The sequence below is a fragment of the Neodiprion pinetum genome, chromosome 2 (assembly GCF_021155775.2).
Source record: "Neodiprion pinetum isolate iyNeoPine1 chromosome 2, iyNeoPine1.2, whole genome shotgun sequence".
Classification (NCBI taxonomy): Eukaryota; Metazoa; Arthropoda; class Insecta; order Hymenoptera; family Diprionidae; genus Neodiprion; species Neodiprion pinetum.
The window spans coordinates 572,344-694,239 of record NC_060233.1 but is presented as its reverse complement, the minus strand read 5'-3'; the positions used below and the strand labels follow the sequence as shown (position 1 = coordinate 694,239).

General features: G+C 42.4%; 6 protein-coding genes and 1 long non-coding RNA gene across 14 annotated transcripts; 5 read left to right on the top strand and 2 right to left on the bottom strand.

Annotated features, from left to right (window-relative positions):
• Positions 1 to 252: 252 nt before the first annotated feature.
• On the top strand, positions 253 to 28,210 carry LOC124211113 (titin). Of its 2 annotated transcripts, XM_046609854.2 has the most exons (40): positions 253 to 460; positions 554 to 747; positions 7,125 to 7,167; positions 7,277 to 7,551; positions 7,631 to 7,836; positions 7,915 to 8,136; positions 8,264 to 8,607; positions 8,684 to 9,032; positions 9,110 to 9,348; positions 9,475 to 9,704; positions 9,791 to 9,934; positions 10,019 to 10,276; positions 10,366 to 10,509; positions 10,587 to 10,859; positions 10,934 to 11,166; positions 11,259 to 11,571; positions 11,661 to 12,719; positions 12,861 to 13,403; positions 13,480 to 13,734; positions 13,842 to 13,985; positions 14,103 to 14,504; positions 14,595 to 14,996; positions 15,267 to 15,489; positions 15,563 to 15,735; positions 15,981 to 16,120; positions 16,257 to 16,773; positions 16,859 to 17,002; positions 17,088 to 17,342; positions 17,833 to 20,534; positions 20,628 to 21,630; positions 21,723 to 22,121; positions 22,219 to 22,738; positions 22,829 to 23,000; positions 23,096 to 23,282; positions 24,568 to 24,907; positions 24,991 to 25,705; positions 25,793 to 26,131; positions 26,245 to 26,401; positions 26,482 to 26,648; positions 26,885 to 28,210. In XM_046609854.2, exons 3-40 carry the CDS (start codon positions 7,142 to 7,144, stop codon positions 27,023 to 27,025), a joined length of 14,355 nt encoding a protein of 4,784 aa, XP_046465810.1. In that variant the 5' UTR covers positions 253 to 460; positions 554 to 747; positions 7,125 to 7,141; the 3' UTR covers positions 27,026 to 28,210. The 2 variants fall into 2 exon arrangements, with proteins under 2 accessions (XP_046465810.1, XP_046465809.1); XM_046609853.2 differs by lacking the exons at positions 253 to 460; positions 554 to 747 and adding an exon at positions 3,881 to 4,481.
• Positions 27,913 to 32,419, bottom strand: LOC124211115 (uncharacterized). The gene is made up of 2 exons (XR_006881395.2): positions 31,603 to 32,419; positions 27,913 to 31,379 (listed from the first exon to the last, which is right to left on the bottom strand). It is a non-coding gene; the product is annotated as an uncharacterized lncRNA (long non-coding RNA).
• A 1,048-nt stretch (positions 32,420 to 33,467) lies between these two features.
• On the top strand, positions 33,468 to 100,122 carry LOC124211111 (titin-like). 3 transcript variants are annotated; one of them, XM_069133885.1, is made up of 39 exons: positions 33,560 to 42,411; positions 42,792 to 43,564; positions 43,648 to 44,107; positions 44,181 to 44,281; positions 44,372 to 44,469; positions 44,564 to 44,784; positions 45,127 to 45,201; positions 47,032 to 47,136; positions 47,256 to 47,441; positions 47,549 to 47,750; positions 47,838 to 47,907; positions 47,998 to 48,729; positions 48,860 to 48,923; positions 49,291 to 49,344; positions 51,145 to 59,202; positions 77,900 to 77,925; positions 80,275 to 90,667; positions 90,986 to 91,033; positions 91,131 to 91,244; positions 91,322 to 91,474; positions 91,660 to 92,023; positions 92,150 to 92,465; positions 92,569 to 92,857; positions 93,235 to 93,367; positions 93,445 to 93,881; positions 94,012 to 94,281; positions 94,397 to 94,778; positions 94,870 to 95,024; positions 95,108 to 95,398; positions 95,520 to 95,661; positions 95,755 to 96,024; positions 96,126 to 96,571; positions 96,659 to 96,961; positions 97,046 to 97,200; positions 97,309 to 97,459; positions 97,877 to 97,981; positions 98,091 to 98,288; positions 98,390 to 98,695; positions 98,788 to 100,122. In XM_069133885.1, exons 1-39 carry the CDS (start codon positions 34,455 to 34,457, stop codon positions 98,988 to 98,990), a joined length of 34,806 nt encoding a protein of 11,601 aa, XP_068989986.1. In that variant the 5' UTR covers positions 33,560 to 34,454; the 3' UTR covers positions 98,991 to 100,122. The 3 variants fall into 3 exon arrangements, with proteins under 3 accessions (XP_068989985.1, XP_068989987.1, XP_068989986.1); XM_069133884.1 differs by lacking the exon at positions 49,291 to 49,344 and having other exon boundaries at positions 33,468 to 42,411; XM_069133886.1 differs by lacking the exon at positions 51,145 to 59,202 and having other exon boundaries at positions 33,468 to 42,411.
• A 3,803-nt stretch (positions 100,123 to 103,925) lies between these two features.
• ArfGAP1 (ADP-ribosylation factor GTPase-activating protein 1) lies at positions 103,926 to 107,661 on the top strand. Of its 4 annotated transcripts, none has more exons than XM_046610530.2 (8): positions 103,926 to 104,276; positions 104,372 to 104,653; positions 104,876 to 105,093; positions 105,247 to 105,361; positions 105,455 to 105,544; positions 105,715 to 105,774; positions 106,025 to 106,200; positions 106,299 to 107,661. In XM_046610530.2, exons 1-8 carry the CDS (start codon positions 104,217 to 104,219, stop codon positions 106,528 to 106,530), a joined length of 1,233 nt encoding a protein of 410 aa, XP_046466486.1. In that variant the 5' UTR covers positions 103,926 to 104,216; the 3' UTR covers positions 106,531 to 107,661. The 4 variants fall into 4 exon arrangements, with proteins under 4 accessions (XP_046466486.1, XP_046466485.1, XP_046466487.1 ...); XM_046610529.2 differs by having other exon boundaries at positions 106,296 to 107,661; XM_046610528.2 differs by having other exon boundaries at positions 103,929 to 104,276; positions 106,293 to 107,661.
• LOC124211460 (uncharacterized) lies at positions 107,124 to 109,393 on the bottom strand. Its single transcript, XM_046610532.2, has 3 exons — positions 108,359 to 109,393; positions 108,098 to 108,293; positions 107,124 to 107,993 (listed from the first exon to the last, which is right to left on the bottom strand). The coding sequence occupies exons 1-3, from the start codon at positions 108,718 to 108,720 to the stop codon at positions 107,907 to 107,909; spliced, it is 645 nt and encodes a 214-aa protein (XP_046466488.1). The 5' UTR covers positions 108,721 to 109,393; the 3' UTR covers positions 107,124 to 107,906.
• Positions 109,389 to 112,122, top strand: LOC124211458 (protein abrupt). Of its 2 annotated transcripts, none has more exons than XM_046610526.2 (7): positions 109,389 to 109,767; positions 109,938 to 110,114; positions 110,177 to 110,582; positions 110,670 to 110,869; positions 111,013 to 111,342; positions 111,468 to 111,596; positions 111,739 to 112,122. In XM_046610526.2, the coding sequence occupies exons 1-7, from the start codon at positions 109,564 to 109,566 to the stop codon at positions 111,811 to 111,813; spliced, it is 1,521 nt and encodes a 506-aa protein (XP_046466482.1). In that variant the 5' UTR covers positions 109,389 to 109,563; the 3' UTR covers positions 111,814 to 112,122. The 2 variants fall into 2 exon arrangements, with proteins under 2 accessions (XP_046466482.1, XP_046466483.1); XM_046610527.2 differs by having other exon boundaries at positions 109,391 to 109,767; positions 111,468 to 111,587; positions 111,739 to 112,121.
• A 160-nt stretch (positions 112,123 to 112,282) lies between these two features.
• Positions 112,283 to 113,583, top strand: Urm1 (Ubiquitin-related modifier 1). Its single transcript, XM_046610533.2, has 5 exons — positions 112,283 to 112,492; positions 112,574 to 112,638; positions 112,732 to 112,813; positions 112,965 to 113,013; positions 113,374 to 113,583. The coding sequence occupies exons 1-5, from the start codon at positions 112,449 to 112,451 to the stop codon at positions 113,440 to 113,442; spliced, it is 309 nt and encodes a 102-aa protein (XP_046466489.1). The 5' UTR covers positions 112,283 to 112,448; the 3' UTR covers positions 113,443 to 113,583.
• Positions 113,584 to 121,896: the final 8,313 nt, after the last annotated feature.

Below are 121,896 nucleotides of genomic sequence, written 5' to 3'. Positions count from 1 at the left end.
GCGTTTAAGAGGATTCGAAAATAGAATTGCCACCGCGAGCGATGACTGTTTATTAGGGAATTTAAAGGTCTTTTCCGAATTGTCGCTTGTAACCCGATTTATTAATAGTTAACGCGGTCAAAGTCGAGCCAAGATTTGTCACCGACTTCGTACGATGATTAAATCCTCAGGAAAATCGGGCCGTATTCAATCCCATAAAATTTGTTCCCAATCCTCGTATGATGATAAAATATATCTAAACAATTTCAGGAGTCCCGTCGCCCTTTTACGGCACTTACAGAGATCAGGAAATCGGGGGACACTCAAAGGAGAACACTCTGAAATACGTTGCTCTGAAGGACCTCTTCCTGCCTGCGGAAGAACCGGAAATTACCTCGGACCAGGACTCTCGATCAGGCGATACTGAACACCAAGAAGATGAGCCAGATTTCTGTGCCGAATTTCGAAGCTTCTTGGACAGGTAAATAAATGCGGAATAATACAGGAAAGCAAATTGTAAGCATACGCTTTTACTCATTTTTATTGATCTGTATAAATTTTCTTTTCTCAAAAGCTATCCCACCAATTACGAGAACCCCGGAAATCCGGGCCTCAAATCTCAGGAGCGTTCGAGTCACTTGCACAGGGTTCATAGGCACCGAACGGTCGCAGATTTTTCACCGGATGTGAACGAAGGCAGTTCCACGAAGAGGAAGTATACTGTGATCCGGAGGCTCGATTACCCGGACATCGAAGTGGAGACAAACGGTGGGTGATTCAAGGATAGGCGTGAATTTGTAAAATGAAAACGAGTTCCCTTGGATTATTATGCGAGCGTTTTTTGCCAGCGTAAGATGGCGGTTTCAAAAATAGAATATCCTCGCGTTTCTCGAAGCGCGCTAGTTTTGTTTGCGGCTGCAGCGCATCTAACGATACCTACCCACTCTTACAAAATTTCAAGTTATAAAGTGAAGTTGAATCATACCGCAGGAAATACCGACCGGTAGGTGGACTTGCGTCCGTATAGCCATCCTCCTCTTTCCCTCTCTGAGAAGATCCCTTGAACCAGGAATAGATCAGTCGCTATGCTATCCTATGCCGGGAGTCCGTGAGTCACCTTCCGACTCACCTTTCATAGGAGCTCCTAGTGCCTTCGTTATTTATTTATTTTTTATTTATACATTTTTACGCAAATTTTGCATCATGTGTTGCAACACTTAGGCCAACCGAATCGAACTCGGACAAAAGTAAGCAGAAAAGGCAGGCTTAACCCTTCAATAACCACGCTCGGACACTCAGCGTCCCACCTTGTTTTTGCAACTTTTTGTATATTAAACTACTTTTTTGGTAACGACTGCTGAGTTTTTTGGTTCCACATGGTCCCTGAAATACTTCTAAATCTAAAAAAAATGTCGAATTTGTTTATTTATTTATTGAAAAAATAGCACATGTAAACAAATGGTCGAAATTCGTACTTTTCTTAGTCTACATAAAAATATTCAAATGCCAATTTTTACACAAGCCTAATACGCACCAAAAATTTTGTATTCTTGTTGTTTTTTTCTGTTCGACATGACGGATGCGCCATTTGGAACTTTCGAATTTCGAGTTCAAATTCGTAATCAGTGACCCCAAGGATCTGTGTATGCAAAATTTCATGTGAATCGCATGTAAGGAAAAATGTATGCGTGAAAGGGTTAATTTTCTTCGCTTACAAGAACGTGATTAAAATATAAACTAATTGTATCGACCGCAGCTTGTGCGGTTCGTAAAATTGTCAACAACCTTCGTTGGTCGCATTCTAAACTACACAATCCGCAGTATATGCCTTTTATTCTCCAGAGAAGCGAAGGCTGCGTAAACCTGTACGTACATCGTACACACGCATCAACTGTAAATGTCTGAATTACGCAACGTCGAGCTCATTCTAGTTGCGAAATGGAGTCTAGGGTTCGTGTCTATGCGTCTCTGTAACGTAAAACCCCGATTATATTCTATGTTACGATGTATTATGCGCTTGGGTCTGGTCCGAATTAGCGCAGGCGTAATTCTAGGCACCCGCAACCTCCTTGAGCGCTCTAGCGTCAAGGTATAGGGTCTGTGCCTATATTTCGCTGGTGTCTGACGGTCAATGAAGAAAACGAAATCCAGGCTAGGCCTTATCAATCAGAGGACGAGATATACACAATAGATCTTGATTGCTCCCGTTATCGTGACCGATAAAATGGCTACGAAAGACTTACGACAAGCCGATTACACAGTCTCGGCGTCAAAGTTATAGTCGCCAATGACAGCTGAGCGCGTGCTTGATCATTGCACTGGAAGAAAAATTTCTGAACATTTCAAAATCGGCGTAACTCAATCTTGAGCAACTTCTTCAAGTCCCGGGAAGATGTTCAAGTCAACTTACAATATTCAGTTGAAACGACGGGCTGCTCGCTGGAAGCCTGGTAAATAAAATCAGTAACTTTCTAGTAGTCGGATAGTGTTTATTGAAAGACGCGGTTGTAAATCGTTAAAATAAATCACGATTCAGAGTGATAGTGGTAGACAAAGATAGTGCGAATAACAAAATAGTTAAAAACAACGATAGCCGGGTATATTTTACCCAAGTTTTACCGCGTTGTCGGAAGATTGAGGCCGATGGAGCAACACGTTGCGGAGGATAAGGGTCAGGAAGTTCCGTCACCGAGAGAGTGCGATGTGGTTATAAAGCTGTGTTAAATATAGCCGAAGGCACAGCCACAACCTCGACAATGGTGAGGGACGAATCAAAGGGTCAGGAATATGCAGGCCTACCGGTGACACTGAGCTGTGCAGCTGTTCAAGAGCTGGAAATCACATTGCAGTCGGAGACATAAATATGAGAGGGCCGAGCTAACGGAAGTGAAACGGTATTATAAAAAGAGAAGAAGAAGGGTGAAGAGGATGAGCCGGTTCACAAAAGCTGACATCAATCCTGAAGGTGGATTATTTTGTCAGCTCCCGGAATCAAAGCGTTGCCGCAACGCTGCTCTCGAACCTCTTTATTCCTTTATCGGCACCTCTCCATTGAATTCAATCCGTATATCGAGTCCACGAGACATCAGGGAATTTTGACACTATAGATATTGATGTTCATTTCAATCGCATTTGAATGAGATGAAAATTTAAACAGATCCCGAACCCATTTGTGAAGTTGTATGAAATTCTGCAAGGTAGTAATGATTTGCCGGAGTAAAGATGATTTTTGGCTTTCAACGAGAATAAAGAAACGGTTTTTTTAATAACAAACTGTATTGATAATCTCGTGGGCAATTAACAAATCAGTCTCAAGAGATAACCTGAAAAGAAACACGTTTAAGTTGCATGTTTGAGGCAGCATGAGTGCATTTTGCTTCATTCGGATTTCAATTTGTCCCACGAAAATAAGAAAACTCCGGTTTGCTAGAAACTTTTATATTCAGTTACAAATTAATATCAAATATACCGAATCAAATGAATAGCAATCAAAATCAGTTAGACCACGCAGGTTGATCATTGTTTCTGGACGCTTAAGGTATCATGCTAGTGTAGCGGGTCGACAAATAACTGATTTTCGCGATTTTCTGTTCTTCACGGGTGCTTTGAGTGGACATAAAAAAAAATCAGACTGATTAGCATATTTTAACCATCGTGATGAAAAAGCGAAAATTAGTCATTTTTGATGAACCCTTAATTGCAACGGTAATCGGATGAAATGATCTCGCGAAACGATCTCGCGATATATCTCGGGAGATCATGGGGTGAAGGGAATGGCGTATTTCTGTCCCGCCACTCAGAATCGGCAACGACGCCCCTCCGGACGGAGAGCGTCGGAGTGCGGCGACGCCGTTCACCCCCACCCCGAGATCTCGCGAGATCTTCACTCGAAAACGTCGGAGGTTCACTCACAATTCGCATTCGACCGACGTCTTGGTTAAAGAGTTTCGGGGATATTTTGATAATGACTTGACTTCTGCCGACTGAAGCCGTGGCAGGCAAATAGCGAATTGAAACAAACGAAACGTATTATCTATTAAGTACCAGTTGTAGTAAACAGAAGGAAGATAAAAAGAAAATAAAAATTGTTAGTCACATATTAGAGTTAAGCGAACCGGATTTATTATACCGTGTCTATAAACGAAGAGTGAGAGAAAAGTAATTCAGCCGGCTACAGATCGAATATATTTTGTCGCATTGTACTGATCGATAACTATTCTGGTGTTTGTGTTGGTGTGTGAATTTCGTTCTTTTTTCCAACTTGAATCCAAAAATACCTGTGAGGATCGTCAGTTTTTCATTTTACCACCGATTTCACAACGACTTGGATCGTGCCTAATCCAAGATGAATCGACAACAGTCTAATCAACAGACTCAGCCTGGTAGGCAGACACAGCAACAGCAACAAACTACGACCACTCAACAACAGCAGCATCAATCGTATACCCAGCACAGGACCGAGCAGCAGATTACAAGGCAGCAGGTCACCAGTCAACAGAGAGGTCAGTCTCTCTTTGGGAGGAAAAAACAAACAGGCCAAAATAATTAACCGGAAATAACGAAAATCGCAAGATTTATTTTACTCGTGAAAATAGTTCGAAAAGTGCGAACAGGCGGATATTTTTTTTTTTTTTGCGTTTAATGCCAAAACGACGATCGCGTGTCCGAGTGAAGAGTAAGGAAAATAAATTAAAAAAGTGTCGAGGGATTAAGAACTTTACTTCCGGTGTCCTTGGATGAAAAATCGTCTATAAAATTCCGTCGTAATCGGTTAATACCTTTTGCCACCTCTCCGCATATTCTCTTTACTCCCACCAGCGAGTTTGTCTCTCAATCCAGAATTCCTGAGCGCAGAGATCTATTTTCGATCGAGCTCTCGCAAGACGCGGTACCCTCTAAAGATAGAATTTAAACTTTCGAGATTTCTCGAGGCTTGCTGAAAGTCCTCGGAGGTTCGCTTCACGAAGTTCGGAGGTGGGTGGCACGGTCTGAAAGTCCCAGTCGCCTCTGCCTCTGTATATTGCTTATGCTCGTGTAAACTTAGACTCTCGTCAAGTCTAACCCTTGAGATGTCTTCCAGCTGCCGAAATGAATCTGACGTTTATTCCGAGGTGAAATGACCCCAAAGAAAAAATAATGTAACCAGACAAGAAGCTCCTTCGATCCCTATAGCAATGAAGATACTCAAAAAATATCAAAAAACTAACATGTTCAAAGCTTACTTTCTCGATATTAATTGACACGGGAGATGAGCAATTGAAAAAAAATACTCGCTTTTCAAATATATTGAAAATAGTCGATATCGTGCGTACAAATCAATTAACAAAACAGCAGTCAAAACGTGCTGGCGAAGTGTATTGAAAAAATAAAGGGGGGGATGAAATATTATGTCAGGCGGAAAGCTAGGGTAACCTGTTGCGTTGAGAGTTGCCTTTCAGACTACTTTCCCGTGTGTTGACTGAACTCTGAATGCGCTGCGGGTTTTGTCGTCCAACACCTGAGTGTGGGCAGACAGTGCGTATTACTTTCTTGGTAGTTGGCGAACGGGTACCAAGCCTTATTGCGGTACCCGCCATGTAAAAACTCCGCAATGCTTGCCTCATTGCCTCGCGTGATGAAGAAACGGGTTCAGAGACTTGTCTCTTTAAATAGACCTCTGTTAGGTGTATGGGACTTGGATTATGCCGAAAAAAAATGGAACGTCAAGTTTCGCCCCTAATCTTGGCATCGGTTTTGGTCAACAACTCGGTGAAAAAAAGGTTGGGAACTCGAGAGGATTTCGGGACGAATGTTTCCCTGTACGCTCTTTTTTTTACCTCTTTATCACCGTCGGTTAAAGCCATTAAACGTTATTGGTCAAAACGCTGGAGTGATTCTTTGGTCGACAGCTGTCAAAATGCAGCGTTTTTTCCGTTGTAATAATTCGACACTTTTTCAGCAAGGCATGGCACGGAACCAAAAAAGTAAACTTGAAATTCAGGAAGAAAGCAGCAGCGTTATTTTTATCTAGTCGATTCCTTATCATCTTGGTAAACAATAATGGAAGTCAGGCAATTTTGATTTGTGTAAGGAGCGGAAGACGACGCGATTCACATTCCGCTGATCTGCTATACGGTTCCTTCTGAATAACAGCGGCTATAGTCTCGTTCGGAAGCCGTTATTTTGGTCAGTGACTGGTTTTGCGTAACTTTACGAAAGAGGCGATTGGTCGAGTGGTATACCGAGCGCTCCGACGTCGCGACGCGCCGCGTCGCTCCGCCGAGCGTCCCGCGCACTGTGTAAAGATAGTTGCTCCTAAAATGGGTTCGGGTAACGCGATCCCATGCCGTACAAAAATAGGTTGGATCCATCCCCGCACGCCTCGCCCCGAGACCCTACTGCCCGAAAGAAAGAGAGAGCTATAGCGTAAGAGAGAGAGAGAGAGAGAGAGAGAGAGAGAGAAAGAGACAGATTTATCACAAAAATATGTTGTATTTATGTTGAGATTTTTTACCGATTTTATCATTGTTTGATAAATCGACCTCCGATCGGCCTCCTTCTGGAGACGCTTTGTGAATGAAATGAATAGCCGCCTCCGGAACTCGTAGTTTTTTTGCCGAATTTCCAAAATTCACCATTTCCAATTTGAATGAACCCCGAATTATTCAATCTCTGCTTCATTCAACCGCAGCATTGCTGATGGTATGCGAAATTGACAATACGCCAACCTAATGCGGCGATAGTCGGATTTTAGGCTTGGTTATCAACGGCGTGCATGTGGCCTCTTTCTTGTTGTAATTCTGGCTCAGGTTTAACGAGTTAATTGGTCGCATGAGTTACGCGAACGCGCAAACAGCGCCAGTAAAAGTAACGCCAATAAACAAACCAACAGTATATTGTCACACGTTGTATCAAACGTGGCTATCTTTAATTCTGAATATTCTGCCAAACGATGTATGAAAATTTAGTAAAGACGTAAAAAACCCTCCACTCAACTGTAGAAAAGTCATTTCGAAATTATTTCGCGTCTTAAGCTAATGCTATTTTGAAAGTATGGCGTCAATTTATGAAGCAGAAAAAAAATACAGTCACGAATATTTTATTCGCGTTTCTTCATAACTGTTGATTTACCTATGGAGATACAGATTTGCTGTTTCAATTTACAGTACAAGGAGAAATTGTAATGCAGTCGACGCCCACCATACCAGCGTGAGTATACCATGAAAGCTTTTTTCATAGTTTTCAAAAGTCTTGACTACATGTCCGAAAAGATTTCGGAGCGTCTGTTCATTGGATACTAGATACATTGGGATTGCAGGTTCACGGGAAGGCCAGGTGATCCATCACCGCCAGTGTTCGAGCAGATCTTTAAGAACGCACGATTCGCACAAGGTGGCAATGCCACCTTCGAGGGTCGTGTCCGTGGCAACCCAAAGCCCTCGGTATCTTGGACCCACAAGGGTGTACCCCTTTTCGAGTCACAGAAAATCCACATGTCCTACGACGACAGGACTGGTATCGTGATTCTCCAGATAAATCAAATCGGACCTGGTAACGAGGGCGAATACACCTGCAGTGCGAAGAACCAATATGGTAATTGTTTTTTGAAGTTTCGTTAGAATATTTCAAATCGACCCAGCTTTGTATTCTTACATTCATAATTTGATCTTAGGCGAAGCCATCTGCTCCGTGTACATCCAGCCGGAAGGATTTGGACCTCCGCCACAGCAGCAGGTGGGCGGTTACCAAAAGGAGTTCGCTCAGACCTTCAAGACGAGTGAACAAAGAACTGGAGGTCAAAACATTCAGCAACATAGCTATCAACAGTCGATCGAAAAACAGAGCTACACCAATGGAACAATTATTGAAGATTTCAAAGTATGTCAGGTTTGACATAGCTTGATCTATTCGATGGATTGTTGCGGCAGAGTAATATATAATTCTGTTCTCCGTCAGGTTGACACCTTCGAGTATAGACTGCTACGAGAAACGGAGTATCGCGAATCCATAACTCGTCGATACGTCGGTGAGTCTGACGCCCAGATTTCGACCACCATCGATAGATCTTTGGGACCGGTTGCACCACCCCAAATCAATCAAAAGCCCAGAAACTCGAAGCTCGTCGAGGGCTCTGACGCCGTCTTTACCACTAAAATCTCCGCGAATCCAAAACCAAGAGTAAGTCGATGGCATTGTAGAAGGAATTCTGAAACTGTAACTCAATTTTACCCCAGAAACCAGGAAACGTCATGTTCGCATGAAAGTTTGATTTCGTTTTTAACCATGAAATATTGTTTCCCTGCAGTTGACCTGGTTCAAAAACGGGCAAAGGATTCGCGAGTCACAGCACGTGGAAATTACCCATTCGAATCAACAGGCTTCTCTGAAGATTCGAGGAGCGCGCTCAGATGATGGTGGTCACTATACTGTGCTGGCTGAAAATCCCCAGGGATGTACAGTGAGCTCGGCGTATCTCGCTATTGAGTCAAACGATCAAGTCGACCAAGCCTACACTCAGAACCAGCAGAAAGACACGCTGAAAAGTACTCATGTCGAAAGCTCCGAGACTACAGAGGCTGGAAAAGTCCTGCCACCAAATTTTGTTCGCACATGTGCCGATCGCGACGTTACCGAGGGAAAAATGACACGGTAAGTTTTTAGCTAGCCCCTGATGTTCAAGGTAACTCCTTTATTACTCCAGTTTAACTCATCACTTGTTACCCAGGTTTGATTGTCGCGTAACCGGCCGCCCATACCCAGAAGTAAGCTGGTACATAAACGGCTTCCAAGTAGCAAACGACGCGACTCACAAGATTCTCGTAAACGAATCCGGTAACAACTCGCTGATGATAACGAACGTGAGTCGAGCAGACACGGGCATCGTGACATGCGTAGCAAGAAACAAGGCCGGCGAAACTTCGTTCCAATGCAACTTGAACGTGATCGAAAAAGAACAAGTCATAGCCCCAAAATTCGTGGAGCGCTTCACAACAATGAACGTCAAGGAAGGAGAGCCCGTCGTTTTCAGCGCTAGAGCAGTTGGCACTCCGATACCACGAATTACTTGGCAGAAGGTAAGACACTCGGTAAAATGCTTCGGAAACGAAAACTCGGCTTCATCTTCCTTTCATTGATCTGACCATCTGCACAGGATGGTGTGCCGATTGCGCCCGGCCCCGAAGTGCGCATATCAACGGACGGCAGTGGAGCCTCGACGTTGGATATTCCTTTCGCGAGAGCATCGGATGCTGCGTGGTACCAGTGTACCGCGCAAAACGTGGCCGGTTCCACTGCCACCCGAGCCCGTCTTTTCGTCGAAACACCAAAAGGAGCCGTCCCCGAACCAAGACGCCTGAACTTACCACGACCGACGAAAGTCATCGAACCAGAGTAAGTTTTACTTAATTTCCGGTCGGCGATCATCTCTGCAAAAAATTCAAGGACAGAGCTATACGACCCATTCAACAACACTTGACTATCTTTCATCTAACATGCTTATCTTTGTTATTACTGCAGACCTGCACCTGGCCCTGAAGTAATCTATTTGAGGCACGTGGAGCGTGCGAAGCCACATTTGCCGAGCCAAGAGGAGGACAGAATTTATCCACCTCCACAGTTTATCATCCCGCTCCGTGACGCCCACCAGATCGAGGGTGGGCGGCAGCACTTCGAGGCCAGGATCGAACCGGTGGGCGACCCCACAATGAGGGTCGAATGGTACGTCAACGGAAGAGCTTTGGACGCCAGTAAGTACTTACTACCAGGTATAATTAGTATTCAGCAGTCATTAGTTGTCAAGGAATCAGTACACTCATTTTATTTCCTCTTACAGGCTCTCGAGCAAACTCAATCTTTAGATTTGGCTTCATCGCCCTGGATCTTATCAGCATTGTGTTGAACGATGCCGGCGAATACTTATGCCGTGTAATCAGTTCGACAGGCGTTGCCGAGTCCCGCGCGACCCTCAATGTCACCGGTTAGTATTATCGGTATTGAAAGTGCCGCCGAAAAACTAGTCACTTTTTCTCTTTGGTTGATTATTTCAATGAAATATTTCTAGCTCGTGCAACGATTGAACAGACCAGTCAACATCCGGATAGCCTACAATACATTCAACAGCTAGAAGACTACAGCAGATATCAAAGACAGGAGAGCTTTGAGGAAACCTCTTCACAGCGGCCGGTATTCATCCGCCCACTCCACGAACTTGGCGAACTTCAGGAGGGCCGCAATGCCCACTTTGAAGCTCAGCTGACACCCGTTAGCGATCCAACCATGAAAGTGGAGTGGTACAAGGATGGAAAACCGATCACAGCCAGTATGTATCCTCCTTTGGGGTACTGTTCATCTTATTTTGCGCTGTATGATTGAATCTTTGATGAATTATCAAATTCACCGATCTTCCAGGCTCAAGAATCACAACCATCTTCAACTTCGGTTACGTCTCACTTAATATTATGCACCTACGAGTTGAAGATGCCGGTTCTTACACAGTCAGAGCTGTGAACCGCTTGGGAGAGGCTATCAGCACAGCATCTCTTCATGTCTTTGGTAAGTTAAGTGTCTTTCACTTAATTGACTATATTGAATCACAGGATGTTTGATTGATGAATTCGTTTCCGATTCAGCACGCACTAGCGTTACTTCTGACCTCGGCATTCCCGAGCAGCAGAAGTATATCGAGGCTGCCGAAGAACTGGAGGCATACCAGCAAGCGATGCACCAGAAATACACTCAGGAGCAACCTGAACGCATTACCCCACCGGAATTTAAGACGCCCATTAAGGACCAGAACAGTGTCCGGGAGGGCGGGTTCGCTCATTTCGAGGCCCGCCTCGAGCCAGTCGGCGACTCCACGCTACGCGTCGAATGGCTCAAGGACGGACGTCCAGTAGAAGCTAGTAAGTCAACGAATCGATGAGCACTCCGTTACGAATCGAGAAACATTATCACTCACTGGTGTCCTTTTTCCCAGGTTCACGAATCACAACCTTCTTCAACTTCGGTTACGTAGCACTGACCATCAAGTATGTAACAATCCACGATGTTGGCGTCTACACCTGCCGGGCATACAACGCAGCAGGTGAAGCACGAACTACAGCGCAGCTGAGCGTTATCAGCAAGAACGACGTGATATACGACAGTCAGCACCCCGGCGGACTGCAAAAAATTCAATCGCTCGAAGATTCGAGTCGCTATTCTCGTCAGGTGAGGCCCCAGAACGACGATGAAAAACAGCGTGTCCTTAAAGTTGACCAAAAAATAACCTGCAATTTTTAATTGTTATACCATTGTCACAGGTACAAGAAGAGACCCAGGTTAAACAAGCTCCTCGCTTCCTGGGACCGCTGAAGGGAACTAACAAAATTGTCGAAGGCCAACGTGCCCACTTCGAAGCACGCGTTGAACCTCAGAGTGACCTCACAATGAAGATCGAGTGGTACCACAATGGCAAGGCCATCACCGCTGCCAACAGGATTCAAACCTATCACGATTTCGGATATGTTGCCATTGATATTCTTCAAGTACGTGCCGAAGATGCTGGCACTTATACCGTTGTAGCAAGGAACGCTCTTGGAGAGGCACAGTTATCAGCAACTATGATAGTAGAAAGTGAGTGTCACCGTCAATTCATTCTTATCAACTGTCTGTCATAATTACTAAGGCTGATTTGATAACAATCATTTATTATTATTTTCCAGCTCGTTCAAGCATCGACACGACCAGCATGCATCACGGCACGTACGAAAAGACTCAGCGTCTCGAGGGATCAAAGTTCGTAGAGCCTCAGTACCACATTGAAGAAATCTCAAAGTCGAAGCCTATTTTTGTCCAGCCACTGTCTGACCCGAAACCCGTCAGCGAGGGTAAAAATATTCATTTAGAATGCCGTCTGGAACCTATGGGAGATCCTACAATGCGTGTTGAATGGTTCCAAAATGGACGTCCAGTAACCGTCGGCTCCAGATTCCGCACTTACTATGACTTTGGCTTTGTTGCTCTCGATATCGTGCACACGACGGCCTTAGACTCTGGTGAATACACGGTCAGAGCTACAAACCATCTGGGCACAGCTCATACCTCAGCGTGTGTTCGGGTAATCGGAAGATCGGATATTGTAACCGATTCCCAAAACGAGCAATCATTGGAGCAGATTCAGATGCTTGAAGATGCGTCAAGGTACCGCAGAACTCAGCAAGAGGATGTTACAGTCCTACAGGCACCGCAATTCAGCAGACCTCTACATAACATCGAAACTGTTGAACTAACAAATGTACACCTGGAGTGCCGCCTTCAACCGGTTGGCGACTCGACCATGCGAGTTGAATGGTTCGTCAATGGACGTCCAGTGACCACTGGTCATCGCTTCAGGCCTTCATACGAGTTCGATTACGTTGCTCTCGATATTTTGGGCGTTTATCCCGAAGACTCTGGTGTTTACACCTGCCAAGCCCGAAATCAACTTGGAGAAGCTGTTACTTCCTGTTCCGTTCGTGTTCACGCGAAAAAGGACTTGATGCTTGAGACTCAGCATCCGGAAGGGTTGGAAAAGATCCAATACCTTGAAGACGCGTCTAGATACAAGAGGAACGAGCTTGTTGACGAAGTTGTTAACGTCAAACCCAGGTTTATCACGAAACCGAAAAACCAGGAGAATATGCGAGAGGGACAGCACGCTCACTTTGAATGCAAACTTGAACCGGTTACGGATTCCAATTTGAAAGTGGAGTGGTTTAAGAATGGTCGTCCAGTAACTATAGGTAAGATATTTGGTACTCTAAGTGCCATCCATGTATAACCAACAATAATTATTTTATTTAGACTGTTTAGCCAAAATATTATGTTTCAAAATTCAAAGCCTATCCCGTCTTTCTATTACTATGATGGTGTTGTTATTTCAGGACACCGATTCCGTCCCATTCACGACTTTGGCTACGTTGCCCTGGACGTAATTGACTTGATAGCCGAAGATTCTGGTACATACACCTGCCGTGCCGTGAATCTAGTTGGAAGTGACGAGGCAGTCTGCACTCTGGGCTGCCGGTCAACCGCACAAATCCTAACAGACACGCAGAACGAAGTAGGCCTCGAACAGATTAATTACCTCGAGGATAAGTCAAAGTACCAAAGGCAAGAAGTGGTCGAAGAAACCACAACTCAGGCACCAATCTTCACTACGTCTCTGAAGAACGTTGAGATTAAAGAAGGTCAAAGGGCTCACTTCGAATGTCGCCTCATTCCAGTTTCTGACCCAACAATGAAAGTCGAGTGGTTCCACAACCACAAACCAGTCAAGGCTGGCTCCAGATTCATCGAAACTAATAACTTCGGATTTGTCGCACTAGACATCATGTACGCCTACCCGGAGGATTCCGGAAGTTACACTTGTCGGGCTCGCAACGCCATCGGTGAAGCCATCACCTCAGCGACCGCAATTGTGCACTGTGAGCAAAAGAGAATATTGATTGTAAGATTACCTTCACGTACTCTGTGAATTAACCCGCAATTTTGCTCTTACAGCCAAGAAATCGATATACATGGAATCCCAGCACGAAGAAGCTCTTCAACGGCTTCAGCATCTTGAGGACTCTTCGCGTTACCAGCGCAAGAGTGTACAGGAGGAGACCGTTTCCCAGGCACCCGTTTTCACCATGCCTATCAAGGACCTTCGTGTTGCCGAAAATCAGGCAGCGCACTTTGAAGCACGGGTCATTCCGGTTGGTGACCCCAGACTTAAGGTCGAGTGGTTGCGAAATGGCGTACCGATTTCTGCCTGTGAGTAAATTAATATTATGGAATTCTTTTCTTTCTTCTCTATTCGCTGACAACTAGACGGTTCGAGTGGTACAGGTTATGAGTGTGAACATTTTTATAATTTTCAGCCAATCGAGTAACTACCATGCATGACTTTGGATACGTTGCGCTGAACCTGAAATACGTGAACCCTGAAGACTCTGGATCATATACTTGCCGTGCAGTAAATGATCTCGGCGAAGCAGTAACATCAGCTACAATGTTTGTTCAATGTAAGTACCGATAATATGTACCCTTGTATAAATCAGTAATCAGATTTCCGTTGCTTTCGAAGGCAAAAGATTTTCCTGATTATAAAATATCCATGTAATTCTATTTTGCTTGAGCAGCTAAGGCAGCCCTTCAGTTCGAATCACAACACGAAAGCGCTTTGACCAAAATTCAAGCTCTGGAGGATACCAGCAAGTACCAGCGTCGTGAAGAAGAAGAAATTCTTGTCAAGGATAAACCTTCCTTCACTGTGCAGCTCAATGGGCCCACAAACCTGGTTGAAGGCCAAAGTGCACACTACGAATGTCGCATTGAACCTTACCCCGACCCGAACATGAAGGTCGAGTGGTTCCACAACGGTAAGCCTTTGTCCACCGGGCATAGATACAGAACAGCTTGCGACTTTGGCTTCGCTGCTATGGATGTACTGAGCGTTTATGCCGAAGACTCTGGCACCTATACCTGCAGGGCCACTAACAAACTTGGCTCAGCCGAGAGCTCCATCAATCTTGACGTGAAATGTAAGTATTTTTTTGAGGGTGGTTCGATTGACTGTCATGTCTTTGCGGAAGAGGAACTTGAGCTAATTTTCATATTTGCCCCTTTTTCAGCTCGCGCTTCCATCATCAGCGATACTCAACATGAAGGAGCATTGCAAAAGATTCAGTACCTTGAAGATGATTCACGGTACAAGCGTGTCGCTCCCGAAGATACGGTAATTGCTGAAAGGCCGAAGTTCGGACGGCCCTTGAAGAACATCGAGCATCTTCCCGAGGGAAAAAACGCTCATTTGGAAGCTACATTGACACCAGTAAACGACCCTACGATGGTAGTCGAATGGTACAGGGATGGTCGACCGATTCCACAGGGCCACAAATTCAAGACTACCTACGACTTTGGATATGTCGCCTTGGACATCTTGTACGCTTACCCAGAAGACTCAGGCACCTACATGTGCAAGGCTAGGAATGCTGTTGGAGAAGCAGTGACGACCTGTGTGATATCCGTCGACTGTAAGTGAAATAATCATGTCTCCTGAACAGTTCCGTAAAATCAAGTCTCTGTCACTAAGTAAGAAAGCAAATACCACTCAACAGTTTCACAAGATAGCAAAAATTGCCGGAGTAAGCTCGACGTGTATATTTAAATTGACACCATGAACTTGATGCTTATCATTTTTCCAAGTTAATGAAAACATTACTTCAAAATTCACGAATTTATTGTAATCCGTGTGAGTGAAACTTATGAAAAAATTAAAAAAAAAAAAATAATCTTACCAACAGCCAAGCAAGGCCTTTTCCTTGATACTCTCGATGCTCAACGCTTGCAAAAGATTCGAGAATTGGAGACCGTTGAGGTAAAGCAAGTCGCGGAGAAGGAAATTGTACACCAGAAGCCCGTGTTCATAACGCCACTGAACAACCTGGATCACCTCAAGGAAGGTGAACATGCCCATCTTGAATGTCGCGTCGAGCCCATCAATGACCCAAATTTAAAGATAGAATGGTAAGCACAGAAAATCTTTTTCTGAGGGTCAAAATTGTTACTTGGCCAGAAGCTTGAAAGGATTTTTTTACAGGTTCGTAAATGGCGTGGCAATCAAAACGGGCCACAGATTCCGTACAACTCACGACTTCGGCTATGTGGCTCTTGACATTTTATACACTTATTCTGAAGATTCTGGTACTTACATGTGCAAGGCCACCAATCTAGCGGGCGAGGCGGTCAATACTTGTACCATCAAGGTTGCCTGTGAGTATCATCATTGCTTATTAAATTTAAAAATCCCATTTATAACTACCGCTTGCATTGGCAGCCCAAAGTTGAGTACCTAAAATGTTATTTTGATGGCCAAATCGTAAACCTTGAAAATGTTAAACTTGATTCAAAGCTCAATGCTGAAGATCGACAGGTCGTCAGGCCACCACAGTTTACAGTAATGATCACTGATCTTCATTTCTTCGGGGAATTTACGAATATTTTGATATTGTTTTCAGCTCGCCGCAGCATTTTATTTGATAGCCAGCATCCCGATGGGCTCGAAAAAATTCGAGAACTTGAATCTCAAGGCCACCCTGCTCGTTTGGAGGTTGAAGAACCCGCAGTCAGTCCACCAAGGTTCATCTCTGAGCTTAGAGTAAGTACTTTTCTAATTCAGAGTTTCATGAATTTTTAGCACTGTGCAATATTGATAGAACTTTACTGTTTACTACTGTATAAAATGAGACGAATTCGTTTTTTGACTTCATTTATATTGTCACTTTGATCTACAGGGAACCGCTGAAGTATACGAAGGCCAAACAGCACACTTTGAGTGCCAGGTTGAACCTCTGCATGATCCCAATCTCCGTATCGAGTTCTTCCACAACGGAAAGCCTTTGCCATCTGCTGCACGGTTCCACATCACATTTGATTTCGGTTATGTGGCTCTGGATATCGGCCACTCAGTACCAGAAGATGCCGGCGAATACTCTGTTCGCGCAATTAACAATCTTGGACAATGCGTGTCGTCCATCAGCCTCAAGGTTATCCCTCGAGAAAACATTATCTTGGACTCCCAGCGCCCAGAAGGCATGGATAAAATCCGTGAATTAGAATCCCAGCAGCCCTGGAAGAGACCGGATGTTCCTGAACCCCAAACCAGGCAACGGCCCGTTTTTACTCAACCTCTGCAAAACATTGATGCTATACCCGAAGGACAAACAGCTCACTTCGAGTGCAGACTAATTCCAGTAGGAGATCCAACTCTGAAAGTAGAGTGGTTCAGAAACGAGAAGCCGCTCGAAACTAGTGAGTTTTAACATCAACAGCGTCCCACAAAGATAAGAAAACTTTTTAATGTCCAATCATTTTATTTCGACTCATTTTTTTACAGGCTCCCGCATCACGAAAGTACACGACTTTGGATACGTGTCACTAGACATCTCGCATATTCGTGATGAAGATGAGGGTGTCTACATGTGTAGAGCATCCAACCCACTGGGTGAAGCTGTAACCACCGCTTCAATGAGAATCAAAAGTACGTATTCAAATTTTAAAAAGTGTTATCTCTGATTGTGGATCAGTATCATAAATATCTGTTCATTTACCTCCATTTTCCACAGCTAAGGCAAACATTCAGCTTGAGACACAACATCCAGAGGCTCAGCAAAGAATTGCGCAGCTTGAAGCTGACAAGGGTCCAAGTCGCCCCGAAGAACCGGATAGAATATTCGACAAGCCCATTTTCACACAGCTTCTGACTGGTCCTTCCGAACTTTGGGAAGGTCAAGTGGCTCACTACGAGTGCAGGGTTGTCCCAGTTGGAGATCCAAGCTTGAGATTCGAGTGGTTCGTGAACGGCGTTGAATTAAAAATGGGTACGAGAAATTTCAAATATTATCCTATGCTTAAAGTGATTCTACGCAATTGATGTTTGTTTTTAGTGTGAGCCTAACTGTCTATTTTATATTGCTTCGTTTCAGATGAATTCGGATATTTTGTTAATACACAACCACCAGGTACATAATCGTATAACGTACGTCGCAATGGTGGTGGGAATAGTATTGCATTTAACTTTTGACTCGCATTTGCACTTATACTGAGGGGTTCGGCAGGAATTGTTAAGCCATCCAAAGAGCTAGCACAGAAACCTAAGAACCTCTCGGTATTGCACACCCTATGTTTTACAGGGAATTGCTGTTCAATGTGTGGGACAAACAGTATTTCGTAGTTCTGTAGATGACAAATATGGTTCTTTTTATATTTGCTATTTGCCTTGGTTATTGTATGGTGGTTATAAGGTTTTCCAGTTATACGGATCGAATTTATCATCGTGAATTTATTCTCAATTCTCTTGTATTTTTTCAGGATCTCGCTTCCACGTTACTCATGACTTTGGTTTCGTGACGTTGGATATTCTGAAGGTAATATCCGAGGACTCAGGACTTTACACCTGCAAGGCGATCAACAAATCCGGTGAGGCAGTGTCCTCTATATCTCTGAAGGTCAAATCCCGTTCAAACATTGTGGGTGACTCACTGCAGCCCGAAGCTTGGCAAAAGATTCAATTGAAGGAAGCTGAGATGAACAAGGTTCCAGAAATGTTCATTGACACTACACCACAACAAGCGCCAGTTTTTACCACGCATTTAAAGAGCTACGACAAACTTACTGAGGGTCAGCATGTCTATTTGGAAGCTCAGGTCGAACCCAGAGCTGATCCAAACCTTCGCGTTGAATGGTTTAAAAATGGCGTACCTCTTCAGACCGGAACTCGTCTGCGTAGCACCTTTGATTTCGGTCTTGTCAGTCTCTCGATCAATGGAGTTCGCGACGATGACTCTGCGATATATACGTGCAAAGCAACGAATTTACTTGGTGAGGCTGTGTCCACCTGCACCTTAAAGGTCCATGACCGCCACTGGCTGCTTGGAGACACTCTTCATCCAGATGCACTGCCCAAGATCGATGCTCTTGAGCAACCGATAGTCTCTTCCACCGAGCAGCCAGAAGCTACGTATGAAGAACCCGTGTTCATCACGCACTTGAACAACGTGGAGTGCAAAGAAGGTGACAATGTTCATTTCGAGTGTAATGTGGAGCCTTCTAAAGATCCGACGATGAAAATCGAGTGGTTCGTCAATGGTAAGCCTCTTCCAACTGGTGCCAGATTCAAGTCAACGTATGATTTTGGCTACGTAGCACTTGACGTCAATCACGCCTATGAGGAAGACTCTGGCCTTTATACCGTCAAGGCTACAAACTCCAAAGGAACTGCACAAACCACTGGAACCCTTAAATGCACCAGCAAGCAAAATATCTTCTTGCAAACTCAACATCCTCAGGGTGAAGCTGGACTTGAGAAGGTTAAGGAGGCTGAAGATGCCTACCTCTCCAAATACCAAAGGCAAGATTCCGGGCCTGAACACGAATTCCCGAAACCGATTTGGATTGTTCCTCTTCAGCCCGAATTTAAGCTTGGAGAATCTGAACCACTACATCTTGAAGGGCAGGTAGAACCCAAAGAGGATCCTAATCTGAAGATCGAATGGTACTTCAACGGTAAAGTACTTGAACACGGTGCCCGCTTCAAGATGACAAGTGATTTTGGCTTTGTGACACTTGACCTCACTGACGTTTACGATCGAGATTCTGGAATTTACACCTGCAAGGCATACAATAAGGCTGGAGAAGCTTTCACTTCCACCACCATATATTGCTCGACAAAAGAAAACGTCATTGAGAGATCACAGCATCCTAAGGGTAAGGAGGGACTTGAAGCTATTCAGGACCTCGAGGAGTCGCTAAAGAAACCTGATGGCACTCCTATTGAAAGTGACGAAGGTCACCCGCCAGTTTTCACTTCGCAATTCGAAAATCTGACCAATTTGTCAGAAGGGGAAATAGCTCATTTCGAGGCATCATTGACACCGGTAGGTGATCAAACCATGGTAGTTGAATGGTTCTACAACGGAAAACAATTGGAAGCTAGTCACAGGACAAGAACCGTCTACGCCTTTGGCATGGTCGTTCTTGAAGTACTAGGAACGAAGATCGAAGACTCTGGCACGTACACCTGCAGAGCTACGAACAAGTGGGGCAAGGCTGAAATCAGTGTCAATCTTGAATGTGTTGATAAATCGAAGGGCCAAAAACCCAAGTTCACCACCCAGATCCAATCTCTTGAAGGACTCAAAGATGGGCAATCCGTGCACTTTGAATGCACCCTGATCCCAGTTGGTGACCCAAACATGAAGGTAGAATGGTTCCACAATGGACAACCGCTCAGACACTCCTCTCGATTCAAGATGGTGTCCGACTTTGGTTTCGTAGTCATGGACATTGCTGGCGTTATGTCCCACGACACTGGTGAGTACGTTTGCAAGGCCAGTAACAAATTTGGTGAAGATTACACGAAAGCCACGATAAAATGTTTCGGAAAGAGTGGCGTATACCTCGATTCGCTACAACCGGACTCTCTGGCTCGCATTCGTGAACTTGAGAGTTTGGGCGGTGAGCAGCCGGCTACTCCGACAACCCCGGTTACAGAGCCACCAAAATTCATCACACAAATTTCAAACATCACGAAACTTGTCGAAGGACAGTCCGCTCACTTCGAAGCTAGACTTACACCGGTAACTGATCCCGATCTCGTCGTCGAATGGTACTATAACGGCAAAAAACTTCCACATGGTCATCGCTACAGAACTTTCCATGATTTTGGTATCGTTATCCTGGATATTCTGTACTGTTACGAAGAAAACTCTGGCGAATACGAGTGCAGAGCCGTTAACAAATACGGGCAAGATTCTACCAAGGCCACCTTGAGATGTCTGTCCAAGGCTAACCTCATCCTTGACTCACAATTACCTAAGGGAATGGAAGGTGGACTGGAGAAAATCCAAACACTTGAAGATTCCTTGATACGCACCAAGGATGACAAGACTGTGGAAGAGCGTGGCAAGGCTCCGGTGTTTACCGTTCCACTGAGCAACGTTGACGGTCTTCGAGAAGGGGAAAGTGCACACTTTGAGGCACGAATCACACCTACTGACGATCCAAAACTAAAGGTAATTATTTTCAGTACTTCTGTATCCCGGATATTCATTTTCACTTACTTTCTACTGATTCTTGACTAAGTGAACCGCTTTCATCGTTTTCAGGTCGAATGGTTCTGGAACGGAAAACCCCTGCGTACGGGATCACGATTCCGCACGTTCTGCGATTTTGGTTTCGTAATTCTAGAGATATCACCTATCTACCCCGAAGATACCGGAGAGTACAGTTGCCGTGCAACTAACGACTATGGTGAAGCAGTGACAACTTGCACTTTGAAATGCACAGGCAAACGCAACATTATATTGGAGTCGCAGTTACCCAAGGGCATGGAAGGAACAATCGATAAAATCGCAGAACTCGAAGGCCTCGGAAACGAGCCGGGAATGCCGAGCCCTGACGATGACACTGGTAAACCACCAGAGTTTATCACAACGCCATCAGATTTGACATTGGGAGAGAACTCTCTGGCTCATTTCGAGTGCAGACTCCAGCCGGTGAACGATTCGAGCATGCGCGTCGAATGGTATCACAATGGAAAGGCACTTTTAGCGGGATCCAGAGTCAAGACCATTCACGACTTTGGATTTGTTATCCTTGAAGTTGCTAACTGCTACCAGCGTGACTCTGGCTTATACACCTGCAAAGCAACAAATCGTCATGGTGAAGCAACCGTATCGTGCAAACTCCAAGTTCGAGGACGTCAAGGAATTATTCTGGAGCCTCAGCTGCCAACAAACTTCAAGAGCGGTACTGAAAGCATTCAAAAGCTAGAGGAATCTCTGCACAAAGAAGAAGAAATTTTATCAGAAGACGAAAAACCAAATCCACCGAGATTTACTGTCGAGTTGAAGGACATTCAAGTCGAAGAAGCTGCACCAAGCCACTTCGACTGCCGCGTAGAACCGGTTGGAGACTCTACCATGCGCATTGATTGGTTCCACAATGGCAGACCATTCGCCACAGGATCCCGCGTTCATATGATCAACGATTTTGGCTTCATATCTCTAGACTTATCCTACACTTATGCTAGAGATTCAGGTGAATACGTTTGCCGGGCTACTAATAAGTGGGGATCAGCAACGACCAAGGCATCCATAATCTGCAAGTGTAAGTGTTTCAACATTATATTACTTATCCTTTAATTGTATCACCTTCGCTTCGTGATAAACATATTGACACGTCTCGTTTTCTTAAAATAGCCAAGAAAACGATCGATTACGATTCGCAATTGCCATCCGGTATGAGCGCAGAGAAACTGAAAGAGTTGGAACGCGGACCTGTCAGCGTTGCTCCTGCAGCAGATGCGCCTCGTCAACCGCCAAAGTTCATTACGCAGATCCAGTCTGCAACGGTTGATGAATCGGAACCAGTCAGGTTTGAGTGTCGCGTTGAGCCGAGAGATGATCCAAATCTACGAATCGAGTGGTACAGGAATGGAAAGCTCATTCCGGCTGGACACAGATATAGAACCACTTATGATATGGGTTTCGTATCCATGGATGTCTTGTACGTTTATCCTGAAGATTCCGGTGAATACGTCTGCAAGGCGATCAATGACTTGGGAGAAGACACAACCCGTGCCTCAGTTTCTTGCAAGAGTAAGTCTTACAATTTTTCCTTATCGGTTAGGGTTATACCTCTGTTAAATTTTTCTCTTTTTATAAATAACTACTTTGTTTGTTTTTTTCATCGTAGAACTGCCAAGCATTATTCTTCAAAATCAAGTACCAAAGGGCATGAAGAAGTCTGAAGCCTTGATGCAAATGGAAGCGACAATCAAAAAGTACACCTCGGAGGTCCATTTGACCGAAGATGACCTTTATGACGCTGATAAGAAACAGCCACCACGCTTCGTTACTCAAATCCAGAATCAAACTGAGTTGATCGAAATGAATAGCACTAAATTTGAATGCCAGTTGGCACCGGTTGGCGACCCTAACATGAAGGTCGAATGGTTCTTCAACGGAAAAGCACTACCCCATAAAAACAGGTTTACTCCGATATACGATTTCGGTTACGTTGCCATGAACTTCGGGTGGGTTTACCCGGAAGACAGTGGCGAATACTTATGCAGAGCAACCAATTTATACGGTATGGATGAAACAAGAGCTGTCATCAAAACCGCTGGAAAACCTGGCATCATATACGAGTCGCAACTCCCGAAGGGAATGAAGAGTATCGAGAAAATCAGAGAGATGGAAGCTGCTTGGCAAGTGTGAGTATCATTCAGAGGTCACACAAATTGACCTTGTACCACTTTATTTAAATTTACGCCACGTCAACTTATATCCATTTTTTGATATAGTGTTCCAGAGGAAGAAGGTGAAGATGAAAAGCCTCGAGCCCCACCAGCATTCGTAAGTAAGCCGGAACCCGCCACAGTTGAGGAAAGTGACTGGGCCCGATTCTGTTGTCGCGTAACTGGTCATCCAAGACCTCGGGTAATGTGGTTGGTTAACGGAAACACTATCTTCAACGTGAGTGTTATTTCTTAAGCCTTGGAAATTGTTTTTGCACGAAGCAGAAGGTAATTACCAACCGTGTAATGCGCAAATTTAAAATGCACCAACAGGGAACTCGTTACAAGCTGACATACGATGGAATGTATCATTTGGACATACCCAAGACAAGGCAATACGATCACGGTAAGGTTGAGGTGATCGCGCGCAACTCCGTTGGAGAAACACGAACCGAGACAACTCTGACTGTCAAACCACGTACCGACGATTACCGTGGAGTGCTGAAAAATTCACCACGACGTAAGTATTATGAGCTTTTGATAAAGCTGAGAATTTTTACGTTCCAGCAACTTGCGCGTGATTCGGATGGGGAAGAAATATTTGCTAGATGAATAACCGCGACAAAGAAAGTTGTACAGAAATTATTTGCCGAGCCAAATGCTCTGTTGTCTGGAGAAACGATTTATGTATGTACCTTCCGAATCGCGTCAGTGTAGCTTACTACAGTTAGTAACAAAAGAAAATCAGTTTATACGCACACAAATGCAGCCACATACAACAAAGCACGTCCAAGACAAATATTCATGTATTTAGAGTCATCAACGCGATTAATCACGTATTCACGCAGGGTGAATAGCTTGAGTAACGAAACATGATATGTTTTTATCGCGACCAGGAAGATATTTCATTCAACATCACACATAAAGAAATGCCAGCACCCTGCATATATCAGTACGACACATTAATTCAATTTGAGCAAAAAAGATACTCAAACAGTTACACCTACTCTGATCATTTCCGATAATTCCGATTCCTCGTAACGAACAAGAAGCTCCCTTCCCGAATTCCCAACCACTTCTACTGCTTCTGCAAGTGGACGACCATCCGATAGAGTGCTTTGGAAAGCGACGAAAGAAACTTGCGAAAAGAAATTTTGGCTTACGGTGATTATATCTTCCACCAAAAATCTCTGTGGGATCGTAAGGTATGGCTATAAAATTGCTCGGTAATTTATTGTAGTTTTTTTGTTAATTACTGTTATTTCTGTCAAGTTTATATAAGTTTACTGTTTGTAGTTTTTGTCTTGCCATTATTTTTCTGTTCTGCTACGCTCCCCATATTTCGATACTATCCAACATATCCATCACCTTGTCCAAAGCCTCGCCTCACCTTTCATTCGTTGCTGGATATATCGATAGTCGCATAATTCGACGACTTTCGCCACCTCGATTGCCAATTGTGTGAGTGTCCAAGAGCTTCAAAACTGTTTGAGCTCATTATAAATTGAGATAAGATGAAAAATTCAATTATAGGTATGTGGTAATCTGCAATCAAAAACATTCCCGACATTTTTAATATTTTGGAACCTTTCAAAAAAAGCTTCCTCAATCGGGGTAAATGTTTGTATAATTATTATTCCGAATGAAATACCGTGTCGTACCACCCGTATATAATTTTTGTCGTTTATATTGCATCGCGGAATGTTGCTGGGCATGCATTGATGAATTACTGAAGTCAAGTCTGCAGGATGTTTGACAAAGCCTATATCATTAGGCAGAGTGTGGCTAACATGTGTTTTTCCCAGCGTGGTACGATTTCGGGTTGAGCCAGTACCAGACTGACCGTCAAAATACAGAACTGGAACGCGTCTTTGACGAGCGACACCAGACCGTGTCGCAGGGCGTAGACATCGCCACTGACCATTTGACTCAGAAGATTTACAAAGAGCCAGAAACCGAATGGCAAAAATCCGTCAAGACAAAGAAGAACGAAGATTACTACAACAAGTTGATGAACCTCGAGGAAGAGCAAGTCCTAAAGGAAACGAGACTAAGGGAAAGCAGCCATCAATTCGCCATTCCCGGAGAAAAATTGGTCGAGAACTCCGTGGCCAAGGGAATGGCCCAAAAGTACCAGGAAAACTTGTAAGTATTGACATTCATCGTGATCTGCATATTACACTAAAGCACGCATTTCTAGCACATAACACTTGCCTTTTGACCTTCAGGCAAGCCCAACCACAAGAACCGATGCAGCCACCACCCAAGCAGCTCAAAGGTCAGTTCGTCACCCAGGTTGATATAGACTCTCAGAGAGTCGACGGCAGACATCCACCTGAACCATCAGAGTCAACGGTTCACGGTCGCGAAGTTCACGTCGCAAAGCAGCGACAGACACAGAAGGAAGTCAAGGGTGATCTGGAGATAACAAGGAAGATAACTGCCACCGAAACAACGGAGGTGGAGCACAAGGCCAAGACGCAAGAGCGGATAGTGCAGGGCCAAGTCAAACCCGCCACGCCACCAGTTTTCACGAAAAAGATTCAACCGTGCAGGGCATTCGAGCAGGAACAGGCAAGGTTCGAAGTCGAATTCGACGGCGATCCACTCCCCACGATAAAATGGTACCGCGAAGATTTCCCCATCCAAAACTCATCCGACCTTCAGATATACACGTTCAGCACAAAGTCCGTTCTGATCGTACGACAAGTCTTCATGGAAGACTCTGGAGTCTTTTCAGTGATAGCTGAGAACCGTGGCGGTAAAGCCAAGTGTAGCGCAAACCTCGTCGTTGAGGAGCGCAGGAGGCAACCTGGAAGAGGAGGAGTTATACCTCCCAGCTTTCTAACCACTATTCAGAATACGACGGTTCCCAGTGGTCAGCTGGCAAGATTCGATGCCAAGATATCAGGCACCAAACCGCTCGATGTTTACTGGCTGAAGGTGAGTCCGAATCTAGTGCCGAATAAGCTTTATGATATTTTCGTGGTTGAGAAACTGACGAAAGCGTGAAAACATTACCTGTTTCAGAATGGAAAGAAAGTCACCGCAGACATTCGTTACAAGACTTTGGAGGAAGATAACGTGTATACTCTACTGATCCTGGAGACTGTTCCTGAAGATACTGCCAAGTACGAATGCGTCGCCATCAACAGGGCTGGCGAAGCTCGCTGCGATGCGGAGTGTACTATCCAGTCACCATCCTCGCCAACGAAAGTTTCAAAGCCCAGCACACCCGGGGCTGAAAAAGCACCTTTCGTTGCTGAACCGCTGAAGGACCAGACAATCAAGGAAGGAACGGCTGTTGCCTTCAAGTGCAGAATCTCCGGAAAACCCACGCCGACTGTCCAATGGAAGAAGGGAGATAAGGTGAATAAGAAATAGTCAAAACTATGTGATTGTTTCGTTTCTCTATTCATATGTTATTTTGCAGAATTGTTCGCTAATTCTGAAAAAAAATCTTCTTGAAACACTTCCTACAGGTAATCAAACCCTCCAAGTACTTCCAAATGCAGAAAGACGGCGATGTTTGCACCCTGAGAATCTCGGAGGCATTCCCCGAAGATGAGGGAGTCTACAAGTGCATAGCGAAAAACCCAGCTGGCGATGTTACCACATCAGCCAATCTAAGAGTTCTCGGTAAGAATGGGATACAAGACAATATTCATTCAAGGACAGGTTCATCAGGAATAGTCGATTTATTGTTAACTTTCTTCCAGCTCCTGACAATATGGATGTACTTCCCAAGCTATCGCCGCTGAAGGATCAGATAGTCATGGAAGGTCAACCGGCCCAGTTCAAGACTCAAGTCTCACCACCTAAATTGAAGCCAACAATTCAGTGGTACCGCGAAGGCGCTTTGATCCCGCAATCCCCCGACTTTCAAGTGAGTTTAATTCACCTACGAGTACTAATTGACATATCGTTTAGCATATCGATTACTAGCGGGATTGAACGCCAAGGGTCATTGTGTGATCAGTGAAAGGTGGATCAATCGAAGCAATAACATCAATTCAAATTCATGTATCTGTTTTGTTCGTCAATTTAGCTGTCAGATGCCACGCGGAAGAATCGATGCAAAGACTGAGATGATATTATATATTTTTTGTTCCATTGTTGTAGATGATACACGAAGGTAACAACGCTGTTCTTTTGATCGCTACGACCTATGAAGAAGACAGTGGAACTTTCTCATGCCGAGCAACCACGTCTGCTGGAACAGTAGAAACGTCGGCGAAACTCATCGTGAAAAGTAAGAACTGATCAAACTTAATTCTTAATCCAACCCAAAACGAGACGACCCCAAGACGTATCAGACACGCTAATATTGATGCGAATACCTTTAAAATGGTATTAAGCGGTGATCGGGTGACCATTTGGCCATCAAGGTCGCCGGCTAGTTGGCTTTAGAAATAACAAAAAGCTGTGGATACGTACTTTTGCTGAGTCCATCAAGCTGCATCGTTCGTTTTTTTTAATCAATACATATATATACACTTGTTTCGCTTTTTAACGTAAATTTTTCATCCTAATCATCACTCGCAACTCGGGCAGTTTTTTTTACTAACTCGTTGTCTTCTTAAGTATTATGAGAAATGTGGGTAAACAGGTTTAGATCGTGAATTATTTGTTACGTGGGGATGTAAAACATTCACAAAATATATGGGTGTATGTATACGGGTGTATGTATATATATACCATATATACACAGCAAAAAGGTACCTGATGAAACTGTGAAGGTGGTGCTAAAAGTGATTTTCACGATCGGTGAAAGTAAAACGAATCGTTGACAAAAACGATATTATTAGTTAATAGTAACTGACGTTCTTTAATCGAATCAGGAAATGTCAACGAGCAAAGTATATGTATAATATGTAGGTTGTAAATTTATTACGGTATACAATTACAAGGTGCATAAATAAGATTTTGGAAAAAGTGAGACGTATCCGTAACTCATATGTATGTATATACTTTGCTGTGAGATATTTCGAGGTAGGGGTTGAAAACCTTGAAATACGTTGAAATAAATCGGAATTGAAAGAAGGAACATGAACGAAAATATCCTGTACGAATGAGCATATGCCAATTGAGCATAGCAATCAACGTAAACCTCGATTACGAATATACTAGTACGGCTTTTTTTTTTAAAAAAAAACAAAGCCCAATCTTAGTTCGAAACAAGGCAAGAACTTAAACTCATCATGAGTCTAAATTATATTGATATATAGCACGAAACGTCAAGTTGTCATAGAAAAAAAAATATTTATTTAATCATTTATTCATTCACAAGGAAACTTACTTAATGTCTAGTTTGTCATAAAATGTTCTTAGATAAAATTACGAAAACATAGAGCACATCATACATATGCATTATCTACTCCTAACATTCTACTAATTATTTATTATTGTACAATGGAAAGTCTAATAAAAAAATTCTATAAATATGAACATCATCGTTTGTTGCTGATTCGATTATGTATAATGTAATAGTGTAACTTGGAATTTATTCGTTTTTACTATAAATAAGTTTTCATTGCACGCGAAGCAAGAATATCAAGTAGATTCACTGCTTGTAAGAGATTTAAATTTCTTATCTTGATTAATTGGCAAAACTTGTTACACACTATAAAGCACCAGCTCACGAGTAAATTTTATCCAACAATTCACACATATTTCTCGCTTCTCAGCTATGAATTCATATACACAGCGACTAATTTATTATAGAGTAATAAATTATCTCCATCGCCTTGTTATAAACTGTCAGCTTTAGGGTTTCGCAATTTACCACGAACAAAAATTGTACTCAATCTATTTAATGTATGCTGGAAAATCGCTTTTCGAAACTAACTTCCAGAATTCACTGTAATTTATTGCCGTGGTCTGGAAACAACTCCGTCTTAAATTTACTCACGATATTGCGTAGCGGTCGTGAATCCGCAACAGTTAAAATCTTCTCAATAATAGCTGGCGGCCATAGCGGTTTTAGATTTAATTTCATAAATCGAGACTTACGTAACTGACCCTAAGGAGAAAAAGAGATGAAGGAAGACGATGGTGCAAATCGGGTTTGGTAGTATTGGTAGCAAAACTGACTAAGGGGTTTCGACGTCGGGTGTATTTTGAATAATGAAATCATGTTCAATTCTATCGATTTTTTGGTTTGCTTAATTCCAAGAGTATGAGAATATCTTACGGATCGATCGATACTTTCACAGTTCAGTAAACGAAATTAAAATTTAATCGAAAATTCTAGAAGCGTCGGTCTATTTTTCGGACTTACTACCCTGCAGGTGATTCTCGGTGTTCTTCCTCCGGCACGCGATTCACGACCTAAAAATACCTTCCTAAAACGATGATTTCCTCCAATGTTTGTACGACTAATAAGCAGGAACCCACGCGAACGTGAAAAACGAAATAATACATCTTTTCCCCGAGCCTCGACTCACGTTCGGAACGTAATCGGAACGAGCCAACGTTTGGGCCGTGTGCACTCGATGTATCTGGGTTATTTTTGACCTCTTCGTTTCTCGGCTCGCCTGCTTCTTCTTGCATATACAAGTTTTCCCTTGCGTTCGCTCCCTACTTTCCTGTTTCGTTGGTTCGTTCGTCTCTCCGTTTCGCGTGTATTACATTACGAGGCTATACTTGGCCCGGACACGAGACCAAAACCCGGCCATTAAATAACCGCAATTCAAACCCCAAAGTCAAGTCCTAAGCTGTTACAGTCCTAAACGATTCCCTTCGCCTCGGCTAAAATCCAATCATACGCATGAGCGAATTACTCTGCAATAGTCGCAGCGAGAATTGTCCGACGGCTTCTTTCAGCTGTACGAACTTCTCTTGATCTCTGTTTATCCAATTCTCATTTCTATTTACCTTACGTTCTATTATTGCGACCGTAGTTTACCTCGCACAATTGTCATTGTCAAAGTTCGAAAATTCGAGTAGCCGTCGTGTGGGTAAATATCTTGAAGCCAGTATGGCCGGCGGCAATTAGTAAAAAAGTCTAGAACCACGTAAAGCGAATTGCCTCATTGAACTGGACTTAACCTTGAATAAAAAAATGCGGCCAAGATCCCCTCGGTAATAATTTCGAGTGATTTACTCGGGGGCGTATAAAGATACGACAAATTGACCTAAAAATAAGACAACTTCCGAACCGTTTCGTCCTCCTCTTCTCAGCTCTGACGTCATTAGCATCTATATCACAGCTGTATACGAGTGTACGTGTGTATTTTTTATTACCCAAATGATTTGCTGCCGACCTTGAGTAGCTCTGGCCATGATCAAGCCTCAAGAATTTAGCTGATTCAAGTTCGTCCATCAACCGGTATAGCGATCCGCAAGAAAATATTTATAACTCCGAACTCCTTTCTGAAACACAATGATTCATCAAGAAGCCACGAAGACGCGCGAGACGTGAGATTTTTTGGGGCCACATGCGATTGCGATTCCGGGTTAATGATGGAAGTTAGAACAATCCGTCTCTGTCAACGTCGTCCTCGCCTTCGTCTTCTTACTCCTCGTCGCCTTCGCCCTCATCGTCGTCGTCGTCGTTGGTGGCGATGGCGAAAAGCTATTTCAGCCTGCCTAGCCACGAGTGATTCAACGAGCTAAAAATACCGCCGTGTGTCAGCGCTCTCTGGAAGACCGAACATATTTCTGGTCTGTGGATAACGGGAGATGAAAACGGCGGATTGACTCGACTTCGTAACGAGCGACTCCGAGCTTGACTCATATTTTGAAACCTATAAACCAGAGGACGAGGACATGTAGGTACGAGAAGCCAAACAACACGCTTGTCTGCCGGACTGTCCGACTTCGATCCGAAGCTCAACTCGCGGATGCTGGATGAGGAAACGGATTTAAGATGACTCAGTGCTTCTGTACCAGACCAAACGGCAGACGGAATTGACGTCAACTTTTATCATACATCGGGATCATAGTAATTGTACATCGATTTGAACAAATCACTCGATATACTACATATTCATTTACGCTTATACTTTTATATACACCCCTAATTTTAAAAATTAGATTCACCCGACTTCTACACAATTACATTTACCAGCTATTTAAAGACATATAATTATGTGAGTTAGAAAATCCTAGAACTACTCTTTGCTCCACTTACACAACCGATAACCGCCGCTACGAGTTTAATTGTATCAGACCCGTCGCAAATGTTTACACCTCTACCTTAATTGTATGATTAAAATAAAATTATGTACCAAATAAATAATACACCAAAAACAGTCGTCTCAATTAGATAGGACTTAAATCGGTATAAATGGTCATTAAGAGATTATGTAAGATAACGGACATTCGATTATCAGACCAGGGATAAGGATTTTAATTGCACTGCATTGGTGAACTGATGGATATTGATGTATTTTCATCGATAAAAATTGCCATACATGAGGTTATCCAAAAAACAAATGTTCGAAATTTTTTTTAACACTGCAGAGGATGAGAGGAAGTTAAATCATCGATGAAAATGATTTTAAACTCTCGTAATTACAAAGGCCACACTGACTGAAAATTTTCCGAGCACACGCAATTGGTAGAAAAAAACATACCACTTGCAGTGAGTACTTTGATAAAAGAGGAAACGATTCTGAAAAGAAACGAAAATATGTACAAGTATTCACGCCACCTTCACAACTTTTAGTACCAATATAAGATCACATTTATCCAGTTCAAATGTGGCCGCACTTCGAACAAGCCAAATTCAAAAAATTAGAAACCAATCGCACAGGATCTAAGAATTTGAATTCATTGTGCAGCCCGATCGAAGGCGGCCATCAAAGCGTTTCGGAAGTTTGAACTGTCAAACTCACACTTGTCACTAACTGTTTTGAGCGCGAAACGTAGCTATACAAATCCATAGAATACTAAACACTTTTCATCCAATGTACTAACATTACATTTTTTAATCACGATTTGTTCCAGTTTTATGTTACATGCTCATTTTGTCGCGACACACACTTGGTCCCAAAACCGTTTTCCCGTCTCTTCAGTTCCTCCTCAGGTTATCTCGAACGTCTCTAATAACACCGGTGGAAATGCACCTGAATTTGCCTCTTGTTCCCTCGACTTCCAGCGGGTCACTATTAAGCTTGAAGCTAGACTAAAATAAGTGGAGGCGTGCGTTGTGACGTCACACCTGTGGGGATCTCCCCCCCCCACACGCCACTCACCCCCCACAACGTTTCTCCGCCCGAGACGTTACCTTTCAACTAGCAGTCTTCGCATTTCTTGGGATTTATTTACACTCGTTTTACTCCATACTTGAGTCTATTTCAAAGACTTCAAGCCCCGGGATATTATCTGCATGCCAACCGCCTGAAGCTAGTCAAGTCTCGTGCCAATGACTAATTTTCTACGCCTGGCAAAATACACATATGCGAATAGTTTATTATAATTTGTTTACTTGGATACAGAACTGTTCATTTTCCCACGCCGCGCATTCTTCGTCAAGCTTTCTTTTAATTAATTCTCGAGCAGTCGCTCAAAAATTTTTACTATCGGTATGGTAATTAACTTTTGGCCAAGAGTTGAGTCAACTGCTATTCAATATTTGGCGAGCTGTCGCAAAGTATTTTATGAGTCGAGGGCCGAGCCGTTGCCAACAGCAATAGCCTTCGCCCATTTGGACTAAGTCGTGCCAGATCACTTACCGAGTGAACAATCGTTCTTTGTTTTGCCAAACCACTCGACTAGATGGCTCCATCCTTCTTCAACATTTTTAAAATTTTTTTTACTCCAAGATAATTGCGCAATACTGTGCGTCGATTTGTGGAAACCGTATGCGATTCTGTTCTACGCAAATAAATGGCCTGTGCGCAGTCCAGAGCACTTCAATTTCAGTATAAATAATCAGAATAACTGACAGACCAACGTCAGAGGGGGCGTCATTGTGTATGTTTGAATTGTTAAAAAAATAATCATCCTTCTCCGCTCGCTGGTGCTGACAACATACAGCATATGACTAGCGCTCCTGACTTATGTTAGTCACAGCTGTTTGGAAAATCATCTCTGTAAACTATTGAACGTGGACTCGACCGTGTTGATTAATAGTATCAAGTCATTGTGTCACAGATTTCTAGTATTCATAACAAAGGCAACCAACTTGTTTACCATTTCATTAAACGATGATCTCACGCGTTCAGCTCTCGTTTTATGCGTGCAAGGCAAGTCTTATTTGGGCCTATTGTCGGTGTCCTTCCTTTCACTTCGACAAACAATGAAAGTTCATTTATGGAACAGTTTCACGTTATACATACGAATGCGCACGAGTTTGTGCTCAAAATGATAGTTCGTTCTTACGAAAGTTTTCTGTCGCAGTCCAATGTTCATCCAACAGTCATCAGCTCCCAATGTCGTTGAAATAAATCCCGACAATTGAAGATGGCACAGAGGAAATCGTATTTTTAGGTGTTTGCCGGAGATAATCCAATTTGATAATCGCGCATGGAGCGTTGCCCAATACTTGAACCTAGATTCTTTGACATTCTTAAAGCCTTGTACCTACCGTGAACAGTATAGTCAGTGAAATCCTCCGCCTTCTTATGCGTCTACTCCATGAAATTCCACTTCCTATTTTTGAGTTTGGAAATACACAAGTCGAAAGACTTGTACATTCCTTTAGATAGACATTATATACATTTTTCGAAGCGCTAAAATCCGATGCTTTCCGTAGTTTGCAGCACGTTCCTGTTTGACTTATGCCTTTGTTACCGAGTGTCTAACCGGAGTGACCTGGAATGTGATAAGTCTCTCTTATAATCAGGAATTTCGTATTGCAGAACGAAAGGGGGTTTATTACGAAGCCCCTGTTCCCACTGAGAGTGGTCCCGGTGCTAAAACCGGGACGAAACCAACTAAAGGTTCCTCTGTCGGAGGCACCGGACTTTCGCCCAACGACAATGATGTTGAGCTGATTGAGCTCGATGAAGAGGGTCGCCCCACAGGGGAGCCTCTTCAACCGGGAGATGAGACGTTGCCCTGGCGGAAAGGGCGCGTTCATCACAGGCCTGGCGTAAAGAACATAACACCGTGGAGAAAGGCAAAGCCAAAGTCAAGAGACACTTCTCTAGATAAATTGCAGCAGGCTAGGCTACAGCAGGAAGTAAAACCCTGGACTGAGGAAGAGGTGAAGCTCAAGAAAGCCCCTCAAACGATCAAAGAGATTCCAAAAGAGAAGTTGGAAGAGGTGGAATTAAAACCAGCTAAGACAGAGAAAAGGGAAATCAGGAAACCAAGCATTGAGTACGTGGATTTGAAGCCTGTTGATAAGGACACTACGTCAGTCGATGACCAGACGCCATCCAGGCTACAGACGCATCCCAGAGAAACGGCGGAAGATGACGAAATACATGAAACTACTACGCTTAAAGTTCCGTCCAAACTTGATAAGACTGTTCCTTGGACTAAGGAAAAGATTCAACTGAAAAAAAGTAAACCGGAAAGAAAGGACATTCCAAAAGAAAAGGTTGTAGGTGTTCAACTAAAGCCTGTGAAGTCTGAGGTGAAAGATGTCGAAGAGAGCACCTTGGAACGAGTAGATTTGAAGAGGTTGACACAGACAGGAGTGAAGCAGTTTGACGAAACAGTCGAGTCGACATCCGAATACGTGGAATCAGATGAATCCCAACTTTTGAATATAAGAAGAGTCAGTAAAACAGATATCATGTCGAAGATTCCCGAGAGACCCAAGCCGTGGACCGAGGAGACAATTTCACTGAAGAAGGCTAAAACTGAAAAGAAGGAGGTTCCTAAAGAAACCATCGAGGACGTTGAATTGAAACCAATAAAACTTGAAAAACGAGACGTTGATAAAAGAGGTTTGGACGAAGTCGAACTAAAGCCCGTGAAACCAAAGACATCTGAGGATGTAAGGGATCATTCGGAATCAACCTCCGAGTACGTGGAAACGGATGAAACAAGCACTTTGCAAGTTGGAAGAATTGTGGAATCCGATGTAAAGCAAAAACAGCCTGTAGAAAAGCCCAAACCGTGGACTGAAGAAAAGATTACTTTGAAGAAAGTGAAGGCCGAAAAGAAAGAGATTCCGAAGGAAACAATAGAAGACGTTGAATTAAAACCAACAAAGCCCGTGAAAAGGGATGTCGAAATACCGGACTTGGATAAGGTTGAGCTTAAACCTCTGAAACAACAGCCCATTGAACAGGACGCAGAATTATCTCAGCCAACTTCTGAGTACGTGGAGTCGGATGAGACAAATATTTTGCAAGTTAAAAGAGTTGTTGAGTCCGATATCACACGGAAGCAGCATGAACAGCCCAAGCCATGGACAGAGGAGAAAATTTCGTTGAAGAAACCCAAACTCAATAAGACAGAAATTCCAAAAGAGACGGTCGAACAAGTTCAATTGAAACCAAGTGCACCTCAGAAGAAGCTCACCAATAAGCTGACAGTGGGAGAGATTGAGTTGAAATCAACAAAGAAAGACGTGAATAAAATTATTGCCAAAGACGCTACTGCAACGACTGAATCAGAAAAACTGTTAGTAGAAACAGAAGATACGTCTACATTAACGGTCACAAAGAAAATAGATGAAAAACAGAACAAAGATGATGTGGTGAAGGTGCCAGAACAAGTTAAACCGTGGACTGAGGAAGCCATCACTTTGAAGAAAACGCCAAAACAGGTTAAACAAGTCGAGAAGCCTGAGCAAGTAGATGTGCAACTCCGACCGACCACCAGCGATACAAAGCCGGCAACCACGCAGCAGGTGGAAACAGTAGAGTTGAAATCTGTGAAGGACGAGTACCATGTCCAAGAAGATGAAAATATCTTAGCAGTGGATAAAAAGGAAGAGGTGATCGAAGAAGAAGAACAAGAAAGAACTGCTACTGCTGCTTGGCGAAGGGGCAAAAAGAAACCGAAACCAAAGATGCCATATTCTGTAGAAGAGGATGCGCAAATTCTCAAAACTGATACCGAGGTTACCGAAGAACAACGTATTACTGAAGAGGTTGCGGTATCCTGGCGCAGAGGTAAAAAGCCAGAGAAGCCTCTGGAAGACCAGACTCAGGAGATTAAACCTAAAGAAGAAAAGCCCGTTGAGAAGGTTGAGTTACCTCGGAAACGTGGAAAGAAGCCTGGCAAGGCTGTTCACACTGAAAGTGAAATTCAGCCAGAAGAAGAAGCTTCTGGAGACGCTAAACCAGAAGAAAAAATACCCACTGAAACAACACAATTACCTTGGAGACGTCAACAGAAGCTCGTTCAAGTTATTGAAGGTTCCAAAGATATACAACCGGAAGATGTTCAACCTGAACAGGTGACTGAGCTATCTGACGAGGAGAGACTAGATGACCGAATATCTAAACTACCTTGGCAAAGAACCAAGAAAGTGCAGCGTAAAGTTGTTCATGAAAAAGAAGAAAAAGTCGAAGACATAAGGTCTGTGTCATTGAAACCTGTAAAACGGTCTCAAAAGCCAGAAGAACGTGAAGACACGGAGGAAGTTCAATTGAAGCCGGTCAAACGTGTTCCTGAAGAAGAAAAGGTGACAGAAGAAATAAAATTGAAGCCTGTGGACAAGCCAACCACAGATGAGACACTGCCGAAAGAAGAAATTATTCCTGAAAAGGTCACTGATCAAACTGAAGATGAAAAACCAGATGATCAAAAATCTAAATTACCTTGGCAACGAGGCAAGAAAGTGCAACGTAAGATCATTCAGAAAGAAGAGGAAACGGTTGAGGACATAAGATCCGTGTCACTAAAACCTGTAAAACGCCCTCAAAAGCCGGAAGAACCTGAAGACACAGAGGAAGTTCAATTGAAGCCAGTCAAACGTCTTCCTAAAGAAGAGAAAGTGACCGAAGAAATAAAATTGAAGCCTGTGGATCAGCCAACCACAGATGAAACACTGTCAAAAGAGGAAATTATTCCTGAAAAGATTGCTGATCAACCTGAAGATGAAAAACCAGATGATCAAGCATCCACATTACCTTGGCAGCGAGGCAAGAAAGTGCAACGTAAGGTCGTTCAAAAAGAAGAGAAGACTGTCGAAGATATAAGATCTGTATCACTAAAACCTGTCAAACGCCCTCAAAAGCCGGAAGAACCTAAAGACACAGAGGAAGTTCAATTGAAGCCGGTCAAACGTCTTCCTAAAGAAGAAAAGGTGACAGAAGAAGTAAAATTGAAGCCTGTGGACAAGTCAATCACAGATGAAACACTGCCGAAAGAAGAAATTATTCCTGAAAAGGTCACTGATCAACCTGAAGGTGAAAAACCAGATGATCAAACATCCAAATTACCTTGGCAGCAAGGCAAAAAAGTGCAGCGTAAGGTCGTTCAGAAAGAAGAGGAGACGGTCGAAGATATAAGATCTGTATCACTAAAACCTGTAAAACGCCCTCAAAAGCCAGAAGAACGTGAAGACACAGAAGAAGTTCAATTGAAGCCGGTCAAACGTCTTCCTGAAGAAGAAAAAGTGACCGAAGAAATGAAATTGAAGCCTGTAGATCAGCCAACCACAGATGGAACACTGCCAAAAGAGGAAATTATTCCTGAAAAGATTGCTGATCAACCTGAAGATGAAAAACCAGATGATCAAGCATCCACATTACCTTGGCAGCGAGGAAAGAAAGTGCAACGTAAGATCGTTCAGAAAGAAGAGAAAACGGTTGAGGACATAAGATCCGTGTCACTAAAACCTGTCAAACGCCCTGAAAAGCCGGAAGAACCTGAAGACACAGAGGAAGTTCAATTGAAGCCGGTCAAACGTGTTCCTAAAGAAGAAAAGGTGACAGAAGAAATAAAATTGAAGCCTGTGGATAAGCCAACCACAGATGAAACACTGCCGAAAGAAGAAATTATTCCTGACAAGGTCACTGATCAACCTGAAGATGAAAAACCAGATGATCAAAAATCGAAATTACCTTGGCAACGAGGCAAGAAAGTTCAACGTAAGATCGTTCAGAAAGAAGAGGAAACGGTTGAGGACATAAGATCCGTGTCACTAAAACCTGTCAAACGCCCTCAAAAGCCGGAAGAACCTGAAGACACAGAGGAAGTTCAATTGAAGCCAGTCAAACGTCTTCCTAAAGAAGAGAAAGTGACCGAAGAAATAAAATTGAAGCCTGTGGATAAGCCAACCACAGATGAAACACTGCCGAAAGAAGAAATTATTCCTGAAAAGGTCACTGATCAACCCGAAGGTGAAAAACCAGATGATCAAACATCCAAAGTACCTTGGCAACGAGGCAAGAAAGTGCAACGTAAGATCGTTCAGAAAGAAGAGGAAACGGTTGAGGACATAAGATCCGTGTCACTAAAACCTGTAAAACGCCCTCAAAAGCCAGAAGAACCTGAAGACACAGAAGAAGTTCAATTGAAGCCGGTTAAACGCCTTCCTAAAGAAAAAAAGGCGACAGACGAAATAAAATTAAAGCCTGTGGACAAGCCAACCACAGATGAAACACTGCCAAAAGAGGAAATTATTCCTGAAAAGATTGCTGATCAACCTGAAGGTGAAAAACCAAATGATCAAACATCGAAATTACCTTGGCAACGAGGCAAGAAAGTGCAACGTAAGGTCGTTCAGAAAGAAGAGGAAACGGTTGAGGACATAAGATCCGTGTCACTAAAACCTGTCAAACGCCCTCAAAAGCCGGAAGAACCTGAAGACACAGAGGAAGTTCAATTGAAGCCAGTCAAACGTCTTCCTAAAGAAGAAAAAGTGACCGAAGAAATAAAATTGAAGCCTGTAGATCAGCCAACCACAGATGAAACACTGCCAAAAGAGGAAATTATTCCTGAAAAGATTGCTGATCAACCTGAAGATGAAAAACCAGATGATCAAACATCCAAATTACCTTGGCAACGAGGAAAGAAAGTGCAACGTGAGATCGTTCAGAAAGAAGAGGAAACGGTTGAGGACATACGATCTGTGTCATTAAAACCTGTAAAACGCCCTCAAAAGCCGGAAGAACCTGAAGACACAGAGGAAGTTCAATTGAAGCCGGTCAAACGCCTTCCTAAAGACGAACTAACGGAAGACGTGATCACCTTAAATCCTGTGAAAACAATACAAGAAGAAAAAGCGAAGCCCCTTGAACTAATGGAAGATCTCAAACCTGATCAAGAAGAGATTCCAAAGGTCTATATTCCTGAAACAACTGAAACTACAGTATCTTGGCGAAAAGGAAAGAAGCCATCCAAAACAAGGCCCTCTACTACAGAGCAGCCTAATGAATCAATGGAGACGGCGGAAAAAATTTCGGCAGAAAAAGATGCATTGCCATGGAGACGTGGAAAGGATCGTGTTACAAGAACTAAACAATCTGTAGAAGAAGTTGTTGATAAACAACAAGTCGTAGAAGAAAGTACAATTTCTGAGCAGCAAGTGACAGAAGAAATGGTCTCATCCGAAATTACAGAAGTCCGAAAAGATGAACAAATCGAAGATATCCGCAGCGTCACCTTGAAGAAAGTGAAACGTGATAGAAAACCCGATGAGAAGAAGGATATAGAACAAGTTTCACTGAAACCACTGCAGAAAATACCTAAAGATGAAGATACCATTGAATACATGCAACAAAAACATGTTCAAAAACCTGATGTTGAAGAGGAGAAGCTTGAAGAAGACAAACCGAAACCAATCAAATCCAAACAACCTACTGAAAAGATCGAAGAGGTCGTTGGTTTGAAACCCGTCAAGAGGAGAAAAAAACCAGAAGAAATAGAAAAGGAAGAAATTCAGTTGGAACCAATTGATAAGACTAAGATCCCAGAGAAAGTCGTATATCAAGAAGAGCCCGTAACAGAAGAGCCTGATGAAGAGACTAATGTTTCGTGGCGTCGTGGAAAGAAACCTAAAAAGGTTGTAGAAACCCCAGTGGAAGAACAGCCAGAGAAAAAAATCCAGGAAGAAGTTAATTTGGAAGAGATTTTTGAGGATACTACGTCGATTGAGGTTACACTGAAACCTGAGAAGAAGAAACCTAAAAAATCTAAAAAAATTGTTGAATTTAAGAAAGACGTGACAATTGTTCCACTGGACCAGGAAGACGAAATTACGGAAGTTATCCAAACAGAGGAAGAAATTATCAGTCAGGTCGAGGAATCTAAGCGCGAAAAACTACAGCCAGTTACGCATAGCCGACTTCCCGAGGAAAAACCAGACGAAGTCGAAAAAGTTCATCTCAAACCAATTCCCAAAAAGTCCATCGAAGGAAAAACATCAGAGGAGAAACTAGACGTTCCACTGAAAAAAGATAAGCCAAAGGACGACGAGAGTACGGAAGGAATAGACCTGGAAGTCACGTCGAAGGAGGTAGAAGAAAAAATTAAGGATGAACCGCAAGAACAGACAGAATTACCTTGGCGACGTGGCAAAAAGAAGCCTACTCCTGTTGTTAATGAGAAGCTGGTAGAACCTCAGGCTTCTGAGAAGAGTCCTAAAGAAAAACCTGAGGAAACAGTTGAAGTCTCTTGGCGTACTGGTAAGCGAAAACCACGGGAACCTGAACAGCCACAAGAGGAAGTTCACTTGAAACCTATTCCGAAAAAACAATTAGAAGAGGAGGTTCCGGACAAGGTGAAGTTGAAACCCGTTCAAAAAGACAAAATTGAAGATGAAACAGAAGAGGTGAAACTGAAGCCTATCAAAAAAGAAAAGAAACCAAAGTCTGAAGACGCAGAACAAGTCTCTCTAAAACCTATCCCGCAGAAACCAGATGCTGAAGATCAGCCGGAAGATATTCAATTAAAACCGGTTCCAAAAACAGAAGTCGAAGAGGATGTACCTCAGCATTTGAAAAGTAAACCAATTGAGAAAAAACCGGAAGATGAGCCAGAAGAAATTAGGCTTAAGCCCGTCAAGAAGGGGAAGAAACCAACATCAGAAGAAAAAGAAGTGGTGTCTTTGAAACCGATCCCACAAAAACCAATTACCGAACAGACAGGGGATGTCGAATTTGAGCGCTTGAGAAAACCATCTATTGATCAACAGAAAGTTGAGCAGCCCGAACTGCAGCCTGAAAAACTCGAAGAAGTGCCCGAAAAAGATCAGCCATCTGAAACGGCACAGCTACCATGGAAACGCGGTAAGAAACCCAAGAAGTCTGAGCAGGTACTCGAAAAACCTGAAGAGGTCAAATTAAAGCCTGTCAAGAAAGAAAAGAAACCAGAGACCGAAGATATAGAACAAGTCTCTCTGAAGCCTATACCTCAGAAATCGGTTGTCGAAGATACTGGAGTAGTGGAACTCGAGCGCCTCACAAAGCCATCTATTGATGATCACGAAGTTGATCAGCCAGAAGCGCAGTTCGAAGTGCAGCCTGAAAAACTCGAAGAAGTCCCTGAAAAAGACCAGCCATTAGACATGGCACAGCTACCATGGCGACGGGCTAAGAAACCGAAGAAGCCTGAACAGATTCAAGAAAAAGTAGAAGAAGTCCTACTAAAGCCTGTCAAGAAAGAGCCGAAACCAGAGACCGGAGATGTAGAACAAATCTCTCTGAAGCCTATACCTCAAAAACCTGTTGATGAAGAGCAGCAGGAAGAAGTGCAATTGAAATTGATTCCAAAAACAGAAGTCGATGAGCAGGCGCTTGAGCATTTGAAACGTAAGCCTGTTCAAAAAGACAAATCTGAAGACAAACCAGAAGATATCAAACTGAAACCTGTGAAAAGGGGAAAGAAGCCAGTGCCAGATGAAAAAGAAGTAATATCTCTGAAACCAATCCCATCGAAAACAGCTACCGAAGACACAACAGAGGTTGAATCTGAGCGCACTAGAAAACCATCTATTGACAATGAAAAACTTGAGCAACCAGAACTACAGCTTGAACAACTCGAGGAAGCGCGTAAAGAAGATCAGCCATCTGAAATAGCACAGTTACCGTGGCGAAGGGGTAAGAAACCCAAGAAGCCTGATCAAGTGGAGGAAAAACCGGAAGAGGTTAAATTGAAGCCTGTAAAACGGAAAGATACTGAGGAAGTTGACCAGCCTGAAGAAGTTGTACTGAAACCGGTAAAGAAACAAGACGTTCCAGAAAGCGTCAAGCCTGAAGAATCCAGACTAGAACCTATACCAATTGCTGAAACAGAGAAAGAAGATACTATCGAGGAAACAGTGACGTCAGTAGAAGAAATTAAGATCGGAAAGAAACAGAAGACGGTTAAGATCAATACCAAAGCCATCGAGATCATCGACGACAAACCAGTTGATGAAATTACAGAAATTACGGAACTGGATATTACGACTAAAAAGCGTATGGATACAAAAGAACTCGTTCAAAAAGACGTTCAACCCGAGGAACAAAAGCGCAAACGCAGACAGAGAACCCAAGTTGATATATCGATTGCTGACAAAACTAAAAAAGTTGCGCCAAGATTCATACAAAAGCTCCAACCCGTTATTGCCGAGCCAGACAAACCAGCCAAATTTACTTGCACAGTGATCGGTAATCCGTTCCCGGAAGTAGCGTGGTACAGAAACGAACAGGAATTACATGCTAGTGAGAAGTACGTCATGACGGTTGTCGAAACCACGGCAACACTGGAGATAACGAATGTTAAAGAGGAAGACGTGGCGATGTATTCTTGCAGAGCCTCTAATCCTGCTGGTGTTGCTACCTCTACAGTGAATCTAGTCATATTCGGTACGGCTGAGTCGGAATGCATATTTTCTGTGAATTTTGCGTGGTTTTCAACGCTCTGTTTGTCCATTATCGAATGGAGCAACGTCATGCTTAGTACGCTAAAATTCCTGTAAAACGCTTTAGTAATACATTTCAAAGTGTGTGAAGAATTTCAACTAAAAATGTAATGCTAATATTTTGCGATTCGTCTCGCCTTACCTACTAGAATAATCAATAACGATTATTTTTACAGATTGAGGATTTTGTCTAATGGTTCAAATTATCTCATGCAATTCATCCCGTATTATTTGCTCGTCTATTGTCCATGTTTGTTGTTGAGTTTTTGTATTATGTGCTGAATATTGTCAAGATTGCTGTTCTGACCTGGATTACTTCCACAGAAAAAGAAGAGGAAGGTATCGCACCACACTTCACAACACCGATCAAGCCATTGATGGCTGAAGAGCACAAGCCAGCTACTCTGGAGTGCATTGTTACAGGAACTCCAACGCCTGAAGTAAAATGGTATCGTGGAGAGAAGGAAGTGAAGCCGAAGAAGGGAACAGAGATAACATTCAAACCAGAAACTGGAGAGGCTAAGCTGACTATTCTGGAACCAACACCCGAAGACGAAAAGGTTTACAGAGTTCGCGCAGTGAATAAATTCGGTCGAGCTGAATGCAGGGCTAACTTGCTTATCACTAATTCTGTACTAGTCACAAAACCTGAGGTGATGTACGCTCCAAAGATTACCAAACCTTTGCCAGCACTTATAGTAGAAAAGGGTAAGCCGTTAATATTAACCGCCGATTTCGAAAGCCAGCCAAAGGGAGAAGTCAAGTGGTTCAAAAATGGTACTGAAATCAAACCTTCACCTAAACAAAAATTAGAAGTCTTCGAAAATACAACCGAATTAACAATCGCCGATGTCTCAAAGAAAGACAGTGGGAAGTATGAGGTCAGAGTACAGAACCCAGCCGGCGAAGCCCGCAGTTCGGGATCTGTCACCATCACGAAACAACAAGAATCACCTGACACAGTGCAGGCACCAAGGTTCATTGAACCTCTTCAACCACAGATCGTCGCTCCGGGTGAAGTCGTTATTATGGAAGCAAGAGTCGAATCATACCCAACTGCGTCATTCCAATGGTTCCACAACGATCACGCCCTCATGGTAAGTGTACATTGACATGAGATTCTCTTTCTCGCGAAGCTTTTCAATATCAAACTTAGTCATTACGTCTTTCATATTTTCAGTCATCCCCTGAGCTAAGAATCGTGACGCTAGAAAATCGATCCGTTCTTCTGGTCAAAGAGATTGTCCCAGAATTTGCTGGCTCGTATACGTGTCGCGCCGAGAACGTTGCTGGATCTGTAACCTGCACAGCGAGTGTCAACATTACCGATGAAACCTGGGAAGAAACGGCTGAACTGCTTTCACCCACATTTGTCAGAAAATTATCACCCGTCAGGGTCATGGACGGTGAAAGCGTTAACCTAACCTGCATCGTTCAGGGTAAACCAATCCCTAAAGTCGAATGGTTCCACGATAACAAGCCGATCAAGGAAGGAAAAGAAATTACCATTCTTCAAGATACCGAGGGTGTTTGCAGTCTCGCAATCACGGAAGTTTTCCCTGAAGATGCTGGCGAATACACCTGCCAAGCGATTAATCCTGTTGGCGAAACAGTCTGCACCACGTCTCTCGTGGTTGAAGGTAAATGTCGTGTTTATTCAAGTCTAACTCGTTTTTCACTGCTTGTTTTTCATTCGAACAACTTATTTTCAAGCATACGAATACGTACCGGATTCAGAGATAGCGTCATCGATTGTTGCAACTTCCCTAATCACTGGGCAGAGTGGCTCAGAAGAGGATCTGCTGTCTCCTAAGGTGAGACATAACCGAGCACAACTTGATTAACTCATTGTACAATTCTTGTTGAAAACAATTTAACCAATGAATATGTTTTTTTTTATTCAGGAGACTCCACTCTCAGATACTGACACAGAGGATTCTGCACCAGAAATAACGAAGAAACTTCCTCAGTTAATTCCTACAAAAGATGGCGAATTAACTCGGTGAGTTGGCAAATTTGTTGATGAACCTGTATGGATCATACTATACAGCGTGAAAAGTGCAAAAATAAAGCATCTGGTACACTCGACTTTACAGATTGGAAGTTAAAGTCAAGGGAAAGCCCAAGCCACAAGGAAAGTGGTACAAACAGGGCACGGAGATAGTTCCATCAGAAGAGTTCCAAATTGAAGAATTTGACGACGGAACATCGGTGTTAACAATAACTGAAGCATATCCGGATGATACCGGTGAAATTGTGTTCGAGGCGCACAATCCTTTGGGCGTCTCGACAACGACTACATATCTATCTGTAGGAGGTATAGACTTTGATATAATCACATTCAATCTAAACTGTTTAATTTATATTTTGTCTAGTTGTTTTCAGTTCACGCCAAACGGAATGTTCGATTGGTATTTTATCCACCGCACCCTTTCCCGATTTTTCATTCACATAAAACACAACAATCTTATACATATTACCACATTTCACCTAACAGCGTTACAATATTTTGTGTATGATAACACTCTCAAGGAGCGTTGATCAATATCTATGTACATGTATTTTTCTTTTTATCAAAAATATTAATTATCATCTTTTACAAATCAGCAGCGCAGTCAAATTGTCGACACAAAACTTACAAACCGATATTGTATCTCAGGTATTCTCGGAACGAAGGATTACAGAAAACCAGAATGGGTTACCCATATGGAGGAAATGCAAGAAGCTCTTCGAGGTAAGAGTGATGTTGGAAATTCTCAATGTAGCATGCTCAGTGTGCAGGCATCCAATTTTTCCACGGACAGTTTAGACATTCTCTCAATCAGACGGGAAGGATTCTCAGCTCAAGAGGGTATTATGACAGGTAGAAGGTTTTTCACAAGTGACACACTGGACCAGGCGAAAGATGAAAAAGACATGTTATGTGGTATTACAACAGAAAATTCGGAAGAAAAGTTTTATCTAGCTAGGGATACAAACGACGATTGTACAGAGGAAAAAATCATTCCTGAACAAAGAAATCGTACAAGCACTGTGAAAGCTATAAGTAAGAAATCGGAAATTAAACGAACGGTGAAAAGTAAAAGTGAGAAAGGAACAACTAAAATTACCAACCAAACGACAGCAAAAACATCAGCCGTAGGAAATGTGTTAAAAATAGATGCATCTGTGAATTTGTGGAATAAGACGGCTGGAAAAGTGAAGAGCAAAAATATGCAACAGGAATCTTCAGAAGATACGCAAATTTTTAAGAAGAAAATTGTTGAACAAAAAAAATTGAGCCAGATTTCGCCACAAAACAGGGTAAAAGAAGATTCAGCCCAAGAGAGAACTTTAACCAAACCCGTGTCATCGAAGCAATCGATTGGATCTCCGTGTTTCCCTATGAAGATTAGCAAGCAGAAATTACCATCCCCGACCAAAGCGAAAACAATATCGCCAACTAACAATCCTAACAAGATGTCGACAAGTTCTGAGAAAATGATTGGGGTAAAGAAAAAAAATCCGCCGAATACCGTAAAAAAAATTGATCGGAAAATCAAGCAGCCATTAAAACGAAAAATAGTTCTTGACTTTAATGAAATACTTCCGAAAACGAAGCAAACAACTGCCGATTCTGAGCCGCGTGACCATCTTTCGATATCAGAAATAAATCCCGAAAGCTATCACGGATACTCTGAAAGTCCTATGACTAATTATTACTTGTCACCTATAGAGGAGAACAGCGAGGCCTCGACGAGCAGCAGCAGTCAAGGAAAGTCGGATTCGAAATATTGCCTACGTAAAAATAGATTGAAGAATCTGAAACACGAGTATTCCGACATCGAAGAAGGATCGTACGACAGTAGTCGGAAGTATCACACTTACCCAAGGTCCAGAATACCAGTTGTGAAAAAATCGAGCGATCATTACAAGAGGTTGATGGACCCGAGGATGTATCCACTTGAACCAAGAGAAATTGATTTCGAAGGATTCCAGCAGCTACACACAGTCGACAGTCAAGAAGAGCTGCAGGAATTTTTACTGCTCGAAAGCGAGTGCAGTGGAAATCTCGGATTAGCGGAAGACGCTTCGGCAACTGCGATTTCATTTGGAGACACGCTTAGTGAGGATGAGAGAGGCACCATGTCAGGTATTTAATTTGAACTAACAACAATCTAACTGTGAGTCTCAATATAGGTAATAATTTTTTATCAATCATCTGAAAATTATCGAAAAATACCCGCTTCCAGTTTTATTCGAATCCATAGAAAATAAATTGTTTCTGAGTAGATATTGAAAACCATAGCGAATCACTCCGATGCACTTATGTTTTAATCAAATGAAATCTACGAACTACCAGGATCGAAGTATGAATAACTGTGTGAATTTTCTATGTTGATAATAATTATGCATGGATTTGTGTGTGTTTATTGTAACTAGATTACTGACAACGGTGTTACATCAGCCATGCCACGACAAAGTTCATGTTAAGGTAAAACTCAAAAATATTTTTATGGTAATGTCTACGTCTTGTGAGTTTGGATGTTTATAAATTTGAAACATTTCTTCTTTCTTGTTTCAGCTACACAATCTGTACCGCGATTTATTCAAGAAATTACCCCTACATATGTTCAAGAAGGAGAACCTGTAGAATTTGAATGCATATACTCAGGAAACCCTGAGCCAGGTCAGTCATCGTTGTATCATTTCAATTCAGAAATATGCCATTTTACAATGAGTTTGGTATAAGAGCTTATCTCTCCATATAACCGCTTCACGTAGTAAAAATTTCTTTTCATTTTATAGATGTAGTCTGGTACAAGAATGACAAACTCGTAAGCAACACCGAGAACTTAAAAGTACGACTTAAGGGTAATTCAAAGACATCCTTAACGATAAAGCGGACCACGAAAGAAGACGATGGAATCTACGTTTGCAAGGCTACCAGTGATATTGGTCTCGCCATCACCAAAGCCAGGCTGAACGTCAGCGGTAAGATTATAACGATATTTTTCACAAAGGCGTTTCGATGCCAGTACTTAGGGCTTAGGTTATTAGCGTTTTGTGTTTGATTACAATTAAAACTTTTCTTCTAACAGATGTCACTGGAGCTCCACTGCAACCACAAGAGGAGGAAAAGCCGGAAGAAGTCAAGCCTGAAAAGAAGCCGGAAAAGAAGAAGAGGCATGAAATCAAGAAAGCCCATGCTACAAAGGAAAAAGTTAAGCCAGAACGAGTGAGGGTCGATAAGACAACGACGGTTGAAGAAATAGGCGTTCCGCTATCACAGCGTGAAGACAAGTGAGTGAAATAAATATTGTTTTTTAGCAAAAAAAATCAGATTTTTGAACGACAATGGACGATATTAATACATTTACCATAATACAGGAAAATCGTCGACGTTCAAGAGGTGCAGGTGTTCGAAAGCACCGAAACTATTGAAGAGGAAAGACGCGAGGTAAGATTTTGATCCGACGTACATGAAGTTTTATTCTTCTGACGAAGAACAATCACATCTATATTGAGTAAAATGCGAATTTTCTATCAGGTGTCCCAGGCTAAGAAAGTGATTCCCATCCAAGAACCAGTTTCCACCGAAGCTACCGCAAGTCTGAAGAAGATCGACGAAAAGCCGAAAGAGATCAAGTCATGGCCTGAAGATCGGGCTAAGCCGGTAGTGGAAGAGCTGGAGAGTGTCGAAATTTCAGAAGTGAAAACAGAAGACACAATTCAGGACTTAGTGGTCAAACCATCGGAAGAGAAGCCGAAGAAGAAGAGAGTAAAGTCAGAGAAGAAACAACAAGCTGTTGAAAAGGTGACAGTGACCGAGGTCAGGGTCGAGCAAGTGATAGTAGAACAAAAGGAAGAAATTGCCAAGGAAGTCGACGAGCTTATGGAGGTCTTAAACGCTACCGAATTTGGCCCCGGTGAGTCACCGCTTAGGGAATTGGCCACGATTGGTTACCTGGTACGACAAGGTGTCTCGGTGAACGAGATAAACGAGAGCTTGTACCAGACGGACAAGTTCCCAGCCTTGAGGACACCCGATGCTCAGAGCGCTCTGGTTCAACTGGTCGAGAGGGAAGGCCATGGGCCCTTGATTACTCAAGTCTTGACTGAGGAAACAACCGCCGATGAGAGCATCGTCGCTGCCACTGTTGGATTCCGAGCATTCATGAGAATGGTCGAGCTCCAGCATGCCACCGTCGAAGAAGTCATCACCCACTTTGCTCCCGAAGACTTCCGACCACATGCCTGGGAGGTAACGGAAGCAACTGAGGTAAAAACCGCGATGCATTAATCGCACAATTTTTAGTGAATGTTACGATGCTTTTAACTGTCATGCGGTGACGCAGACGTGACGATACAAGGTGACGAGTGTCCTGAACTCGTATGATTGTTATTCACAGATTATTTCGGAGCAGCACTTTATGCAGAGAGTAGATGTGGAAAGAGAGGAAGTGTATCGTATGGGTAAGTCAGGATTGTGTGGCGTGTCACTCAAAATGTTGCTTTTTTTGAGCTAACGAGCAATACATCAAGTTGTGAAATATAAGAAATCTAACGCAAACGTGAAATGCTTATTGAATTCGAGCTTGCGTGGCTGATGTTTCGTAGAGTTTTGTAAATATGTTGAATTGTGAACGTGCTATTAAATGGCACGCTTTCGTACAAATTAAACGGGTTACTTTGACTCGTGGTATTTAAGTTTTTGTCTTTGTGTCTGTATGTATTGAATTGATCACTATTTAATAAAATTGTTGATTTTTTAACAGTGTTTAGACTGAAATTATTCAAAATCCCTGACTGATGAATCCGTTTGTTGTTGACTTTATTTCAGAGAGAAGAGATGAGAAAAAATTGGTGCAAATTGAAGATGTTCAGGATATCAAAGGTTTGAGGATGAATTCTGCTATCATGTTGCACGGAATATTTTATATTACTTCTGTCGACTTATCAATTCTTTTACTATATTGGTTCCAATATTCTAAAGCCGGAAACAATAATTTTCCTGCCAATGAAATTTTGAAAATCTTTTGCTTCGTCAACAAACAAGTATAATCGATAACAATGGATTGAGAGTAGCCATAGTCATTACTAAAATCACGAACATATGATGTATGTGTAAAAGCTGTAGAACTCAGCTGCTTTACAATAAGACAAACTAGTTATCAAATTGCTTCTCGATTGAAATCCATAATAATTACGGTTAAAAGTTCTCCAACAGTTTAAAAGTGTGATAATATTATATTGCATGCCTTACTTTGATATTTATTCGTTACGTATAGTTGTTTTTATATACTTTCAGATGCATGAAGCTTTGTACGAATTATTTTGGCCGATTTTCAGCTTATGCCGCTATGCTTCCAATACAAAATAACGTGAAAGAAAACAAAAATAAATAATTAAAAGATACGTTGTATATTAAATGCTTAAAATTTTTCATAAAATATATAGTATCTTGCAAACATCGTCGATATATGTGCTTGACTCGCTTCGCATTGCAGACGTTTCAATAGTGTAAGTATAAAACTACTGCTTCGTACGAGTGTTTTTATATAAGTATATGTGTTCACTTGTTTCGCAATGTAACACAAATAATTGAAAAATTATAAAATTGAAGCTAAAAATATAATCATTTGGTAGCTTATGGATTATTGGAAAAGAATGATTTTCAACTGGTTTCAGGGTAAATTCACTGACACGCCATGATTATTTTCTATAAGTTTTATTTTTCTTCAATCTTTACGTGTAGAATTAATTGTGATCATAAACTCTCAGCTACCAACAGTAATTCAAAAATGATATAAAAAAAATTTTTTAATAAAAAATCATTCCTTAGTAAACTTGACGTCACAGCATGTTACACGTGTATGTGAAAAGTCGAGCGCATCATACAATTTTTCTTCTATCCCGATTGCACATTGTACCATCCATCCTTGTAGCGTGGATTACCGAATGTGGTGCATAACACAGTATCTCAAAACTACCTCCATATAATAACGATTGTTTATTATTTGAATGTCCATGCTGGTTTGACTTCTTGTATTCATTTATTATTTTAAACACAGTGATCCACACTTATACACTCTTGCTGGATGCTCGTGCATGCCACTCGTTATACACACACACACACTCTTAAAATTTTCTTCAAAGATCACCTTGTCAAAAAGGGCCGAAAAAAAATTCTAATTGACTTCTTGTAGTCAATTCCAGCACATGGAACGTGCAATTATTGCTCAACTATATTCAGAAAAAAATTTGAAAGGGATAACAAGTACGTATTTGAGAAATTAAATTCTTGTCGAGACCGTTGAACCATTCAAGCGTATAAATTCATCTTGCCAATACTTGTGCAGTAATTTTTCTTCTATCCGGGCCTACAAATGCGGACGGCTTAATGATATGCACGGTGATCTCATGAAGTAGACAACGATCAATGTACACTTACACATTATTTATATGTACGCTCCAATTCTGCCCGTGACATTCCACTGTTTGTTTGTCCACATTTTTAGATTTTCGTTTAAGCACGGTCTGAAGTAAAAAAAAAAAATGATAAAAAAAATTAAAAAATTTGGTGTACTGTATCCGTCGCATGAACCGAGGTGAAATGAAATGACAGGCACAAGATATATATATATACACATACCCAAAAATGTCTGACACAAGAATTCTCACATACTTTCCACAGAATACGAGGACATTCATCAAGCACACACAACACTACGCAAGCGTAAAGACAAAAAACCAGTGGAACACACACCGATTGAGGAAAAACCACAAAATAGGGATGAGGGGGTTGAGATTGTAGAAATACACACGGACCAAAAACCGCAGGAATCCGACGTAATGGAGGAGCATCTGGAAAAGACATTCACAGTCGAGAGGGATTCGAAAGGAAAATCGCTTCTCAAGAAGAAACGGCGTGGTCAAGCAGAAGAAGAAGTCGTAGAAGAAATTGTCACTGTCGATAGTTCCGAGATAACTAGAAAAACGTTGAAAACTCAAAAGCCTAACGTTGGCGAAAGTGAGCTGAAGCTGGAGGAAATTGAAGACTTGATCGTCGTGCCTGACAAATCGATAACCAGCCTCGTCCTTAACGTTCCCAGCCAACAGAACGAAATAGTTGCAATCGACCAAACAACAGAACAAGCTGGTGGACAGCCAAACACGGAAACAGCGAAGGTTACCCTGGATACGGTGAATGCGATAACCGAACAATTTGTTCGAACTCAGGAGCAAGAGATCGATAATATTTCTCAGATTAAGCCAGACATTCGAAAAGCATCTGTGTCCATATCTCCAATAGAACCATACACTGTTTATGAGACAAACGTTCAGACGACCACGGGTGACATTGCAGACATTGTTAAACCACTCTCATTTGAGGCTAAGCCAACATTTATTCCATCGGAAGGCTTGATCGTGAGCGAGACCCTAGTAGACACGACGACAACAGATTTTAGTGTAAAACCGGATGTAACTAAAATCGCGGAGTCTTCTTTGACTTTGCACGAAGCAACGGAAGTGCGCGAAACGACAGTAAATCAAAATGAAGTCCCGACGTCAGATTTCGTCACCCCAAGTATGGTCAAAGCTGAAGATACGATTCTTCCGCAACAAGGATTGTCGGTGTATGAGGTGAATGAGGGCTTGGCCGAGGAAAAACTGGAACCTCTGAAAACTGTGCCCGCTAAACCAAGGGTTCAAATATCATCCTCGGAACCTCTTCGAGTAGAAGAGGTTCTCGCAGAGGATAAGCCCGGTAAGTACTACCCGGAACTGTTTGTGCCGACGGAAGTAGCGACGGAATCTGTTATTTCGCAACAACAGAGAATCACGGAAGAGATGAACGCGCCGGAAAGAGAAGGGGTCTATACGCCAGGAAGGTTGCCACCGACTCAAAAAGCTGACGTTGCTGTTTCTACAGGCGAGACAGCAATCGTCCAAGAACAACCTGTCCAGGAAAGCGAGGGCATTTATTTACCCGATAGAGTTGTTGACTCTTACAACGCGAAGCCGAATGTCAATCTGCTTGAAAGTATAACTGTGTCAACCGTCGACTCGGAACAACAAGAATCGGCTCTGACGATCGGAGAGGGCAAGACAGTAACAGCCGAGTTCAATGTTATTGAACAGAGCTCAGTCATCACTTCAGAGACGATAACTTCCGAGAGAGGAAATGATTTGCCATTGGAGCAGAAACCCGTGTCAAAATCAGCTGAAACAACGATTACTCCACTAGAGACTAGTTCGATATCAACGCTAATCATCCAAGAATCCGAAGGGGAGTACAATCCTGATAAAAAGCCAACAACTGCCCTTGCGGAAACGTCAGTACGTGAAAAGGAGTATGTCGAAGTATCTGAAATTCATACGGCTGATCAACCGTCAGACTTTACCGATATTCTCAAGTATGTTACGGAAAATACCGTCACATCTGTCCAAGTATCTGAGGCTAGAATGGATCAGGTGACTATGATCCACGAACGCGAAGGTACGATGCAAGAAATTGTCGGACCTGAAGAGCTTACCGTAGACTCTTCGTTCAATCCGGTGAAAACTTGCGAGATATATGAAACGACGTCCATAGAAAGAGAGGGGAATCTGAAAGTTTATGAGTTGCCTGAGTCTCACAAAGGCAAACCCACGACTGACCATACAGTGCAATCTCTTCTTGTAGAGGAAACACAACCTGACTATAACGTTGGTGTAATTCACGTAGACAGTCCCATCACAGTAACGGCCAAGGTCAATCAAACGAACCTTCAAGAAACTGTCACTGATGAAACGATCGCGGATGAAGGTCTGGCACCCGTTGAACAACACAAGACGCCTGATGCTAAAACAGCAGAGCTGAGCATTAATGAAATCGAGAGTATTCATACAACGGAAGTTATTGTGACTGAAAGTGAGGTAGAGGGTTCTCAAGACCTAGATGTAAAGGAAGTGTTCGCAAGCCCAGAATTTACCACTCAAGTTGCAATCACGCAGGAAGAGGTGCGGACGGAGTCGCCGACGGGAGATATTGTGGAAGATAGTCCCACGAAACGAACAGCAACTTTGTCGCAACTTCCGTGGGAAAGTGCAACAGTAACACTACAAGAAGTTGCTGAAAAAGAAGGTATTTACAACAAAGATGTCAGTCCTGTACAAAAGATTGCAAGCGTCGAACTGTCTGAAAGCAAATCTAGCATTAATGTTACTGAAGTAATACCACATGATGCTGAAATTTTGTATACATCAGATTCCAAGCCACAAGATTTCACCGCCCAACCATCCGTTCTTGGGCATACCATTGCGACAAAACATGAAACAATGGTTGAGCACAGTACAGGAGAAATGTTGGTTGAACAACCTACTGCCAAAAAGGCAAGTGAAAATCAAGAAGCTTTCGATGAGCTTATTATTACCGAGACTAATATTGGTGAAGGAGAAAAACCCAGAGATGACGATGCTAAGCCGCTAATGCAAACTGCAGACCTTAACGTTGCAACTAGAGAAAACGTCACAGTGACCGAGGTACTATCGGAGCTGAAGGAAACTATTTTGCAAACAAACGAACAACCCACTCAGCGCACAGTGAATGTGAAGGTACTTTCGGGTCACGAAGTCGCACAAACTGAAGAGACAATTATTTCCAACAGTACCAACGAATTCAAAGAAATTGAAATAAGATCAGAAACTGCTGTACAGAAGCACGATGGATTGGAAATAGTCCAACACTCTGAAGTAGCACTATCAGAAAAGGAAGCGCCGTTATCTGAAGATGTCAAGCCGCAGTCTAAACAAGCGGATGTGACTTTCGAAGAAGGTAAAAGTGTCAATATTATTATACCTTATCTCGAGGATAAAGAAGGCACTCTTGAAGAACAAGTCAGACCTCGCTCCGTTGCAGCCACGATTGACTTTGAAGTCCAGGGAGTTGCTACTAAGATGGAAGTTGTAGCTGACACAGGTTTAACCGATCTTATAATTGAAGAAGTGAAAGATGCAAATGCAAACAAAACATTACTGCCGTTTGAAACAGTCATTTCAGAGGAAGTACTCACGCGAGAAAAGGAAGCACCATTTTCAGAAGTTCAGCCAGCTAACAGAATAGCGCAACTCGAGTTTGAAGTTGGAGAAAGTCTAATTGTAACTTCGGTAGTCAGTGGCGACAATACAAACATTTTAACCGAGGCTGAAAAACCGAAAGATCAATCTGCTACTTTTGATATCTCGGCACATCCCGTTGCTGAAGTAGTAGAAACAATCACCGAAGACAACACTGAAAAGCTGGTCAGCGATATTACAAAAACGGTCACGGCTACTTCTGACCACATAACTTTCCAAAGTTTGATTACTTCTGAGACATCAACGAGTGAACTGGAACAATCACTTTCTGATTTTGTCAAGCCAGATGAAAAAGTACCTGGTGTTGAATTTGAAGAAGGTATTAGTATCACAGTTACACAGACTGTAGCTGAGGACAAGGAACAGGAATATCTGGGTAAGCCGAAAATGGAGGGACAACAAGCCAAGTCTTCATATGATGCACACAGAGTTGCTGAATCAACTGAAATCACACCAGATACTTACCCCGGAAACTTGGTGACCAAAAAACCGGAATTAGTATCAGCCAGCGAAGAACATTTGCCATTTGAGAGCGTTGTTCAAACTGAAGCTGTCATTTCTGAAACAGAAATTAATTTCACTGAAAAACCAGTGATTGAAAAAAGTTCTGCAAGTGTTACTTTCAACGAAAGTATTAATGTCACCATTACCGAAGTTGTCTCAGAAGACAGAGAGTCTGCATTGCAGCCTTTCAAAAAACCAAACAAGAAAACTGCGTCGGTTGATATTTCTAGCCATTCTATTGCCGAAAAGTCTGAAGTTATCCCTGATATGGATACTGAGAAACTAAAACAAACGCGACCAATTATAGCTGTAGCTGTCCCGACGCAAATACCTCTTGAAACTATTGTTCAGTCGGAAACTCAGGCAACTGAGTCTGAAGAACCATTATCTGAACATAAGAAACCATACCAGGCCACTGCAGATCTTTCCGTTGTTGAGACACAAGGTATAGTAGTATCGTCTGTAGTCTCAGATGATAAAGAAGGCCAATACAAACCTTCGGACCTACCTGAAACAAGGACAGCTGACGAAAGTTTGGTTCATGCTCACACAATTGCCCAAACGATGGAATATATTATCGACTCTAGCACAGACACGCTAATTAACGAAGTTTTGTCATTTTCAACAGCTGTGCCAAATCAGGTACCATTTATTTCTGTACTCCAGTCACAACCGACCGTTCAGGACAAGGAAAGTCAATTGGTTCCTGATCTCAAACCTGAGAACAGAATAGCAAATGTTGACTATGAACTAGAAAAGACAGTAGCGATTTCTGAAGTCACGTTGGGTGATAAGGAATTCGATTACAGTCCTGAGCCACAACCATATAAACATGTGGCATCATTCAACATCAATCAGACACACGATATTGCTGAAACGACGGCAGTTGTCGTTGAAGATTCAGTCAGTGAGGTTGGCTACCAGAAACCTGAAGTAAAAATTGCATCATCTAGCCAAGAATTGTATGAAAGTGTCATAATTACCGAGGGCATGGCAGAGGATCAGGAAAAACCATTTGAAGGTAAATTCAAACCAGAAACTCGCGATGTCAATGTAACCGTCGAAGAAGGTAAGCGTGTCTCAAGTGTCACTGAAATTGTGACCGACGATAAAGAGTTGCGCTTGGACGAGCTTCAGAAACCTAAGGTCCAAACGGCCAGACCTCAAGTAGTTTTAGGTCATGAGGTTGCTGAAAATACAGAGGTTATCACCAGCATGAATGTAGGTGAGATCGAAGCTATTAAACCAGCTTCGTGCATCGCTCAAGCGGGACAAAAGCCATTCGAGACGATAGAATTGACTGAAGAAATTCTGGGGGAAAAAGAAATAGATCGTGTTGAAGTCAAGCCACAAACTAGCAAAGCCCGTATTGCCTTGGATGAGGAAAGATCTATTATCATCACAGAAACTACAACTCAAGATAGCCAATTTGACCTTACAAGTGAAATAAAGCCTCGTGAGGGATTGGCAACATTCTCTTACGAAGGAAAACAAGTTGCAGAACAATCAGAAGTCGTGCCACGCGAAGGTGTTGAAGATATAACACCATTAAAATCAGTAAAATTTGAGGCAAGTCCAGTACAAACAACTCTCGATAGCATAAGCGTCACAGAAGCTGTCTCTGAGGAAATAAGCCAAGATTTCCAAGGCAAGATGGCACCCAATACCCGACGAATCAGCGTCTCCTTCGTTGAAGGCCAAAGCATATCTGTAACTCAAGTCATTACTGATGATAAAGAAGGCCAAGTTTCTGTCAATGAATTCAAAAGTAGCGTGGCTTCTGTCAACACAAGCCAACTCGGCAAGGATGTGGCCGAAAAAACAGAGATCATCGTCGACCAAAATATCGGGACGCTTAAACAGTATGATGCAGACAAACTAACTGCAACGTTGAAACAAGATATACTCGAACCTATTATTGTAGAAGAAGTTCCAGTTGCTGAAAGTGAAAAGCTATTTGATGTACCTACAAAGAGAAGAACTGCGTCCATTGCTCCAACGTTCGAAGAAGGTCATAGTGTTACAGTGACAGAAACTATGTCAAGTGAGCAAGAAACTACACTTGAGGTTGAAAAAGTATTAGATTCTAAAGAAGCGACAAGTACTGTCGTAACAGAACATGGTTCAGTACAAACAACAGTAGTTGAGTCTCAAATCGAAGTTGAGAAACGAGTATCCGATTTCGATTCGAAAACTCAAACGGTCCATATGGGACAAGAGCCTTTTGAGAGTATAACTGTAACTGAAAGTATAGCAGAAGAAGCTGAGAGATCATTTGACGGAACATTTATGCCAGCTACTCAAACAGCTGATATCCACGTACAAGACGTCAAGCCGTTGCAAATATCAGAAATAGTAACAGAAGACAAAGAAGACAATTTGAATATTTCATTGGACTATACCAAAGGCACAGCACAAAGTGAGTTTACCACTTTCGACAGTATTCAAAGTTCGGAAGTTGCAACGATTCAAAATGTTGGAGAAATACAAGAAACAAAACGTCCGTCATCTCTAGCAACGGTAACCCAAACTACATTAGAATCTGTTATTAATGTAGAGATGACTGTTGGAGAAAGCGAGGAAGTTTTCCAAGAAAAATTCGAACCCAGGAAACAAAAAGTTATGCCCGAAATGGAAAGTTTAAGTTCGGTAAATGTAACCGAAATTCTGACCAACGAAACTGAGTTCGAGCTATCAGGATTAGTAATTCCTAAGGAAGAGCAGGCTCAACCTAATTTATCTGGCAGAGAAGTAGCTGAGACATTGCAAGTGCTAACCTCAACAAATACAGAGGAGCTGGTGAAACCGATAAAAGCAGAAGAGCGAATGGGTCATCCAGTAATAGAAGAATTAACATCTGTCACTGTCAGTGAGGTCATATTGAACGAAATCGAAAGTGTACTAGAAGATACAGTGACTGCTAAGAATCAAACAGCTACGCCAAATCTATCAGGTAGAGAAATTGCTGAGACGACTCAAGTCTTAACATCAACGACTACGGAAAATCTCATCCAAACTAAAATGCCTAAAGCAGAAAAAGGTAAACCACAATTAGACGAATTGACATCATTGACGATATCCCAAATAGTTACGAATGAAACAGAGGAATCATTGCCCAAATGTGAAACACTTGGTAAACAAAAAGCTTCGCCGCACGTGTCGGGCAGAGAAATAGCCGAGACTATACTAGTCAACGCCATTGACAACACGAATGAACTCTTTACAACAGAGGCTAAGGAACAAACAGGAACAACGAATTTAGAAGAGTTGGCAGCAGTGACTATTTCCGAAGTAATTTCCAATGAAACCGAAGATATTTTGACATTATCGCAAGCACCCAATGAACAGAAAGCAATACCGCAGTTATCTGGTCGAGAAGTGGCTGAGACAAGTCAAATTCAGACAGAAGTCCGTACTGGCGAACTCATGAAACAAAAAGCACCTGAAGAACAAAGAGGAATGCCAAACTTGGAAGAATTGTCGTCTGTATCGGTCTCTGAAATTGTTTACAATGAAAGCGAGATTATTTTACAAAGCAAAGATGCACCGAAAAAACAGAAGGCGTTTCCACTTTTGTCAAGTCGAGAGGCCGCACAGACCATGGAGGTTATGACATCCGCGAATACCGAAAAGTTGGTCAATCCGGAACAACCTGAAAGCAAAACAATTCTTCCAAAACAAGTTCCATTTGAAAGTCTGGAACAAACTCAACCAATCTTGAGAGACAGCGAGAAGCCTTTAGCCATAGATGAACTGAAATCATCAACGCAGGCAAATGTGAGCTTCGAACTTACACAAAGTCTCATAATTACTCAGGTAACAGCAGACGAGACAGAATCAAAGGATGTAGTTGAAGGCGTTGCCAAGGAAGTAACTGCCACACCTGACATTGTTAAACGGGAAATTGCAGTAAAGTCAGAGATCTTAGCGGAAGGCGTTGCCTCAGAGTTTGTTACTGATAAACCCTTAACAAAAATTGCTAAGACAGTCAAAGACGAAAAGTACGGGGTTGTAGTTACTGAACTTCAGTCGACGGGTGAACTAGAATCGGAATTACATAAATCTGTTGAGCCTTTTGCAAAACAAGTGACTGTGTCATTCGAAGCTGATCATCTGGAAAAAGTGATAGGTGAGTTTATGAATAGCGGTAAATGGCATCCCTATCATAATGACCTGACGTGACAGATTTTGAGGATACATGGACGGTTGACTGATCACAGAAGATAATCTCCTACATTTCCGCACAATATAGGCATTAGCTATTTTGCGACTACCAGGTCACTCTTCGTATATGCTCTCCGCGAGCGACGTTTAGATGCATTGCGCCATCACAGAGGGAATGTGAGTTAGCAAAATCTGTTGCACCGTGGAACGTAGACCAAATTATGTATCATTCTGTTTTTCAACAAATCAGAAAACTTCAACTCATTAACACGTTAAACGTGACGTCGATCTCCGGGTACTGACAGTAAACGAACTGGAAGAATCAAGGACCGGTAATCCGTCTGAACGGGAAGAGAAATCGGCTCCGCGTTTGAGGGGACCCGTAGTTGCTTTCAGCGTAGTTGTATGTGTCTCCAAATATCGAAATCCACGTATCACGAACACGAATAAGAGACGAACAGCCCCATTCCATACGCAATTTTGAACAAAAACACTTTTCGGCATTTTTATTTGACGCAGAAATGATAACGTTGCATTAATTCTTCGAATTTACTATTGTTATTTCGTAGAATCTGTGCCATTTCTTCATTTTTACGTGAAGTAAAAATGTGTTTAAGTGTTTTTGGTCGGAGTTGCATATAAAATGGGGCTGTTGAACCCATTCTTCCGTTCAAGATACGAGGACTTAGATATTTGGGAAGATATACGTAAACGTCGAAATCGACTGGGGCACACCCTTAACGCAGTAAACAAAAAGGCATTCATGAGTAGAAGAAAAAGTAATAAAATTTGGAATCCAATCATATTTAAAGAACCTGCTATTCCTGTACAAGTCTAAGTACACAGAGAATCGGACAAACTTCTAAATTCCCATTTCTTTTGTGACGGCGATGAACGTAATCGGTAAGCGGCTTCACATGTAAAACAGTCTATGGACAGATGAAGCGAGTATGAAACGTTTGATCATCGAGTTTGAAAATGTGCTAAAAGGATGAAGTAGAATTTAAATAACGGTGTGTGGAAAACTAAGATAGTATTCCGATACTAGGTTGCGAGGGAGAGTGAGCAGTGAATCAAGGTAGGTGACACACCAGGTATAACACGCGTTACACAGGAACGTTGGTCCTGAGAAACAGAATACATACACACACACACACACACAAACGGGTACACACACAAATCGACACACAACACAAACAGTACACACTAATGTGGAGTTGAGAGCACTGGGTTGTAACTCGAAAGAAACAACACGGATGAAAGTATCTAGGTAGGTAGAAAATACTTGGTGCGGTTATTGGAGTCGACGTTTAGCAGTATGATTGAATGAAAACTGTTGACCCTGTGCTCTTCAACTATCACGCGAGACGGAAGTCAAACCTCAGCAGCTACTAGCTACACGTGTAACAATACTCACACAACACTTATTCTGTAAAATTTCAGAAACAACAGAAGCACGAGCGCTACACCACCAAACAACATACACACAACACACTTTAACACACGAAACCCCGAAGATAACAACACAAATGAATAGTGAATCTGACACAGAGGTGACTGAAGAATACACGACTAAATTCACACGTGGAGATGATGAGGAGGCAACAGCAGCGGTAAAGACAAAGAGGACCACGATCCGTAGGAGAAAACCATCTACAAAGGAAGATGACAATATTGTAGTGATCGAAGAGGAGATAGAAAACATAAAGTCGGAATTACCGACAATACCTAGAAAACAATTTATGTCTATTGAAGAAGTATCCGATACTGGGGACATCGAGGAGATCAGGCCGACGAAGGTAGAGGAGGCCAGAGACATCTTTGATGTTGAAAAACCGGTGGAGGAAGTGACTTGCGAGGAAACGACCGGGGAATTACCTGCTCCAGAGCGAGCAGAGCCCGTCGAACGTGAGGACACTCGCGAACAAGTCACCGTAACGGAAGAAGTCACTCATGAAGGTAAACCACGCAAGGTTGTCAAGAAACGCATCGTCAAGCGGAAGGGCAGGAAGCAGCAGGTCACGGAGGAAGTGACTGTCGAAGAAGATGGAAAAGCTCCAGTCACGACCGTAACTGAAAAACCGGTGGAAGAAGTGACATTCGACGAAACGACCGAGGAATTACCTGCTCCAGAGCGAGCAGAGCCCGTCGAACGTGAGGAAACTCGCGAGCAAGTCACCGTCACGGAGGAAGTCACTCATGAAGGTAAACCTCGCAAGGTTGTCAAAAAACGCATTGTCAAGCGAAAGGGCAAGAAGCAACAGGTCACTGAGGAGGTGACTGTCGAAGAAGACGAAAAAGTTCCAGTCACGACCGTTACTGAAAAACCGGTGGAAGAAGTGATTATCGACGAGACGACGGAGGAATTACCTGCTCCAGAGCGAGCAGAGCCCGTCGAACGTGAGGAAACTCGCGAACAAGTCACCGTAACGGAAGAAGTCACTCATGAAGGTAAACCTCGCAAGGTTGTCAAAAAACGCATTGTCAAGCGAAAGGGCAAGAAGCAACAGGTCACTGAGGAGGTGACTGTCGAAGAAGACGGAAAAGCTCCAGTCACGACCGTTACTGAAAATCCGGTGGAAGAAGTGATTATCGACGAGACGACGGAGGAATTACCTGCTCCAGAGCGAGCAGAGCCCGTCGAACGTGAGAAAACTCGCGAACAAGTCACCGTAACGGAAGAAGTCACTCACGAAGGTAAACCTCGCAAGGTTGTCAAAAAACGCATTGTCAAGCGAAAGGGCAAGAAGCAACAGGTCACTGAGGAGGTGACTGTCGAAGAAGACGGAAAAGCTCCAGTCACGACCGTCACTGAAAAACCGGTGGAAGAAGTGACATTCGACGAACCGGCCGAGGAATTACCTGCTCCAGAGCAAGCAGAGCCCATCGAACGTGAGGAAACTCGCGAACAAGTCACCGTAACGGAAGAAGTCACTCGTGAAGGTAAACCTCGCAAGGTTGTCAAAAAACGCATTGTCAAGCGAAAGGGCAGGAAGCAGCAGGTCACTGAGGAGGTGACTGTTGAAGAAGATGGAAAGGCTCCAGTCACGACCGTAACTGAAAAACCGGTGGAAGAAGTGACTTTCGACGAAACGACTGAGGAATTGCCTGCTCCAGACCGAGCAGAGCCCGTCGAACGTGAGGAAACTCGCGAACAAGTCACCGTAACGGAAGAAGTCACTCATGAGGGTAAACCTCGCAAGGTTGTCAAAAAACGCATTGTCAAGCGAAAGGGCAAGAAGCAACAGGTCACTGAGGAGGTGACTGTCGAAGAAGACGGAAAAGCTCCAGTCACGACCGTTACTGAAAAACCGGTGGAAGAAGTGATTATCGACGAGAAGACGGAGGAATTACCTGCTCCAGAGCGAGCAGAGCCCGTCGAACGTGAGGAAACTCGCGAACAAGTCACCGTAACGGAAGAAGTCACTCATGAGGGTAAACCTCGCAAGGTTGTCAAAAAACGCATTGTCAAGCGAAAGGGCAAGAAGCAACAGGTCACTGAGGAGGTGACTGTCGAAGAAGACGGAAAAGCTCCAGTCACGACCGTTACTGAAAAACCGGTGGGAGAAGTGATCATCGACGAGACGACGGAGGAATTACCTGCTCCAGAGCGAGCAGAGCCCGTCGAACGTGAGGAAACTCGCGAACAAGTCACCGTAACGGAAGAAGTAACTCATGAAGGCAAACCTCGTAAAGTTGTCAAGAAACGCATCATCAAGCGGAAGGGCAAAAAGCAGCAGGTCACGGAGGAGGTGACTGTCGAAGAAGATGGAAAAGCTTCAGTCACGACCGTCACTGAAAAACCGGTGGAAGAAGTGACATTCGACGAAACGACCGAGGAATTACCTGCTCCAGAGCGAGCAGAGCCCGTCGAACGTGAGGAAACTCGCGAACAAGTCACCGTAACGGAAGGAGTCACTCATGAAGGTAAACCTCGCAAGGTTGTGAAGAAACGCATTGTCAAGCGGAAGGGCAGAAAGCAGCAGGTCACTGAGGAGGTGACTGTCGAAGAAGATGGAAAAGCTCCAGTCACGACCGTCACTGAAAAACCGGTGGAAGAAGTGACATTCGACGAAACGACCGAGGAATTACCTGCTCCAGAGCGTGCAGAGCCCGTCGAACGTGAGGAAACTCGCGAGCAAGTCACCGTCACGGAGGAAGTCACTCATGAAGGTAAACCTCGCAAGGTTGTCAAAAAACGCATTGTCAAGCGAAAGGGCAAGAAGCAACAGGTCACTGAGGAGGTGACTGTCGAAGAAGACGAAAAAGTTCCAGTCACGACCGTTACTGAAAAACCGGTGGAAGAAGTGATTATCGACGAGACGACGGAGGAATTACCTGCTCCAGAGCGAGCAGAGCCCGTCGAACGTGAGGAAACTCGCGAACAAGTCACCGTAACGGAAGAAGTCACTCATGAAGGTAAACCTCGCAAGGTTGTCAAAAAACGCATTGTCAAGCGAAAGGGCAAGAAGCAACAGGTCACTGAGGAGGTGACTGTCGAAGAAGACGGAAAAGCTCCAGTCACGACCGTTACTGAAAATCCGGTGGAAGAAGTGATTATCGACGAGACGACGGAGGAATTACCTGCTCCAGAGCGAGCAGAGCCCGTCGAACGTGAGAAAACTCGCGAACAAGTCACCGTAACGGAAGAAGTCACTCACGAAGGTAAACCTCGCAAGGTTGTCAAAAAACGCATTGTCAAGCGAAAGGGCAAGAAGCAACAGGTCACTGAGGAGGTGACTGTCGAAGAAGACGGAAAAGCTCCAGTCACGACCGTCACTGAAAAACCGGTGGAAGAAGTGACATTCGACGAACCGGCCGAGGAATTACCTGCTCCAGAGCAAGCAGAGCCCATCGAACGTGAGGAAACTCGCGAACAAGTCACCGTAACGGAAGAAGTCACTCGTGAAGGTAAACCTCGCAAGGTTGTCAAAAAACGCATTGTCAAGCGAAAGGGCAGGAAGCAGCAGGTCACTGAGGAGGTGACTGTTGAAGAAGATGGAAAGGCTCCAGTCACGACCGTAACTGAAAAACCGGTGGAAGAAGTGACTTTCGACGAAACGACTGAGGAATTGCCTGCTCCAGACCGAGCAGAGCCCGTCGAACGTGAGGAAACTCGCGAACAAGTCACCGTAACGGAAGAAGTCACTCATGAGGGTAAACCTCGCAAGGTTGTCAAAAAACGCATTGTCAAGCGAAAGGGCAAGAAGCAACAGGTCACTGAGGAGGTGACTGTCGAAGAAGACGGAAAAGCTCCAGTCACGACCGTTACTGAAAAACCGGTGGAAGAAGTGATTATCGACGAGAAGACGGAGGAATTACCTGCTCCAGAGCGAGCAGAGCCCGTCGAACGTGAGGAAACTCGCGAACAAGTCACCGTAACGGAAGAAGTCACTCATGAGGGTAAACCTCGCAAGGTTGTCAAAAAACGCATTGTCAAGCGAAAGGGCAAGAAGCAACAGGTCACTGAGGAGGTGACTGTCGAAGAAGACGGAAAAGCTCCAGTCACGACCGTTACTGAAAAACCGGTGGGAGAAGTGATCATCGACGAGACGACGGAGGAATTACCTGCTCCAGAGCGAGCAGAGCCCGTCGAACGTGAGGAAACTCGCGAACAAGTCACCGTAACGGAAGAAGTAACTCATGAAGGCAAACCTCGTAAAGTTGTCAAGAAACGCATCATCAAGCGGAAGGGCAAAAAGCAGCAGGTCACGGAGGAGGTGACTGTCGAAGAAGATGGAAAAGCTTCAGTCACGACCGTCACTGAAAAACCGGTGGAAGAAGTGACATTCGACGAAACGACCGAGGAATTACCTGCTCCAGAGCGAGCAGAGCCCGTCGAACGTGAGGAAACTCGCGAACAAGTCACCGTAACGGAAGGAGTCACTCATGAAGGTAAACCTCGCAAGGTTGTGAAGAAACGCATTGTCAAGCGGAAGGGCAGAAAGCAGCAGGTCACTGAGGAGGTGACTGTCGAAGAAGATGGAAAAGCTCCAGTCACGACCGTCACTGAAAAACCGGTGGAAGAAGTGACATTCGACGAAACGACCGAGGAATTACCTGCTCCAGAGCGTGCAGAGCCCGTCGAACGTGAGGAAACTCGCGAACAAGTCACCGTAACGGAAGAAGTCACTCGTGAAGGTAAACCTCGCAAGGTTGTGAAGAAACTCATTGTCAAGCGGAAGGGCAGAAAGCAGCAGGTCACTGAGGAGGTGACTGTTGAAGAAGATGGAAAAGCTCCAGTCACGACCGTAACTGAAAAACCGGTGGAAGAAGTGACATTCGACGAAACGACCGAGGAATTGCCTGCTCCAGAGCGAGCAGAGCCCGTCGAACGTGAGGAAACTCGCGAACAAGTCACCGTAACGGAAGAAGTAACTCATGAAGGCAAACCTCGTAGAGTTGTCAAGAAACGCATCATCAAGCGGAAGGGCAACAAGCAGCAGGTCACAGAGGAGGTGACTGTGGAAGAAGATGGAAAAGCACCAGTCACGACCGTCACCGAAAAACCGGTGGAAGAAGTGACTTTCGACGAAACGACCGAGGAATTACCTGCTTCAGAGCGAGCAGAGCCCGTCGAACGTGAGGAAACTCGCGAACAAGTCACCGTAACAGAAGAAGTCACTCATGAAGGTAAACCTCGCAAGGTTGTAACGAAACGCATTGTCAAGCGGAAGGGCAGGAAGCAGCAGGTCACTGAGGAGGTGACTGTTGAAGAAGATGGAAAAGCTCCAGTCACGACCGTCACTGAAAAACCGGTGGAAGAAGTGACATTTGACGAAACGACCGAGGAATTACCTGCTCCAGACCGAGCAGAGCCCGTCGAACGTGAGGAAACTCGCGAACAAGTTACCGTAACGGAAGAAGTCACTCATGAAGGTAAACCTCGCAAGGTTGTCAAGAAACGCATTGTCAAGCGCAAGGGCAGGAAGCAGCAGGTCACTGAAGAGGTGACTGTTGAAGAAGACGGAAAAGCTCCAGTCACGACTGTTACTGAAAAACCGGTGGAAGAAGTGATTATCGACGAGACGACGGAGGAGTTACCTGCTCCAGAGCGAGCAGAGCCCGTCGAACGTGAGGAAACTCGCGAACAAGTCACCGTAACGGAAGAAGTCACTCATGAAGGTAAACCTCGCAAGGTTGTCAAAAAACGCATTGTCAAGCGAAAGGGCAAGAAGCAACAGGTCACTGAGGAGGTGACTGTTGAAGAAGATGGAAAAGCTCCAGTCACGACCGTAACTGACAAACCGGTGGAAGAAGTGACATTTGACGAAACGACCGAGGAATTACCTGCTCCAGAGCGTGCAGAGCCCGTCGAACGTGAGGAAACTCGCGAACAAGTCACCGTAACGGAAGAAGTCACTCGTGAAGGTAAACCTCGCAAGGTTGTGAAGAAACTCATTGTCAAGCGGAAGGGCAAAAAGCAGCAGGTCACTAAGGAGGTGACTGTTGAAGAAGATGGAAAAGCTCCAGTCACGACCGTAACTGAAAAACCGGTGGAAGAAGTGACATTCGACGAAACGACCGAGGAATTGCCTGCTCCAGAGCGAGCAGAGCCCGTCGAACGTGAGGAAACTCGCGAACAAGTCACCGTAACGGAAGAAGTAACTCATGAAGGCAAACCTCGTAAAGTTGTCAAGAAACGCATCATCAAGCGGAAGGGCAGAAAGCAGCAGGTCACTGAGGAGGTGACTGTTGAAGAAGATGGAAAAGCTCCAGTCACGACCGTCACTGAAAAACCGGTGGAAGAAGTGACATTCGACGAAACGACCGAGGAATTACCTGCTCCAGACCGAGCAGAGCCCGTCGAACGTGAGGAAACTCGCGAACAAGTCACCGTAACGGAAGAAGTCACTCATGAAGGTAAACCTCGCAAGGTTGTCAAAAAACGCATTGTCAAGCGAAAGGGCAAGAAGCAACAGGTCACTGAGGAGGTGACTGTCGAAGAAGACGGAAAAGCTCCAGTCACGACCGTCACTGAAAAACCGGTGGAAGAAGTGACATTCGACGAAACGACCGAGGAATTACCTGCTCCAGACCGAGCAGAGCCCGTCGAACGTGAGGAAACTCGCGAACAAGTCACCGTCACGGAGGAAGTCACTCATGAAGGTAAACCTCGCAAGGTTGTCAAAAAACGCATTGTCAAGCGAAAGGGCAAGAAGCAACAGGTCACTGAGGAGGTGACTGTCGAAGAAGACGGAAAAGCTCCAGTCACGACCGTCACTGAAAAACCGGTGGAAGAAGTGACATTCGACGAAACGACTGAGGAATTACCTGCTCCAGAGCGTGCAGAGCCCGTCGAACGTGAGGAAACTCGCGAACAAGTCACCGTAACGGAAGAAGTCACTCGTGAAGGTAAACCTCGCAAGGTTGTGAAGAAACTCATTGTCAAGCGGAGGGGCAAAAAGCAGCAGGTCACTGAGGAGGTGACTGTTGAAGAAGATGGAAAAGCTCCAGTCACGACCGTTACTGAAAAACCGGTGGAAGAAGTGACATTCGACGAAACGACCGAGGAATTGCCTGCTCCAGAGCGAGCAGAGCCCGTCGAACGTGAGGAAACTCGCGAACAAGTCACCGTAACGGAAGAAGTAACTCATGAAGGCAAACCTCGTAAAGTTGTCAAGAAACGCATCATCAAGCGGAAGGGCAGAAAGCAGCAGGTCACTGAGGAGGTGACTGTTGAAGAAGATGGAAAAGCTCCAGTCACGACCGTCACTGAAAAACCGGTGGAAGAAGTGACATTCGACGAAACGACCGAGGAATTACCTGCTCCAGACCGAGCAGAGCTCGTCGAACGTGAGGAAACTCGCGAACAAGTCACCGTTACGGAGGAAGTCACTCATGAAGGTAAACCTCGCAAGGTTGTCAAAAAACGCATTGTCAAGCGAAAGGGCAAGAAGCAACAGGTCACTGAGGAGGTGACTGTTGAAGAAGATGGAAAAGCTCCAGTCACGACCGTAACTGAAAAACCGGTGGAAGAAGTGACATTCGACGAAACGACCGAGGAATTGCCTGCTCCAGAGCGAGCAGAGCCCGTCGAACGTGAGGAAACTCGCGAACAAGTCACCGTAACGGAAGAAGTAACTCATGAAGGCAAACCTCGTAAAGTTGTCAAGAAACGCATCATCAAGCGTAAGGGCAAAAAGCAGCAGGTCACGGAGGAGGTGACTGTCGAAGAAGATGGAAAAGCACCAGTCACGACCGTCACCGAAAAACCGGTGGAAGAAGTGATTAACGACGAGACGACGGAGGAGTTACCTACTCCAGACCGAGCAGAGCCCGTCGAACGTGAGGAAACTCGCGAACAAGTCACCGTAACGGAAGAAGTCACTCATGAAGGTAAACCTCGCAAGGTTGTCAAAAAACGCATTGTCAAGCGAAAGGGCAAGAAGCAACAGGTCACTGAGGAGGTGACTGTCGAAGAAGACGGAAAAGCTCCAGTCACGACCGTCACTGAAAAACCGGTGGAAGAAGTGACATTCGACGAAACGACCGAGGAATTACCTGCTCCAGACCGAGCAGAGCCCGTCGCACGTGAGGAAACTCGCGAACAAGTCACCGTCACGGAGGAAGTCACTCATGAAGGTAAACCTCGCAAGGTTGTGAAGAAACTCATTGTCAAGCGGAAGGGCAAAAAGCAGCAGGTCACTGAGGAGGTGACTGTTGAAGAAGATGGAAAAGCTCCAGTCACGACCGTAACTGAAAAACCGGTGGAAGAAGTGACATTCGACGAAACGACCGAGGAATTGCCTGCTCCAGAGCGAGCAGAGCCCGTCGAACGTGAGGAAACTCGCGAACAAGTCACCGTAACGGAAGAAGTAACTCATGAAGGCAAATCTCGTAAAGTTGTCAAGAAACGCATCATCAAGCGGAAGGGCAGAAAGCAGCAGGTCACTGAAGAGGTGACTGTTGAAGAAGACGGAAAAGCTCCAGTCACGACTGTTACTGAAAAACCGGTGGAAGAAGTGATTATCGACGAGACGACGGAGGAGTTACCTGCTCCAGAGCGAGCAGAGCCCGTCGAACGTGAGGAAACTCGCGAACAAGTCACCGTCACGGAAGAAGTCACTCATGAAGGTAAACCTCGCAAGGTTGTCAAAAAACGCATTGTCAAGCGAAAGGGCAAGAAGCAACAGGTCACTGAGGAGGTGACTGTCGAAGAAGACGGAAAAGCTCCAGTCACGACCGTCACTGAAAAACCGGTGGAAGAAGTGACATTCGACGAAACGACCGAGGAATTACCTGCTCCAGACCGAGCAGAGCTCGTCGAACGTGAGGAAACTCGCGAACAAGTCACCGTCACGGAGGAAGTCACTCATGAAGGTAAACCTCGCAAGGTTGTCAAAAAACGCATTGTCAAGCGAAAGGGCAAGAAGCAACAGGTCACTGAGGAGGTGACTGTTGAAGAAGATGGAAAAGCTCCAGTCACGACCGTAACTGAAAAACCGGTGGAAGAAGTGACATTCGACGAAACGACCGAGGAATTGCCTGCTCCAGAGCGAGCAGAGCCCGTCGAACGTGAGGAAACTCGCGAACAAGTCACCGTAACGGAAGAAGTAACTCATGAAGGCAAACCTCGTAAAGTTGTCAAGAAACGCATCATCAAGCGTAAGGGCAAAAAGCAGCAGGTCACGGAGGAGGTGACTGTCGAAGAAGATGGAAAAGCACCAGTCACGACCGTCACCGAAAAACCGGTGGAAGAAGTGATTAACGACGAGACGACGGAGGAGTTACCTGCTCCAGACCGAGCAGAGCCCGTCGAACGTAAGGAAACTCGCGAACAAGTCACCGTAACGGAAGAAGTCACTCATGAAGGTAAACCTCGCAAGGTTGTCAAGAAACGCATTGTCAAGCGGAAGGGCAGAAAGCAGCAGGTCACTGAGGAGGTGACTGTCGAAGAAGATGGAAAAGCACCAGTCACGACCGTCACCGAAAAACCGGTGGAAGAAGTGACATTCGACGAAACGACCGAGGAATTACCTGCTCCAGAGCGAGCAGAGCCCGTCGAACGTGAGGAAACTCGCGAACAAGTTACCGTAACGGAAGAAGTCACTCATGAAGGTAAACCTCGCAAGGTTGTCAAAAAACGCATTGTCAAGCGAAAGGGCAAGAAGCAACAGGTCACTGAGGAGGTGACTGTCGAAGAAGACGGAAAAGCTCCAGTCACGACCGTAACTGAAAAACCGGTGGAAGAAGTGACATTCGACGAAACGACCGAGGAATTGCCTGCTCCAGAGCGAGCAGAGCCCGTCGAACGTGAGGAAACTCGCGAACAAGTCACCGTAACGGAAGAAGTCACTCGTGAAGGTAAACCTCGCAAGGTTGTGAAGAAACTCGTTGTCAAGCGGAAGGGCAAAAAGCAGCAGGTCACTGAGGAGGTGACTGTTGAAGAAGATGGAAAAGCTCCAGTCACGACCGTAACTGAAAAACCGGTGGAAGAAGTGACATTCGACGAAACGACCGAGGAATTGCCTGCTCCAGAGCGAGCAGAGCCCGTCGAACGTGAGGAAACTCGCGAACAAGTCACCGTAACGGAAGAAGTAACTCATGAAGGCAAACCTCGTAAAGTTGTCAAGACACGCATCATCAAGCGGAAGGGCAGAAAGCAGCAGGTCACTGAGGAGGTGACTGTTGAAGAAGATGGAAAAGCTCCAGTCACGACCGTCACTGAAAAACCGGTGGAAGAAGTGACATTCGACGAAACGACCGAGGAATTACCTGCTCCAGACCGAGCAGAGCCCGTCGAACGTGAGGAAACTCGCGAACAAGTTACCGTAACGGAAGAAGTCACTCATGAAGGTAAACCTCGCAAGGTAGTCAAGAAACGCATTGTCAAGCGCAAGGGCAGGAAGCAGCAGGTCACTGAAGAGGTGACTGTTGAAGAAGACGGAAAAGCTCCAGTCACGACTGTTACTGAAAAACCGGTGGAAGAAGTGATTATCGACGAGACGACGGAAGAGTTACCTGCTCCAGAGCGAGCAGAGCCCGTCGAACGTGAGGAAACTCGCGAACAAGTCACCGTCACGGAAGAAGTCACTCATGAAGGTAAACCTCGCAAGGTTGTCAAAAAACGCATTGTCAAGCGAAAGGGCAAGAAGCAACAGGTCACTGAGGAGGTGACTGTCGAAGAAGACGGAAAAGCTCCAGTCACGACCGTCACTGAAAAACCGGTAGAAGAAGTGACATTCGACGAAACGACCGAGGAATTACCTGCTCCAGACCGAGCAGAGCCCGTCGAACGTGAGGAAACTCGCGAACAAGTCACCGTCACGGAGGAAGTCACTCATGAAGGTGAACCTCGCAAGGTTGTAACGAAACGCATTGTCAGGCGGAAGGGCAGGAAGCAGCAGGTCACTGAGGAGGTGACTGTTGAAGAAGATGGAAAAGCTCCAGTCACGACCGTAACTGAAAAACCGGTGGAAGAAGTGACATTCGACGAAACGACCGAGGAATTGCCTGCTCCAGAGCGAGCAGAGCCCGTCGAACGTGAGGAAACTCGCGAACAAGTCACCGTAACGGAAGAAGTCACTCGTGAAGGTAAACCTCGCAAGGTTGTGAAGAAACTCATTGTCAAGCGGAAGGGCAAAAAGCAGCAGGTCACTGAGGAGGTGACTGTTGAAGAAGATGGAAAAGCTCCAGTCACGACCGTAACTGAAAAACCGGTGGAAGAAGTGACATTCGTCGAAACGACCGAGGAATTGCCTGCTCCAGAGCGAGCAGAGCCCTTTGAACGTGAGGAAACTCGCGAACAAGTCACCGTAACGGAAGAAGTAACTCATGAAGGCAAACGTCGTAAAGTTGTCAAGAAACGCATCATCAAGCGGAAGGGCAGAAAGCAGCAGGTCACTGAGGAGGTGACTGTTCAAGAAGATGGAAAAGCTCCAGTCACGACCGTCACTGAAAAACCGGTGGAAGAAGTGACATTCGACGAAACGACCGAGGAATTACCTGCTCCAGACCGAGCAGAGCCCGTCGAACGTGAGGAAACTCGCGAACAAGTTACCGTAACGGAAGAAGTCACTCATGAAGGTAAACCTCGCAAGGTTGTCAAGAAACGCATTGTCAAGCGCAAGGGCAGGAAGCAGCAGGTCACTGAAGAGGTGACTGTTGAAGAAGACGGAAAAGCTCCAGTCACGACTGTTACTGAAAAACCGGTGGAAGAAGTGATTATCGACGAGACGACGGAGGAGTTACCTGCTCCAGACCGAGCAGAGCCCGTCGAACGTGAGGAAACTCGCGAACAAGTCACCGTCACGGAGGAAGTCACTCATGAAGGTAAACCTCGCAAGGTTGTAACGAAACGCATTGTCAAGCGGAAGGGCAGGAAGCAGCAGGTCACTGAGGAGGTGACTGTTGAAGAAGATGGAAAAGCTCCAGTCACGACCGTTACTGAAAAACCGGTGGAAGAAGTGATTAACGACGAGACGACGGAGGAGTTACCGGCTCCAGACCGAGCAGAGCCCGTCGAACGTGAGGAAACTCGCGAACAAGTCACCGTAACGGAAGAAGTCACTCATGAAGGTAAACCTCGCAAGGTTGTGAAGAAACGCATTGTCAAGCGGAAGGGCAGAAAGCAGCAGGTCACTCAGGAGGTGACTGTTGAAGAAGATGGAAAAGCTCCAGTCACGACCGTCACTGAAAAACCGGTGGAAGAAGTGACATTCGACGAAACGACCGAGGAATTACCTGCTCCAGACCGAGCAGAGCCCGTCGAACGTGAGGAAACTCGCGAACAAGTTACCGTAACGGAAGAAGTCACTCATGAAGGTAAACCTCGCAAGGTTGTCAAGAAACGCATTGTCAAGCGAAAGGGCAAGAAGCAACAGGTCACTGAGGAGGTGACTGTCGAAGAAGACGGAAAAGCTCCAGTCACGACCGTTACTGAAAAACCGGTGGAAGAAGTGATTATCGACGAGACGACGGGGGAGTTACCTGCTCCAGAGCGAGCAGAGCCCGTCGAACGTGAGGAAACTCGCGAACAAGTTACCGTAACGGAAGAAGTCACTCATGAAGGTAAACCTCGCAAGGTTGTCAAGAAACGCATTGTCAAACGAAAGGGCAGGAAGCAGCAGGTCACTGAGGAGGTGACTGTCGAAGAAGACGGAAAAGCTCCAGTCACGACCGTAACTGAAAAACCGGTGGAAGAAGTGACATTCGACGAAACGACCGAGGAATTGCCTGCTCCAGAGCGAGCAGAGCCCGTCGAACGTGAGGAAACTCGCGAACAAGTCACCGTAACGGAAGAAGTCACTCATGAGGGTAAACCTCGCAAGGTTGTCAAAAAACGCATTGTCAAGCGAAAGGGCAAGAAGCAACAGGTCACTGAGGAGGTGACTGTCGAAGAAGACGGAAAAGCTCCAGTCACGACCGTCACTGAAAAACCGGTGGAAGAAGTGACATTCGACGAAACGACCGAGGAATTACCTGCTCCAGAGCGAGCAGAGCCCGTCGAACGTGAGGAAACTCGCGAACAAGTCACCGTAACGGAAGAAGTAACTCATGAAGGCAAACCTCGTAAAGTTGTCAAGAAACGCATCGTCAAGCGGAAGGGCAGGAAGCAGCAGGTCACGGAGGAGGTGACTGTCGAAGAAGATGGAAAAGCCCCAGTCACGACTATCACCGAAAAACCGCTGGAAGAAGTGACTTTCAACGAAACGACCCAGGAATTACCTGCTCCAGAGCGAGCAGAGCCCATCGATCGTGAGGAAACTTGCGAACAAGTCACAGTCACGGAAGAAGTAACTCATGAAGGTAAACCTCGCACGGTTGTCAAGAAACGCATCATCAAGCGGAAGGGCAAGAAGCAACAGGTCACGGAGGAAGTTACCGTGGACGAAGAAGGAAAAGCACCAGTCACTACAGTTGTTGAGGTACCTGCAAATGAAATTCATGATTTTGATCATCCATCCTTCACCGTAGAATCTAGTACACAGTTGAAGAAAGTTCCCAAGACAGCATCAAAGAAACTACAACCCATCAACATTGAAGTGATAGAGCAAACGTCGGTGAAGCCCAAAATAAGTCTACAACAAGTACCTTTATTTGCTCAGGTCAAACTGAAAAAAGTACTCATCCCGAGGAAACCGCAAGATAAAAGTGGTAAAACTAACATGCCTCGAGTTTTGTTGCGTAGCCGTATCACGGCACACGAATGGCCTCCAACTGTACAGTATCCAGTAATCACACAGATTGAACCGAATTACATACAAAATGGTATTCTTTCACGTAATGTCGAAGATGCGTTTAAACTCAAGAGGATAAAACACAAGAAGAGAAAACCATCTGATAAAGAATTGACGGAATTGGAAAAGCTGGACTTGGAATTCGACGAACTCAAAAAAGTTCCTTTGGAAAAAATTGAAGATAAATCTGTCTACCAGCGCAAATCCAAATCAAAGTCCGCAGAAAAAAGTGAGCCTGGCAAACTTAAAATTGGGAAAGGTAAGGTACCTTCCAGAGAAGAAATTGCGGATGAAAAGATATCTTTGAAGAATGTTGATAAAGAAGCACTCATCCAGCCGGAAGAGTCACAATTCGTACCTAAAAAGAAAGACAAACCAGTCAAAAACTTGAAAGATACCAAAGATCGTGATCAGCCGGAAGTCTCTTCTTTCGAACCTTATGACGTCGAATCCAGCAAGCCTGAAATGGAAGAAAGAGAACCTGTTTCAAGTCCTGAAACAGATGAATCTAAACCCAAGCTCTCAGTAAAAAAGAAATCCAAACCTGCTTCAAAGAAACCGCACCAAGATGCCGAGACCATTCCAATTATTTCCGGGACTCCGATGAAAAGGGAACCTGAAGAAAATACTGACATCGTACTTAAAAGCCGACAGGGTGCAAAGCCTGAAGAAGAGCCTGAGGTGATCAATCTTAAGCCCTGGGAAAAAGCTAACGTGCCTGAAAACGCGGAAACATCTGATGACGAACCTCTTGTATTTATTCCTCGGGATGATGACGTTACAGAATCTGTTGATACTATAACGACACAGTACATTGAAGATTCACCCGACAAACCACTGAAAAAGATAACCAAGAAGAAGATTGTTCGGAAACGAGGCAAAGGTAAGCCACAAGTTACAGAAGAATTGACTATCGAAGAAGAAGGCAAGGAACCAAATACCATAGTTACCGCAATTGATGAAGCCCCCGACGACGGACCATCGACGCATCTTTTCGAACCAACTTCTGAACAAGATACACCGAAAATCATTGAAGAAATTCATGAAGAAATTAAGGTAACTGAAACAGTGACTGAGCAAGGTCGCCCCAAGAAAGTTATCAAAAAGCGTAGTAAAATAATGCGAGATGGTCATAAACGAATCTTAAATGAAACGACTGTTGAAGAAGAAGGCAAAAAACCAATCGTCGTTAGTGTCGAACTACCTGAAGATACGGTTGACGAGGCCACTCAACCTCTCTCAATTGATGAACCCAAAGGCAAGCAGAAACCGACTACGAAAAAGAAAGTCAAAAAGTCAGCCAACATACCAGCTGATAAGATCATAGATATGGAGTTGCTCAAAGCAAATCTAAAACCGCAGTTGATGAAGATTGAAATCACTGAACAAAAGCCGCTCAGGCCGAAAGTCATTGCACCAGAAATACCCTTATTTGCCCAAGTCAAGCTGAAAAAGACGCCTACTACTAAAAAATCAAGAGATGAAAAACAGAAGGTCAAAATTCCGACAGTTTTATTACGTAGTCGCATCATAGATCACGAGTGGCCTCCAGGTCTACAGTATCCCTTGATCGCAACTATCGAACCCAATTACATTCAAAATGGTATTCTATCACGTAATGTTGAAGATGCCTTGAAGCTTAAGAAGATAAAACACAAGAAAAGAAAACCAGATGATAAAGAGTTGACGGAATTAGAAAAGCTGGACTTGGAATTCGACCAACTTAAAAAAGTTCCCTTGGAGAAAATTGAAGACAAATCTGTCTATGAGCGCAAGCCTAAACCAAACGTTGCAGAAGAAGATAAGCCTGACAAGCTCAAAATTGGGAAAGGTAAGGTACCTCCTAGAAAAGAAATTGAGGAAGACAAAATATCTCTAAAGAAAGTTGACAAGAAAACACCCATTCAGCCGGAAGAATCGCAATTGGTACCTAAAACGACAGTTAAACCAGATAAAAAGACGAAAGATACCAAAGATCGTGATCAGCCGGCACTCTCTCCTTTCGAACCTTACGATATTGAGTTTAATGAACCTGAGTTGGAAGACAAGGAACCCCTTTCAAGTCCGGAAAAAGAGGGATCGCAGCCCAAGATACCGAATAAGAGGAAATCTAAGCGTGCTCCAAAAAAGCCAGAGCAAGATAACGAATCCATTCTGATCGTCCCCGGAACACCCAAAAAAGAGGAATCTGAAGCGATACCTGATATAAAACTCAAGAGTCGACAGGGTGAAAAACCCGAAGAAGAGATAGAGTCGGTGAAACTCAAGCCCTGGAAAAAATCTGATGAGCCCAAAGATTCAGAAATGCTCGATGACAAACCTCTCGATTTTGCTCCTCGAGATGAGGATGTTACGGAATCAGTTGATATCATTACAACGAAGTACACTGAAGACTCCCCTCACGAGAAACCAAAAAAGATTATATTGAAGAAGATCATAAAGAAACGTGGAAAAGAAAGGCCGATAATCACTGAAGAAAGAACAGTCGAAGAAGAAGGCCGAGAGCCGATCACTACGGTCAGGGCAGTTGAAGAAGTACTCGTTGACGAAACAACACCTCTTTCAAACAAGTTCCCTGAGGGACAGAAACCAGCCGTCACTGAAGAAATTCACGAAGAAGTTAGAGTAAGTGAAATAGTAACTGAAGGAGGGCAGCCCAAAAAAATCACTAAAAAGCGTCGTAAAATAACACAAGGCAATAAAAAACAAATTACTGAAGAAACAACTATCGAAGAAGAAGGTAAAGAGCCGGTTACAACAGTAACTGAGATTCCTGGAAACACAATACCACTCACACACAAAAAATTGAAACACACAAAACCAACACTACTCAAAGACGTTGATCAGAGAACAAAAGGTAAGAAACTTATCAAAACCTTCCAAATCTACTCATTCGGAATACACTTAATTTTCGTCTGTTGAATTCATGTGTATGATGGATGCAAAACTATTTGGCCAGACCTTGCTAGCGAAGATCTTCGGGACTTGACACCGTGACATACACGACATATCAATTTCGGTTGTGTGATCTTCACAAAGCGATCTATATATGCGCGTATCAATAAATCTAGAACAATTAGAAACTAGAAATATATCATATTAGGAATTTATTCATAGTTAAGAATTTAAGATCATGCGACATTGCTTCCACAACATATTGATACGTAATTTGCATGTGATTTTGATAGGTATACTAGCCACTTTAAAAAATTTCAACTAAGGTTTGCAATGATTGTGGACAACGTACTTTCGGCGATTCTCGGTACATTTTCTCTGCGGTTACAAGTCAAATTTACTATAATGCTGTTGTGCTTTACACTATCCGAAAACAACATTCTTCAAAGATAATTGTTCATTAATGAAAAAAACGTATGTAGTATAATCATGAAAACATCCCGAATATTTAATGCTGAGTATTTCAACAGCAATTCACGGTTACGAGATATCATGTAATAATAATTGATGGTTGATGTTTTTCAGGTGAATCTGAGGAAGTTCTTCGTAAGGTAAGTCTGCCAATTTAGAGGTAAGAAAAGCCCTAGGGGTATAAGTATGGTGAATCTGCCCCCGAAAGATATTCAAATGACACTTAGAAGGATTCGTAGGTACCAATAAAATAATAAGATCCTGAAATTTTCAGATCCTTAACTCAATTGGTTTTTGAGAATAATCAAAACAGGTAAAAACAGAAAAAATCTTTCTTCTCAGGATTGACTGAACCAATTGATTCAAATTTTTAACATGCCTTGTGGACTGATAATAGCTTCTAGAAAAACATTAAAAACTGTACAGCTTGATAAGATCCTTCAAAAAAATTGTTTTGTTTGTAATTTCCAATTTTGACCATGATACAATTTTGGCACAGTTATGAAACTATTATTTTTTCAAACCTTATCCATTTACCTACAACACTGCGGTATTTCAAAATTTTTAAAAAAGGTACGCTATAGTAGAAAAAAATAAAAACCACTTTTCGGCCCAAATATTGAATTTATTTATATGTTTTGAGCTTTAACTTTGTTATTTTAACGCCTATTCATAGAATTAATTATTTCATACTCAAAACATTGAGAATTTTTTTTTTTTGCCAAAGTCAAAAATGACAAAAGATAAATATTAATAATCTGTAAGTAATTTCAACGAATATATCTAGGAACAACGTTTTATTATGAAATTCGATTATTTATATATTTTTACTAACCTGAAACCTTAATATAATTAACAATTATCGATTTTGAGATATTCGAGCGTCAGTGTCTCTCATTGTTGATAGCAAATTCTGCAACTCAATTACGTTTTCCCATTTCAAGCTCGTTAAGAGATGAGGTTTCTCATCTGACACATGATAATTGTCCATTTTGTCTAGTAATGTAGAATCACATTTAACAGTGAAGTTTTCCATCATATTAGTTACTTCTGAACATGAAATTGTAGTCCAATTAGAATAAACTCTTATTCTTCATAAAAATGTTTATTTATTAAATGACCCCAATAGCATCAATTTCCATCCGAAATGTAAACTCGCCGTTTAATGAATGATTGCATTCGAGCGTATTGAGGAATCATTGTTACATCATCAGTACTATGAGAAAGACAACAGCACTTATGAGTTGAAATAGTTCTTTTGATTGGTACTTCAATATACTCTGCACTCTTGGCTGTAGATGTGATGTTCGCTCTTAAAGACGGATCATCCGAACTTGATCGAGATAATGTTATCTGTGACAAACTGGACTCTGTCTTGTCTAATATTTCACTGACAGCTGATTCCAATTCATCTACAAAACACGATCCACTCGCAACAGAATCAATTTTCCTTTTTTTTGTACAACTCCAATCGACAATTGCGACAGACGGTATCTCCAGTAGAAAAAACAAAATGAAATGTGTTTGAAAACTCAAAAATGTCTTGATCTGTTAATAAGCGTTTAGGAGTACCAGTAACTTTTTTTAACAATTTAGAGCAAATGCAACATTTTTCATTTATTGTCTTTGATTAAGAAATCTAATTAGCTTAATGAAATAAATATATATATATATGTTATCTCACTGAGCATTGACTTTCCAAAATTTTCAAAAGTTGTATTTCTTTCAATCATTTCTCAATAATCACTCAAGCTCGATAATTGTTAATTATATCTATGTTTCAAATTAGTGAAAATATATGAATAATCGAATTTTATAATAAAAAGCTGTTCTTAGAAACATTTGTTGAAATTACTTACTCATTATTATTATTTGTCTGTTGTAGATTTTGACTTTGGAAAAAAAATAATTGTTGGTTTGAGGATGAAATAATTGACTCTACGAATGGGCGTTAAAATAACAAAGTTAAAGCTCAAAACATATAAATAAATTCATTGTTTGGACCAAAAAGTGGTTCTTATTTTTTTCTACTACAGCGTACCATTTTTAAAAATTTTGAAATACCGCGGTGTTGTAGGTAGATGGATAAGGTTTGAAAAAATAATAGTTTCATAACTGTGCCAAAATTGTATCATGATTAAAATTGGAAATTAGCGACAAAACAATTTTTTTTAAGGATCTTATCAAGCTGTACAGTTTTTAATGTTTTTCTAGAAGCTATTATCAGTCCACAAGGCATGTTGAAAATTTGAATCAATTGGTTCAGTCAATCCTGAGAAAAAAGATTTTTTCTGTTTTTACATGTTTTGATTATTCTCAAAAACCAATTGAGTTAAGGATCTGAAAATTTCAGGATCTTATTATTTGATTGGTACCTACGAATCCTTCTAAGTGTCATTTGAATATCTTTGGAGGGCAGATTCACCATACTTATACCCCTAGGGCCTTTGCAACAATTCAGGAAAATAACGGAAAGTCATATTACACAGATGGAAGTACTTGTTACTAAGGACGAAGAAATCGTTGAGATCATTGAAACTCCAAAAAAGAAAACGATCAAAAAAAGGAAGAAACCAATTAAAGATGATGCTCCTGAAGAGGTAGTTGAAGAGGTGATTGAGAAACCAATAGAGGAAACCACGTTTATGGAAGAACAACAAATTGTGGAAATCATAGAAACCCCAACAAGAAAGGTTATCAAGAAGAAAAAGGCTATTATCCGAGACGATGGCGTTCCAGATGAAGTCGTTGAAGAAATCGTTATCGAGAAACCTGCCGAAGAAAAGGCAAAACCGATTGTCGAAGATGAGGAAACGGTCCAAATCACAGAAGTGGATGTAAAGAAGGCACCAAAGAAAAAGCCAACCAAAAAGACGGTTGTTGAAGAAGAGGAGATTATTGAAACGATTGAAACTCCAACGACGAAAACAATCAAAAAGAAGAAGAAGCCAACCAAGGAAGGTGCGCCTGAAGAAGTTATTGAAGAAATCATTGAAAAACCAGTCGAAGAGACAACAGTGATGGAGGAACAACAAATCGTGGAAATCATAGAGACCCCAACAAGAAAGGTTATCAAGAAGAAAAAGGCTATTATCCGAGACGATGGCGTTCCAGATGAAGTCGTTGAAGAAATCGTTATCGAGAAACCTGCCGAAGAAAAGGCAAAACCGATTGTCGAAGATGAGGAAACCGTCCAAATCACAGAAGTGGATGTAAAGAAGGCACCGAAGAAAAAGCCAACCAAAAAGACGGTTGTTGAAGAAGAGGAGATTATTGAAACGATTGAAACTCCAACAACGAAAACAATCAAAAAGAAGAAGAAGCCAACCAAGGAAGGTGCGCCTGAAGAAGTTATTGAAGAAGTCATTGAAAAACCAGTCGAAGAGACAACAGTGATGGAGGAACAACAAATCGTGGAAATCAGAGAGACCCCAACAAGAAAGGTTATCAAGAAGAAAAAGGCTATTATCCGAGACGATGGCGTTCCAGATGAAGTCGTTGAAGAAATCGTTATCGAGAAACCTGCCGAAGAAAAGGCAAAACCGATTGTCGAAGATGAGGAAACGGTCCAAATCACAGAAGTGGATGTAAAGAAGGCACCAAAGAAAAAGCCAACCAAAAAGACGGTTGTTGAAGAAGAGGAGATTATTGAAACGATTGAAACTCCAACAACGAAAACAATCAAAAAGAAGAAGAAGCCAACCAAGGAAGGTGCGCCTGAAGAAGTTATTGAAGAAGTCATTGAAAAACCAGTCGAAGAGACAACAGTGATGGAGGAACAACAAATCGTGGAAATCAGAGAGACCCCAACAAGAAAGGTTATCAAGAAGAAAAAGGCTATTATCCGAGACGATGGCGTTCCAGATGAAGTCGTTGAAGAAATCGTTATCGAGAAACCTGCCGAAGAAAAGGCAAAACCGATTGTCGAAGATGAGGAAACGGTCCAAATCACAGAAGTGGATGTAAAGAAGGCACCAAAGAAAAAGCCAACCAAAAAGACGGTTGTTGAAGAAGAGGAGATTATTGAAACGATTGAAACTCCAACAACGAAAACAATCAAAAAGAAGAAGAAGCCAACCAAGGAAGGTGCGCCTGAAGAAGTTATTGAAGAAGTCATTGAAAAACCAGTCGAAGAGACAACAGTGATGGAGGAACAACAAATCGTGGAAATCAGAGAGACCCCAACAAGAAAGGTTATCAAGAAGAAAAAGGCTATTATCCGAGACGATGGCGTTCCAGATGAAGTCGTTGAAGAAATCGTTATCGAGAAACCTGCCGAAGAAAAGGCAAAACCGATTGTCGAAGATGAGGAAACGGTCCAAATCACAGAAGTGGATGTAAAGAAGGCACCAAAGAAAAAGCCAACCAAAAAGACGGTTGTTGAAGAAGAGGAGATTATTGAAACGATTGAAACTCCAACAACGAAAACAATCAAAAAGAAGAAGAAGCCAACCAAGGAAGGTGCGCCTGAAGAAGTTATTGAAGAAGTCATTGAAAAACCAGTCGAAGAGACAACAGTGATGGAGGAACAACAAATCGTGGAAATCAGAGAGACCCCAACAAGAAAGGTTATCAAGAAGAAAAAGGCTATTATCCGAGACGATGGCGTTCCAGATGAAGTCGTTGAAGAAATCGTTATCGAGAAACCTGCCGAAGAAAAGGCAAAACCGATTGTCGAAGATGAGGAAACGGTCCAAATCACAGAAGTGGATGTAAAGAAGGCACCAAAGAAAAAGCCAACCAAAAAGACGGTTGTTGAAGAAGAGGAGATTATTGAAACGATTGAAACTCCAACAACGAAAACAATCAAAAAGAAGAAGAAGCCAACCAAGGAAGGTGCGCCTGAAGAAGTTATTGAAGAAGTCATTGAAAAACCAGTCGAAGAGACAACAGTGATGGAGGAACAACAAATCGTGGAAATCAGAGAGACCCCAACAAGAAAGGTTATCAAGAAGAAAAAGGCTATTATCCGAGACGATGGCGTTCCAGATGAAGTCGTTGAAGAAATCGTTATCGAGAAACCTGCCGAAGAAAAGGCAAAACCGATTGTCGAAGATGAGGAAACCGTCCAAATCACAGAAGTGGATGTAAAGAAGGCACCAAAGAAAAAGCCAACCAAAAAGACGGTTGTTGAAGAAGAGGAGATTATTGAAACGATTGAAACTCCAACGACGAAAACAATCAAAAAGAAGAAGAAGCCAACCAAGGAAGGTGCGCCTGAAGAAGTTATTGAAGAAATCATTGAAAAACCAGTCGAAGAGACAACAGTGATGGAGGAACAACAAATCGTGGAAATCATAGAGACCCCACCAAGAAAGGTTATCAAGAAGAAAAAGGCTATTATCCGAGACGATGGCGTTCCAGATGAAGTCGTTGAAGAAATCGTTATCGAGAAACCTACCGAAGAAAAGGCAAAACCGATTGTCGAAGATGAGGAAACCGTCCAAATCACAGAAGTGGATGTAAAGAAGGCACCGAAGAAAAAGCCAACCAAAAAGACGGTTGTTGAAGAAGAGGAGATTATTGAAACGATTGAAACTCCAACGACGAAAACAATCAAAAAGAAGAAGAAGCCAACCAAGGAAGGTGCGCCTGAAGAAGTTATTGAAGAAATCATTGAAAAACCAGTCGAAGAGACAACAGTGATGGAGGAACAACAAATCGTGGAAATCATAGAGACCCCAACAAGAAAGGTTATCAAGAAGAAAAAGGCTATTATCCGAGACGATGGCGTTCCAGATGAAGTCGTTGAAAAAATCGTTATCGAGAAACCTGCCGAAGAAAAGGCAAAACCGATTGTCGAAGATGAGGAAACCGTCCAAATCACAGAAGTGGATGTAAAGAAGGCACCAAAGAAAAAGCCAACCAAAAAGACGGTTGTTGAAGAAGAGGAGATTATTGAAACGATTGAAACTCCAACAACGAAAACAATCAAAAAGAAGAAGAAGCCAACCAAGGAAGGTGCGCCTGAAGAAGTTATTGAAGAAATCATTGAAAAACCAGTCGAAGAGACAACAGTGATGGAGGAACAACAAATTGTGGAAATCATAGAGACCCCAACAAGAAAGGTTATCAAGAAGAAAAAGGCTATTATCCGAGACGATGGCGTTCCAGATGAAGTCGTTGAAGAAATTGTTATCGAGAAACCCGCCGAAGAAAAGGCGAAGCCTGCTGTCGAAGATGAGAGAACCGTCCAAACTACAGAAGTAGAAGCGATAAGAGTTCCTGATAAAAAGAAGAAGCCAACAACCTCTAAGGAAAAGCAGCCTTCAGAAGTTGCTGAAGATATGATTCTCGAAGAGCCGTGCAGAGAGAAAGCTATACACGATATTCTTCCGAAAGAAAGTATCGAGACAACTGAAGTCGTCCTTGGGACGTCTACGCAAGAATTACCTGAAGACGAAAAACCGAGTCAAGAAGCAGCCTTTCCAGTTGAAGTTCAGCCCGATAAGATCACAATCACTAAAGTTCCTGTCAGAAAAGCGTCCAAGAAAACGAAGAAGCCTAAAGCGTCTGAAGTGGAGCAGCCTGTTGAAGTTGTTGAGGACGTTACAACTGAAAAACCAACGGAAGAACAAGCTACGGAAGATATTCTCCCGAAAGAAAGTATCGAAACAACTGAGATTATTCTGGGAACGTCTACTCAAGAATTACCCGAGGATGAAAAACCGAACCAAGAAACAGCAATTCCAGTTGAAAGCCAGCCTGATGAGGTCAAGATCACTGAAGTTCCTGTCAGAAAAGCGTCTAAGAAAACGAAGAAACCTAAAATTTCAGCGGTAGAGCAGCCTGTTGAAGTTGTTGAGGGCATTACAACTGAAAAGCCGACCGAAGAACAAGCTACGGGAGATATGCTCCCGAAAGAGAGTATCGAAACAACTGAGATCATCCTGGGAACGTCTATTCAAGAATTACCCGAGGATGAACAACCGAGCCATGAAACAGCTATGCCAGTTGAAGAACAGCCTGATAAGGTCAAGATCACTGAGGTCCCTGTCAAGAAAGCGCCCAAGAAAACGAAGAAACCTAAAACTTCAAAGATAGAGCAGCCTGTTGAAGTTGTTGAGGGCATTACAACTGAAAAGCCGACCGAAGAACAAGCTACGGAAGATATGGTTCCAAAAGAGAGTATCGAAACAACTGAGATTATTCTGGGAACGTCTACTCAAGAATTACCCAAGGGTGAAACACCGACCCATGAAACAGCCATATCAGTTGAAGAACAGCCTGATAAGGTCAATATCACTGAGATCCTTATCAAGAAAGCGCCCAAGAAAACGAAGAAAGCTAAAGCATCGGAGATGGAGCAGAATGCTGAAGTTGTTGAGGGCATCACAACTGAAAAGCCAACTGAAGAACAAGCTACGGAAGATATTCTCCCGAAAGAAAGTATCGAAACAACTGAGGTTATTCTGGGAACGTCCACTCAAGAATTACCCGAGGACGAAAAACTGAGCCAAGAAACAGCCCTCCCAGTTGAAGAACAGCCCGATGAGGTCAAGATCACTGAAGTTCTTGTCAACAAAGCGCTCAAGAAAACAAAGAAACCTAAAGCATCGGAGATAGAGCAGCCTGTTGAAATTGTTGAGGGCATCACAACTGAAAAGCCAACTGAAGAACAAGCTACGGAAAATATGCTTCCGAAAGAGAGTATCGAAACAACTGAGGTTATTCTGGGAACGTCTACTCAAGAATTACCCGAGGACGAAAAACTGAGCCAAGAAACAGCCATACCAGTTGAAGAACAGCCCGATGAGGTCAAGATCACTGAAGTTCCCATCAGAAAAGCGCCCAAGAAAACGAAAAAGCCTCAAGCGGCAGAAGTGGAGCAGTCTGCTGAAGTTGTTGAGGATGTTACAACTGAAAAGCCACCGGAAGAACAAGCTACGGAAGATATTTTCTCCACAGAAAGTATTGAAACAACTGAGGTTATTCTGGGATCGTCTACTCAAGATCTACCCACGGACGAAAAACCGAGCCAAGAAACAGCTATGCCAATTGAAGAACAGCCTGATAAGGTCAAAATCACTGAAGTCCCTGTTAAGAAAGCGCCCAAGAAAACGAAGAAACCTAAAGCATCGGAGATGGAGCAGCCTGCTGAAGTTGTTGAGAGTATTACAACTGAAAAACCGACTGAAGAACAAGCTACGGAAAATATTGTTCCCAAAGAGAGTATTGAGACAACTGAGGTTATTCTTGGAACGTCAGCACAAGAATTGTTTGAAGACAAGAAACCTGATCAAGAAATAGCGGTGCCAGTTGAAGAGCAGCCTAATAGAGTAGAAGTTGTCGAAGCGGTTATTTCAAAAGCAACTGTGACGAAGGAAGACAACAGAAAGGCTACTGACAGGGAACAAAAGTCTTCTGAAGCGCCCGTTACGGAAAAACCAGACAAACTTCATGGTGAAGAAATTATCAAGCCTTCTGAAGAACTTCCGACTAAAAAAGTATTGAAAAAGAAAAAGAAGAAAACATCTCCAAAGAAAGAGGATGTTGAATGGGTTGAACCAGAACCATACGAAAGACCAGTTCTCGAGCCAATGCCGGAAAAGATTCAGTGGGAGCCCAGATCAAAAACTGAAAGAAAAACTCAGCTTCCAAAGCTACAAAAATTAGTGCCGCAAAAAATCGAACGAACTCAAGTAAACCAACCAACGAAATTGAAATTTTCACAACCAGAAGATGAACAGCCCCAATTCGCAACAATTAAATTAAAAAAGGCAGCAATACCCAAAAAGAAGGAATCAAAGGGCGTGGTGATTCCAAAAATACTTCTTCGTAGTCGAATTACTTTTATAGATGATTATCCGCCCCAATTACAAAAACCAAAAATAGATACCTTCGAAGAAAATCCAGTTCAATGTGGAATTCTGTCCAGAAATACGAAAGAGGCACTTAGAGTGTTAAAAACAAAACAAAAGAAAGTGAAATTCACAGAAAAAAACGAGATAGACCTCGAGAGATTAGATCAGGAATTTGAAGAATTGAAAAAAGTTCCGTTAGAAGAGATTGAGGATAAATCTATCTACGAACGTCAACCAAAGAAACCAAAGGAAAAGTCAGAAGAGCCTCAACCACTACGTGTCGGTAAGGGTCAAATTTTGACATCAGAAGAACCAGAAATCGACGAAATAAAATTGAAGCAGATACCAGAAAAAATTGTTGAAGATACCAAAGAAATAAAGAAAGAGCCTCTTAAAGAGAAACCTACAGAAAGAATAATTCGGGAGGAAACAACTGAACCGCATACGACATTAGAACATGACGATTTCAATCCACTCGATTTCGAGCACCCACTGATCGAAAAATATGTTTCTGACGAAATTGAACACCCTGCAAAACCTAAGCCCGAACCTGAAAAAACGCAGCATCCAAAACGAAAGAAAACGAAACCAGATCAAGATACTGAACAGATTCCTTTAATAAAAGGAAAACCCAAATCCGATACCCCAGAGGAAGAACCAGATGTTACATTTAGAATACCAGCCTCTGATAAGCCTGAAGACGAACCAGAAACCATCAAGTTGAAGGGCTGGCTGAAAAACAAACCTGATACGGAAGATGTAGAAGGGCTCCCAGATGATACGGCTGAACCAGCGAAGAAGCATCCAGTAGATGATTTCGAAGAATCGACTAAAAAGAAAAAAATTTCAAAGAAGTCAAAGCCTGCACCCACTACTACCCCAGAAAAACCTGAAGAGCCTGAAAAAGAAATAACGTCAAATGAAACACCTCAAGAAAAGCCTGTCGAAGGTGAGACTAAAATAGAAGCACCAGTTGAGAAACTTGTTTCAGAACAAATAAAAGAGGGAAAGCCTGAAGAAATTTCGTCAGAAGCAACTCTGCCAAAAAAACTGAAAAAGAAATCTGTGGAGGAAGAAACTCAGGAAGAGGTGACGGTCAAGCAACCCGTTCCAGAGGATGTGAAACAAGAAGAACCTGAAGAAATTTCGCACCAAGTCACTCTAAAGAAGAAGCCGAAGAAAAAACCTATCGAAGAAGAGGCTGCCGACGAAGTGACGATCAAGAAGTCTGTGCCAGAAGACGCGAAACAGGAAGCACCTGAAGAAGTTTCGCAAGAGGTAACTCTGAAGAAAAAGCCCAAGAAAAAAGTTGTAGAAGACGAGGCCAGTGACGAAGTGACGATCAAGAAACCTGCCCCAGAGGATGTGAAACAAGAAGAACCTGAAGAAGTTTCGCAGCAAGTCACTCTAAAGAAGAAGCCGAAGAAAAAACCTATCGAAGAAGAGGCTGCCGACGAAGTGACGATCAAAAAGCCTATGCCAGAGGATGTGAAACAAGAAGAACCTGAAGAAGTTTCGCAAGAGGTAACTCTGAAGAAAAAGCCCAAGAAAAAAGCTGTAGAAGACGAGGCCAGTGACGAAGTGACGATCAAGAAACCTGCCCCAGAGGATGTGAAACAAGAAGAACCTGAAGAAGTTTCGCAGCAAGTCACTCTAAAGAAGAAGCCGAAGAAAAAACCTATCGAAGAAGAGGCTGCTGACGAAGTGACGATCAAGAAGCTTGAGCCAGAGGATGTGAAACAGGAAGAACCTCAAAAAGTTTCGCAGGAGGTAACTCTGAAGAAGAAGCCAAAGAAAAAACCTATCGAAGAAGAGGCCAGTGACGAAGTGACGATCAAGAAACCTATGCCAGAGGATGTGAAACAAGAAGAACCTGAAGAAGTTTTGCAGCAAGTAACTCTAAAGAAGAAGCCGAAGAAAAAACCTATCGAAGAAGAGGCTGCCGACGAAGTGACGATCAAGAAGCCTGTGCCAGAAGACGCGAAACAGGAAGCACCTGAAGAAGTTTCGCAAGAGGTAACTCTGAAGAAAAAGCCCAAGAAAAAAGTTGTAGAAGACGAGGCCAGTGACGAAGTGACGATCAAGAAACCTGCCCCAGAGGATGTGAAACAAGAAGAACTTGAAGAAGTTTCGCAGCAAGTCACTCTAAAGAAGAAGCCGAAGAAAAAACCTATCGAAGAAGAGGCTGCCGACGAAGTGACGATCAAAAAGCCTGTGCCAGAAGACGCGAAACAGGAAGCACCTGAAGAAGTTTCGCAAGAGGTATCTCTGAAGAAGAAGCCAAAGAAAAAACCTATCGAAGAAGAGGCCAGTGACGAAGTGACGATCAAGAAACCTGCCCCAGAGGATGTGAAACAAGAAGAACCTGAAGAAGTTTCGCAGCAAGTCACTCTAAAGAAGAAGCCGAAGAAAAAACCTATCGAAGAAGAGGCTGCCGACGAACTGACGATCAAGAAGCCTGTGCCAGAAGACGCGAAACAGGAAGCACCTGAAGAAGTTTCGCAAGAGGTAACTCTGAAGAAAAAGCCCAAGAAAAAAGCTGTAGAAGACGAGGCCAGTGACGAAGTGACGATCAAGAAACCTGCCCCAGAGGATGTGAAACAAGAAGAACCTGGAGAAGTTTCGCAGCAAGTCACTCTAAAGAAGAAGCCGAAGAAAAAACCTATCGAAGAAGAGGCTGCCGACGAAGTGACGATCAAAAAGCCTATGCCAGAGGATGTGAAACAAGAAGAACCTGAAGAAGTTTCGCAGCAAGTCACTCTAAAGAAGAAGCCGAAGAAAAAACCTATCGAAGAAGAGGCTGCCGACGAAGTGACGATCAAAAAGCCTATGCCAGAGGATGTGAAACAAGAAGAACCTGAAGAAGTTTCGCAAGAGGTAACTCTGAAGAAAAAGCCCAAGAAAAAAGCTGTAGAAGACGAGGCCAGTGACGAAGTGACGATCAAGAAACCTGCCCCAGAGGATGTGAAAGAAGAAGAACCTGAAGAAGTTTCGCAGCAAGTCACTCTAAAGAAGAAGCCGAAGAAAAAACCTATCGAAGAAGAGGCTGCCGACGAAGTGACGATCAAGAAGCCTGTGCCAGAAGACGCGAAACAGGAAGAACCTGAAGAAGTTTCGCAAGAGGTAACTCTGAAGAAAAAGCCCAAGAAAAAAGCTGTAGAAGAAGAGGCCACAGACGAAGTAACGATCAAGAAGCGTGCTCCAAATGATGTAAAACAAGAAGAACCTGAAGAAGTTTCGCAGCAGGTGACTTTGAAGAAGAAGCCGAAGAAAAAACCTGTGGAAGAAGAGGCCAGTGATGAAGTAACGATCAAGAAGCTTGTACCAGAGGATGTGAAACAAAAAGAACCCGAAGAAGTCACGCAGTACGTAACTCTCAAGAAACCTAAGAAGAAAGCTATCGAAGAAGAGGCCGAAGAGTTGACTATACAAAAACTTGAAGAAATTGAAGACATACAAGACGAAGAAGTTGTTGAAGAATTTACTATACAAAGACGGCCGCCTAAAACCATACCGAAACCTATCGAAGAAATATATGAAGATGTTACGTTACGTAAGCTCAGGCCAAAGCGAAAACTCAGACCAGATGTTAAGGAGGTAACTGAAGTCGAGAATGTTACCTTCAGACCTCGAACTACAAAGACAAAAGAGGACGTTGAACAAGAATTCAAAATCTCTCTAAACACCTACGAGGAAGAAGACATCACAATGTCTGGGAAAGTTCGTCTAAAACCAAAACAACGACCACTCACATATTCCGAAGAAGCGGGTGAAGAGACGATTCGGATTATGCAAGAAATCGAAGATGACGGCGGGCCGATTATTGAGGAGATTATTGACGATAGTGAGGAAGAAGTCAAAGATGAGTACAGTATAGAAGAACTCGACGTTGATGAATTCAACTTACCTCTGAAGCGCAAAACCAAGAAAAAACATAGGCCTTATTCTGTTGAAGAAATTGAAGAGAATGACGTAAATCTAAAATTGAAACGTGATCGAAAATACTCGTATGAGGAAACAGACGAATCATTAGCTTTGAAACTGAAGCCAAGAAGACGTGTATCCACTTACGACGAAGGTTTGAACAATTTAATAGCTCTATTTCAGAACATCTGCTTGCATAGAGACATGCTTACAGCTACAGAAAACCAATAGCATGATACAGAATCATATAAATTGCTATTAACATACTGCTGGCATCCCTTCGGCGCGTGAGTACATCTAACACAATCAAATAACGACTCAATATTCAATTATTTATAGTCGACTGATTGAAAAGCATATCGGTATAAGTCATATCTGGTTATAATAACGTGATTCTTGGGATTTGCATGATATTTCACCATTCAATAGTACATAGGTGTAATTAGAAAACGTCTTTTTTACCTTTTTTCAGAAGAAGCAACTCTAAGTATTACGAAAGAAGGAAACATATCGGAAGAGGGTAAGTGGACGTGCTTTTCTAAAAGTGCTTTATTCAAGTAAAAATTCCGATTTACAATACGTCTTACTATTCTTTAACCCAAATACGATATTCTCAGATGAAACGGAATACGTTGTCCGAAATGGAGACATGATGTTCTCAATATGCTCATATGTTGCTGAAACTGATGAAGCCATCAACTTGGTCGAGGGAGAGAAAGTTTACATCATTGGTATGTCTCTAATCCTTCGCCGACGGGAATTATTTATGATCATCCTCGTTCTAACACACACTGAATTATTCTTACAGAACATACCAATTCGGACTGGTGGTTTGTTAAAAAACATTTAACTGAAGAAAAAGGCTGGGTGCCGGCACAGTATCTTCTCAAAGGACCACAGTACACAATTTATCTTCAGCGTAAACTACACGAGAAAATCGACAAGTTACCAGTCTTCGAAAGTAAGTACCTCGTTTCAAATATTTCGTACTTATTCTCAATCCCACTTGTAGTGAACCTTGTAAGGTAAGGCTCCTTACAAACATAAAAACGTGGTAAAGGAAGTATATCTGTCAACCCCTACTATACTCGGATTCGGGTCCATGCACTTATTCTCAAAAAAAAGAAAAAAAAAATGATTTTTCAGAACCTGGCCCTGGAGAAAAGGCATCTGCACCGAGATTTATTGAAAAACTACAACCAAAACATACCCCAGATGGTTATACAGTTCAATTTGAATGCCAAGTGGAAGGAATACCACGTCCACAAATCACGTGGTTCCGTCAAACAGCCATTATCAAACCATCGCCAGACTTCCAGATTTACTACGACGATGATAACGTCGCGACCCTTATTATTCGTGAAGTCTTCCCTGAAGATGCCGGAACATTTACTTGCGTAGCCAAGAACGCTGCAGGATTCGCCTCGAGTACCACGGAATTAATTGTTGAAGCACCGTTGTCTGACCACGGATCAGACATGACTGGCTTATCCAGGAAAAGCCTCTCAAGGTACATACATAGTACAAAACCTACTATTGAATCTCTTTAATGTTGGCAGGTTCTCAAAAATGAATGGTATGAAAAATAAAATACCTGAGTAAAGTAATATTGTACGAATGATATATTTATCTTCAGGGAATCCTCGCTTGCTGACATCTTGGAAGGTATACCACCAACCTTCTCTCGTAAACCAAAGGCAAAATGCGTTGATGCGGGAGACGATGTAGTCCTAGAATGCCGTTTAGTCGCTGTCCCCGAACCGGAAATAACTTGGTACTACGAGGAAACTGAAATGACGACAAAAGATAACGTGACTGTCGTCACCGAAAGTGATATGCACATGTATTGTAGCGTAATGAAGATCACGAAAGTAAAGAAAACTCAGGAGGGTCGCTATAAAATCGTGGCTAAGAATAGAGAGGGAGAAGCAACCATCGAAATACCGCTGAAGGTAGCGTAACAACCTTGATAATCCACTCTTCTTTGACGGAACCTCATTACTTCAAACCTCGTAACAATTTATTTCTTGTTATTTATATTGATACATTGCACAGGTCCAAACTGGCGAGAAAGAACCACCTGAAATCTTGGAACCGTTGAAACCTTATGTCATTCGCGAAGGGGAAACAGTGGTGCTCTTCACTCAAATTATAGGTAATCCAAGGCCACAACTTACTTGGTACAAGGACGGGAAACCGCTGAAGGGAGTTGCCACTAAGCGAGATGGCGATACCACTACATTGACCTTGATCCAACCTAAGCTGCACGATACAGGCGAATACTCTGTAATTGCTAAAAATGAACGAGGAACGGCCGAAACGCGTGCAACGCTAACAGTCGAAGGTAATACTGAAATATAAAAACAACAATAACACAGTTATAGCGCGAAGTGATTGCATGTGACTCAATCAAATAATCCATCACCTATTTTTGATTGCATATAAATACGCTGAATGTTTCTGTTTTCAATAATAAATGGACAGTAAATTTGTCTGCGCATAAAATGCTTAGCTAACATTACAGCTGCTCTAAGCTCTGCAGATCTTAAACCCGCACCTGCTATAGATGCAATCTATCCAGCAAATGAGAAATCGCTACGCATCTCACACAAGGGTATGCTTTTAAATGCTTAAAATAGATTGTTTTCTTCTCTCAAATTGTGAATCCAAAACTCATCAGCAGGAGCGACAATTTATTGACCTTGTAATTATAATTTACAGAGACTCCAAGTGGTGCTCCAGAACCACCGTTATTTACTGAACGGTTCCAAGAACAGACTGTTCCGGAGAAGGGTTCCGTCAAATTAACAGCTAAGGTCACTGGAAATCCTGTGCCGGAAATTACATGGCTGAGGTACATGATTCAGCTCATCAGTAATTATGTTTCAAATGTGAGCACTGATACGGTAACACCTTTGCTTATTTTTTCAGAAATAACAAGCCCCTCGAACCATCTTCAAACGTCAAGGAAAGTTACGACGGAGAAAACATCACCCTTGAAATTAAGAATGCAGACTCTGAAGTTGATGCTGGCGATTATAAGTGCATCGCCAGTAATCCAGTTGGGAAAACATCGCATGGAGCTAAGATCACCGTGGATGTTGACAAAGTTGTTTTCACTAAGAACCTTGAAGAGAACGTTCAAGTGGACGAGTATAGACCGCTAGAACTTACTTGCGAAACTTCACATACCGTTTCTACAACTTGGTGGCACGACGACAAGGAAATCAGTGGCATGGACCACAGAGAAATTATCCAGGAAGGACGGTCCCATAGATTACATATAAAGAAAACCAGTCCGACAGATGAAGGCGTTTACAAGTGTACTGTCAAACAACAGAGTACATCCAGCACTGTGGTGATCAGAGGTGAGAATAAAGACATACCCCTATGTTAGTAGTAAGTGTAAAACGAATTCGATATAGATATATCGAAGTCACGCTAATTCTTTCATAGCGACATAGTTTAATGCTCATTGAATGCTCATTCTTCAAACAGCCACGAAACCAGAATTTGTAAGGAAACTCCAAGACTTCGAGGTAAAGGAACGTGATGTAGCGATCCTTGAAGTTGAAATAACTTCGCAAACAGCCGAAGTTAGTTGGCATAAGGATGGCGAACCACTCAAGCCGAAAAAACAGAAACTCGAATTTGTCAAGGATGGCACTGTTAGGAAACTTCTGATTAGAAGCACTTCAGTGCACGACGAAGGAGAATACACATGTTCCTTATTAGATCAGGAATGCACAGCAGAAGTCACCGTAGTTGGTAAGTATTTGTCTTTTACAACTTAGCGTGTGACGGACATTTTCCAATTTATTATTTTAAGACACAAGTAAAGCTAAAATGACCATCAATTTTTCATATTTTCTCTAAATTTCAGAACTGCCACCAGAAATTATCACCAAAATGCAGGACGTCACTATAGCTAAAGGAGAAAAAGCTATGTTCGAAATTGAGTTGACTAAAGGTGATGCATTAGTTCGCTGGTTCAAGGACGGTGAAGAATTACAGTTTTCCGAACACGTTCAACTATCCATCGATGGCAAGAGACAGAAGCTAAAAATTTACAAGTCGGAGCTCACGGACGCAGGAGTATACTCTTGCCAAGTCGGTGAACAAACTTCGAAAGCTAAATTGACCGTTGAAGAACCTGGCGTAGATTTCATAACGAGATTACCAGACGTTACACTGGTACCACTGAACTCAGATGCCTCATTCGTCATTGAACTCTCGAGACCAAATGTACCGGTAAAATGGTTCAAGTGAGTCACCTTATTATTGGCAAAATACTTTTGCCGGTGATATAGTTATCAAAATATTATGGTTATATTAACGTTCTCTTTTTACAAACAGGAAAGGAAAAGAAATTAAGGAATCGCCGAAATATACCATTATAGACGAGGGTACGGTGAAAAAGTTGATTGTCAAGAAATGTACCATTGAAGATACTGTGGAATATAGCGCGGTGGCAATGAATATGAAAACATCGTCAAAAATGAAAGTCGAAGGTGTGTATTGAATTGTATTAGATGTAACATATCAATATTCAAGAACCTGATAGTTAACACTTTGCAAAAACTTCCCATTTTAGTTGTTGAAACGCCACCAAAAATAAGTATGGATGCGCCCAAAGAGTACCGTGTCAAGAAAGACGACGACGTCAATATTACTGTCAAATTCACTGCCACGCCTAAAGCCACAACCGAATGGTCAGTCAACGGCAAGGTCGTTCCCAAAGCAAAACGAATTACTCCCACTACCGACGATGAATCAGCAACTCTGACCATCAAGAAGGTGCAGGAAGACGATATCGGTAATTACACTTTGAAACTGACCAATAGCTGTGGAGAGGCAAGCACTGACATCAAACTCATCATTATGCGTAAGTTACATTATTCATAAATATTACCTTAGGTGCAACTAGGCATCACTATAGAGCTGATGTAGTTTCTTCAGTCGAGACGACATTATTCTACATTTAAATTTGTTACATGTGTCCTCAGAGGTGCCAAGTACACCAGGTATTCCAGAACTCCTGGAAGTGACTGATGATAGCATAACGCTTCACTGGAAAGCACCTGACTTTGATGGAAACACTCCGATTACCGAATACATTCTCGAGTACCACGATCGAGATGACTTTTCGTAAGTTATTTACCTAATATGAACCACGAAACTTGATTTCGATATTACCGTTTGAAACTCTATGACTTCATTGCAATGGTGAATAATTCACAGATGGATCAGGAATACGCAAAAGATCACAGAAACAACCCACAAAGTAACGGAACTGGTGACAAACAAGGAATACATGTTCCGCGTAACAGCTGTGAACACGGTCGGTCCCAGTGAGCCGTCCCATAACACGAGGTACTTGAAGATCGCTAAGCCTGTGGCAACGGAAGCACCACTTATTTTAGAGCCACTAAACAGCGTTATAACTGGATTGAAACGAACTGTATCCCTATCCTGTGTAATCGGCGGAATTCCAACACCTAAGATCACATGGTAACTAAAACTGTAGTTTCCGTATTTAAATTTACTAGGTCAGATTATCTTCTACAGCATTGATTTGAAGACCAACGATGACTATATAACTCTCATTGCAGGATGAAAAATGGAAATCCGTTTAAGAATGCCAACATCACATATGAAAATCGGGTGGCAAAGTATACCATTAAAGAGACAACAGAGACTTCAGCCGCTACCTTTACTGTTAAAGCCGAAAACAATGCTGGAACGGCCGAGACAACATGTGAACTAAAAATTCAGGAGCCTCCTACTCTAAATTTCGACGAAAGCTTGGCGACTCAACAACTGCGAGTAACGAGCCAGTGGAAAATCAACGTCGAAGCTTCAGGATTTCCGCAGCCACAAATTTCGTGGATCAAAAACGGAAAAACAATCACAGAGAAACAAGTTTCAGTTTACAACGAAGAAACAACTTCTTCCATAACGATATATTCAGTAGTACGAGAAGATACGGGAACTTACACAGTTACAGCATCCAACGAAGCGGGTAGCACGTCCGTCGAAATGTACCTCCGAGTCATAGGTATGTTTTGTTTTTTTATTCATTCAAATTGTATAACGCTGTGAATTTCACTCTAAATTCCATTCTGTGTAACTATTTATCCGTTAGACAAGCCAAGCAAACCACGTGGACCCATAGTAATGCGAGACATCAGACAAGACCAAATCACCATAGAGTGGAAACCACCTGCAGATGACGGAGGTCTCGAGCTTAGCAAATACACGATTGAAAAGTGTGAGCCGGAAAAAATGGTCTGGATGAAGGTAGCTGACGTCGACAAAGATGCTGAGTCTTATTGTATACAAAAATTGCAGCAAGATTCGGAATACTTGTTCCGAGTTGTCGCTAAAAACCCTGTCGGATCGTCAGAACCACTGGAATCGGAACCAGTCACGATTAAACCTTCATTCGGTGAGTAGAAGAAGTGAAAACGAATCGATGTTATCATTTTAACGATGAGAGTAAATTACAATTGTTTGACTATAATTACTATAGAAAAACCAGGGCCACCCCGAGGACCTCTCGATGTCTCGGGAATGACGAAAACTTCCTTCACCATAAAGTGGCAGCCGCCTGAGAATGACGGAGGCTCTCCAATCATAGAGTACATTGTCGAGACGAAGGAAGTATCTAAGAAAGCATGGCAGAAGGTAAATATTCTTAATTGAAACGTTTAGTGATCTTGCTATTGCAAAATGTCATTATCGTCCAAACATCGGCACATAGGAGGCAATAAAAAAAAACATATATATTTAAAGATCGGCAGCACACAGGGAGAGACGACAAATATTATCGTGTCAGATCTGAAGACAGACACTCCCTACAACTTTAGAATAACAGCACGAAATAGTGTAGGTAGCGGGCCACCATATTTACCAGAAGAGCCTATCACAACTGGTAAAAGAATCAGTAAGTCTATCAAGGAATTAAAAATTACTAGCTCTACTTGATAATGCACATTATTCTTATCTTGACAGTGCTCTTTAACAAAACGCTTCGCTTACTAATTGTTCGCTTTCCTTTCTACGTAGAAATAACCAAGCTTACCGAAAGTACAATGTATGCTTTACTCGGCATATTTCCAACGACTAAGGTTGTAACAAGTAAAAGTAAGTTCATGGAATAGCATCATTTGAATCAATTTCTTTTCCTGAACAATTACCATTTCACGTTGTATATTCATGCTACTTGGAATACTGAACCATAAATTAATTATGTGCTTTGGCTTATATTAACACGTTCTTATCGAAACTAAGCTCTTCGTTTATATTCTTTATTTATATATTAAACCAATAGTAAACCATTTAAATATCTCATCACTTTCAGCACCACCTTCATGCCCGCTGAACTTACAAGTGACTGGTATAACTAGTCGAAGTGCAACCCTGACATGGGCGCCACCAGCCAGCACAGGAGGAACAGAGCTTACAGGTAAGATCGTGACCACGTCGAGTAGATCAAGAGTTCAAACTAGGAATAAAGGAATTAGGTTTCCGTATTGCGGAACAAAGTGTTCACCTATGAATTTGTTTCCCGGCAGGCTACGTGGTTGAGAAGAGAACAATGACTGGAAAGGGTGCGAAGTGGAGCAAAATAATCACGCTTGACGCTACGACGCATCAACATTGCATTGAGAATCTCAAAGAGAGTGAATTCATGTTCAGAGTATTCGCTGAAAACATCGTAGGCTTGAGTACACCGGCAACATCGGAAGCCGTTACTCTGAAAACACATGCAAGTGAGTGGTCACGATATTACGACCATACGGGAAAACCTTAAAACATAGTTTGGTTATGGGATACTATTTCTTGGGTTTTCTGATGCTATGATCTATTTCAGCTGTCCCGTCACCCCCAACGGCGCCACTTGAAATCCGGCAAATTGCTGGAAACACGATAGTCATCGAGTGGGGCAGACCAGAGTCCGACGGCGGCGCACCGTTGGAGGGTTATAAAATCGCTATTAGAGACGTTAAGAAGACAATGTGGATGGAGGTTGGACGAGTTAACGCAGACATCCAAAAGCTCACCATCAAAGACCTTCAGGAGAACCACGAGTATCTGATTAGAATCTTTGCGAAAAACGAAGTGGGTCACAGCGAGCCCTTGGAGTCTGAAGAACCATTCAAAGTCTTACCTGCTTCTGGTATGTATTATTTTCACACTATTTGCTATTGCTTAGTGAGGTGCGTCTTGATGTCAATTTCTTGTTTTCATAAAATGCTTTGTGCCACGCAGAATTGTCGGTCATCGAACCAGTTGCAGAAGCAACTGATAGAGGGGAAACAGCCTCTCTGAGTTACAGTACAGAAAACACAAGTTCGTGGCTCAGAGAACACAACATGGATGCCGATATTCATTCTTACGCAAGATTACGCCTACTACGAAAGGATGAGTACTTCTTCAGGATATGGCATTATGCTAATCAACTCTTCAAATAAGCATGTTGTTTGTACGTAATGTAAATAGTTGTAGTCTTGTATTGCAATCAGAATTAACTGTCAAAGCCATAACTACTAAATGAATGTCTTCACCAACCGGTCAAAGAAAGGTTTAATCACTAGATACTTCATTGTTACTGTTGCAATACAAAGTCCATGTTGACGTAGGCGAACGTCGGAAATAACCGACAACCTGAGAATGTAAATATTTTTTAAAGGACCAAGCTTGAGAATTTTCTGACTTTTACCGACTAGAAATGAAAAAAGAAACTTCTGCAACTCACCGGATATTTAAATCGTCAAAAAGGTTTAGAAGTTGCGGGTAGTTTTTATAATCGTTGAAAGAATTAAATATTTCGTTAATGTTTGAAGGAAAGTTAACACGGAATTCAGACAATAAACGTGTATCTTACGAAGACTCGAAGATTACGTTCGAGGTCTACATTGATATATATTGGTTAATAGTTACTTGCAGACATATGAGACCCAAACTTTGCGAAACGCTAAATACGTAAAGAGTTGGTCTGTCAATAAAAACTAAAAAGTGCGTAAGGACATTAGAGAACACCTTATTATTCGAGCCCAAAAATATTAATTTAGCTATTATCCCCGAGACTTAACGAATATAACGAGTGCAAGAGTGATAAATGTGTACTAGCTTTGAGCAGACATATGTTATTATGAAAGTAGCGTGTTTGCGAATTGTAAGGAGAAATTATTGTAACGTATGTACAACCGTTATTGGATAAACCTGATTTTATTTATATATTGGACATTGAAATTAATATTATTACAATTACTGAGTTCGTAATCGATGATAAGTTTGTGAGAATTACATTAAGTATTTATTATAATAATAGTAAACCATATACATGCTGCTTTATACATAAGTATAAACATATTATACGAATCCTATTATATTTTTAAGTGAACTGAAGAAAATGGTAATATGCCACGTATGATTGGTGAGAGACGTAAATATAGGTGCTTCAACATCCAAGCATTAACCAATCTTACGTCGCATGCCCATAATTATGAATGATGTAAAAATATCTTACATGTGAAGAATAAATTATGCTTCAAAACTGCTTTGTTTCTATGAGCAATAATAAATATGCAGTGGACAAAAGAATATTTGGTCTCAGAATCAGTTTGTATGACCATTTGTTGACAATTTGGACCCCCGGGAATGCAAAAAACGTACTAAGAGGAGCGTAGCACCAACAGGCGAGATGTTAGGAAGAAAACCTTTCGTTTTTCGGCTAGAACTTATGATCCGTTCAACGCAGCGGATTTAAACTGCAACCATTCGATTCCTCTCGCAAAATCACGTCGGCATAGTGCATCAAATAATTTATTCCAGCACTTTTCAAAATCGCCAAAATTTTCGCAAAAAATGCAAAGGAGTCAGCCTTACTTTTTTTCTCATTTTCGGAACCGAATATCCGTAGTCTCGGATTCGATTTGTACGACCATTTTCTGACTAATCGGACCCCCAGGAATTCAGAAAACGCAGCAAAAAAAGCGTAGGACCAACGGCAGAGAAATTACGAAGGAAAGATCACCAGCTGAAAAATGTCGGAAACTCAGGTTCTCGTTTAATGCTGTAACTCTCGATCCGTTCATCGCAGCGGATTTAAACTGCAACCATTCGATTCCTCTCGCAAAATCACGTCGGCATAGTGCATCAAATAATTTATTCCAGCACTTTTCAAAATCGCCAAAATTTTCGCCAAAAATGCAAACGGGTTAGCCTTACTTTTTTTTTCATCTTCGGAGCCAAAAATTCGTAGTCTCAGATTTGATTTGTACGACCATGTTCTGACTAATTGGACCCCCAGGAACTCAGAAAACGCAGCGAAAAAAGCGTAGGACCAACGGCAGAGAAATTACGAAGGAAAGATCACCAGCTGAAAGATGTCGGAAACTCAGGTTCTCGTTTATGGCTGTAACTCTCGATCCGTTCATCGCAGCGGATTTAAACTGCAACCATTCGATTCCTCTCGCAAAATTACGTCGACATAGTGCATCAAATAATTTATTCCAGCATTTTTCAAAATCGCCAAAATTTTTGCCAAAAATGCAAAGGGGTTAGCCTTACTTTTTTTTCATTTTCGGAGCCAAAAATTTTTGGTCTCAGATTCGATTTGTACGACCATTTTCTCACTAATTGGACCCCCAGGAACTCAGAAAACGCAGCGAAAAGAGCGTAGGACCAACGGCAGAGAAATTACGAAAGAAAGAGCACCAGCTGAAAAATGTCAAAAACACAGGTTCTCGTTTTTTGGCTGTAACTTTTGATTCGTTGCTCGCAGCGTATTGAGACTGCGCCCAATTGATTCCTCTCGCAAAATTATGTCGGAATGGTGCATCGAAGAATTATTACCAGCACTTTTCGAAATCGCCAAAATTTTCGCCAAAAATGCAAAGGGGTTAGCCTTACTTTTTTTTCATTTTCGGAGCCAAAAATTTTTGGTCCCAGATTCGATTTGTACGACCATTTTCTCACTAATTGGACCCCCAGGAACTCAGAAAACGCAGCGAAAAGAGCGTAGGACCAACGGCAGAAAAATTACGAAGGAAAGAGCACCAGCTGAAAAATGTCAAAAACACAGGGTCTCGTTTTTTGGCTGTAACTTTTGATTCGTTGCTCACAGCGTATTGAGACTGCGCTCAATTGATTCCTCTCGCAAAATTATGTCGAAATAGTGCATCAAAGAATTATTTTCAGCACTTTTCAAAATCGCCAAAATTTTCGCCAAAAATGCAAAGGGGTTAGCCTTACTTTTTTTCATTTTCGGAGCCAAAAATTTTTGGTCTCACATTCGATTTGTACGACCATTTTCTCACTAATTGGACCCCCAGGAACTCAGAAAACGCAGCGAAAAGAGCGTAGGACCAACGGCAGAGATATTACGAAGGAAAGAGCACCAGCTGAAAAATGTCAAAAACACAGGTTCTCGTTTTTTGGCTGTAACTTTTGATTCGTTGCTCGCAGCGTATTGAGACTGCGCCCAATCGATTCCTCTCGCAAAATTATGTCGGAATAGTGCATCAAAGAATTATTTTCAGCACTTTTCAAAATCGCCAAAATTTTTGCCAAAAATGCAAAGGGGTTAGCCTTACTTTTTTTTCATTTTCGGAGCCAAAAATTTTTGGTCTCAGATTCGATTTGTACGACCATTTTCTCACTAATTGGACCCCCAGGAACTCAGAAAACGCAGCGAAAAGAGCGTAGGACCAACGGCAGAGAAATTACGAAGGAAAGAGCACCAGCTGAAAAATGTCAAAAACACAGGTTCTCGTTTATGGCTGTAACTCTCGATCCGTTCATCGCAGCGGATTTCAACTGCAACCATTCGATTCCTCTCGCAAAATTACGTCGGCATAGTGCATCAAATAATTTATTCCAGCACTTTTCAAAATCGCGAAAATTTTCGCAAAAAAAGCAAAGGGGTTTAATGGTTTAATGGTTTATTTTTCATCTTTTCCATAACAATATTGGAAAACATTATTGCAAAATTAAAAAGAAACAGAGCCTTAATTCCAAAACCTTAGCCTAGTTCTATATTACTATTTAAGATCTAGCGATAAAAATTAGAACGGAGAATAGAACAGAGAAAGACGGCGAAGACAATGTCAGAAAAAAAGCGAAAAAGAAAAGAAAAGATAAGAAAGCAGAATAAAGCTAAGAAAGCAGCAACATAGAAACATAGAAACGTGGGAAACAGGAGGTGGAGAAGACTAGATGACGAGCCGCCATCAAGAGCGGGTCTCCTCCGTCCGGAAGAGATGCTGATACAGCTCAGATTGCGGAAGGAGCAGCACAAGTTCACCCGGATTTCGCAACGTGGAGGTGGAAGCTGCAGGTGCACGAAGCGAGAATAATGCGGACAAGTATGCGGGTTGCCCCGTGCGCGAGATATTGAACACTGCAATCAGGAGGAAGTACAATCGTCGGTCGCTAATTGTAAGCCAGCTTAATTCCCTGCGAAAGGTGTGAACGGAAACGTCTCGGGCAACGCCATAAACAAAGGGTTAGCCTTACTTTTTTTTTCATTTTCGGAGCCAAAAATTTGTAGTCTCAGATTCGATTTGTACGACCATTTTCTGACTAATCGGACCCCCAGGAACTCAGAAAACGATATCCTTCGCAGCGATAGAGGTATCTTAATGTCTAGACAAGCATTCTTCAAATTCCACGAATTCTTGCCCGAAAAAATCCAATCAGAATCCAAGCCTTCTTTCTCTGAGATTCCGGATCCTGAAACCTTCCATTCGAGATTAGATGCGTAGAAACTCTAGCTACTAATTGGACTATCAGAGATTTCAGGAAACCTTCCAAAACATCGTGAGATTGACGCACACGAGGTATCCGCTAAAATATCGAGAAGTTTAGTCCGCTATGAGAAGATCTCTTCCGCGTTCAATGAGGCTCTGATATCATCTCAAAACTCGTGTAGTGGACACTGCTCTCGTCTTCCAGTTACGTTTGCGTTACGTATCATGACCCCCGGCCTCAAGTTATCAGCTCCGGTTTTCTTGCTTTTAATTCCACCTCGAATCAGTACCTGGTCCGAACGACTTCTCATCGTGGTCACCGAGCCACTTCAAAATCAATGTCATATTTATTATATGACTAAGCCATTACCGACCATCGACGATCCTGCGGCAGCCATGTCGCAGCCTTTTCCGAAACTCAGTCCTGAAGCTCAGCCAAGTTCGCCAAGTTGCACACTGCAGCGATGCCGTACACTCTTCTTCCCGCAGATACCCACGACCGGCCACGTCATCCCACGTTACCCACATGCTTTTCATTCCCCTTATTGCCAGGTTCACATAATCGTTCGCCTCGGTCATCGCATTCCCGAAATCCGAGCTGCTCATTGGTCGAACGGGCATCGCTTATTGCAAACAGAGCCTTATGCTGTGGCAATCGTGCAGCAGTTCATGCCCGTAGCCCGAGTCGTCGTAGTACTGACACGCTGACAGCTGACTTTGTGACTTTGTGCCGTGGTAACCTCTGAATGGAAATCGCATCTGTCGGGCACGACGCGCGCCGTAATTCGCACATCAGCTGAAACCAGAGGTCTGTAAACGTTGGCGGTTCTTCGTATGCATACCCCGTCGCTTTGTCGTCACCTTCGAATCAAAGTGTCAGCGTTATCCATTCAGTGACCGAATTCACAACGATAGCTGGGACGAGGTCTCGACCCCAGCAGGGACATGGCGAGCCCGAGAACACGACGAATACTTGGTGAATTAAAACCCCGTGATGAAAATAGCGTAAGGTTTCACCTTAACAGACGTTTGTCATACCTCGTGTCAATAACGCGGGTAATTTCGTTAATATCATAATTTTCATTTCATCTTTACACCAGAAATGCTTCGAGTGTGGAGCCCACAATCCTCAATGGGTTTCTGTTACTTATGGAATATGGATCTGCCTCGAGTGTTCCGGCAAGCACCGAGGTCTTGGCGTGCACTTATCCTTTGTTCGATCCGTTTCTATGGACAAATGGAAAGACTCGGAACTTGAGAAAATGAAAGTTGGTGGAAACAGAAAGGCTCGAGAATTCTTCGAGGCTCAACCTGACTGGGATGATTCCATGTCTATACAGCAACGATATAACACTAATGCTGCAGCTCTTTACAGAGACAAGGTAACGAGACTTTCCTCTTTCAGTATTTAAAAAAGACTGGCTCAACACAGAGTTAAAGTTGTTAGTAACTCAGTCTCAGGGATACAACATGCCGGTCTTAGCCACTGATACAATTAATGAAATCACACGTTTATCAGCTATTGAATTTCGTATTTGCATAGACAGTATTTTTTTAACAATTCATTTCTTTTATATTGAATGATCGTCAACTGACGTATTTAGATAGCGACATTGGCACGTGGGGAAACGTGGAGCCCAAGTTCTTCCGGTGTCAAGAGTTCGAGGAGTTCGTCGTATCAAGACAATAATAGTAGATACGAACAAAACTCATATCAGAGTGAAGAATCCAGTTCGTATCAGAACTTTAACTCAGCTAGCTTTAAAACTCAAACTGAATCGTTCTTTGCCAGGAAACAGGATGAAAATGCATCTAGACCCGAGTGAGTATAAGGCATTTCAGTACTACCCTGCAAGTAATTCGCACACTAAGTTATGAATTCAAGAAACAGCTTTATGAAAAATAATCATTAGTCCTCTTGGGAATTATGGTTTAATCCCACAAGTTTTCAAAGTAGTTCAAATTACACTTGCAGAAACTTACCGCCAAATCAAGGAGGAAAGTATGGAGGCTTTGGTTACCAAATGGATGCCCCACCTCGGAGTTCTTCCCAAGAATTTTTTGACACTGCTGTCTCTTCCCTTGCCAGCGTAAGATTTTATTTTAATCTGCAAGACTATGCTAAAACCTGATTTTTAATCTTTGACTCCTATAACTTCAGGAAATGTATATTTTGTTTCCAGGGCTGGTCAATAATGTCATCTTCAGCAGCGAAGATCGCGAGCAAGGCGACAGAAAACGCAATTAAGATTGGTGGAATGGCTTCTCAAAAGGTACTCCACATTTTCTTCTTGCTCGATAAAACCATCTCATTATAATTTATGCATTTTATTCGATTCTTTCTTCTCTACATTGTGATTATTTTACAATCGTCATTTTTTTATCCGGAACATACTTTAGGTTTACTACTTTGGTTTCTTTGTTTTTATGTTTACTTCATTAGGTTCGCGACGGTACAATTTTGGAGGATGTCGGAGCACAGGTTAACAGTCTTGCCGCAAAGGTAGAAACGGAAATTAATCAATTTGCCAAACAGTCAACACTTTGTCTGAATTTTTATCCTCGAAATTCAAATCTCAGTTCATTTCATTTTCATAAATTCTTTCCGAAAATGCTAAAACGATATACGCTCTTCGAAGTCTTACAGTTTTGTTTGTTACCTTAACTGTAAAAAATATTACAGCTGTTATAAACGATTTAGCTTAATGCTACAAACGCATTCAATCACTTCTACTTTACTCCAATTTGTTTAGGTCAGTGATATAGGGCGTCGAGGATGGGGAGATATCAGTGGAACAAATTCATCCGAACAGCATCAACAGTTTGATTCAAATGATCATTACCAGACTTCAAATACTCAACAAAACAGTTATTCCAGCAGCTCACATTCAACTGAAAAATCATCGTTAGTAGCTGGAAATACGATGAAGTGAGTAGATTTGTAGTATTGATTTGTAAATTCTTAAGTGACGAATGTAAGTCATTGTTAGTTCTGCACTGCATGTGAAATAATTTCTTCAGAAGCAGTTCGTCAGGAACTAAGCTTTCTAGTCGGGACTGGGATTCCTGGGGAAGTAGCACTAATCCAAAATTATCAAATGAATCAATCGGGGATGATCGGTCAAAGCCAGTGCCTCGGACATCAAAAAAAGGAAACAGCAAAAAGAAATCTTTGATTGATTTTGAAGAAGACAATAATAAGCCCGCAGATTTGACTTCGAAACTAGAAGAAGATGCTTGGAATATACTGAAAGATTAATCATAACATTGTTTAGGTGTCAACTTACTTTTCTTTTGCTGAAATGAAGAAGGCTCAACAATCAAGTTTCACTGTAGGAAATATAGGAAAAACACAGTAGATACAGTTCAATAGCTGTATGAAAATATAAATACGTGCAGCAAGCAGTTGTTCTTCCGTGATGTTGCTATCAGACTTTTAAATGTTTCACAAAAAGTTTCAAGCTAGTTGGGATTCATGGTTCATTGATGTTGAGCGATGTATGTGAAAGTATAATCGATAGGCTATGAAAAAATTTACATTCCCATCCATTTGAACCATCACTTGACTTTCAATACCGAACATTACCAGTCTTCTTAATTTACCTGAATACCGAATACTATACCGCACCTTTGAGTCTCTGTTGTATGATCATCTTTATTTTATCATAACAGAATATTTTGCACATTACTGAGGCATATTGTTGAAAACTGTAGTGCCTTATAAGAGGAAATTTCCGTATGACGTAATTTTATTCTGTATTTAACTAATCCTTTGAAAAGCAAAAGGAAGTTAAATTCGATCAAAGTGCAACGTTATCAGTAAATGATCCTGACACAACACAGTTTTTCAAATTTATGTCCTTCCATAGTGTACATAACTCTTTCAACCATCGATCACAAACCATGAATAGTAATAAAATTGTTATCAATTTCCCAACAAAAGTTTTAAAAACTGTTGGGTATTTTATTGTTTTGAAATTAGAAATTTTTTGCGTGTATTATACATATATATTGTAAAGATACAAACATGTACACTATTTTTATTCAATCATTGTTATAAATAATTCGTGTAACGAAACAAAAATTTTTAAATAATATTTTATCTATATTACACGTATTGTATGTATTACTTAGTTATTAAATTAACGCAATTGTTTATCACACATGAAATAAAAAATATTTAAGTTGATTGGATCAGTATTTGATCTATGAAAAAGGATTATCGTCTAATTCGGCTGATTATCAATTGGTGAAACTGCATCAACTGAGCTTAATCCTCGAGAGGTACACTATCACAGCTTTCCGATTCAAAAGCACATGGGTATGTCATACCCGTGTGGCTAATTATTTATATCTTACGATTAAATTAATCGATTTATACAGGTTTTTTCTTCAATCAAAAGCTCAAACAATGTAGAAAAAGATAGTTTTTGCGGAATGAATATTAAAAAAAAGAGGATTCTTGATATAAGAGAAAGAATGAAAAAGAATTCATTAAAAATTGTCAAAATATGTCATCACCTCTGGGTATCCTGTACTCAGCGTGCCTCTTGAGAGTTACACCTTACAAGAGAAAATAGTCTTAGATAATAGAAATAACTACCCATGATAGTTCAGACCTTGATTGAAATGAAATCAAGGCTTGCGAAGCTGCACAGTTGGTACCATGAATGTGTTCAACTCTTGTAGCACTTTGTGAGGTCCAGCGTTATGTTGCGTTTTCTACAAAGTAAAAATAACGTGTGTCCTAATCAAATACAGATCAGATCCTGGTCAGTTCTGGGATATGAGGTTTCAAACAACCGGACGTTATTCAAATGGCTTACGGTATTGTGAGTGTAATCCTTTTGCAAGGCTGTTTTGTTTACGTTATTAATAGCCTGGAATAAGCTCTCAGGACTGCTTAATCTCATTTTGCTGACCGTCTTTGAAATAGCTTTAAAAATAATTCTTCTAGTATTTGTTGACAGCTCAGCAGTAGGTTGGTTGCGTGTCATGCGAGAAACGTAGTCGTAGGCAGCTCTGAATAAAGAATTAAATCAAAATTAGCCTAAGAATGCTCCAATGGTGTAAGCTTGTCTATTTACCTGAGATCACAGCCACCACAATTTGCAGCAGCAGGGTGTCTCTCGAACAACGATATGAATTGCAAGGCCTGGGGAATCAGCGAGTTTGTATCATCAAGCGACGTTCGTTCTAGCCACATATTTATAGGTGGTGTTCTCCCTGGTTTGGTAGAACGACGTGCAGCCATCATTGTGTTGAGAATCATCGTTTTCACTGCAACCGGGGATTTGCTTGGCACCAATTTAGCTATACTCGAAATATCTTTATGTCCGTATTTCTTTAAACCCTTTAATAAGAGCACTTTTTCATCATTAGTCCACTCGTTATTTGCCTCGTATCCCTTGTAACGAGCTACCGGTTGGTGAACGCGTTTTTCACTCATTTTTCAATCACAAGTCGTAATTTTTCCAATCCCAAAACTGTGCTCGAAATGACAGTCGAGTGTTTACGTTTCTATTTCGTAACCTCCAACCTTCACACGCGTGACACGCGTGCACGAATTTATATCCGTAACAATCAGTACAACTGCTAGGAAAGAGACACACTTTTGCAGGGGCAAAACCACGGCGATTCCAGCGCCTCTTGCAGTGTAAGGCCGTATGGCATTCTCCCCCCTTCGCCCCAAGATCTAGCGATTCGCCGTTTGCTACTTTTTCGTCGTAGTTAATTTCGGTTGAGGTTGGAAAAGCAATTACTCGGTTTTCACTGGTTTTCACTTCAAATGCGTATCTTACGAAATTACGGAGTATGTTTATAGCATGAGGGTTTATAGGTTACGATCACCACCCTTATTTTTTTTACATTTTATAGCGAAAATTTCACTTTTTTCGTTAGAGGCGCTTCAACTGCGTTTAGTCAACTTTTTTTGTTACCTCAAAACTGGGGAAATGTTGTCTCCTTCCTACTACTCCGTGGAATTGTCTATGGAGGAATTGTCTAATGTACCTGAATATAGGCAACTCGTAAACGCTCGTACAGTTAGTCCTCTAGTTAGTCATAACCCTCGTGAGGTCTGCTCGTTTGAGAAAACCCCTTTGTCCACTTTAGTGTGCTTCACTCACGTCGGGGTTTTGTCGTTGTAGCGGTTCTGTGACTTCTATCAGTTCCGTGTCGGTAGTTCCGTTCCAAGTTCCGGTGGTGTTAAGACTCTAGGCATACTTCCAACGGCCGGAGGTCGTGCGAAAAATTGGAATCGAAACGAAACGCGAAACGAATTTGAAACGGCATGTCCGAGGCTGCCAGTCCTCCGAGTCAGCCGGGGATCTCGCAGAGCTACTGTTTCAAATGGAGCGACTACGGGAGCCACGTACCATGCGTTGTTCGTCAGCTACTAGACGAGAATTGCATGGTGGACGTTACCATTTCTGCTGACGGACACAAGATTCATGCACATCGCATCGTATTATCTGCCTGTAGCACCTTGTTCCAAGTACTAAGCGCATTCCGTAAACAAACGCACGTTAACCCTTTCCTCCGAACATTTAGTGTCTTGTAATGAACGTTACGCAAGTCGTAACTACCTTGAGATGAAATATTTCATATCTAATATGAGTTTGACAATCGTAGTTGCTTCATTATCTCAAAATAACATAATTTTAGGAAATTCTAAATCAAGTAAACGAGGACTCACCTACAATTATACTTAGCGACGTATCTGCCAACGATGTTCGCTCTATCGTAGACTTCATTTACAACGGAGAGGTCAGCATACCTGTGGATAACATAGGGAGTCTGCTTGATACCGCCCATTCTTTGAAAATACGAGGTCTTATGGAGGTGAGTTTCACTTTACATATCAATTGCCCTGTAATGACAAACAAACGTTGACCCCATTACAGATAGATGGTTTGGATGAGAGTGATACCGGGACTTCCGGTGAGGATGTCAGCGAGGAGACGGTTGAATCATTTAGCGAGCTTAACGAGGCTGAAGAACAAGAATTAAACACATTGGATCAAGACTTTGAAAGTGTCGATAATCGGATCGAGCAAAGCAATATATCTGTGACTAGTCCTAAAAGGAAGCGGAGGCGAGACTCCTCCAAGAAAGACTACAGCGAAGACATGCTCATGGCTGCGATAAACGATCTCAAAACAGGGCATACCTTGGTCGAGGCCGCAACTAGTCATGGTATACCCAGGTCTACATTGTATATGCGAGCTAAAGCCCTAGGACTTCATTTAAATGCTTCTAGAAATGAGTATTCGGCGGAATGTATGAAGGCGGCGATAAATGCTGTTTTGGGTGCGCAGAAATAATTCGTTTTGAAGAGTAATGTTCAGAGAATAATCGAATTGCAATTATTATTATGCTTTAATTACTGAATTACAGAGGGTTCAAGCTTGCAGCAGGCATCGGAAATATTTAGCATTCCAAAAACTGTGCTATGGCGGAGGATTCAGAAAGAAGGTTGCCAGATTCTTGGTCAACGGACAGAAATGAAGAAATCTTATGATGCGAATAAGAGAGAGGCTGCAGTTAAAGCTTTGGAGAGAGGTGAAAACCTCACAAAAGTGTCCCTCCAATTTCAAGTACGTGTGTTTTTGATTCTCAATGAGTATACCCAACAGTGGAAGTAACGAATTATTAAGAAATGGTTTTTCCCTACATATTAGTAGGATTGGTCTCTTTCTCTCCTCTGACAGTAAATTAACAATAAAAATTGCCATTTCAGATTCCAAAAACGACCTTGTTCAGAGACAAAGCAAGGTTGGTGGATGAAGGAAAGCTTCCTTTGTCGTTCTGGAAAAAACGAAAGACTGAGAACGAGGATTTGAAAAAATCTCGATTAGAGCAAGCAGTGACTGCTTGCAGGGGTGGAAAAATGTCACAGGCTGCAGCATCGATGACTTACCATATCCCCAAAACAACAATATGGAGGAGGTTACAGCAGGATGGGAAAAAGCCGAATCGATCTGTAGACGAGGAGGGTAACCAAAAATCAGAAGAATTGAACGATTTGTCTGACCATAAAGAACAGGAACCTGAATTTGCGTATTGTGAGGCATGTAACGTGCAAAAAACTTTATTCATGCCAGTGTTCTTGGTGTTTTTTGCGAAAAATTTAAGTAACTCTGCGGAATGATTTTTTTGAACTGTTGATTTATCGTTACCGTTTTACTTTCGCAGGTAACTTCAGAAATACCGATAACGTACATAGACGAAAACGGGATACCGGAAGATTCAGTGATCATTTTAACGACAGACGACGGAGATGAGCTTAACTTGGAAGAAGGTACCGAAATAATAGTAAGTTCGGTGAGTTATTAGTTGTTGCACTACGTATATTCGTTGGATCAATTTTCCATCCGATGTTCCGCGGTGTGGCATATAATAGGCAACTGTGTATTCAAAACTGATAGAGGTAAGAAATGAGAGAAATTTTTTTGCACTGTTTCAGGACTCTACCCAAGAATATGTACCCTGCGCTCTGGACATTGAAGACAGCTCAAATTATACTCACAGTGAAAGTTAACACATTTCCGAAGTGCAGGTATAATGTCTCATCTTGTTGCCATATTCAAATTAGGTATATTTATTCTGAATGATCCAGAAACGACGTTGGCTATTGTCGAATTTATCACGATACAGGAAATTAATTAAGACGTAGGTATTTCATTATAAATGCCACCTCTGGATTACCATAGATTCTATTATCGTTGCATTAATAAAGGCGACATATTTTGTGTATATAGATTGTGTGTACATAGTATTTTATAACTTGTCTTTATTAATGTATGCAAATACCATGTATGTAAATATATTAATACCCGCAGATGGTGTCACTACTTACTTCATCTCCTGGATAATTAGTTAACAACTTGATGAAAATTTAAGTAATCTGCGGTCGAATTAAACGGGATCCGCCGTATTATATGCAACCCGGCAAACCTATTTACGTCGAAGGTGTCAGCGATGCAGGCGACGTGACAGTCCACAGGCGCTGCCAAACAATGAATGAGGGTCCAACCATTCAATATGTAACCCATTTATCCGCCGTTACTCCTCTACTACGCCGCGTGAATTTAGTTCTCTTTGTCAGAGACACGAAACTGCTTATGATACTCTGTCGTTGAAGTTGCTTGCGAAATAATTTTCATGTGATCCGTCATGACATCCGGCTATAAAGATTTATCAATAACCGTTGAGTTTAGGTGAAGATGAAATTACCAAGTAGTAGATTAGCCGGTGACATAACCTCAAATCGATGTGATTTTTCAAATTTGTCTTTCTAGAGGGGGCGCCGAGTTGCTGTTCGAGAAAAAAAAGAATGAGCTCAACCTGCCAGGTGACGAGGAGTGTAAGTTTTCGTCCTCTCAAATTCTATCTAATTTATTGTCTCACATGGTATTAATATATTCGTCGAACTCACAGTAATTTCTCATTTTTCCAGGGACTCTACGTCGCTTGCTGTTTTGGATCCGAGACAACCTCCTCAAAGACAGGCCAGAATTATTTCTACTTGGCGATACAGTGTAAGTATGTAGGAACACAGCTTTAGATTATCGATTGTATCGAGCAACTTGAATCGAGACGAGAGTACTGAACCTGAAAATAGTTTATAACCACACAAGTTGCTTTATTGAATATTGTTTGTGAAACCGAATTCAAAATCATTTTTTACAGACGACCTGGAATTCTTGTGCTCGTCAATGACGAAGACTGGGAATTGTTGGTAAGATATTTTATGGCAACATTTGAGGTGTTACAGAAATGGACAAATTGAAATTCAGTGCAAAAGTTGTATGAAACACTTACAATTATTATATAAAATGCAATTAGCTTTTCTACTATCACCTGAATTTCACAAGTTTCATTAATTTCTAGAAACAAACGTTTAGAATAATTTTTCATTCGGAAAATAGATCAGAGAAGAGCATGACAGAGATAAATATTACAATAATTAAAATTGTAACATTATGATGACTTTGAAATCAAAATCGAATTTACGATGTAAAAATAAAAAAAAATTCAATCCATTGTCCTAAACCGGGTGATTAATTTGATACTCGTAAAAATTGTTTTATGCCTACAGGGACAAGGAGAGTATAAATTAAAGCCCAGAGATACCGTCCTTTTCATTTCCACTCTACACGGAGGTTGAGCAGATGTATATTTTTATGCAAATATTCTGTAAATGTACTTTAAACTTGCGCAGAAACTGAATGAAATTAAATATACATAATAAGACTCATACATTGTTATTCATTCTATTCTAATGCAAAATACATTCGTACTTGTTTAATGATGCATAATTCACTCATCCTAGTTATTATTCCTGTTAATCCCCGTTCATCTCATGAGATAATAACCTTTTTTTCGATTAAATGAAAGAAAAAGTACCTCATGTTAGTTAATTTCCGATTTTAACTTTTCTGAACGTTCATGAAAAAAAAATAAATAAATAACAGATAACAATATTATATACAACTTGTATTCCGTAGTCGAAAAATTATTTTTTTTTTGTCAGCTAACTAGTAAAGTTATTTCAGTGCTGAAAAGGTACATCAACTTTTCACACTATCGACCCAGGACAAGCAAACACTCTGAATTTCTCTACATATTCACAGCATGTCGGCTTTTCAGATAAAACTAACCAGCAAAAGGTTGGATTCTGGCCAAACCCTCACCCATCATACGTTATCATCATCAATTAGATCTTATTTGATACCTGTACTCACGTACAAACTTCACTGATTTTCTCCCAACTGCAGGAACAATAAATTATGTGGGATTAAATTTTCAAACTGAAAACAAGTAGATGAAAAATTACGGTGCATGTACCGACTTACACATACCCGTTAATACATGTATACATATAGGTATTCACAATTTGTAATTGCAGAGGAAGTACGAAACTTTTCTCGAATCTAACTGCGGTTGTTTGAGTTTAAACCTACATGCATATTACGCGTATACATGTATACTGGTAAAGAGATACAATTTTCTGTTATCTCGAGAAAACTTGCCGCTACAAGACCCGAAATATAATATAAAATAATAAAAGCCAGGAAGCAGTGGGAACTTTGACTATTAGGACGAAGAAGCCAGTTTCGCTCTAACGCTTGAAACTTTAAACTGCAGCCTATTCCATACACTTCTTCAAATATGCTCGAATTAACTTAGATTTTCAAAAAGTAAACCCGTCTGCAAGAACTATAACACGGGTTAATTTCACCACACGGCAATTATATTAGAAATTATGTATAAACAGGAACTCGTTCGCTAATTCGTTCGTCGAATTTGAAACTCAACAAAAAACAAAATGCCGATCGAATATCCGTGTCAGGGTGACCATTGGTCAGTAAATTCTGGAAAACCTGGAAATGTCGTGGAATTCTGAAATTCTGGAATAATCATGGGAAATGTCAGGAGTTTTTGCGGAAAGTCATGGAACCGTTTAGTATATTTTTTGTCATACAAATACGTCCCACAATTTTTTTAAGCTTTGGATAAATTAAAACGAATACAATTTTTTTTTACCATCACCGAAAGTTCTCTTCAAACTTTGAATATTCCTAAATATTACCTCACAAACGATCGTGCGCATCGACTACTAGATGAGACAGTATGACCCGAGCGACGGTTCGTACTTTCGGAAAAAAAGAAAACAATTGTATGGAAAATGCATTTACTTTTGTCGATTTACTGTAACCAATTTAACCGAATTGATCCTAGAAAATTATAAAATTTATGTCGTGGTCACTCTGGGTGTACCATCTGCAACAAGAGTCGGTTTGAATTTTGAACGAGATCAGCGAAGGTGTAGCTCGAGATTCACATTTTCGATACGACTTTGGCATCGGAGCCAAACGAAGCGGGCAGATGGTATTCAAACCAATCGCGTATTCAAGATGCGAAATTGATTCAACTTTCGGCTCGATTTCAAATTCGCTTAAGCATCGCCCGCTCTAGGATGCAGCTGCATTTTCCGCCAAAGTGCGGACAACGTAACGATTTCTGCAAGATTACTTTATTCTCTGCGTACATGCTATACATAGTGTATCGAATTGATTTTTCTACGGCGCGAGCAAGCCCGTCTGCGGCGCAGACCTTTATCGACTCTATTCCCACGATCCTAATTGCGAATGAATTATTCATTTGAAAATGTTGTTTGTCTTGGATCTGACGCTGACACATGTATAATACTAAGCGTTGAAGCAGAACTCGGCGCGAAGGCTGCAATGAGAAAGTTGAGGAATACGAAGTGATGAAAAAATTCAGCAGCTATTACAGGGAATCGGATCAAGCTGGAGACGAGTATAATTGCCTCTCGTAGATGGTACATCCTTACCATTAATGCTCAGCTCCAACTGCGTTCGGTGAAATGACCGTTTATTTTCATCGCGAGAACGCTGCAGGGAAATTGTATTTTTCTTTTTTCTTCAAATGCTCTTTGCCCGAATCCGCGTTCAATCCAGAATTTGACCCAAATCACGAATATCTCTAGAATCAAATGGAATCATTACAGTGCTTTGAAATTAGCATAACAGCTGCGATATTTGTGTAACTATAATGCGGTGATACAGACATACAAAGATGTAGCAGCCTGCGAAGTAAAAAACTAAAAATGTAAGTAAATCATTTGTATTCAACTGTTGACTCTGCAATGCTCGCGCAGACACCAATATTGATCACAGCCGTTGCAGAGAAGCTCAAATCCCTTACACCGTCAATCCTACATTTACAACACGTGGCTTCGAGTCAAGATTAGATATATCTAATTATGTTGCGAGGATCGAGCTCGTGATTCAGAGGTCACCGTTCGATCTAACACCGCAACCGAACTGACTTCCGGCGAAATTCAGTTTCGCATCTGTCAGCACTCTATGGCCTCTGATTAGCAGCTAAAAATAATCGATTAATTGGATCGATTAATCGAGCCCGAAAAAAAAAAAAAAATCGACCATGACTCGATTGAATCGGTCAAAATTAATCGATTAATCGATCACTTCGTATTTTTTTGAAACTCTGCATATGAAATGAATATTTCGTAAATTTCAGTATGCCTTAATAGCGGAAAAGTTTTTTCATAATTTATAATTTCATTCAAAATATCTTTCAATTTCAGGTGAAAATATTCACTCATCTTTCACTTATTAAATGAAATAGTTACTTAGTAAGTAAGACAATGATGATAATTGATACTCTAATCACATAAATTGATGATGTATCGAGTCGTTCACGGGAGTGAAAACCAAACACCCGCTTGTGAGGAAAAATAATCGAGTCGGGTCGATTAATCGGGGAAAAGATAATCTATTTAATCGAAAATCGATTATTTTTCGTCATTTTCAATCAACAGATATCCGATCGAGGATTTTTCCCTGGGTCTGAAATATACGTATAGTTTCGAAGCTGAGACTCGTGATACAGATTATTCACATGGATTTCCGGTAATAAGTAAATTAAAATGAACTTCGTAAAATCGAAACCCGGCCTCGTTCGCGTGACCGATTAATTCTTCTAGAAGAACGCAGGGAACGCGGGGATAACGTGAGGCAGACGGGGGTTGCGTAATTGTTTGAAAAACGTTTGAACTTACATTTCTGCAGGGGATGTTTCCGTTGGCAGTCCCGCCGCGTCTCGTCCACTATTAGAACGTCGGACTTTCGAGAGAAGGGGGCGACGAGGGAGGGAGATAATTTGTCCAGCAACCCCCCAGGGGCAGGACAAGCCCTTGCTGACCCGAATCTAAACTAGGTAGACGGGCCCAGCCAGGCTACGGTTATAACTGACGTTCTACTTCTATTACGAAGCTGCAGGTAGAAGCGAGTGCAGCCCACCTTCGTGACATATTCTCGGATCCGCGCGATCCTTCCATGGATCATTTCCGTAGATCCTCTTACAGCGGGTCTATCTCAACTATGAATACTTTAACTTTACTCGCTCCATTTTTGCCGAGGGCTGCAGACATGCCGAAGGGGTGCAAAGTGCCGAGAGAGATCTCGCAAAGCCTGATTCCTTGAGATTTATCTTAGAAATAACGAAGAGGAAGCGACACGCTTGGAAAAAGAACTGAAAAGATTTTGCTTATACCGAGCGATTTTCTTGAAAGGACCTGCTCGTAACGCGCGCGATTCGACTTGCTTAATTTTGATTGGCTGACGTCCGGTTCACAACATTTTTTTGGAATCTCAGAACGCCTTTTTTAACATCCATACCACAGGAGGACCGCTGACGTCAATGGCAAAAGGCTGATATACGAAATTGAAATCACAAATTTCATCTACTCCGCGATCCAACATATATTTTAATAAAAGGATTCTAAAGACTAAAGTAAACTTAAGAAGTGGAGCCTGGGGGGAAAAGAAAAATTAATTTAAATTCAATCGGAAGCAACACGGTGGCGGACAATTCAGGCATAAGAAATAACCGCGCGAGGAGCATGCAAATTAATTGAAAACGTTGGTAAGGCAAACTGTCTTTGGGGAGCAATAAATTATTCAATCAAACCTGTTCATGCATTTGTCTCAATTATTCATATTTTTATCATCGTGATTCGATAATTGTTCAACGGAAATTGACTAGAAGCTCCAAAATTTCTGGGGGAGCGTGGTAAATCGCGTCTGACCATTTACTGCCCACTAAACTTTCTCATCGATGTTCAGTTGTGAGTTTTGACGAATGAAAAAGGACGAACAGTCTAGTGGCATTCTTATATAGCTTCGTTTTGATTTTCCTATATAAATGGATTTGGGTCCCCGGCCGAAAATGTTCATGTGATAAATCATCGGATGTTATGATCCAAATCAACATGTAATTTATTACATCATTTATCTTGTGAAATCAAGAACAACATATAAAAAATCACGTAATAAATTACAAAAGCACGAATCATCAGTTGACTATATGATTTTTCATCCAGTATATCTGATGATTGGCGTATTTGTGATTTGTCAGGTGATTTTTTTATGTGTATTTTTTTTTTTTTGAATTGACGCGATAAATCGTGTTATAAATTACATGTCGATTACCCGTAAAAACTTGACAATTAAGAAACGTTACAGAATTTTTCAAAATTCAAGCGCGGCAGACATGTTATTACAGTCGTACCTTTCAAAGTATTTGAACTCCTCAATTATTATCAGTCATCCGGATCTGCGAACTCCTTCCACGGGGTAGAGTCGAGGGCGGGGGGTCGTCGGTGTAACGTTCGAAGATCACGCGAGGCGACCTCTTAAGCCAGACGGAAGTAGTCGCCGGAAGTGACCCGTTAACAAAACTTCCAATCCCCTCGGCGGAAAGGCGAAGGAACCCACCAAGCGACGGGTCGGTTGGTATACGCGTCTTGCACATCCTCTTTCGAAATTCATATTCCAAACCGAGTGTACGTTGCAAGCCCGAAAGGGAACGAATTGTACATATAATCCCGGCACGATGATCAAGGGCTGAGAAGTCCTGGAGTTTGCCCCTTTTCCTAATTTTTCTTCGAACGAACTTCCCCAATGACGATATATCCAAACGTGAATAATGAAATTACCGCAGAGATAGGGGACGTCGAGGCGTCAGTTATGTGTCAGAGATTGGCAATTTTGGCGCTGCATCTAACGCGCGTTCCCAGGCAATTCGGTGTTATTTTATATCCAGCTTATACGCGGCTCGCTCGGCCCCTTGCGGTCATAAATATTGGTAAAAATAAATAAACCGAGCAATAAAGACTTGCAAAATGCCACCACGCCGTGGCAAATATATTCATCCAAAGCCGGATGGCGCGGCGTGCCAAATGCGTGGAATATGACTTCTCCGATCGCATAATATCAGGTCATAATAATGTCGTTCGCGTGGCGAATATTTCGAATTTTCGCTCTTAAAGAAATGCAGCGTGACTGGAAATCAACGAGTCAGAAAAAATGCGTAAGTGATAACACGATACATGAGTTATTTTTCCGTATCGAAACCAGCTTTTCGAACAGGCTTAGAAAAGACTAACGGCCATGATGAAGAAGTGCTGAAAAATTGTAATGTCTTGATTACCATAGAACCACCATCAGCTGCTGATGACGAGTAAATTAAAATCAGTTTTATCAATCAGTCTAAGAGTTGGAGCTTTTCGGAGAATAATGACACGACCGACTCCGTGCTCATTCAATTTGTCAAAGTCCGTTTCTTACGATGGTTCCCTCGACCAAGTGACAGAAAAATATGTTACGTAGCCGGGTGCGACGTGCAATTTATAATACCATCCACCGGGCAACTACCCGACTAATTAGTCGAGCGTGATTCGAATCTTGCGCGATCCCTCGGCCCCGGTTGAACGGACAAGGGTCTGCTCACCGGTCAAGTTCTCCTTTATCCCTCTGAAGATAGGCAGGTACCTCCGTAGCACGAACCTACAAACGGGCCCAAAAACTGTCGTGACAAAGCCACCCCAAGCGACGTTAAATATGCAACGCGTACCGTGAGCCCACACCGAGATTACCGCAAGATTACGACGAGACCGCGTAATCGTATATCTTACACCGCTTTGTGAACGGAATAAGAAATTCTCGATCCTGGTTTACAACACTCGTGTACGCGCCTGAATACCTGAGTACACGAGTATAAAGTATCCCAATCAAAGTCCGCTATTGCAAATTCATCTTGCTTGCAGATTTTCCAAAATTCCACGAAAAGGGTGAAGGGAAAAGGATCCCGCAGAACCCTTATGAAAATTGACGCCCGTTCAAATTGGCTGGCGTTTTCTCACGGACACGAGTCCCAAACATCAGTGGTTTCCGAGATACAGGCTTCGGAAGGGGGTGTATGGATTTTTTGATATCTATGGATTACGCAGTTTTTACGAATTACAAAGCTTCGAGGGGGACTTGAAATCAAATGCATCGATCAAAAACTGCACAGCCGATTCGCAGAGACTCCGCAGTCGCGTGAAAAACAGAACAAGTCAAATATTGCAAGAGTCGGAGCGCCTCGTTCTTCAGGCGAAATCCGACGTTGCATTTTCTTCCGGTAAACCAGCGAGTTCGTGGATGGAATCAATGCATCGATGGAATCGATCGCAGCTTCCTGCCTATCTTCTAGAATCAACCGTGCAGTTTTTTGAGTGATTTGTTTGATTTCAAATCCCTTTGAAGCTTTGTAATCCATGAAAATCACGAGATCCATATATATCGAAAAACCTGAACTCCTTTCTTCCGAAGCCTGTATCTCGGAAACTACTGACTTTTGTGACTTTTGTCCACGAGAACTTTTGATCGAAATTTCTTTACTTACAGGTATTTTTGAACCGGAAATCCACGGTGGATCCTAGATGGAACATAATCTTGTCGTCCGAAGAGCAGTATTTTAAAGCGATTCAATCATACAGAAGGTCACTGCCACGTTAAATAGTCGTGATCTATAGCGGTGAAGTCGGGAGAAGTTTGTTATAGGAGTAACAGAACGGGCAGATAGCCGCGCGGACAGAAACGAGAATAGGGGCGAGATATGTAGGCACCCCCCCAGCGTGTAGCTGCAGGGGGTTTGCGATGGTCTGCGTCGACGACGCGGGCAGCTTTAAACTTTGATATTACTCTGGCAAGTGTCCATGGCAATGTTATAACTCAAGTGTCCGCTTGAGCTGTGATGCATGCGCTTCGTATTAGGTAGCATTGTGCGTACATCCATGCCTCCCTTCTGCGCCCTCTCGCGGCGTATCCTTCCCGTTACTGTAATCGCGATTCCCCATCTTTTCTTCTCCTGTTTGCGCACCCTTTAATACACGGGTGAAAAGTCCTACTTATGTATACTATTCGGAGGTTTCGGGCCGACGCTATTACATATGATGAGTATACCTGAGCTGTTTGCCCACATGCCCACGTACCCTTCTAACCGCCTACACGTCATGTACCGCTCCCGAGCTTTCCAACGGTAGGTACGTGACTATTCACCCGCGTTCTATGCGCCAGTACCGGTGAACCAAGTGATGTTTGAACTTAGTTTGCGCTGCTGTGTATTCCCTTATCCAGCACCTTTGCCCAGCCATGGGTGGTCCCTTTGCGAACATGAAACCGTGTATGAGGTTCGCGCAGCTACGACTTGCTGTGGTACGATAGTGGCCCCTTGGTAACGATTCTACGTCTTCAACGCGTCAAGTATTTCCCCAGAGAAACAGTTCCGGGTACTCAGTGGTCAAGTGTCATCCCGGTGACGTTGAAAGTTGTCGGTTTCACAAAAAGCAGGAGTCTAAAGGCGAGACCAGATTTTTCTGATCTATAAAATCCACACGAGTATTCATATTTAATACCAATCACACGTGATCACAGTAAATCATTTTTTTGATGGATTAGTCCCTGAGTTAGTTTTTTCATGATCTCGATTGCAATAAAATAAGACCAGTTTCACTTTGTAAGAGCAAACACGAGGATTTAGAATCATTCGTTTATTATAGATGGTTGGGGATCGTTTAAGTTGTCTCCCACACGATGTCCACATACCATCGGAATCCGATAATTGACAATAGTTGATTCGATAGAGAGAAGAGGGGGGGAAGGTGGGATTGTGGCGTGATTACCTAGAGATGAAAATTTGATCAGAACTGCACTAGCATGCAGCAATAGTTTCGAAGTTACCATGTTGA

What these genes read in the sequence shown, in the direction of transcription:
- LOC124211113 (XM_046609853.2), top strand. Translation starts at nt 4,325, where the DNA reads ATGAATCGACAACAGTCTAATCAACAGACTCAGCCTGGTAGGCAGACA. An exon ending in AGCGACCGCAATTGTGCACT is followed by an intron (nt 13,404 to 13,479) that starts GTGAGCAAAAGA and finishes TTGCTCTTACAG; the next exon opens with CCAAGAAATCGATATACATG. An exon ending in CCAAATTTAAAGATAGAATG is followed by an intron (nt 15,490 to 15,562) that starts GTAAGCACAGAA and finishes ATTTTTTTACAG; the next exon opens with GTTCGTAAATGGCGTGGCAA.
- LOC124211111 (XM_069133885.1), top strand. Translation starts at nt 34,455, where the DNA reads ATGTCGAAGATTCCCGAGAGACCCAAGCCGTGGACCGAGGAGACAATT. An exon ending in AGAGAAAGTTTACATCATTG is followed by an intron (nt 91,245 to 91,321) that starts GTATGTCTCTAA and finishes TTATTCTTACAG; the next exon opens with AACATACCAATTCGGACTGG. An exon ending in CATCAAACTCATCATTATGC is followed by an intron (nt 95,399 to 95,519) that starts GTAAGTTACATT and finishes ATGTGTCCTCAG; the next exon opens with AGGTGCCAAGTACACCAGGT.
- ArfGAP1 (XM_046610528.2), top strand. Translation starts at nt 104,217, where the DNA reads ATGGCGAGCCCGAGAACACGACGAATACTTGGTGAATTAAAACCCCGT. An exon ending in GAAAATGCATCTAGACCCGA is followed by an intron (nt 105,094 to 105,246) that starts GTGAGTATAAGG and finishes TTACACTTGCAG; the next exon opens with AAACTTACCGCCAAATCAAG. An exon ending in GTGGAATGGCTTCTCAAAAG is followed by an intron (nt 105,545 to 105,714) that starts GTACTCCACATT and finishes TTACTTCATTAG; the next exon opens with GTTCGCGACGGTACAATTTT.
- LOC124211460 (XM_046610532.2), bottom strand. Translation starts at nt 108,720, where the DNA reads ATGAGTGAAAAACGCGTTCACCAACCGGTAGCTCGTTACAAGGGATAC. An exon ending in TGTGGTGGCTGTGATCTCAG is followed by an intron (nt 108,294 to 108,358) that starts GTAAATAGACAA and finishes TTCTTTATTCAG; the next exon opens with AGCTGCCTACGACTACGTTT. An exon ending in AGGATTACACTCACAATACC is followed by an intron (nt 107,994 to 108,097) that starts GTAAGCCATTTG and finishes TTTACTTTGTAG; the next exon opens with AAAACGCAACATAACGCTGG.
- LOC124211458 (XM_046610526.2), top strand. Translation starts at nt 109,564, where the DNA reads ATGTCCGAGGCTGCCAGTCCTCCGAGTCAGCCGGGGATCTCGCAGAGC. An exon ending in AAGTGTCCCTCCAATTTCAA is followed by an intron (nt 110,870 to 111,012) that starts GTACGTGTGTTT and finishes TTGCCATTTCAG; the next exon opens with ATTCCAAAAACGACCTTGTT. An exon ending in CCGAAATAATAGTAAGTTCG is followed by an intron (nt 111,597 to 111,738) that starts GTGAGTTATTAG and finishes GCACTGTTTCAG; the next exon opens with GACTCTACCCAAGAATATGT.
- Urm1 (XM_046610533.2), top strand. Translation starts at nt 112,449, where the DNA reads ATGACATCCGGCTATAAAGATTTATCAATAACCGTTGAGTTTAG. An exon ending in TCAATAACCGTTGAGTTTAG is followed by an intron (nt 112,493 to 112,573) that starts GTGAAGATGAAA and finishes TTGTCTTTCTAG; the next exon opens with AGGGGGCGCCGAGTTGCTGT. An exon ending in TTTCTACTTGGCGATACAGT is followed by an intron (nt 112,814 to 112,964) that starts GTAAGTATGTAG and finishes CATTTTTTACAG; the next exon opens with ACGACCTGGAATTCTTGTGC.